The 144,179-nt window shown below is 41.8% G+C and overlaps 1 protein-coding gene across 3 annotated transcripts; it reads right to left on the reverse strand.

Annotated features, from left to right (window-relative positions):
• Window positions 1–21,518: 21,518 nt before the first annotated feature.
• On the reverse strand, window positions 21,519–106,771 carry LOC148034742 (uncharacterized). Of its 3 annotated transcripts, none has more exons than XM_087679698.1 (22): window positions 106,410–106,766; window positions 106,015–106,135; window positions 105,486–105,653; window positions 105,329–105,400; window positions 105,173–105,244; window positions 83,591–83,662; window positions 83,437–83,508; window positions 83,275–83,346; window positions 54,132–54,203; window positions 53,962–54,033; window positions 53,657–53,722; window positions 53,510–53,563; window positions 53,142–53,248; window positions 52,952–53,017; window positions 52,658–52,861; window positions 52,282–52,568; window positions 45,412–45,463; window positions 45,192–45,283; window positions 44,963–45,108; window positions 44,137–44,281; window positions 22,568–22,714; window positions 21,519–22,485 (listed from the first exon to the last, which is right to left on the reverse strand). In XM_087679698.1, the coding sequence occupies exons 1-22, from the start codon at window positions 106,504–106,506 to the stop codon at window positions 22,231–22,233; spliced, it is 2,511 nt and encodes an 836-aa protein (XP_087535824.1). In that variant the 5' UTR covers window positions 106,507–106,766; the 3' UTR covers window positions 21,519–22,230. The 3 variants fall into 3 exon arrangements, with proteins under 3 accessions (XP_087535824.1, XP_087535825.1, XP_087535826.1); XM_087679700.1 differs by having other exon boundaries at window positions 22,232–22,391; window positions 106,410–106,771; XM_087679699.1 differs by lacking the exon at window positions 83,437–83,508 and having other exon boundaries at window positions 106,410–106,767.
• Between the last annotated feature and the right edge of the window lie 37,408 nt (window positions 106,772–144,179).

A 144,179-nucleotide genomic window follows, 5' to 3' on the forward strand; every position in this document is an offset into this window, starting at 1 on the left:
TTGCTCATCATTCTCCAGGTTTTGATATATCTCTTCTTGCCGGTTGAGGATTAAAGCCTAATTGTACCTCAAGTTTAAATTGTGTACCTTGGACCATCGCCATTCAGGCTCGTCCAAGAGGTCTTAGAGTGGCTTAAGATTCGTTGCTGGATTGCCAGCCAACTTGTCAGTCAAGTATCCCCTAGGATCTCCAGGAGCTCTCGCCTATTGTTCGGGACTTGGAATGCAACAGGGTTGGGTCTTCCACGTAGGCTTTCCGTTGTCATGCAGATTGGCATTGAAGGTGTGTCCTTGAGCTTGCCAGTTGCCTTGATGGCTTGTTTGTACTCTTCAGTGTTTGAGAACGGTAGGTCGATGGTAGCAAGAACATGCATGCAGTCTCGCTTGTCCTTAGGGCACGGGATATACTTGATAATAAGGGCCCCATAAGATCTCCTAGTCTGTCCGTCGCCCTTTAGCATGGTGGAGATGTCATCTAGGTCGACTAGCGTAGTCTTCTAAGTGTCTATCTCTACTCTTACAGCCTTTGTTCGATTGCCTAAGAAGATAAGACCGTTGCCCCAGTCTTCTACGACTCTCGCGTTGCGCATCCAGGGTTGGTCTAGCAGGATGTAATAGTCCACTCCCTTCATGACTATAAAGTCAACAGAGAATTGGATTTCTGCAATCTTTACTGGCCAATTTTCCAACACTTTGAACATTTTCACCTTCATTCCGTTAGCCAGTGTGATATTGAACCTAGCAGTCTCGACCAATGGGTTACTCCAAATTTGGAGTATTGCATGGCTTAGCACACTCACTCGTGCCCCCATGTCCACAATCCCCTTTCTGGTGACATCCCCCAGAGCTAGGATTGGCAGATGCATGCATTTTCGTGCCTTCCCAAAAAGAATTGACATGCAAGGATTTAGGCATGGAGTGCAACATCAGACTTGGTATTTGAGTTTCTGCGTCGTGCTCAAGCAAGTTTGTGGTAATTGGCTCATTTGGTTCTTCAATGCATTGCTTTAGCTCTAGCCATAGAGTTGGATGTTGCCTAAGTAGGTTGCCTAAGCTTAGAGTTATAGGGGTGGTCACCAGTGTATTGAGGAGGTTACTAGCCGCGTGCCTTTCTCCAAATTTTGTGGTTCTTGGCCAATGGTCATGTCTGGTTTATTGGGCCGGATCATCAATCTCGTTTTCTAGTATGGGCTCAGTGTCTTTTAGGTGCTCCTGGGCCTCCTTCACCCACTCTATTGCCTTCTTGATGGCTTCGAGTTGGCGCTTCGGGTTGGGATACTCCATGACCTTAGCACTTTCTTTTTCACTCATCTGTGGGGCCAACGTTTCTTCCTCTGCGTTAATGACTTTCCTTTCAACGGCAGTGTTGTGGCACTTTCGGTTTTGAGGGTGACTTTAGCATCTGGTCTTTTCTTCCTTCGTCTCCAACTCTTCTTTCCAACCAAGGTTGCGTCAAGGTTGCTAGGCCTTAGCAAGCCTGCTTCGTCTGCGCACAAGTCATGACATGCAATGGGATAGGTGTGGCCTCCCCATCGAGTGTCTCGACATCAAACAACCCCAATGGAACCGATGGCTCATTTGCCAAATTAGAGGATTGTCTCTGCCTACTAGGACAATCAACAAAGAGATGAGTGATTCCACACTCAGTGCATCTCACGTCCGCCTTATCTCTATTTGCTTGCTCCCTCTCGGGGCAGCGTGAAGAAATGTGTCTTGGGTGACCGCAAGTCCAACATACAATTGGCTCTTGGGGTTGCCCTCCTAGGTCTCTGCCTCTCCCTCTACCTAATGCCATCATCGGTATTGGTCGGTAGTCCATAAGGATTGCATTGCCTTCCTCATCGTAAGACACGTTTGGGTTTACATAAGGCTCATCGCCGCTAGGCTTATCCACATAGTGGATTGGGGCGTCACTCGGTGGGTGGGTTACATAGGGTCCAAGTGTTCTAGGGATGCCTATAGGATTTATTTCCATCCTAGGGATAGGTGGCTTAGTATCATTAGGTTCCAGGAGAGCCAATGGGGCTTCCCTCCCAAAGAAGTTTGGTGGCCTGTTATCAAGGTAGGGTTGATCGTAAGACTACAGGTATTGGAGTCTCCAAGGCAATCGACAATGCATGGTGTCATGGCCAAACCTACGACAATTAGCACAAGGTCGTGACCTAGGATCCTAACACTCAGCTGGCACAAGTGGTTTCCGCCACAATTCACACATTGGACGTATGGGCACGCTAGCCGTCTCATCATCTCTTGCAGTTTGGCTATGTCCATCCTAATCTTTTCTAGCTCTTGTCCCAAATCATTGCCCTTCCCTTTGTCCTGCGTGCTTGGGTCTTCTCTCTCACTCGGCGTTGAGGCCCTCTCGGAACTCTTGGCATTGGACTCTTCTCGATTCGAGCCTCTGGAGCCTCTTTCCTTGAGCTGGTCATCTAGTCTAATAGCTTCTTCAAAGAGCCTTGCCAGTGCATCTCGCTGTAAGCTCGAGTTACCGGCAAAGGCTTTGTAGAGCTCTTCACTTTGTATTTCATTGACGAATACCATGTCCTTTTTGCGTTTGACTTTTTGGCTATGTTCTTCACTTGGGCCTACCTTTGGGGATTCGATCACCCATCTATGTCTTTGGGTCTTCTCTTACTGGTGGGTTCCTTCAAGTTCTTAAGTCTGAGCGAGTTCCTTTTTAATTACAATTAGTCCTCAACTTACCCGCACTCTATGAGTGCGTGCATGTGTGTGTTCTTTTCTGTGCACTGTGCAAAATCAGGATTTTAGCTCTTTTCAAGTGTGCTTTGAGTGATGAAAATCAGAGTGAGTGAGAAAACAAAGTGTGTACAGCTCCGACACTCTTATCTACGGGTTGGCTTAATAGGGTCATGTGTTTGGTTCCTAGATGTTCTCGTCGGCTTCTCGGGTTTGGTTATTACTACGCTATCCTATTCGGCTTGTTTAGGGGACTATATTATTATCATCAATGGACTATTTTGCAATAAACCTCTATCTTAAAGTTTAGTATGTTTCACATTACCTTTATAAGTTTATCATTATTGAGATAAATAAACTGAATCAATCTTTTGGCATTTACAATTACTCTCCAACCACAAGAGTAATTATCATCCTGATGAGAACACTGCAATTACTATATAAAGTAACACTATGAAACTTGTTTATGGTAGTTTTTAGGATAAAATTTATTAGTGTGTTCCAACCATATTAATCAAGACCTTACCGCAACTTATCTATATTGCATTGTTGTAAGTAAGTCAAAAGGCATGGGAGGCATTTTCTCTAGCACTTCAATCAATCTTTTTACATCTCTGTACCAAAAATGCAATAAAATTTAGAGTTATTACAAAAGAAAGATCAAAATTTTTAGAGTACCTGCACAAAAAGATCAAAATATCAAGGAGACCCTAGATTATATAGCTTACAACTTGGCATTTCCATGGCTTCCTTTTATAGAATTGATGAGAAAACATTGCCTCTCCACACATCTATTTCAATTAGGCTCCAATGAGAACTAAAAATAAAAATATTTCAATAATCTAGCAAAACAAGATCTCATAAAATCTAGCAAAATATCAAATTACTTACTTTTCATTGTATGAAATTAGAATAAGCTCAAAAGTTTCAAAGTCAATTGAATTGAACCAATGGTTAAGTGCACTTGCATCAAGCTCACTCCTCATATAGTATGAGATAGATGGATCAAGAACCTCAATCTTTTGTTTTATATCAAAGGGGAGCTCATGTATTACACACCTAGCAAAGAAATGGAGATAGTAAGCATCAACATGAAAGTCTATTGCTAGAAAAATATGGGGAGTAAAAACAAACTTTGGTATACTATACCTCATCTCAGCAAGAAGAATCGAGTCATTTACTTCTCTCACTTTATTCTTGAGAATTTGAACACAATCAGAGTCTAAAAATACCATATCAAATCTTTTGTTAATATCACCAAGTAAAAAGCAACAAACATTGAAGCCCTTAGGGTCAGCCCTTTCAAGAAGGGTAGATAACTCCTCTTCAAAAGATGGGAGTTGTTCTGCTTCCTTTTCTTCTTCCTTCTTTCTTTTATACTCCCTCCATTTATTTGCTTGCTCTTTTGTGACATTTTCCTCTTTCTCATGTTGTCTCGTGTCCTCTTCATGTGTGACATCTTCAATCTTCAGACCTGGATCATTTTTCTTCTTTCTATATGGAGGCATATATAAAATATTGAAAGCCTTCACATAAAAAAGAGGGACTTGCTTAAGGACCTTTGAAAACCTGTATCTCAATCTCCTGAGAATTATCATGTCTTTATCCATAAGTGTAAGAGTATGTGCATGAGCAACATATATATAAGAATTTTGGAAAAGCTCAATAAAAAAATCTTCTTTAGCCTCCTGAATATAGTTAAGAGCTGCCCTAGTCCATCTAAAACTATCAAGACTATGCTTGCCACAAATTTCTTTGACAAGCCTTTGAAAAGAAAGCTTTGGAATTTCATTATTCAGAGCCTTCGTTACACTTCTAATCTCCTTTAGGCACCTAATATACTGTGAGAATCTTCTTCTTGGCTTTGATTTCCTTGTAAGTTTGGAAGGTAGAGGACTTATGGATCTTTGAAGCAAGACCTCCAGGATCGATTTTCTGCTTCCTTGCATCTGAAATATAAAAGAAACAAATAATACAACCAAATTAGGAAAGATCCCTAAATCTCTTATATCATTTTATCTACAATCACTAAGTAGCAAACAAACATTAATCACATAGTCTAAATCCAATTTCAATAAAACAATGCACAAGACGTATGAAACGCAAGAAGGCCTTTTGGACAAGAGAATCTAACATCCTCTAGCATTTCATACATCAACAAGAGAAACAATGCATGCCTAAGTGGTATGAAACGCGAGGAGGCCTCACATGGATAAGTGAATCTAACACCCTCTCGCATTTCATACGTCACAAGAGAAACAATGCAAGCCTAAGTCATATATGAAATGCGAGGAGGCCTCACATGGACAAGAGAAATCAACACAATCTCGCGCTTAATACATATTTGATCAAAGAGAAACTTGCCCTCCAAGTGACGTATGAAACACGAAATAGCTCTTGTTGATGTGAAGAGCCATGGCTAATCGCATTTCATACATTCAGCATTTTTTGGGATCGTTTGGTAGGAATTATCAAGTGATTTAGAGCTAACTCATATTTTATCAAAAGAGTTACATTTCCGAGGGTTCGGTGTGTATGCTGGGCGATGAAGCCTTCTTTAGTCACCTTGTGCTGAAGAATAATTTTACACCGAGATGAAATTAGTGTTGCGTTGGTGTGGTTGAGCATAGAAAGAGCCTTGTCTTTGAAAAAACTCTTTTGCCATTCAGAAATTGGGTTTTAAGGATGGTTTACACGTGTGGTTACTGTAATGCGTAGTTAATTTTACACGTGCAACTGCAAACCGTCTTTGCTTGGAAAGCTGTGCCACGTGTCACTTACTTTTTTGGCATGATAGCGCTTTTATGGCTCCACTTTTTAAGTTCTTAGCATTTTCTTTTTCATTTTAAGCGCACCTCCTCCGAATTAGTGCAATGTACTTTGAATAAACGTGCAGTGATCATTGGTATATATATATATATATATATATATATATATATATATATATATATATATATGAACACTTAGCGTCAAGTTTTTGTTACTATTTATTTCATGTATCTTGTCTTGTCTTTAATGAGCTATTTATCTTGTAAGCATCACAAGCCAAACTAAGCATATTCTTATTAAAAACCATTTATTCTCAGGAGCAAAGACTGTAAATATTAGGGATTACACTTTTCTTAATATTTTTCGCTCGAATCCTAAATTTCGAGGTATTAAAGATGTTAGTTGGTTTAAGAGGAGAAAGATACATCATGAACTTAGAAATTCTGTAAGGGTTTTACTTTGTTTTTCTATCAATATTGGTATCATACGCATGTTAAACGATGGGGTTTTGATGTTCTTAATGCATTGTTTTGTTCAAGTTTTTTGGATGTATAAAACACGAATTCGTTAAGTTTTTTTGTCAAAGTGACATGTAAAACACGATTTTGTGAACTATGAGGCAGTCTGGATCATTGTTTTCGTATTTCATAAGTCGTGAATGTAAAATAAAGTTTGATGGATGAGACTTGGAATTTCATGCTTTCTTTGTTGCATAAAGTGTGAATTCATTTCATTCATCTTGTATTATGTAATATCTTACATAACAAACACATTAAATTTGTCAAAATACAAAAGCAGTGCCTTGTAGGTTTTGACTAAATTTTTTAAGCAACCTTTCTTTAGTCTATTGGATATGAGAAAATGTGGATTTGTATATTATGCCCCTAATTTCAATTTTTTGTTTTCTGAATTTGGTTTTGTGAGTAATTAGGATGACTAAAAGGAAGTTATCATTAGAGGGAATGGAGGAGGAGGATCTGAAGGATACTTGTGATGAAAAGTTGTTTGATTTTCTTCATGCAACTGAAAATTCATCTAGATTTATTTACATCAAAGATATGCTCAATGTTCCCTTTGATTTGCAAGAGCTCTTAAAGGATCTTGAAGATAAACTGAAGGATTTTAGAGAGTTTTATGATAGACATGTGGAAGGCCTAGAGATTGAGGGATTTGTCAATTATAGCGATATAATGGAAGCTTTGAATGCTGCTAGAACAACTTTGCAAAGAAGGTTTAGCCTTATTGATGAAGAATTCAAGAAGTGGAAAGCAAATTGCCATTTTCATCAGAATCAGCATCAATGTCTTCTTGTAGAGAAGGATGTTGGATTTCTTGTATATCTTCAACATATGGATAGTTGTTCTTCAGATACAATACAAGAGAAGAAGATGGAGGATATTGCATGCAAAGATAAATAAGTTGAAGAGAAGGGTGAAATGTTTCAGGAGGATATTGAGAACCGGTTAGTGTAGGGATTTGATGTTGCTTTGTTTAAAAGTGAGAACATTATAAAAGTGGAAGAAAATGAGATAGAGTTAAGCGCGGAGATTGAAATAGATCCTCTCAAATGTGTCCTAACATTTCCCAGTTATCTCATCAACCAAAAGAGATATGTATTGCTAAATGATATTCAACATCTTTTTGATCTTAGAGAAGATTACTGCTTGGTAATCCTTGCTGCATGGGGTCAAAGAAGTTGAAGAGAAGGGTGAAATGTTTCAGGAGGATATTGCATGCAAAGACAAAGAATTTGAAGAGAAGGGTGAAATGTTTCAGGAGGATATTGAGAACCGGTTAGTGTAGGGATTTGATGTTGCTTTGTTTAAAAGTAAGAACATTACAAAAGTGGAAGAAAATGAGATAGAGTTAAGTGCAGAGATTGAAATAGATCCTCTTGAATGTGTCCCAACATTTTCCAGTTATCTCATCAACAAAAAGAGATATGTATTGCTAAATGATATTCAATATCTTGAGAAGATTACTGCTTGGCAATCCTTGCTGCATGGGGTCTAAATGATAAGAATTTTATAGGTTATGAAGAGGAATTGCTAGCAACTCTTGATGTTGAGGGAGAGAATTTTCAAGACAGATCTGTAGCCTTGCATTCTTGTATTAATCAGATCGTGGAATATGAAAAGGGGAGGATACCTACAGAAGAAGAGTACTTACAAATTCAACAAAGACTTGGTATTGATAACATGGGATATGAAGAGAAACTGAAGTCTCCATTAGAGGAGAAACCAAAAAGTTCAATAAATCTATGTGATGATAGTCTTCTTGAAAAAGATGAAAACCCTAAGGTATGAAAGATAATTCTAAGATATCCATTGTGATTTGTATTAGAGTATGTTATGCATTATAGACAAATATTATTGGATATTTATCTATTGACATATTATACTATTGCGGTTTATTGTGCAGATAGAAATTGAAGATGCAAACAACTTTCTTGGAAGAGACAAGGGCTCAAGGCCATTGAAGCTTGGAAAAATTTAAGGCCTTGGTCATTCTATTGGAAGCTTAAATAATCAAACAGTTGCAATTTATCATAACAGGTTGTCAAGCTCTCCAAGCTTACCAATAATGGCTTTGAAAGCTATCTCCAAGGTGATTGGATCCCAAGCTTTCAATAGAGGTTCAAACAAGATAATTTTGGTGGAGAAGGAAGAAGCCGTAAGAGTTTTTGGCTTCATGCCTGGATATAGTGGATCTAGGGCAGGATACTTTGGAGTTCTTGCCTCTTATTTACTCTCCCATGTAGGAGATGCCAAGAATTTGACGATCCTTCCAGGCTATAGGAAATAAGAGTTCCTGAAATGTAGAGGTCTCATCGAGTGGGATGAAACAAAAGATTCTTTTAGAGGACTTAGTGAATTACCTGAAACTAAAGACTCTTTAGCAACAAAGTCAGACTAAAAGATAGTAAGGGTTTTTTGAAACCCATATTTTTCCATCTCTTTGTCTAGTTTGTAACCATTCTCAGTATCTTTGCTTTGCACAAGAGTTTAAATATCCCTCTTTTCTTCTTTGGGTAACGGTGGATATAGTCCTTGCCAAAGATGATATATTACATGGTGTGGTTGTGTCTTTGAGCTTGAATTTGTGCCAAATTTGTCTATAGAACCATTGAAAGACCTCTAATAAACTGTTTGCTTTGTATTTTCCACCTCCATGTCTTGTGTGTCTAAAGTATTTTGTTCTTGCTTGATAATGTGTTTTTTCCATACATTCGATTGACCAAATAGATAAAGATCCATATTTTTTGATAAAATATAGAGTATGGTTGTATAAAATATGTTGCATAGTTAATAAATAAAGAGATTCAATTAGAAAACCCTATATAAGTCAGACAATAAAGAGGCATACATATGCAAACTTCTTACCATATAGTAAGTGAAGTGTTGATTACCCCAAGCTCTGTCATTGCCTTTTTAAAAAGGTTCAATTGGTTTTTGAAGTCTTTGAGATTATCATCATTCCACTATGTTTTATTACAATAAAAGAATACTTTGTCTAGTGTTTTCCAAACATTGGCTTTTCTATTCCAAGCTTGTCCATTATCAGCACGATCCTTAACTACATTATGTAGACACTTCCACTGATTGTATCTAATAGTTGAGCCACCATTCCTAGAGTTTATCTTAGCAAGTCTCCCATGAAAGTCTAAGAACCTTCTAGCCTTCACTCCACCAATAGATGGCTTCAATAACAACATTACCACCATGCAAACCAATTGCAGATAAAACTTTTTCAATCTTTGTTATAGCATCTGTTCTAGCTGATAATGGCTTCAGCTTCCATACAAATCCTATATAAAGATGAACAAGCTTTTTAATTATCCTACAAAGTGCATGAAGTGTACAGATATGAGGAATAAAATATGGAGCATGGTTGTATAAAATATACTGCATAGTTAACAAATAAAGAAATTCAATTAGAAAATCCTATATGAGTTAGACAATAAAGAGGCATACATATGCAAACTTCTTACCATATAGTGAGTGGTGTTGATTACCCCAAGCTCTATCATTGCTTGGTTTTTGAAGTCTTTGAAATCATCATCATTTCACTCTGTTTTATCACAATAAAAGAATACTTTGTCTAGTGTTTCCCAAACATTGGCTTTTCTATCCCAAGCTTGTCCATTATCAACATGATCCTTAACTACATTATGTAGACACTTCCACTGATTGTATCTAATAGTTGAGCCACCATTCCTAGAGTTTATCTTACCAAGTCTCCCATGAAAGTCTAGGAACCTTCTAGCCTTCACTCCACGAATAGATGGCTTCAATAACAACATTACCACAATGCAAACCAATTGCAGAGACTTTTCCAATCTTTATTATAGCATCTGTTCTAGCTGATAATGGCTTTAGCTTCCATACAAATCCTATATATAGATGAACAAGCTTTTCAATTATCCTACAAAGCACATGAAGTGTACAGATATGAGGAATATCTAGGACGACTTAAACTGTGGATCCTTGTTGTGCCTAGAGGGAGATCTATTCCAATTGCTTGAGTTCAACTATATGGCTGGGGACATGCAATATAAGCAAGGAGATCTAGAGTTGGCTCCCTTTGATACATTGTACATACATATGTATATTTAAGTCACTAGCTATGTGCCACTCAATCTTATAGTTCTCAAATCCTTTAATAAATAGCTCTTCTCCTGCTTGTTGTCTCTTAATAACATCAGGTATTGGTGTTCGATTAAAAACCCAACACAATATACCAAAATCCTCTACATCTACTTCGAATGCTTCTAGCCACCAGATATTGTGTTCCGATTGAACACTAAATGACATTGAGTGATTGTAATGATCTAATGAAAGTGCTCTATTCATCAAGGTAATAGAGACCCTCTCTAGTTTTATACATTTTAGAATCTCACTTTCATCAAGTTTAACTACAAATCTAGCCACTCCTTGTGCCATTTCTAGTGACAAGTTATAGAATCTAATCACTAAGCATTGTAGGGTGGGACAGTCAAGGAAAATGTTGTTAAATTCATTGAATACAACTTCTTTTTTCTTGCCCTTAAAGCTAGCCTTGATATGGGAAGGCTCACCCATAATCTCCATTACTTTGTTATTTCCTCTCTATCTAATAGTTCTAATCACAGATGGCCTTGGAAGTATGCAATTACATACTTGTCATTGCTTCATATTTGATTGTAAAAGTTGGAAAAGTTTTATATAAGTATCTTGACTGATACCAATATTATCTAGTGTCTTCTGTACTAACTCAGTATCCAAAGAATGATCCTTTATAAATGACTCCAAGCACTGTTTCTTTGCCTTCTTAAATTTATTCTTCTCCAAAATATCTTTTGAAAGTACCGAAGGAAGAAGATGATAATAAAACTGAGATGCTTTCAAAGAATCTCTTTCACTTGCAAACAAAATCATCACAAATCAATACAATTAATTATAAACAAAGTCATATTTCGTATTTTTAAAGTGAAAAAAATGTACATTGTTGCTTGGATTCTTTTACTACAACCACCTCCTCCTCGTCTGAGACTCTCAATATTTCTAAGAGCCTTTTGTCGATTTCAAAGTCCTAAAATAATTTGCTTTCGTTGATAAGATTTGATGTGTTTCTCCAACAAATGAATCCTCTGTTGATAGCCCTCTAGCTTCTGCAATAACTCGTTGTTATGTTTTGATAAAAGATAGTTCTCCAATTTGAGGACATCATTTTCTACAAGCAAGTTAAGTGTATAGCCTAGAAACCCATTATAACCATCACCAATGAACCTCAACAATGAAGAGCTATTATAGAAAGGCGGAGTGCTATTTTTACTAGAATCTTTGGGATACAGCCTCCTATCTCTAACTAAAGATCAAGATTCTTCTTTCTTTCAAATAGGAGTATACATTTCGTAGACTCTGTAATAGTAATGGATTTTGTTCTCTTCCTTATTAGTTGATACTCACTATCCAACTCAATATGAAGATGATAGAGAGGCCTTTTACTAGAGCTACAGATATCATTGGATGACTGATCCATATCTAAGGATGTGATTAGAAGATTGGATTGAAAGAGTATGCGAATTAGAAACAAGAAGGAAAACGAAAAAGAAACTAGTAAGAATGGGAAAGAAAGAAGAGAGTGAAAATGGAGGGAAGCAATCAAATGTCAAAACAAAATTCAAATTGAATATTAGTTTTTACTTTAATGAGGATAAGTAAGATTGTTAACCCTTAGATGAACAAGGTGGAAAACCCAGAAAATCTAAAGCAGAAGACAAGGTCATGGAATGGAAGACGAAGGTGTGCCAAGAAAAATCGAAAAACACAAGAAGTGTGAAAAAGTCCTAAATCAAGGAGAGAGACACAAGTCAATACTTTTGGAAAAGAGCACAAGGCGCACCATGATTTATTTTAAGAGCGCCGTGCAAATTGAAAAGGTAGATAGGCGGTAGGAAGGAAGCTAGGAAGATAGGAGGACAATGGGAAAAATGGCATAGGCCACGGACGGCCATGTAAAAACGGGACTACCCAAAAGGGATTTAGGGTTTTGTATATAAAGTTCAAAAAGTGAATGAGAACTTATTCTTTGGTGTATGGCAACGTGGATTCTTCTTCTTCTTCTCTTCTCTTGCTTGCTTGTGAGTACTTGAGGGAGGGAGTGTGAGTGAGTGGGGAGTGAGTGTGCGAGAGTGAGGGATCTTGGAAGTGAAGCTATCCACCATCTTTTCTCTTCTTTTTCTCTTCTCTTCTCTTGTCTTGCGCGTGGCTATGGAGGATGGAGCTTGGAGGAAGAGGCTTGAGGATGCTTGAGCTTGCATCACGAATCGTGGAGCTATCGAAGCGTTTGAGGGAGGAAGCAACTCAATCGAGCATCAAGGTAAGCTCACTACACTCGTAGAGAGGGATAGCGTGTCGGCTATGTGAGAGGTAGCCATTAGTGCTCGCTTGAAACGCTTGAACAATAAGCATTCCGTGGGTCTTGGCGGTTGAGCGTGAGCTTGCCTCTACATTTTGGTTCCGTTGCCGGGACCAACGGATTCAAGCTTGAGCGCTTGTGCACTTCAAATCGAGCATTGAAGTAAGGGTTTCATCCTCAAACTTGAGCTTGAGATAGATAGGAGGTTTTGGGTTTTAATTTGTGCTATAAGTAAGTATTTTTGGTTTTTGATGATTATTTGAGTAGGAGAAATCAATTCAATACTTTGCTTTTGATTGTTGTCGCATTTAGAGTAGGATAGGAAGGAGAAATCAAAGTGGGAAGCTTGAATTTCACTAATGTAAAACAATCATGAACAGGGAAATAACATGGAAAAATGGGAAAAAAGAGGGCTCAGATGTCTTGGAGTTGCAGGTGGAGTGATTGGGTAGGCTAAGGTACTGGCTAGCAAAGGTTTAAGGTCTTGAGTGACCACGGAAGACCTCATTTGCAATCCTGGCTTTGTGTGTTTGTGAGAGAGAGAGAGAGAGAGAGAGAGAGAGAGAGAGAGAGAGAGAGCTTGTAGAGCACAAGACTATGCCGAATCGATTGGAGCGTGTCGGAGCTTTCAGTGAGATTCAGGTATAGGACGCCCTTGGTCTACACTCCTCCTTGATTCCTAGAAGTCCCTATAGGTAACTGGTGGAATCAGATATTTTCCACAGTGTCCGATTCCCAGAATCGAATCTAGTTGACTGGTACGATTCCCAGAATTGGACTCCCGGAATCAAATGTTTCCCACAGTGTCCGATTCCCAGAATTAGACCCAGTGACTAGTCCAATTTCCAGAATTGGACTCGAATGCACCCGTTTTGTCTGATCCGACGTACCTGCCCGATTTTGAAAATCGGACTAGCTCCAAATCGGACCAGCTCGGACCACTCCCTAATCAAACACACCACCTCTGTTCGATTTCAAGAATCGAACAAGAAGGAATCGGACAACACTACCCTGTCTGGACTGTCCGATCGTCGCAATCAGACCTAGTATCCTGTTTGAGCGGATAATCGGACCAAGAGCCCTTCTCCGATTCTGAGAATTAGATGTATTCCACTTGGACCAACTCAAGATGTTCGATCGGACACACCTGACTGATTGTGACAATTGGACCTGACTCTATCCGATTCCTAGAATCGGACATTGGTAAATCAGACGTTCGATTTTCAAAATCGAACATCGATAAATCAGACACAACCTGAGAAAGAAAATCTGGAAATTTGACAAACCCTAGCTAACGAGAAGCCTGACCGTCGTTGAAGAACCCATTGAACATCTCACAAGTAGTTACAAACCTAGAAATAATGGCCGAACAATCTGGAAGGGTGTCTGGTGTTGTGGGTTGATTGCAAGACCCCAAAAGTAGCTTTGCCTCATTGATTGTAAGCCCTTGTGTATAAGTCATGGAGATGGTTGAAAACAATTTGTACATGTATTTTATATCGATAGTAAAGAGCTATTTTCTTCAATATCCTTACATTGTATATTCTTCTCTCTCCTTGTTGATATCTGGTTTAAAGAAAGTTATAAATGTTTATTAATCAGAAAGTGAAATCAAATATACACCTAAGTGGATATAATATGATATAAAAACTTACTCATTTGTTATTAAGTTGGAACACAAATGAGCATGGTAGTTCAATATCTTCATTCTGTAAATCCATCCTTACTTGATGTAGCATACATGATGATCTAACATTTAGGATTGCAATAATGTCCTCATTGTACCAAACATCAAGATCTACTATAGGATCTTTGCTAAAATGATTAAGATTTTGGTCTAAAGCAACAAGACTACCACCAACATAATGCTATCTACTATAATAAAAGCTAAGGATGAAATTTTGAGTAGCAATCACATATTTACAAGCTCTAGAGTCTTGATCTATCTTACATATAATTTTTCCTTCTGTCCTAGTGTCCCATCCCTCATCAACAAATTGTATAACATGATCATATGTTAGTCTCTTCTTACTAAAAACATAGCCTTTGATTTTCTTATCTCAGCATTAGAAAAGAAGTAAAAAAATATATTAATAGGCATGAACAAAGTAACTTTGCTTAGTCTACTTGAGATACTAGGTTTTAATACTCTCTATATCTCAGAAAATATTTTACATCTATAGCCCTCACTAGTAGCTAGACTTGGCAAAGGCCACAAAGCTTGAAAAATATTCCATTCTCTGTAAGCTCTATCTTCTTTCTACCTTTATACATCTCTTATCCAATCAAGCCATGTATCACATCAATCACATCACTAATAGAGTCAACCGGTTGTCATTTCTCAAGATTAGAGGGATAGACATCTACAAGACAAATGAACAAATGTTATAATGAAAAACCTTAAACCAAGTTCAAGAAAAGAAAGATTTTAAGAATCAAATCCTTACAATTTGGTTTATGCATTGGAAGATTTGAACTTCGAGCTTCCAAATATAACTCTCTATGCATAAACACATGTTGCACCGGGACCTCTTTTATGCTATTCTCATTTACTCCAAGCTTGAAATCTCGGATTCTACCCTTCCAAGCAGAGATGAATGAGCTCTCATATCTTTGCCTTTTCCCACGTTTTGCCTATTGCATGGTGATCCAACTGCCTTTGCTAATGATTGTAGGAATCCATCTTCCATCTTTTTCGAATGAGTTAAAAACTGATATGGATGTGATTTGGGAGCTTGGACGCCTTGTTGAAGGTTGACTTTCTATATCCATATGAGAGAGAGAGAGAGAGAGAGAGAGAGAGAGAGAGAGAGAGAGAGAGAGAGAGAGAGAGAGAGAGAGTATATTAACATCTCTAAAGGGCCAATGTGGCCTATGAGACCAAAGCAATACATACAATGATGGTGTGTTTCTCATCTGGAACGAGAAAAGATGAAAAACATGCCTATAAGACTGAAAAAATGAAATAGTGTCCTATAAAAGGGAAACATGACGATGATCTAAAAGTGAAGTAGAAAAAGGAAAACTCTCCATCAATGAGATGTTTGTCCTCTAAGGAGGTGTATCTCTACATGGCTCAAAGAGAGAGAGAGAGAGAGAGAGAGAGAGAGAGAGAGAGAGAGAGAGAGAGAGAGAGGACTAAGCTACCACAAGAAAGGAGGGAAAAACACGAGAGGGATAAAAGAAAGGAGGGAAAAAAATAAGCGTCAAGCTTTTTATTAAATGTGAATTTAGAATAAACATGTTATTATCATTAATCCAGACATATCATTAAATAAAAGTGGCGGATATTGTATATCATTAATGCAAAGAATGTCATAATCACGAATATAAGAGACTAAAAATAAATATTGATAATACAAAGTCATAATATTATTAAATATATATCTTTTTGTAAAATAATTTTTGGTATTTTTAAAAATAGAACTTCCATTACGGAGGCTCTGCTTCTATTGGTCTAGAGCACTCTCTCTCTATCTCCTAAAAGGCATTTTCGAGACCTCAAAACTCCCCTAATGATAGTTATATGAGGGGTAGAGCATTGATCTCCAACAACGAAGGAGCAAAGAATGTTGTTGCTAGTGAGAATTGATATAATCGTGGATGAAGAATGTGTTTAGCATTACCCTTTGATGGGATTTGAAGGGTTGACTAATTGTTAGGGCCATTGAGGATTGTAGGTCTTGTAATTATTGGTATGCTTGACTAGTAATTCTTCCTTATAGGGAAAAACTTGAAGGGTTAGGGAGGATGGATTATAAGGTGCTTAAAGGTCGAAGGCTCACAATAGAAGTAGGAATGATGGATTAGGATCCTCCATAAACTTCTATATTTGCAACAAAAACTTGTGTTTGATTGCTTCCAAGAGGGAGTACTAGTCTTCTTTTTGTGCACATGTGTTAACCACAAAAGGCGAAAGGCAAAGTCAAGGATGCAAAGTCAAAGTCTATTCCAATGCAATATTTGAAAGACAACTCTTTTTACTTCTTGTCTTCCACCTTATGCAGCCATTGCATGACAGTGAGGGAGAGAGCGATTAAGTGAGTGTGCATGAGTGACAGCCTTGGGATAATAAAGTTTATCTCCATCTCTTGATTTCTTGGTCTTCTTCCCCTATAGCTTCCATAGGTTATTCAATAAGATATTGAGTTTGAAGTTGCGTGTGAGGGAGAGTTTGTGAGTGAGAATGAGGGACCTAGCGAGGTGAAGTTCTTCTCCTTCTTCTCTATCCTCTTCTCTTGATGGTGGAGATACTTGATGTGGATGTGGAGTTGAGGTAGTTGCCTGTGTCACTTAGATCATGGGACTAACTATAAGACTTCAAGCTTTCAAACTACAATGTGGAGAGGTTGGGATTAGAAATAAAAAAAGATGCCTCCACGATTCTCTGAATGGTTGATGGTAGTTTAAGACAACCTGAAGGTTGCATTACTAAAGTCCATGTGACCATTGCCAATGTGGAATGCATTTTGGACTTTAGGGTCATTAGGTTTGCAGGGCGACCTAGCTATCAAGTATTGCTAGGTAGGCCATGGATCTTGCAAGCAGAGTGTCAAGTTGATATACTCGCTAGTCGGTTGATCTTTGGCAGAGGTGCTAGATGTGTAGTAGTAGATGCCTACCCTAAATCTTCTCAAAGAGAGTTTTTCTTTATCCTCGTCAGAGTTAGACACATTAGATGCTTCATCTGGTAGTGCAAAAAGGTAAGTAGGTATGTTCACTACCTCAAAGCTAGTCTTGCGTTCTTTTGTTTATTGAGATATAAAGAGAGAGGATGCTTGTTTGATTCAGAGTTGAAGTATGAGCCAAGTAAGTGAGAGATAGTTGAGTCACCATATACTTGGTTGGTTTGGCATTGAGGATGAGCCAACTAAGTGAGAGATAGTTGAGCCATGGTGGTTGGAGATCTTGAAAGAATAAGCATTCCACCCAATGTTCCATTGTTGAATGTTGAGACTAACATTTTGGTTCTATTAGTAGGACTAACTTTTATAGTGTAATAGATTAGGGTGCTTATGTGCTCGAGTATCGGATGGAGTTGTGAGGAGCCTATCTCCTATACTCCTGAATTGTTAACTTTGTAGTGCACACAACTAGATTACGAAGGTGGACTCAATGAGGAATCCGTTTGATGGATTGTTATTGAGCAGGATAGGCTAAGATCAAAGAAAAAAGAGAACTCCCAAACTCAAAAACACGAGAACACAAACCAAAAACTCAAAAAGGTAAAACTCAAACTCTTCTTGCTATTTGAATTGTGTGGCAATATGTTGATTTGAAGATTTATTATTACAACATCTTTTTGCTTGATTGTTATTTGTGCATTGAGCAAGGAAAAGTCAATATTATTCTATTGGGGTTTGTGTTGTATGCATTTTCATTAACATGGAATTTTATAATGAGTGGCTACTTGGCCAACTCAAGCAATCATATCCTAAAAATGCTGCTTTTCCACATATTGTTTCTACACCAACCTATTGAATGTGTGATGTTAATAAAATAAAAACATGAAAAGTAAACTTTTGGTGTTTTGGATTCTTGTCTTCACTATTACCATTCATTAGAATCTAGAGCATCACATCACCACGTTTGAGGCAAACAAGCATGCATGTTGCATTGCCTAACCCTAAATTATAAATATATGTACCCTTCTAGTGTGGCAAACAATGCTAAAGCTTGTTTGAAGCCACATCCATGTTATCCTTACACAAGAAAACCATTCTAAATGTATTGGTAGTAATCAATCTCACAAATATTATCATGCTTTCACAATGTCAATAGTGTTATTCCCACACAAGTCTATGCACAATTTTGTATTGTTGACAAATTACTACATGTATTGACGTGCAACATTTTTTAGTGGTTGTTTCCATATATATTTAGCTCAAAATTCTAATAGTTGCAATACCATTGTGAATCTCACTGCAAGTTGGATATGGACCATGTCTAGCTCTATTTGGTCCATAATGGCTTTAATATAGGGCTCACTATTAAGTTTATTTGTCTTTCTTAACATTAATGTCTTCGTATAGTTTTGCACGTTTTTAAACCCACACTCATGCACATACTGGGATTGAAACTTTAGGCACGGTTTATACACATCCCAAATAATGCACTATGAAATCCATCATTGCCTAAGGTAACTTAATCTATTGAGATGCAAGTATGGAATTTAAAATGTCTGTCTTTGACATATATGGAAATTCTCAATATAGATAGGTTTGCTACATCAAGCGATGAGGGATCCCCAAGTGTATTGAGGAATCATATCACATTTTGGTTCAGTTAGGGCAATGGATTGAACCAATAGAGTGTGATTACAAGTTCCCATGTTGCATTGTGTTGGTTCCTTGGGATCCCACTCACATTACAATAGTCCTTATTGTGGCTAGAGCACTAAATGTACCAAGAGACAACATAACAACCAAAGAATGGCTAAGAAAATAAAAACTTGAAAGGAGCCAAAATGACATTATAGCATGTCCTTGATGGTAAAAAGACTCTTATGATGTTGTTGGGACTCTTAAGTGTTGGATTGGGGTAATGGTAGTTGCTTTTCATATGTAGAACTTTTATAGGCTCAATACATCAACTTTTGGCATTGCTCCTGATTCAATAGTTTTTTGGTAAATATGTTAGTCTTTGATTACTAGATATTGCACTAGTAGTTTCTCTTTGAAGGCTTTGAATTTTGTTAGCAATTATGGCTATTTTGAGTAAAATGATATGTTCTTTCTCAAGAGGAGCTTCTCTTTGAGTTATGGCTTATTTGAGCAGATGTGTTATTTCTCAAGAGGAGTTGTGTTGTGTTTGATGTAAATAAGGCAAAGTGCATTTGTCTCGCCATTAAAGCCAAGAGATTAAAGGTGTCACCTAGGTTCGATAAAATCAACCCCACAATATATTGATGACCTATTATAGGTGGTAAAGCTTGTTGACTTTACTTTAGTTACTAAGTTATGGCACAAATGATAGATTGTTGTATTTTGTAAGAGAATCCCATCTATTAAATGAGTCCTTAGAATTTAGATCTTTTAGCGTCTTTGTAGATACAACCAAGATGACAATTGGGTCTCGTGACACAACTTGCAATACGCATTAGGTGGTAAGGTTCTTACTTTCATCTTTTGGATGGATATAGATAACTAGATCCTTTGCTTACTTAGGCTTGGAAAGACTACTCATAAGGACTCCTTTTGACAAAATTGACTCTCTTCTTCCCCCTCTTGTACATTTCAAGGAAAGTTGGATTTACATACATTCTCAAAGTTTGTGTCATTTTACTATTTTAGCAAAAATATCCCAACTTCAGTTATTGAATTTAAATTAATTAATTATTATTTTTATTTTTTAGAAGAAAAATGGTACTAAAAAAATGTATGCATACTCACTAAAAAAATGTATGCATACTCTCGTGCTTAGTCACTTAGCACACACTTAGACACTAACAGCTCATAAATAGAAGCATATATACACATCCAATTCCCACCTCACAAAATTTGGCCATTCAACCCTTTAAGGGACTTTGAGGACCAAAACCTTAGGCCCGTAGGCACCAACAATATACATGTCTATTATATCCTTTCACTCTCATGCTATCTCATTCCACATAGGAACTTAAGTTAAGGTATACTTAATCCCTGTTCACTTCAACCCATTAGGACAAATGCCATTAAACATCATTGGTTAACCAAAGTGAACTTCACAAGCCAAGTACTGTTGGTAAGGAGAAAGCTTTGATTGGGCACAAGGGCACACACTTGGTGCATTTAGTAAAGGCTACTTGAATTTGAATATTGCATCCTTCATTTTGTTGTAGTGAAACTACTCCCTGTCCTTCGTTTGATGCATGTGTTTGCAAATTGAATTGCTCATTGAAATTTGGGCAACTCAATTGTGTTGTTGTTTGCACACTTGTCTTCAACTATTGGAATCATTGCTCACATTGGGGGGTCATATTCGTTTTCTTTATTTAATAGGTTTCTTTGTGGTTGTGTTTTTGATGCTAGGTTGGGAATGAATCTCATTGAGAATGTGACTAATCTAAGAAAAACTCTGAAGTTTTTGGTTGTTGTAGGCATGGGAAACTCTTGGACTATGTTGACATATTGAAAGATTCACCTTATTTTAAGTGGATTAAGTAATTCTTTGTATAGTTGAAGTATATACTTGTCCTTTTGAGTTCTTCTATCTTCAAGGACTAGTGGTATTTCATAAACATGTGTGCACATTATTTCTTCCTTATTGGCTAGTGCAATGAGTGGGATCAACATTTTGCATTCTTAATTAAACTTAATAATGTTTATAAATTAAAATTGATTGAATAAAATCTTATTATAATTAAGTAAAGTTATTCCCATTTATAAAAACGCTATTACATTACTAAACATGATATAATGTCTTTATTAAGAAAGCGTCAAATAAAATGTGTGCATGCACGCACGCGTGTGAATAATGATACATGACATTTTACAATGTATAACATTCATATACATTAATGTGTTAGTATTATATATAAGTAATGTTAGAAAGCTTGTACTAATCACAATGGCACATAACGTGATTTAGTGTGCAAGCCAAAGAACTAAGGTACAATGTTTGTGTGTGAACCCTCTTGCTACATCAAGCATGTGAAATGTCTCAGGATGCAAGTCACCAAAATTGTCAATAACACCAACGCGAAGTACCAGTTTGGTGGTGCGGTTTGTGCAGCCTACATTACTATATACCAAGGCTCAAGTTCCTTTGAAATAAAAATCATCACAAAAAAGTGATATTGAATACTTTCCAAAATCGTGATCTTTTTCATAAAATTAGTGTGCCATCGGAAACCTTTATTCTATCACGTCACCTTTCAAGAGCACAACGTTCTAATAAAAACTTGCAGAATGCATTCCAATAGATAAGAGCGAAAAGACAACGCACAATAATCGTTTATGTGACAAGGGCAATAAATTTTTGTTTTCTCTATAGTGATGCTTGAAAACATTCAACAAACAAAGGTTTTTGAAAGTTTCCCACTTAAGTTTTTAATTTTAAGATACGAAGCATTTTATAAGAATGTCACAAAGCCATAGAGATACTATGGGCTTTGCCAAAACCTCAAGCGCCCGCCCAATTCGCCATATCTGGAGTGTTCAAATTTTGAGGGATTTGCTCAAAATGCTGCAGATTTTAATTAGTCACCAAAGCTGTTTTTGAAGGCTCGAAATGTGTACGTTTCGCCCATTAAAAGAAGGCTCGAAATTGGTTCTAACCTAAGATAAGAAACTGTATTGAAGTTCTGACTTTATGGCAGACTCCTGGAATCCTGGATCCAGCCCGCCGCTTCACATGACTGTTTTAGGCATGGACCTCCTGGCGAACAGTTGCACGATGGTGATGGTGGAGACAACTCTGTCTCTGAGCGTTCGGAGGGGCCTGTCAGCACTTCTTAAGACCAGGAACATATTTCTGGAAGTGGCGTCTTGTTGCTTGCGCGCAGTTTAAGTATCTCTGACAACCCAAAATATCCCTTACGTCGGGACTCGGCAGCCCCGGCTTTTAATATACGTGTAGAAGTCCATCACTTCCACATAATAGTACAGGGTACAGAACAATGGTGGAAATAGGACTCGTGCACAGGCATAACTAGCAAGGGAAGAAGAATACGAGGATAAATAATCTCTCTCTCTCTGCATCCTTCAGGACCCATCAAATGTCAGCAGAGCCGCAGATACCATCCATCAGCACAGTTGGCACTGATTTTGATGATGTGTTGTATAGTTTTTCTTACCAGCAGTTCGACCGCAGATTTGTGCCTTCCGAGTTCTCCAGGAAATCGCATCCATTCGGTGCTTCCGTCAGCTGCAGTAGGTGTGTCCTTCAACGAGGTAGAAGCGTAGACCCTCCAAAGGCTGACCTGCTTGCTGACAGGGTGCTGCTGAACGTGATCACCTCCTTCTCCCTTGTGAGATCTGCCATCTCAACCTCTCTCTCTCTCCCCTCCTCATTTTTGTCTTCATTATCCATTAAGACTTGAAGAGCTGTGAATGGATGTTGATACTCATGAGTATCAATCACACGTGGTGGTGGTGGACACACAGCTCGAAGACAGCCATCTAAAACATTCACCACGGTCTACTTCACAGAGACAACATGACCACCATTAATGCCAAGAATATGCTCTCCTTTTAATCACTCAACCCAGGATTTACTTTACCTTCATTGTTGGACGGTCATTCTTGTTGAAAGCTGCGCATTCCACAGCAAGTCGAGTGACATCACCATAAACATGCAAAGGCACATTGTCACCCATCCTTGGGTCAAGTATGCCTTCTACGCCACCTGAATTCAGCTTCACTTTCACCTAAGCCACTCGAAGAAAAAGCAAAAGATTACTTTTGGATAGCAGCATGTTGCCATTGCTTTAGAAAGCATGTACTACTCTGCAACGTAAAATCTTGACAACCAACAGCATGCCTGCAGTACAAAGAAGTTACATCAGCAACACCAGTCTCTAAGAATGCAGAATCCAAAACAGGAAAATCCGAAGGTGGAAGTGTATCCTCCGACTAATACATTACAACAGTAATTGTGATGTCTACTTCTCTTGTTCTTCTTTTTTGGTTGTTGGGGTGGAGAAGGAATGTACACGAGTGAAAAGGCTGCCCAACAGCGAATCATTGCTGCACTCCAGTCCGTATGCAATCCCTGCATTCCCTATCCTTGTAATAGGCCTGTTCAGCATTTGTAAGTCCTGAACAGCGAACCTCCGTAACCTCAAAGTCATGAACCATGACCCTGGCACCATCCAACACTGGTAGACGTGAATGGTCACTAAGCAAGACAAGGAGAGGATGTCGAAGACTGATAACACTTGAAGCAGAGAAGAGGTTGCCTGCCCTTAAATAGTCCCACCAGTCCGACATGTCAATTTGTTCCATGCATCACGTTTAATGGTCCACCCCAGGTCTTTGCTAACAGATGACTACTTTGTTTTTCTGAAGGCACAGCCTTCTGACACATGCGAAGCCAATTCAAAGGGTCAAAAAGTGAGACTTGTCCAACCACACGACCTCAGGCAGGTGGTAACCCGTGAACTTGGAGCCAGTTTTTGTAGTTCCCTCCGCCTGGGGTTATGCTAGCAATCTCACCGTAGTACTACGCAACATTACTGACATTAGACAATGAATGCATCCTTCAATCAAAACACAAGTCCAGTCGATAGGTCAGCTTCTCAATAAAGTGTCCTGTGGGATCTCATGCCCTGACCACTTAGTGCACCTCCTGCAACAGACTGGACAATGCCATAATCTCATTCCTAGAGGTGCTACTTGCAACTCAATTTCCAACCAACCTCAGCCAATCTTGCCTACTAGGGCTTTATTGGTCTTCTACTTTGCTTACCACAGGTTTTCTCACATCTGGCTTCTGCCGACTAGGACAGTCTTCACATCTGCCTTGCAGGTCTGCTCCTTTGAATGATCATTGCGGTGCCCTTCTATTTTGTTGCATAATTTGATAACTATTCTAGAACCTCTCTATTGGCTCCCTCCCACTCACCTTCACATCACCTCCCCTGTTGTTGGAGGGCTGATCCTGTGGCCCGAAAGTACATGTATAAAGGTTATGTTCCCCATTGAGAGCCTCTAAACTGTGGCTTGCCTTGATGTACCCTGTGGAAATGTGAGGGATAAGGCTAAACTTGGGGTCCCTTAGAGTGTGCCCACAAACTTTTTTTCATGAAGAATTTTGAATTCATTTACAGAAATATTAACATCAAGCCTTCTCGCAAATCAAGCATGATCAAAGATCACCAACAAACACTCATGAAGCAAAAAGGGTATGAAAACACCATACTACAGGCCTAGATTCTAGAGTGATGTGTGAGATGCCAATTTTCTCAGTAAAAGCAATAACAACGTCTGCCCAAGGATGATGTTGCACACATAGGGATTGTAACACGGCTGTCTGCAAAGCTGTCATATGAATCTTGACAACGAACAACCAGGGCCGATCAGGAACGAGAGCAGGGAAGGGCTCTCTAGGCTGCAATGCAGTCAAAAGGTGGTCCCACAAGTCCCTCTAACCTTGAGGTATGCAAAAAAGACTCCTGGCAGTACGGAAAGACATCAACCCCCAAAGAGTCACCAAAATGGCATCAGAAACCGAAGATAAGCCTAGTCATGCCATGCGATCAAATTTAAGGTGAGCCTCTTACTTCCCACCCCACAAAATCAGCTTGGACACTGCTAGCAATTCCATCTGAAAAGACTTGGCGGCCAAATGATCCTCCATAGGGTGCCACTTGGCCTTTTGAAGGACCAACTTCCACGAGCAGGCGAGGTGGGCAAGCAGGAAGGAAGTGTTAGCAGTCATGTTTGTCATGCCTTGTCATCTCCTGCCTGTGAGCCTCAGTCTGAGTCAGACGAGGACATTAGGAGCTCTGACACGTTTGTCATGTGTTATGATGGGGGAGGCTAGTCACTCTCGACTGGCTGTCTTAGGATGTGTATTTCTTTTTGGCCTCTTTTAGTGGGCAGCCATTGGCTGCCCGGCCACTTTTTGGTCACTGTTGTGGGGCGCCCATTTTAGGGCATTTTTAGGGTTTGCGCCCATTTTAGGGTTTGCACCCATTTTAGGGTTAGGGTTAGGGTTTGTCCTTTTGCCTATTTATTGGCAGCCCCCCTCCCCACTTTGTCACTTGTCTTCTTGCAGATTCCGACACTCCTTCTCCCCCGTGGTAGTGCTGCCATCATCATCAGCCTGATCTGGTGCCCTCACTGACGCTTCGGGCTGCGTGCAGGGCCTGATTAGTCCATTTCAATGTATTCAGCATTCATTTCAGTCAGTGCAGATTTCTCTTCCTTATTTTCTGCTTTCTCTCTCTCTCCCCCTCCGTGTTCGTATTCCCTCTTCTGCAGCGCACTCTCACATGGTATCAGAGCCGAAGGAGAGTACACGGAGTTGAGATTTACGCGGGAGAACACCCACAACTTTGCGTTTGCTGGTCAGGACGTCTCCAACAGCTGAGGCGTCACCTTCTGCACCATCTTCTTGATCAAGGCGGCCTGTTTTGGTGTCACATCTTTGCGTTTGCTGCTGGCGTCATCCCCAACAGCCAAGGTGGCCCTTCCAGGAGGTCCCAAATATTTGCGTTTGCTGCTGGCGCCTTCTCTAGTAGCTGCCACGTCATCAACAACCTCTTCCTGCTTACGTTTTCAGCCAGGCGGTCTCCCCAACAGCTGGGCGACATCTTCCTTACTGGCGTTTTGAGGCAGGATGCTGTTTTTCTGTGGTGATTGCATCATTAGCATTTGCGTTTGACATCATCCTTGCGTTCTGTGCAAGGCGGCCAGCTCAGGAGCTTCTGGTGTTTGTGTTTCGGCACCGGCAACCTTCCCTTGTTGTGTTTTGGTGTTTGCAGATATCGAAGATGTCTTCTCATCAGTTTACGAGCTTTGATGACTCAGATGACGAGCTTTTGTCTCGAAACTCATCTGAACGGAGGCATGATTTCTATCACGAGGACCGTCGTCCGGAGTCTATTCCTCTTTCCCGTCCCCCTTCTATTCATGTATCTCGGCGAGCCTCTTCCAGTGGAAGAAGATGCAGCCTTTGGTACCCCCTGTTCAGGTACCCGTACTTCCTCAGCTGCCCAAAGAAGACCGGTTGGATGGCTCCAACTTTTCTCTGTGGTCCCGCAAGGTGGAGTGTATCTTGGACTCCTTCGATCTTTGGGAGCTTGTTTCTATTCCTATTCCCCGGCTTCAGGTGGATCCCGCAGATGGGACATCTATGGATCGTGCAGCATTATGGGATCGGCTCAATTCTAGAGCCACATCTTTCCTCTTTCTGGGTTTGCAGGATTCTGTCCTTGTTCATGTTCACAGGTTGAAGACTGCAGCAGACGTGTGGAGAAAGCTCGCGTCTCTCTATCAATAGAAAACGTTTGCTCACCGGATATCTCCTGAAAAGAAGTTGCGGATGCTCGCTATTGATGATAGTCCTTCCCTGACGGACCACATCAACAGATTACAGGATATGAGGGATGAGCTTGCATCCCTCGGTCGGACAATATCTTCTGAAGACATGGCTATGATTCTTTTGACTCAGCTGCCATCGCCTCGGTTTGATGTCTTCTACACCAGCCTTCTTATATCGAGGACCCGTGAGAAGCTTCTATGGGAGGAGCTATCCCCGCTTGTCTTGGAGCTAACGAGCAACTCAGAGAGGTCAGTGCTAGTGGATCCGACTCCACTAGAGCCTTTGTTGCAGGATCGGGAGGACAGAAGAAGAAGAAGAAGTCAAAGGCTAAGAAGAAGGACAGTTCTTCAAGCTCTGACTCAGATTCAGAGAGACCGAAGTGCCCACACTGTGGGAAAGGGACACATCCCGAGGAGAAATGCTGTAAGAAGTACCCTCACCTTCGTCCGGTAGCGACGGGTGGATCTACATCGGAGCCTTCTTCTACCTCTACACTAGCTGTTACCCATGAGTTAGTGTTCCTTCATATCCATGCTTTGGAGGATGGCTGCAGTGTCTTCTGCGCAGCCTTGGTTAGTGGACAGTGGTGCTTCGAGTCATATGACTCCCCGAGGTGATTTGTTACAGGATCTCCGTCCATCAGAGGGTTCAGTCACTGTTGGTGACATTTTATCGGTGCCTATTAGTGGTGTTGGCACATTGCCTTTGTTTACCGACCGACCTTCGAGCTCCTTTTCACAGGCCCTACACGTTCCGGATTTGGGCCTTCCCCTCCTCTCAGTTTATGGCCTTACGAGGCTTGGCACACGAGTGATCTTCACCGAGCATGCCGTTGTTATTGAGGATTCTTCTACAGGAGCTCTCTTATCTACAGGTTGGCAGGAGAGCGGGCTTTACAGGCTCCATTCCCCTTCTTTGATGCAGGGTCCTCCGTGGCAGTCTATTGCTACACCCGTTTATTAACGCAACACATGAAGACATACAATCCAATGTAACATCCTAGGTGCTGTGAAATACAGATTGAGAATGCTAACTGCGTAAGCTAAGTCTGGCCTAGTATGAATTAACCAAAGAAGTTTGCCTATTATACCATTAGACATGCATGTATATGTACGACACTCAAAGACTCTGAAGAGGGATATGACAGACCGAGAGCCAAAGAATGCCTCGTACGGGGTCTTTTAAGGAAGAACTGTAATCAAACACAAGTTAAGGATGTACACTGCAGTGTTAGTAGCCTCAACCCAATGGTGCTCAGGAAGCTTTGTTGTAAACAACATAGAGCGTGTCATTTCCACGACTATCGGGTTCGGACGGTCTACGACTTCATTTTGAGAGGGAGAGTTGGTAGAGATAAGCTAGCAAGAGATGCCATGCTGCTATAGAAACTCAAAAAACTTGTGGGAGATAAATTCATCATCGCTATCACTCCTTAAGCAACAAACACGACAACCCATCTTGTTATGAATCAACAGCACCCAAGCAAAGAAATATGTGGAAGCATCAGTGCTTAAGAAAGTACACCCACATGTATCTTGAATGATCATCCACTATTTAAAAAAAAGTACAACATGCCGTTCAAGGTAGCAACGGATGTGGGTCCACAAAGAACCCGTTGTTTCTGCTTGGCATCTTGCCTGAATCATGGGATGTCTTCCGTACTGCCATATGCACGAATAAGCTTGATGGGCTGAAAATCAACGATGTTGAGAGTGCTTTGAGGAAATCAACAAGAAAAACAATGCTTTCCGCTCTTCACATGCATTGACCGTTAGAGGTGGCAGACAAGGTAGGCATGATAATGATCATAAGGGTAAGGACTCTCAGAAGTCCAGGTCAAAGTCACGTGGCCTTAGTAAGTCCCGTGGATGGAAGTTTAATCTTACCTGTCATTATTGTGGGAAAGCAGGACATATTAGGCTGCAGTGCCATAAGATGCGTGATGATAAGCGCGAGGAAAAGAGCAAAGAGAAAGTACAGGAAAAGTCTTCTGAGCGCAATATTGTACCTGCAAAGTCTAGTGTGACGATAGAAGAGGTTAATGTCATGCAGGCCATTGATTCAGATGAGGATTACATACTTGCAGCTTCTTTATGCGATGCCTTACAGGCTTCTGAGATACATTCTATGTATGCGCAGTGCTAGCTTTTGGATTCGGGTGCGTCATTTCATGTGACACCCTATAGAGATTAGTTTCATACCTATCGTATCATCTCTAGTTCTGTGCGTCTTGGTGATGACATGTCTCTTGACATTGTGGGCATTGGAGATGTTAGGCTGCAGTTTCCTTCTGGCAGTTCTTTTGTTTTGCATGATATACGCCATGTACCTGCGTTGACTCACAGCCTTATGTCAGCTGGACAGCTTGATGATGCAGGGTATTTAGTGTCTTTTGGAGACTTTGCATGGAAGATTACTCGTGGCAAGCTTGGGCTTGCGAGAGGTGCCAAGTCTGGTAGCCTCTATCTCTTACTTATATCTGGAGCTACCTTGGATCATGTTTTGTCTGTGGGTTCTATCCCCCATGTATCCCTTTGGCATGCTCGTTTGGGGCATATGTCCCTTAAAGGAATGAAAATGCTCCGTGCTTTGCAGTATCTTCCGCCTTTTGACTCTTCGCATTTTGATTCTTGTGATCATTGTTTGTATGGCAGGCAGACTAGGAATACGCATAAAAAGTCTGGTAAGAAGCATGGGTGAGCCCTTGGCTCTTATGCACTCAGATATATGTGGGCCCGTGCCCTGTCAATCACTAAGTGGGGCAAAGTATTTTATTATTTTCATAGATGATTACTCATGTAAGGTTTGGGCTTTTCCCATAAAGAGAAAATCCGATGTCTTAAACACATTTCAACGTTGGCTTGCATTAGTAGAGAACCAGTCTGGAAATAGGTTGAAATGCCTAAGGTCAAATAATGGGGGTGAGTATGTATCATGTGCTTTTGAGCAATTTTGTGATGAGCGGGGTATTAAGCGTCAACTGACCATCCCTTACACCCCTCCCCAGAATGGTATGGCTAAGCGCATGAATAGGATCATCCAGGAAAGGGTCCATAGCATGCTTAGCCAGATTGGCTTACCGCAATACTTTTGAGCTGAGACAGTTATTACTGCAGTGCATCTTATTAATAGGTGACCTAGCAGTGGCATTGACTTTCATGTTACAGAGGAGGTATGGGCAGACAAAGCCCCCCTCTTATGATCACTTGCCTGTCTTTGGCTGTGAGGCATTCTGCCATGTGGCCAAGGACAAACGCAATAAGCTGGATCCTAAAAGTATCAAATGCATTTTCATTGGCTATGGAGATGCAGGAGAGATGGGTTACCGTCTATGGAATCCCCAGGCGCGGAAAGTCATCTACAGCCATGATGTCATCTTTCATGAGGACAAAATGCATATGCAGCCCTAAGAAAGTGATTGAGGTACGCAGAGTTATCTTTCAAGAGAAGCCACCTGCTTCCGTACAGCTCGCTCCACTGCCAGCTAGACAACGTGCAGCATCACCTGATGCTCATGGCCCAGATGTTAGACATGCTGATGTTAGACAGGATGTTAGTCAGGTAGCAGAGCCTGGGTTGAGGCGTTCTACTAGAGATAGACGACCTCCTAACCGTTTTGCCCCCTCTATGGATTATGTACTGATTACAGATGCAGGAGAGCCTCTCACTTATGATGAGGCAATGTATAGGGGTGATTGTCACTCTTGGGAGAGGGCTATGCAGTCTGAGCTTGACTCATTGCATAAGAATCAGACTTGGGATTTGGTTTTCTTACCTCAGGATAAGAAGGCTTTGCCATGCAAGTGGGTGTACAAGCTGAAAAGTACCCCTGGACACCCCAAGCCGGCATACAAGGCTCGATTGGTTGCTAAGGGCTTTAAGCAGGAGCATGGTGTTGAATTTGATGAAGTCTTTTTTCCTGTGGTCAAGATGACCACCCTACGCTTAGTCTTGGCTTTGGTTGCACAGCTTGAACTGAACTTGTACCAAGTGGATGTTAAGACGACTTTTTTATATGGGGACTTGCATGATGAGATTTACATGGAGCAGCCTAAGGGCTTTGTAGACCCTAACAGGGAACACCTAGTGTGTAAGCTCAAGAAGAGTCTATATGGCTTGAAGCAAGCACCTAGGGAGTGGTACCATAAGTTTGATGCATTTATGCAGTCACAGGGCTACAGCCACAGTGCTATGGATCCGTGCTTGCACATGAAGAAAGCCCGTGACAGTTCTTTATTGATTTCGGTACTCCATGTGGATGACATGCTTTTAGCAGGGACAGCTCATGAGGAGCTAGATGCTTTTAAGACTCAGCTCAAGAAGAGCTTTGAGATGAAAAATTTGAGGCAGGCCTCTCATATCCTTGGTGTGCGCATTACGTGCGATAGATCTTAGGGACTACTCTATTTGTCACAGAGAGAGTACATTCATAAAGTCCTTGAGCGCTTCCGTATGTAGAATGTTAAGCCTATTGGCTGTCCATTACCTTCTCATGTGAAGGTTTCACAGGCCGATTGTCCACAGGCAGATGAGCAAAGGGCCAAGATGGCCAAGATTCCCTATGCATTAGCCGTGGATAGTCTTATGTATGCCATGATAGCCACCCGTCCCGATATTGCTTTTACACTTGGGATTGTGGTACGTTATATGGCTACACTTGGCAAGAAACATTGGGATGCCGTGAAGGGTATCATGAGGTACCTGAAGGGCTCAACAGATATGTGTATTTGCTATGGCAGCTAGGATACAGGAGTCATGGGGTATACTAACTTTGATTATGCAGGACATGCAGATAGTAGGAAGTCCACTTCTGGCTATGCGTTTACTTATGCTGGAGGGGCTATCTCTTGGATATCCAGGGCGCAGAAGTGTACGACTCTTTCTACTATAGAGGCCAAGTATATTGCAGCCGCAGAGGCTTGCAAGGAGGCTATCTGGTTAGGCCGTTTGATTGCAAACCTTGGTATGATAAATGCTATGCCTACACTGCATTCGGATTCTATGAGTGCCATTCAGCTGGCCAAGAATCCGGTCTTCCATGCGAAGACGAAACATATTGAGGTGAGGTATCACTTGATTCACGAGGTCGTTGAGAATAGGTCTGTTGACCTTGTCAAGATTCTGACTAAGCAAAATCCTACAGACTAGCTAACGAAGAGCCTTACTACAAAGCGCTTTGTATTCCTCACAGGAGATTGATGGGCGTTGGATGAGATGACATCTTTTTCCTCATCCTGTTGTACGTATACATGTTGTACTGTCTTTTCTTTTCTTTTCTCTCTCACTAGGGCAGATTCGCCTTTAAGCGGGAGGTTGTTGGGGATAAAGACTACACTTTACTACACTGACAGTATCCACCACTGCACATTGCAGGTGGCGGGCGCCCGTCACAGTCACTTATTCTTTATTCTTTTAGTGACAGTTTGAATAAAGGAAGGCCTGGCCACACATTGTGGTTGTTGGAGTTCCCACTTTTGAGACTCTCTCTCTCTCTCTTTTTTTTCGTAAAAGGTAATTGTATTAATTACGAAAAATACAAGATTACTTGATTACAAGATAGTTGATGACTCTCTCTCTCTCTCTCTCTCTCTCTCTCTCTCTCTCTCTCTCTCTCTCTCTCTCTCTCTCCATTCGCCATAGCTCTCACCGCCAAGCTTCTTTCTTTTGGGTTCTACTTCCCTTTCACTCAATTGGATTGTTGAATGAGATTTGTTGCCTTGTGGCCAATGGTAGCAGGAACGGATCATCTGGGGAATCAATTAGCAAGGACAAACCAATGCCAGTATTGCTTCAACAGCGTGTTGATGCTACCTACAAAGAGAAGCGTGATAAAGACCATAATGCATGGCAATCCTCTGCACGTCATGGAGAAATTGCTCAAAAGAATCAATGCCCCTTACAAGGAAATCGAGTAGAAACCTATCAACCAACTGCTTCATACAACCATTAAAAAAACTGGGTGCTTCAGATAAGATGAATTAAAATGCAATGGGAGTCTTTCCGAGATTTGTGCAAAAGGGGTGACAAGGTGGACAAGCATGTCAAACTGCAAAGGGAAACAATTCGACAATATATTATTGCACCACCTGAATATCCAAAATCTCTAGCAAGAAAGCATAATTGTGCATAACATACATGTGGTCCAAGCAACACCATGTAGCAAAGTATTGTGTTGATTAAAAAGTAAAACCCAAATCCGATGGATGGAGCAAGACCAAATATCCTACTTCAAAATGATGATCTCAAAATCATGCCACGCACAGCTCTCAGGTGCATCCATCATCGAGTGCTCAGAGGTAGACTAGGAATTATAAACGCAAAGATTAAAATCTCCTATTAATATTTCCATTCTACCAAGAGACAAGCAAGCTACCAACGTATCCCATAGATCCCATTGAGACGAAGTGTCATTTGGTGTATAAAGGCCTACCAGCTATAGCACCTCTTCTTCAAATAGAATTTCAACAACCAAAAAGCAACCATGAACGTCGTTCTTGACAAGGACCAGCTCAAACTTGCCATTCACGACCATAAGCACACCTAAATAACAACGAGTTGAGCTCCTTGCATAGAGCAATCGGAACCCATGGAGATCCATGATTTTGTCAGTTTCACTATGATTTTTATGCTTAACAACACACAACACATCCCATTGATTGTCATGCCAAATGCACCACATATTATGTTGCTTGCTGCGTGAACAAATACAACACACATTCCAAGTGGCAAGCCTCATATGTCATGACCAAAGGATTTAGTGTCGAGGATGAGTTTGCCTCGATTGTACTTTCACAACAAAAAAATCAAGAGTGCCCTTGTCCAAAAAGTTAGCCAAGAAAGGGATCAGGAAGCAAGCACAACCACGGTGGTGCACATGATTTCCATCCATGGAGTAGCCACTTCTTGGAGGATTACACCAGCCAAAACCATGGAAGCAATATCTTTCTCTTGTTTTATTTTCCATGAAGAAGCTTAAATTATATACATCGAGCCTTTAGGCGAACCATAAAAAATCCTGACAATTTACAAGTCAAGCCAAAAGGCTATCAAAGCCTAGAATACAAACATCATGCTGGCGGCACAATAGGAGTAAAGCGAACAATATCCAGCCAAGGAGCAACCACATCAGGGAGGACAAGGTCCACTAAAACCATGGAAGAGATGTGCCATAACAATAATCCTCAAATTTGAGCCACATGACCATGAATATGTGAGAGTGCGCAACAGAAGAAGAACACGAACACAGAGGAGGGAAGAGAGAAAGCAGGGAATGAAGGAAGAAAATCTGCACTGACTGAAATGAATGCTGAATACACTGAAATGGACTGATCAGTCCCTGCACGCAGCCCGGAGCGTCAGTGAGGGCACCAAAACAGACTGAAAGCAATGGCAGCACCAATGCCGGAGTGGGAGAGGACAGAGAGTGTGCTGAACCTGCAGAAGAGAATGCTGAGAATGACTGGGGGGCTGCTATATATAGCCCCAGGCCAGAAAACTGGCCGACCTGCCAAATCTGGCCGACTTGGCCAAATCTGGCCGACCTGCCCAAAATTTGGGCCGACTGCACACCAAAAGGCCCAGTTTGGGCTGTGTGACTCCCGGAAAAGGAATGCAGACAAAAAAAAGCGAATACCAAGCTGACAGAGCTCCTCTGTCTCCTGCCAGACTCTGACGAGAGCTCACAACCAGGAGATGACAGACTGAGAATGATAATAGAGCAGGCTAACACCCCCTCTTAGATCCTAGGAGAGTCTGAAGACCTAAGAACCGCATGTGATGAAGCAAAGAAGCCTGAGGCAAAGGCTTCGTGAAGAGATCAACCGCATTGGCCGCCGTAGGACAATAGACCACCACCAGCTCCAAATCCACGATCCGCTCTCAAATATAGTGATACTGAACCTCAATGTGCTTCGTGCGAGCATGAAACAACGGATTCTTCGCCAGAGCAAAAGCACTCTGGTTGTCCACGCGCAACTCCGTAGGTCCGGTCTGGGAAAAGCCTATCTCCGCCAGCAAGCGACGGAGCCAAACTGCCTCCATAGCGGTCGAACATAGAGCCCGATACTCAGCCTCTGAAGAAGAAAGTGCCACAGTAGGCTGCTTCTTGCTGCTCCAAGAGACAGCACCGGATCCAAGGGTGAAAGCATAACTTGTAGTGGATCGTCTCGAATCCACATCACCTGCCCAATCAGAATCACTCCATCCAGAAAGGGTGATCCCATCTCCATACATGATCCCGAAGGATCGAGTCCCCTGTAAATATCGAAGAACACGCAAGGGTACCTGCCAGTGATCCTGGGTAGGAGTCTTCATAAAAGAAGATAACAAAGCTACCACAAAAGAGATATCCGGCCGAGTGTGAAGCAGCCAAATGAGAGAGCCTACAAGGCACCTGTAACGAGTGGCATCTGTAAGGGGGACTCCATATGCCAAAAGCTTGGACTCTGGGTCCATGGGGCAAGAAATAGGCCGACACGCGACCATACCAAACTCCAAAAGAAGCTCGGAGATGTACCTGTGTTGCGAGATAAAGATGCCCTGGGCCATCTGATAGATCTCCAGTCCTAGAAAGAAGTGAAGGATCCCAAGATCCGTCATGTCAAACTCCTGCTGAAGAATGGACCGAGTATGCTCCACCTGCTGAGTGGCGCTCCCTGTAATGATAAGATCATCGACATACAAAATAAGGAACACAGAAAGAGAATCCACAACCCGTAAGTAGAGGTTGGGATCATAAGCGGAACGCTGAAAGCCACTCTGTAGAAAGAAACGGTCAATCCTCTGGTACCAAGCACGAGGAGCTTGCTTCAGGCCATAAAGATCCTTCCGCAGCCTGTAGACATGATCCTCCTTCCCCTGCACAAGAAAACCAGGAGCCTATGAAACATAAATCTCCTCCTCAAGGACGCCATTCAGAAAGGCTGACTTGACGTCCATCTGATAAACAGGCCAACGGTGGTGAGCTGCTAGAGCCAAAATAACTCGAATGGTGGACATCCGAGCTGTAGGAGCAAAAGTCTCGAAGTAGTCCAAACCTGCACGCTGTGCAAAACCCTTGGCAACAAGCCTAGCCTTGTGCTTGTCCAAGCAGCCATCTGCAAGATACTTGGTCTTAGAGCCTCCTCCACTGTGGAAGGCTCGAAATCCTGAAGAATCTGTGACATAAGAGCATAGTTCACACAAAGTGAACTATCCCGCTGGGCCTGTAATCGGGCTGATCTACGTGGACCTGTAGAGGAAGCAGGAAAGTGAGTAACACCTGAATCCTGCATGAGCCGGCGATACCATAAGGGAATCCTAAGAGACTCCTCCTGCTGCGAGGGAGACCGAATAGGCTCCGAAACCTGCAAAGCACCCGTATCGGAGAGGGACTCCCCCTCACCAAATGAAGATAGATCCTCCGCACCTGAAGAAGGCTGTGTATCCCGAGAAGACTCCTGAAGGGAGGCTGAAGGGGTGGAAGAACTCGTAGAAGAAGGAGTCTCATCCGCCAAGGAAAGGAAAGGGGAAAGGGTAGCCGTAGGAGGAGGAATGGGTGGGGTGCTAAGGGGTATCCTAGAAGGAAAAGAAGGTAGAGAAGGTTGGGGGGGGGGGGGGGGGGGGGGGGTCCCGGCGATGTCGAAGAAGCACCTGTAATAGAACCATCAATCGGATCCTCAGAGGCCGAAGCCTCATCAAAGATCACATCCCTGCTCACCTCAACCTTCCGTGTCGTCGGGTCGTAGAGCCGATATCCTTTCCTGGTCGTGCTATAGCACACGAAGATAAGCTTTCTCGACTTAGAGTCGAACTTCGTTTTCCTCTTCTTCTTGTCCACATGGACAAAAGCATCGCACCCAAAGATGCGAAAGTGGGACACGGAAGGCTTCTTCCCAAAGAAAGCCTCATAAGGAGTGATGTCCTGTAAAGCCGAAGTCGGAGAGCGGTTGCGAATATGCACCGCTGTAGCCACCGCCTCACCCCAAAGGAAATGAGGAAGACTCCTATGCTCCAGCATAGATCGGGCCATCTCAACCATGGTCCGATTCGCACGCTCCACCACACCATTCTCGGATGGTGTGTTCGGATGGGAATACTCCACCCGAATACCATGATCCCTGCAAAACTGAGAGAAAAGGTGAGAAGTGAACTCGCCACCGTGATCAGCTCGAGCGCCACGAACTTTGGAAGTTGTTTGGGTCTCCACAAACACCTGCCACTCGCAGAAACGGGAGTACGCCTCGCTCTTGTACTCCAAGAAATAAGGCCACACATAACGACTAAAGTCGTCCACAATCAGCATCAAATACCTGGCCTTCCCAAGGGAGGCCGTGCCCATAGGTCCGCAAAGGTCGGTGTGAACCAACTCAAGCGGAGAAGTAGCCCTCCAAGAGGCAACCTGAGGGTGAGGCTGCCTATGTTGCTTGCCCCTCAAGCAGCTAGGGCACAAAGTGTGAAGAGGAGGGAAATCTGGTAGTCCCTCCACCATCTTCCTCCGAGAGGCCCGCCCAAGAGAATTGAGGTTCAAATGACCATACCGAGCATGCCAAAGCAGCCCAAGCTCATGGGAAGTCCTCGCAGCCAAGGCTGTGAGCGTATAAAGCCCACCCTCCTGTGTACCCATCCAAAGAGCATCACCTGTAGAAGCATCCTCCACTGTGACTGCATCCTGTGTAAAAATGACTCGGGTACCTAGCTGAGTAAGGCCATGCATAGACAATAGATTAAAACCCAAATCAGGGACATAGAGAACTTTGGCGGAGGAAGACCGCCTGTCAGAAAACATAGATAGAGTCCCCATGCCTCGAACAGGAACTGTAGAATTGTCACTAATGGTGACAGTGCCCCCTCTGGAACGAAGATCCTGAAGCCAATCCTGTCGGAAGGTCATATGGGAAGATGCTCCACTGTCCACGAGCCAAGGCTTCTGCAGAGTGGTAGAGCCTATCCCACAAGGCTGCACGGTCCATAGAGGTGCCATTTGACGAATCCACGGGGGGACGGTCGATGGGCGAAGAAACAAGCTCCCAAAGATCGAATGTATCGAGGATGCACTCCAGCTTGCACGACCAGAGGGAGTAGTTGGAACCATCCAACTTATCTTCCTTCGGAAAGGAAGGGAGAATCGGCACCTGAATAGAGGGAATCAAGGAAGGTATCCGCAAATCTGAAGCAGTCTTCACGGAAGACACCTTCACGGTAGATGGAACCCTCTGAGATGCATGGACTGAAGAGGGACGAGTGCGAGGAGGCTCCTCCCGACGTCGAAACTCCTGATAATCCCACCTCCGCTCAGAGGAATGATGAGAAAGGAGCTCATCCTCTAAGTCGTCAAAGCCTGAAAACCGGTAAGACATCTTCCAATCTGCAAAATACCAAACACCAAAGAAAACTGTGCCGAAGCCGAAGTATGACCAACAGTATGGTCACCAACCACCAAGACGCAGGCTGTGAAAGCCTACAAACACCTGGATCTGCAAAACGCAAAGATAACTGATGAAGATCACCAGAAAAGAAGCCGCCAGCACCAAGACACAACCTGAAAGTGGGTCGCCAGCAGGAGATGTGCCGCCAAGAGTGGAAACGACCATCAGACCTGCAAAACGCAGCCTGATAATGTGTCGCCCAGCAGGAGGGACAGCCTAATGGAAAACGCAAGGAGGGGTCGCTGGTTGACGTGGCAGCCTCGGAAGAAGCCGTCTACAGCAAACGCAGGAAGAAGGGCCACTTAGAGGGGCTGCCTGGGCAGTTGAAGATGGGATGACAACAGCAGAAGAGGGGTGAGGTATCTCCACAAGGTTAGGTCCTCCGTGCTCTCAGTCAGGCGATGATACCATGTGAGAGTGCGCAACAGAAGAAGAACACGAACACAGAGGAGGGAAGAGAGAAAGCAGGGAATGAAGGAAGAAAATCTGCACTGACTGAAACGAATGCTGAATACACTGAAATGGACTGATCAGTCCCTGCACGCAGCCCGGAGCGTCAGTGAGGGCACCAGAACAGACTGAAAGCAATGGCAGCACCAATGCTGGAGTGGGAGAGGACGGAGAGTGTGCTGAACCTGCAGAAGAGAATGCTGAGAATGACTGGGGGGCTGCTATATATAGCCCCAGGCCAGAAAACTGGCCGACCTGCCCAAAATCTGGGCCGACTGCACACCAAAAGGCCCAATTTGGGCTGTGTGACTCCCGGAAAAGGAATGCAGACAAAAAAAAGCGAATACCAAGCTGACAGAGCTCCTCTGTCTCCTGCCTGACTCTGACAGGAGCTCACAACCAAGAGATGACAGACTGAGAATGATAATAGAGCAAGCCAACAGAATACCCAAGGCATGTATTATAGATGCACCAAATATGCCAGAGAGCTGTCCATCTAAGAAAATGGAAGAGGAAAGGATGATCAAATTGCAATGTGGACAAAGAAGGCATCTTGCCCAAGACCCAATAACAAATGGGCATCTACTGTTGAGTCACCGAGGTCCCACACATGGGGAACAAAGCTTCAAATTTGTCTCGCTAGATAGTAGGAGATGAAGAGATGAATTAGTGTCTCATCACATGTAGTACAAAAGCTAAGTGTATCATGTGAGATCTTGCGGGCATGTAGCACATCCCCAATGGGAAGACCTCCCCTAAGCAATCTCCATGTAAAAACTTTCCCTTTATGAAGAATCTTCGACCTCCACAATTGAAGAAGTCTATCCTACCACATCACTTCGCTATCCCAAGCACACCAAACTTTATTGGCTTTCTCAATAACCCATCTCTTATCCACTACCATCCTATGGTAGATCTAATTAGCCGACCTTTTCAAAAAATCATCAGGTTTCACAAACATCGAGTCCTACTAACGGAAAGCACGCTAAAAAGTAGGCATTGGATTATAACTGAAGTTGCACTCTTGCAAGGTTGGCCAATTGTGGCTATAACCTCTAGGCACCTGAAAGTACTGGCATATGTGGCAAAAGAAATAAGACGGGACACACCAAAAATAAAAGCATTACTTACAATTTGCAGCCCCAATCGAGCCATCTAGCTAAATAAATCTCGCTATAAATCTTTACTTGGCCAATCAAGCAGGCTGGTAGTGACCAGCACTTCTACCTGTAACAAACTAGTGTCCTTTCAGAGGTTTGGAGGATACCAAACTATAAAACGAAGCTCTTGCCAAGAGGCAATCAAATGAGTAAGAAGAAAACACCATGAAGTTTTAGGAGGCTGTGTAGAATTCAGCAGAGCTATCATATGAAGATTAACATCCAACAACCATAGTTACCCTCGTACGTGGTACAGATTGGTTCTTACGATACGAACCGTACAGTACTGTACAATACGTATCTGTATAGATTCGTACGATATTTTGGGCTTATTTAGGCCACATCGACTGCACATCCTGCGTCAAACGCATAGAAACAAGGGACGGGGACGGGGTTGGGGATGGGGATTGGCCAAAACTAGGGAACGGGGACCCGAGAGGGGGGGGGAACGGCATATTAAGAAAATGCATTTTCACATATAAAACAGTTTTCAGCTCATCACATTGGACTCTACTGCAATGAAATATATAAACAAGCACAGTTTGAGCTTTAAAAACATCATTTTTCATTGAATTTTATCAACATATCGCATAATGAACATGAGATGAGCAAATGACAAATACAAACCGTATGGATAAACTTTAACAATCAATGTATTACAAAAGAGCAAGCATCCAAACTCCACTGTGACCTGTCATTGTTAATGTGACATGAAAGCTTAAGAGTTCAAACTTCAAACTTCAAAGATAGGAACTAAAAATAAATGTTCAAGGAGAAAAAGAGTCAACATTGAGTAGTAAAAGACGAAAGACTAAAGTAGCTTTATCATTCATGACATCATGTAGGGCCTAGGGCGTAGGCAACAGCCAGCTGCCTGCTAGGCTGTAATCAGCCATAAAGCAATATACAAAATGAACTTTAGCATTGAATTAGTCCAAATCTAAAGGAAATTATCATCTTCTGTAATAAAATGAGCATCTACAATAGGTCATGACATCATATAGGTAGTTGGCAGCTGGATACCAAGCTATAACCAGCCATAAACCTGGAACCAACATACAAAATGAACTCTAGCAAGGAATAAGGCCAAATCTAGAGGGAATCATCATCATCTCCAGCAAAATGCGCATTTGCAGCTCTTGAAGTGCTAGCCTCATGATCATGGGTGCCATGCATAGTCTCCATAAAACGAGTATGCTCCTCCTCCTACTCCATCTCCCACTAGGTAAATAGATCAGCATGTGATGTAACACTTCTACAAAGTATTCTCAAGTTGGCACTAACAAAGACCAAATCATTTGCTTTTTCTACTCCAAGGCGATTCCTCTTCTTTGAAGCAATATGACTGTAGGTGCTCCATAATTGCTCCAAGCAAAAGGAGCTCACTGCTTGACTTAAGATACGAACAGCCAACTTCTGCAACTCTGGCCAATCTGATCCAAAATCCTCCCACCACAAAGGTGCCCCAACCTTGCATCGGTCATGTAGAGCATCCACACAGCCATAAGAATTTTTTGCTCTCCTATAGAGAGCAAGCTAATCTCTAATTTTGTGCCTAGTGTCAATAGCAGGCACCATGCGCTCAAGAAATTTCCTCCAATGGAAATTGACCTCAACATCATTTTCTTGATCTTTACCCTGAAACTTAGGGTCCAAAACAAATGCAGCTAAATGCAGAGGTGAGCTATAGGCATTCCACCTCTCAATACACAAATCATGTATCTCCTCATATTGCTCAGCATTAGGCACTAAGTCTTTTAACTTTTCAATCATCCTATCCATTGCCTCATACACTTTGCCAATACATGGCTGCATACCATCAATGAGTCTCAACAACTGTACAATAGGCACAACCATTGCATCAATTTTTTTTACATTATCCCAAAATTCATTGCTCTCTGCATTTTCTTTGCATGTCATGCCCACAGGAGTGACTGCCAATGAAGAAGTACTAAACTCATCATTGACAAATAACTGTCTCACTGCACCCATGCATTCTCTGAGGCATCCCAACATAAAAAAGTTGCAGGGAAACCGTGTGTCTGAATACTTCAACATCATCTTTTTTTACCTTTTTATAAACTCATAGCGAAGGTATTGGTGATTTAAAATAAAAGTAACCATTTGATTTGCATGATGTATCACAGGATGAACCCATGATAACTCACCAATATCCTTCAAAAGGTTATTCAAGCAATGTGCCATGCAATAAGAAAATGTGATATGCTTATACACTCCCTGAACAATGGCACCTGCTGCTCTATTTGTGGGCTCACCATCAACCACAAAAACAACCACCAAATGTGGCCCAACAATCTCAATGGTAGAGATCCACTCTGCTGCAAGCTGATCTGCGGACTTTCCCAGTCCTTGAAGCATCATGGAATGACATAAAATACATCTCCCCTCGAGAATAAGCTACAATGCCATGTATAGACCTCTTTCTCGTGTCACTCCACCCATCAACAATAAGTGTGACACAATTTATCTCCCAATCTCTCTTTATGTTTGTTGCAGCTTGCTCCACAACACGCTTTTCCTTATCAAGCAAGGTAGTGCGTAAAGTCTCAGAAGAGAGAGGCACATAGTTAGGTCCATACTCTCCAACCTTCTTCAACATGGCTCTAAAGTACTCCGACCTAGGGACATAAAATAATAAATATAATAATTATCATGATGACATGATTTTAGAATAAGTTATAAGTTTATATTATATAAGTTATAACCAAGTTATAAATTTAAAAATTATATTATTTAAAGGAAAAAAATGTAAACAGTTTAGATTCGAGCATATCAATTTGTCACGACTCAAAACCTGGCTGTATGAAATGCAATATGGTCGTGGTAGAAGAAACGAGCCACTGTTGAATCTGTCTCTTCTTTTCTGATTGGGTCGTCCTAACTTCCCTCGAGAGTAGTCTGGCGTCTAATGGTCGAGGACAAAGGCACTGATGGTGAATATGGACTCAATCCAACGACTCCATGTGGTGTGGATGCCACACTTGCTACTGTAGATGAAGCTCTAGGCCTATCAACTGCTGCTGCTGCCGTTGCCGCAAGTGTAGCTGGATCGACCGCCACTCGTGCACGCCTCGATGCAAATAGAGCCTCTTGTCCAACCACATGATCTAGAAGCTCCCTTCTCTTCTCCGGCGTGACATTGGGACAAAATTGCACTTCCAATCTTGGCTCATGCAATAAATGGGCCCTTACTTTATTGCGCCACTCGTATGCCGATATGGACACAACTTGCCTGACCAAGGGCGTGATCCGCCTCTACTTGATGGGCGTTCAGCATTTACCTCATTTCACCACGACCATGTGTTGGTAGGTCTGCCTCTCCCTTTGACCTGATGAGCCGGTCGTGAAAAAGCCATGCTGGTTGCTCAGTTGCTCACTGTGGGACCCGGGTGCCCAATGTAGGGAGGCTAGGAGTCCAAGCTGCAAGGAACAAGAAAGAAGAGAAGATGATGATGATGATAATGAAAAAGAGGAGGAGGAGGAGGAGACACGAAGAACAAGAAGAACAAGAACAAGAAGAAGAAGAAGAAGAAGGGCTATGGGCTGAGCTGCAGGGCGGGCAGTAAGGTGGGCTCCAGGGCGGGCACTAAGGCGAGCTGCGAGGGGAGTGGGAGTTGGTAGCTTGAGCAAGTGTTGGAGGAGCTACGAGTTAGGCGAGAGATGCGCGAGGTGTCCTGGCAGAAGTTGCCCGGGAGGCAAGACAGCCCAAAAGCGGGGGATGGTGACTGTTCGTCTCCCGACAGTCTGTCCCCGACAGGCAACACGTCCCCGCCCACTACTACACATGCCCAAACTCACTCATGAACTGACTAGACTGCTAACGATAATACCGATAACAATGGTGGTGATATTGATGATCAAGTTGATGACAATAATTATGATGATAATGATTGTAATGAGTATCATGATGATGATGAGGAACGGCTCAAGTTGATGATCATAATGATGATGAAAAATGGAAAATTTTTCTAGGCAACACCCAAATGAGGCCCAACCAATGTCACCTCATTTAGGCCTATTTTTGGAAACATTGTTTCATCCTCATCATAGTTGTCGTCATCATCTCCTAATCATCAGCATCATTATCAGAACTTCCGTCATGATTCATGAACCCCTCTCATTTTTATGATAGACATCATCTTAATCATCAATATCTCCATAATAACCCTTATCAATGTTGGTTTTTATACCAAGGTACATGATCAGCTTTGAAAACTTCTACTACTGCAAGAAATGCAGGTCCTCAGTCCAGACTCCAATGCTCCAACAAACAGCAAGTGACTTTCAGAGTGGACACAAAGAGAGTGAAAATCATGAAGATGATCCAAAACGATCTCGCATTGTGCTCCCTGGCTGGGAATGGAAGACCTAAATACTGATATGGAACCATACGTACTCAATCTCAACAAATCTTGCCCAATAAGTTTCTGTTACTAATATTTATGGTAATGACCATATTACTCATTAAATAGATAATGTACTGGCAGGTTAATGTTCCATAAAGCAAGTGCATTAGCAACAATATTTAAATGTGTTTGGAGGATGTGAAGGTTATCCTTCACACCATCACAGAGCTTAGTGGAAATTTCAAGCTGTGAACAAACAATAATGAGCCAGCGGCTACAATTCTGTAAAAAAAGCCAAAATGTTACCACTGGTGCAAGAACTTCAAGATCATTAATCATATGGATGAGAATAACACATGCACATTGGGATTAGACTTCTACTTTTCATTTAAATAAGAAGTTTGCGTGGACAAAGCTTACCCATTCTACTAAATTGTGATCCTCAAGCCGAAAGGGATCTATTGCTTTCTGACCTGTGATCAACTCCAGTAGCACAACACCAAATCCATAAACATCACTTGCTGTAGTAAGCTGGCGCCTCAGAAAATACTGAGGATCAATATATCTACCACATATAATACACCCAGAAGACATTATCAGAATGTTGAAGAACACAAAACTCTGTCCAATACATATAATCAGAAAGGTGACAATGGTCATATGCAAGCCCTTTCTCAAACTCATAAACCATCACTTTATCAAACATATATGGACTTTAAACCATCTTCCAAGCTCAGGAGATCAAAGTATTCCTCAAATGTAAAATATACACTAACATACATGTGTTCTGTTAGAAAAGAATAAAAAAGAGAGAGTAGCATCCTGACCCTGTACAAAGATTCACCTTCATCATGCCTATTCAAAAATTTAAAAAGTAGCATGCCAAATTACAACATCACTGACCGAAGTGAATCTTGTTTTTCCATGCACACAAACTGAGTGCCTATCTCCATATGTGAACATGAGTATATGAAACTTTGAGTAATTAGAACCTCTAGTTTGTCCTATGTGTGAATGCGAGAGACACAGTTGCAACTAATGGTGTATGTTTAACAAATCAGTAAATTTATTCAACATGTTGTATGATAGACAAATAAACTGCAATCCTATCTATGTGAGTCAACCTTGAAGACACAAGAGCATAAACTTTCTTAGTAGCAAGAGTCTTCAACATGGATCAACAAATTTGCAACTAATGATAAAAACCTTTTAACAGACAAACACCCGCAAGCTTGTCGTACATTACCCTGCAGTGCCAGCAGGCCTAGTAGAAATGTGTGTTTCGTACTCTACAGTAGTCTTTGAAATGCCAAAATCTGCCACCTTTGCCACTAAATTGTTGTCCAAAAGTATGTTGCTTGGTTTTACATCTCTGTGAATCACTGGTGGATCCTGAATAAACAGTCAAGAGAAGCATGTAAATGAAGAAAGGCAACAAATCAAACATCACTCACAGAAAAGCATGAGTGCCATACTGCGAAAGAGTGAAGATAATCTAATCCCTGTGCAATGCCAACAGCAATGTCTAGCCGCCGAAGCCAATCAAAAGATTGCTCAGTACTACTTTCTGCAAACACCCAATAAAAAGTGTCTTAACTATTGTGGCCTTGGTACATGCTCTCATCTAAAAGAAACCTAGCCCAAGTAACAAAAACTTTGCAAACCACAAGCTTATCTGCAAAGGCCTGAACATACGAAAGAGATGAGTATGTAAATTCCCATTCGGCACATACTCATAGACAAGTATCTGCACCAACAAATGGAGATGCATTTAAAATGGTTCCAGCCAGTTAAAATAATACTGAAAGTTAGAGAGTGCTGTGGCAAAAGACACTCTACATCAAAATATATGCACAGTAGTTGATAGAGACTAGCCAGAAAAACTTGACCAGAAAATGCAGATAAACTTATACAACTTTATTAGTGCAACAAATGGATGAACAGCTGCAAAATCTTTCTCAGCTACAACTTGATAAAGCTCTAAAGTAACCGTGTCCATAATAGTGCACATGACCATAATAATGGGAGTCAGAGTTGCAACTTCCTTAAAAAAAAGGACCTTCAGTTATAGTGTCAATTAACGTTATGGCATCTCTCTCTTAGCCTTGCAACAATATCCCACTTATCATTTTAAGGTTTAGAATACGACAGACTTCTCACTTAGAGGGAATTGATGGTGAAACTGTTTTCTTATCATTGGGATGAACTAAGTAATGAATACCTCTATCATATTATCAGTGATTAGTCATTTCAACATGTATCTCCAATACATATGTAAGACAAAACACATACAATTGACCCCTACTAACCCTTGCAAAAGGGCTGTTGCACTCCAACAAAGCTGCAAGGCTCACAGTGAGAACACGCTATCAAAGCCTTAGCATGTCTACACGATCTACTTCTCAGTTCCTTGTCATTTAAACTTTGCACTAGGAATACCATCTCAAACCTTTGTTTGCCACATCTGCTTCTTCAAGCCATCTGTCACATCTGTTCCTATTCCTACCCAACCTATCCATCGCAGAGAGGTCGAATGCTTCCAACTAATGACTTCTCCTTGTGAAGCTTACAGGCCAAGGCCCTCCTCAAGACTTGCAACCCCTAGGAGTTTATCACCAAGCCTATAACACGTCTCACTCCTCCACAGCTACAGGGCTTTTTGGATGATTGGAACTGTATGGGACAGACCACAGCTTGAACCAAGTCATTCGTTTACTTTAATCATAGTAAATCATTTCTTCCTCATGTGAAGTAGATACAACATGCAATTCAAAATTGGACAAAGTTCCAACCATGTAGAAGCTTTGCTTTGTGTGAAGCAAGGGAATAGGACCACTTCTTCTCCTTCATTATCTTGAAAGAGGCTCTAATTCCATCTCTTCCAAGGGAAGAATCAAGATCAGTGCTTAAAAGGGTGACTCCAATTCTTGAAACAAAACCAAATCTTCCAAGCAAGCTTGAAAGAATGTTCCTCATAGGAATAGATATTGGATGTAGTGCAAAATTCTCTATTACTTAACTTTAATTAGCACAAAAAATCACACAATATGAAGCATTGTTACAAGTCTTAGTCTTCTTTTGGTACTACATGTTGCACATGTATTTCAATTAATAACTAACATTCAGGACCACTAGTCTTGACTAGGCTAAGTACATGGTTTTTTGGCCTTCCCTTGATGGGTCCATGTTCGCTCTTGGTTCAGCCCTCCTTCAGCTAGCACGGAGGCTTTGCCTCCAGAGGCTGAGCTTCAAGCATCCATTGATGCTACCATGAGCAGCTCCTTTTTTAACATAGCTCTTCCAACTCAGGTACTTCACTTTCTTCATCACATTTCCAATACCTTAGCCGACTTCAACTCCTCCTTCAACATCAACATCCATCTTTTTTTTTTCTCCCTCGGGGGGTGGGTTTGGGTTCCCTTTGCTTTCGCACTAGGTACATTCAAGTTTTGCCCTGCTTGTTTGTCTTCAACATTCACATCCCTTTCCTACTGCATCTACCCTACATTACATTTCATTCTTACATTTGAAAAGGGTACTCAAACAAGTGAAACACTACTACATGAGCAAAATTAATTGCGAAAATTTTTAGAATTAATTGCCAAAAACCCTAATTCTTTGGGGCACCCTTCAACATCTATAAATAAACAGGCTGCCCCCATTCAGCCCATCTCGTTTTTGCAGATTGCAGCCATCAACACACACACATGGCGGTCCAGCCCTTCGACTACTGCCTCTCTCTCTCCATCAGCCCTTGCAGTGCCCTGGCGCCTTCCTCCAAGCTGTCGCCCATTGTCTTACGCCCTCCTACCTGCTGCGTTTGGCCCTGTTCCTCATCGCCAGCACCTCCACCTTCATCTGCACCATGTGTTTGCAGCTTCTGGCTGTAGGCGACAGTTGGCAGCCCTCCTCCTCCATCATGCGACCTTTTGCTACTGTGTTTGGAGCTCTCCATCACCTAGCGACAGCTAACGACCATCTTCCTTCACCTGGCAATTGCGTTTACAGCTTTTTGCTAGCGTTTTCATCATCAAGCATCATCCTTTGCAGTCACCTACACTCTGGTGACCAGCGTTTGGTGTTCTTTCTCTCTCTTCACAATTTGATTGGTGGTCACAGACTCCAGATCTGTCTCTGGTGGACGTCATTCTTCGACCACTGCTCTGCCCTTGAGTATATATATACTCTTACATTCATTTGCAATATTCATTCACTTCTTAGTTGTGTTCTTCTCTCCCTTCTTCTGTTTGTGTTTGAGTTTTGAGTTTTGCATTTAGGGTTTGAGTTTTGAGTTTTGCTTTCTGTGTCTATGTCTGTTTCTTTGTGTTTCTATCGTGGTCGTACACTCTGTGTTTCCTCAATGCAAACCCTAGTAGTTTTCTTCATACTCTGCGCCTGCTTGTTTTTGCACCAACCAACAACCACCCTGCCACTCCACTTCCTATATGCTACTGCTTCTATTTCCTAATCTCGTGCTTGTCGCCCTTGCTCCTGTTGAGCTCTCGCAACAATAATAGATCATTTGTTTCTTGTCCAAAGCCCGTGGTGGTGGGGGGGCCAGGGAAAGGGGGGGACTTGCTAAGGAGCAACTTGAACAAATTTTTAGGAGCATAGATGAAAAGTAGAAGAGCTTCGTTGTTGCAATAGTCAGCCTCCAAATACCTTTAATCCCACTACCAATAGCAAAATCTTCTCCATGGGGGTCTTACTTGCTAGAAGAACATTAAAAAGTTCAAGAAGAACTAATAGCAATGCAAGAAAAAATTATCTAGAAAGAGGAACGCATCAAAGAATTGCATGAACAGTTACAAAGCATGGAGAGCCAAGGAAGAGCCCATGACAAGAGTCATTACAAGTAAAATTCACCAGCTAGATAGAACAGATGAATTCATCTAATTCAGCACATTTTTCCAAAGAGGTGATATCGGTAATTGAGAAGAATTAGAGGATTGAAAGGATCAAGAGAGATATAAGCATTGGTAATCTCCCCCTAGATGGGATAGAAAGAACTTAGCCTCAAGGTTCGAGCAAGATTTTATATTAGAAACTAATGTACTAAAGTTAAAGTTAAATAAAATTGTCACGCTCATAGACTCAGGGAAGCCTATCACTATTATTCCAAAACATACACAAGCAAAGTTTATGCACGTGGATATGACAGAGAAGGTGGCAGTGATGAAGCAAACCAAATCTCTATAGGGAACAAAAGTGTGAATTATAGAAGATGAGTTTACCCCATTGCAACTCAAAGAGCAATCAGAGAACTAGCCAAAGTTAGAGAGGCAAAAAAAAAAGGAAAATGATAATATATATCGAGGAAAACAACCAGTTATTAGGGATTTACATACCTCACCTCCCCAGAATAAAATGTGCCTTGTATTGAAATTTTAGCTAATCCTTTATATCTGTAATAGAACCCAATATTGTAAGTAAAGCTCTTATGAGTCATAAGATCTTAGAATTTAATTTCTTTTTTCAATTTTTAATGTGCTTGCAAGGCATTGATACTCGAGATGAAATGTAATGAACTATTTAATTTGTCCTATAGGTCAATTTTGGCCTTGAAATGACATTAATAGATATTTCTTTCTTTCTCCAATCACCCTTTTTGGACCTACGAGGAGATGTTACTAAGAAATTTCAAAATGATTACTAAGATTGTTTTGGCACTTACAATAGCCCCAAACATAGTTTTTAAAATCTAGAATATTTGATATCAAATGTAATTGTTTACACTATACCTTCTCAGATTTTAGAGTTGAGTTTGAGAAGCGTTAGCTCTGTCTACTTAGCATAATAAAAGATAATCATATATAGGATTTGGCTTCAATAAGAGCGACGAGTCTCAATCTCCTTGTATCATAGAAGATATGTTGTCCATAGTGCCATGATTTAGCTATTTTCTCATGTTTCATACATTTTAATCTATGATTTACTTGGAGTATGTAGAGTAGGCTATGATTCTTGCTGTTTGAGCATTTCTAAATTTTTGTGGGTTTGGTCATGTATATATTGTTAATTGAATGTAGAATTGAAGGATGATGATATAGATGGATAGGACCAACTTTAGGCTATCTTTTAATGTTGTACAAGATATAGATTACTGCCAATAAAACTAATGTAGAACAAGGAAAAACGAGCTCTCTTTATGAGAAAAAAGAAAGAACTAGTATCAAAAGAAAAAGTTTAATAGTACAAGACAAGTCTCTAGCATGACAACTCTTTGAAACTTGCGTGACAAGTAGCCTGACACTTGTCTTTTCTTTTTGGCCTTTCTTTTTGGACTGACTCCTGAGTATTATCAAGCATAGAAATAATTAGATTTAGTAAGCACTACCAGAACACAAAGCATACTATTTTTAAAATATCATTTCTATTTTTTGGGGCTAGCTTTTATAAAACAATCTAAGGCTCGCAAAATTTAAGTATCTCCTAATTTTAGAGTTCCCACTCCCCCTAATATAGATATCATGAGAAAGCTTTTTATAAATATATTTGAAAAACCATGTTAAAATCTTCATATGGGTATCCTACACAAAGATATCTGTATTTTAAGTTTTCAACCTAAACATATACACTGTATAAACATTTTATAATAATGTCATGTTATTGATTATAAGTATCTGTTCTAGCAAATCTAGTCCATACTTCAAAACATTAATTCTTTTTGTATGCAAGCATGATTCTAATATGCTTATGTTATGGTCATAAGTGCTCAATGGAGCCATATAGGTAAAAGTGTATACTATCTTTTATTTAACACATTGCGTGGATCTAGCATAACTTGTAACCACTCATTAGTAACCATCTCTAATGCATTTTGTTTATATCTAGTATATGCAAAGATAATAAATATAATAAATAATTAAATATATAAAATAATAAAAATAAAAAAATTTGTAGTGATATAACAATTCTCCAACTTTTATTCTATTGTCCTCAGCTACCATTAAAAAGCTTCTTTAAATGGCTAATGTTTATTTGGATAATCCTTCATTTTTCATCTATCCATTGCGCATCTATTATGGACAGATTTTTGAATTTTAATAAGAATTTTCACATTATAAGGCCACTTCTTGTGATTTGATCCTTCTGAAACAAAATCTATTTAAGTTCCAAGAGTTGTTCTATTTCTTCAACTTTTAGAAGATATTCAGTATAATGAATTCCTTTGGTTTTATACTTATACCAAGCTTTAGCAAACTTATATGAAAAGCATTGTATATTTTCCAATAAGTAAAAAACTCAAGTCAATATGAAACTTCAATTATTTTTGTGTATTACTTTGAAGGGTCCAAATATCTATAAGAGAGCTTTGGAAAAGATGAATTTCAACTGAAACCTTGTTTTAGCTTGCTTTTATCAAATTTCAAAAAAATATAATGAGTAACTTCAAAAGTCAAATGTCTTTTTTGTTTATCCGCTTGCTTTTTTATCACTCTTGAGTAGCTTTGATAGTGGCTTCAACTTGATCCATTGTTGTTTTTAAATGGAGCATCAAGCACTAGCAAAGATTGCAATAATCTTAGAGTCTTCTTCCTATCATAGTTGGATTCTTGACAGGCTAAACAAGCCTTGATGAAGTTATATTTACATTTTCATAATGTTGGCTAATAAAAGAAACACTCAATTGTACTAAAAGTAGCTACCCTTCCTCCATGTCTTACATAAGGAGATTCATGACTTTCTTTAATCACTTTCTATTGAACAAGAAAAGTGATACAAAGGCGATTATTCATGAGAAAGTAACGATCTCTAATAGAATAATCTAGATGAGAATCTCCATGCTAAAAGTTTGCCCAAACTCCTACAAAATCAATATCTTGGTTATAAGTATTAATCATCGCTTGAAAATCTTCATGATGAGCCATTGTAATAGTTGCAGTGCAAGGCACTTTAGAAAATGCATCAGCAACTACGTTATGTTTTCCAAGTGTATACATAATTTAAAAATAAAATATAGACAAGAAATTTTTCCATCTTGCATGTTTCTCGTGCAAATTCTTTTGAGTCTTCAAATACTTCAAGCTCTGATGATTCATAAAACAACAATGTTAAATATACAATAGAATAGAATACAAATTATTGTTAGGCCTACTTCCAATTTTAGTTATTTCATAGTTTGAACTTTCTTCAAATGAGTTCCTCTCCTCTGCCTATACATCTATATGTCAAATATACAACAAAGTCTCTCGAAATCATTGTTTGGACTCCTTCAAATTGCACTTATCTTACACTCTGCCTATAAGTTTATAAACTGACTGTACAACATATACAATTTATATCACTAAACAAGCTTGGTAAGTGAAATGGATCTTTAAACTCTGCATGATCGATAGAATGAATTAACCAGCATACTTACATCATTGGTATGTCAAGCACATGATTAGCACCTTTTCATATACATTGTTAGAAAGACAGACAAATATACTCTCTGGTTACTAGAAACAAATTATTACTCCAGGCAGAGACCCCAACATTCTGTGTATGTGAAAAAGAGCACAACATCACCACCAACATGGGATATGACTAGTGTTAGGGGAAAAGCCCATTTGAGAAACCCACCTGGAGCTCATTATCTTCACAGAACCCTTCGAGGCGAACAAGATTTCTGTGATGAAGTCTACTAAGTAGCACCACCTCATTACGAAACTCTGTGCTGCCTTGCATGCTTGAGGCAGATGCTCGTTTGATCGCCACTTTCTTGCCATTCACAAGCACACCATAAAACACCTTTCCAAACCCTCCCACCCCAATCTCATGGTTGGAGTCAAACTCTGAAGTTGCTTTTGCTAGCTCCTCCAAGGAAAACCGTTGAATTTCTTTAGGAGGTTCCCACTCTCCCTGGAGCTCTATTGCGCACCAGACAAGAGGGTAAAAGAGAATTAATGGAATACTAATTTAAGAGTTGAACAACAAACCAAACAGCAACTCATTGTACCTTTGATATGAAACTTATGTCCAAATTGGGAAAAAGTTCTCTGCTTACGTAGAGTGTCCTCAAATAGTCTGTGCTTTCTGAATAAGAAAAGTCCAAAAAGACACAAAGCAAGAACCAAAGCAGCTCCTACAATTAAGCCGATAATCTTTGCTAGTTCATGAAATTTTGACTGACCCCCATCATTCTTGTCTTGGACAGAACTTTCTGTGAAACAGCACAAACAGTGTCACATACAGGAACGGAAATTGCACAAATATATCTCACATTTGAAGAAACATAGGACAAAAATCAGACCTTGACTGCAGACACATGATCCTGCCTGCGTTAGAGTTTGTCCCTGAGGACAATTAGGACATTTTCCTGTTAAACAAAGCCTAAAAGCTGTGAACCGTTTGACCTTGAAAGTGGCTAAAAGCATGAAACAGAGACAGGAGACATCAAGATGTAGGTCAATAAAAGTGTTTGCAATATCAGCATGAATTACCATATTGAACAGCTTTGCTGAATGTAGCACAAGTATAAAAACTGTGGCAAATATTTCTGTTATCATCCTGCGCATGGCCATCTAAGCAGTTTTGGGCATCTGTCACCCTTTGCAAACACTGATATTACTACTCGTAAAAATTTTACAGAGAAATGTTCAGCTCAAGCAAACTCATAGTTATAAATGAAAATTCCTGGAGGTGTTCAGAGTCAACATTAGCAACTGACCAAACGACCAACCAAGCATACATCTAGGCATTACTTCATTCCTGGACTTGCAAGTGGACTAGTTGGGTGTTCTGTACCTGATCAGTCAACATCCGTGACTGAACAAACTATCAACCAAGCATACATCTCAACATTACTTACTTTGTTCCTATATTTGTCGGTGATGCTCCAGTGAAGAAATTGCAACTCACGGACCTAATTTGGCCAAAAAGAAAAGTTGAACATTTATATTCTGAGAGTACTTCAAGACATATTAAGAAAACAGGTTCTACTTCTTCGTGCACTTACAGGTTGGTCAGATGAGTGCTCGTGAAATTTGGAAGAGGTCCATATAACATATTGTAAGAAATATCTCTGCCACCAAAAAGTTCCACTGATTTCAGAAACTCAAATTCTAGGGAATAGTCAGGATTAGTGTATGCAAGGTGTACTTTGCATATTACCATATGATCAAAATAGAAGCAATCGGCATCTTCACTTCACACATTTATGCAATGCATATATGAATACAAATGTTAAGAGAAAATAGCTACCTTACAGCTCACAATATCATAGTTGCTTCACAGAGAGAACGAAAAGATCAAAGATCTTACACAGAGTGAAGACTAGCCAGACTATCTATCCATGATGGAAACTGCTTTGTCAGAGAGTTAGAGCTCAGTCGCCTGCAAGCAACAAAAGCACAGGTTGCATAGTGAAGTAAAGCTAAGAATTAAAGATAGTGTGCATCATGAATTTTCAAGAGTAATAACATATTTCATACAGGTTTTGCAGCCTCTGCATGGTTCCCCAAGTGTCGGGAATTTCTCCAGTTAAAAGATTGTTGTATAAAGACCTGCACACATCACTTGAACATTTACAACCTGTAACAATAATGCAGCCAGCAGTGAAACCAGAAATAGATATAAACAGGAGGTCTATTTTTGGAACAACTGTATCTTTAGCCTACCCAGAGATGCTTCTGTTGGGCGAACAATTATCAAAGGTGTACAGTACATATCTAGAAGATTCCTTATTTGAAACAGACATTAAGTACATCCAAGAGTTCCATTCAGGATTCTACAACTCTCCATATATGCTAGACATCGCACTCAAGTTAGAGTCCCATGCAGGTGGTTTATTTAATTTTATGCTTCACAGCTGCTATCACAGCCAGATTTGTTTGACCAGCTTTACAACAAAAGAATTAGAGCCTTGAGCATGTACTTTTATTATGGTTATTATGATGCTTATTTGGGGCATTTTATGCTGGCCCACCAGCATTACATGCTGGCTAACCTGCCCCTATTTGGGCATTATTTTCTTTTTTATGTACTTGGCTCCCTCTTCGTTTAGTTATATCATCAACTACACGTTCTGTGGAGAGAGGGAGCCCATGCCAGTGCCTTGGAGCCAGAGACTCACTATTGTACGCATCATTCTCGTGTTTGGTATATGGATTTCATTTCCCGAGCACATCTCTGAGTTCTCTTCTGTTTCTTTCTTTTCTATCTTGTGTTCAACAGTTCATTTCAGCACTTGTCTATGCTTCCATTGCTGCATCACTTCTGACATGGTATCAAATTGCAGGATCTAGGTTTTTGCTACGATTTTTCTGTTGATTACATTTTAAAGCTCTATCGCGGTTACATCTTGGGTTTAGTAGAGTGCTCTAGTTTCTATAACTGCTCTTAGGTGCTTCATAATACATTATTTTGCAGCCTGGATAAATCTTCTTCAAGAAGAGTGTTTGTGTCATCATCAGAGAAGAGTCACTCAGCTCGCCTGTGTCACAAATGAGGGGTACATGATTTGGGTTCCAGTATAAAATTATGCTGAAAACTGTATCTTGGATAAGTTAGAGAAGCATCTGCATTGGCCCCACATCAAGGAAGAGTTTGTGTTAGCATCTTCCCAGCATGATCACACATGTTTAACACAAACAAGTGACGTGTACTAGCAATAACGCCCCCCCCCAAAAGGGGATCTATGTGGCATGGGTGCACACTGCATTCTGAAAATTCAATACAGGCTAGGACTCCACCTCACATCTCAAGAATTTGCACCTTGTATTTGCATTACACTCCACCAGTGACCATTCCAATTACTGAAAAAGCATAATCAGTTAGATTGAAGGTGCTACTCTAATACCCAGCACTACATTATAAAGAGCACTCCCTAAGGAAGGCATCACCAATCAAAGTGTTTGCTGCTTTTTTTTAATATCTACTTCGTTATTTGCCTTGTGTAACTTAACCCTAACTGCTGCACCACACAATGGCTGCTATGGTGAGAGTGGGAAAGGCATGTGGATTTGAACTTCACGATTGCACAAGAGGGATGTTAGGCAAGGCTAAGTTTGATTGGTGAAAATTTTATGGTCAATCTTATCCCCTTTTAAAAAGCCCTAAAACAGGCCAACTTCATTTATCTTTAAAATTTTCTAATTTGGGTACCACAAATGCCTGCCCAAACTCTATACTATAAAGTGGACCAAGGAGGGAATCATTCTACATCCCACATTATCCACACATTAGAGGTCATCCTACCCCACCATCATCAACCAACCTTCACACCAGTCCCTACTATCCTTCCCAGCTCCTGTTGCCTGCAACACTTGTTGCTGCTTGTGATGCCTCCATCAGCTGGCATGTCGTCATCTACATCAGGCAACATGATCATTTGCTGACTATAGTCAAAATGCAGCATCCTCCTGCCTCCTGCTGCTGCCACAACATCATCTGCTGATGAAACTCAGCATTTTCTGCACTTGCTGCTGCTGCTGCTGCTGCTGTGTCATCATCATCAGCCACTCAAAGCTGCTGCTAAATGACACACTACGCAGCTCCTACTACTACTACCCAAAAGACAGCTAGTACTGCTGGACTGCTGCTGTTAGCCACAATGAAGATATACCTTCTTCATCAGCATCCAAATGCAGATCTTACCTCGCACCTCTGCACATCTACCTTGAGTGCTAGTTGGCTGTCTATATTCATGCTCTACACAAGTCATGGTACCTGAGAATGACCACAATCTTCCACATTGCTCAGTGAAGTACCATGAGCTGCTGCTACCTGACACACTGCACAGCTCCTACTCCAGCTGCTGCCCAAAACACACAGCTGCTACTGCTCGGTCTGCTGAAATGAACCTTCCTTCTCAGATAGAGTGGTAATTTAAAATTAACCTGATTTAACAGCAATTACAGCAAGCAATAAATACATAAATCTGAAATTAATAGTTTATGACTTAGATCTTGGACAGCCAACACCCAATTGGCTCCAAAACTGGTGCCCATTGCGGCATTTCTGTAACTTGTATGCCTCAAATCTGTGGTACACTAAGATGTAGGCTGATCTCCACAAATTTGGAGCCTTTGGGCAGTCACAAATGACTAGCAGCATCAAGATTCAATTTGGCCCTTGATTTTTATACAAATTGGGCACAAACCGAGAACATTTGCATGCCAATCTCAATGTGGATGTGCAATCCCCTTCGGATCTGCTGTATTTCTTCAATTCCAGTAGCTGCTCTAATCACTAGGCTTCCAAATCATGAGCATACTTCCTGAGGCGCCGAGGAACCCTAAATTCTACAGAAAATGATGGTTTTGACAGCAGGTGCACTGCTGTCCTTGCCTCTTTCACTTCATGCAATGAACTATTCTTTGGCACATTTGACAGACTAGAAATGCCTTACTATTTAATCAGGTATCCGTGGCCATGTGGGACAAGTGCGAGGCTTGCTATTATGGCAGATTTCTTCTATAATTTCAGTTGGCCTCATTATTGGAGAGGTGGTTATTCCATGCATGGACATTGTTTGCCCCACCCCTATTGTACCATCTTCATGATCCCCTTCCTTCGCTCCTATGGATTGTTGCTTGATAGCTTTTTAGAGAGTTTTTGTTCATGTAGTGTGTTCTCTTGTTAGCCTTTTGGCTTTGTGACAGTTATTGCTATTTTGTTTGGTTGGCCTGAAGACCTCAGGTATTCCAAAAAGGCTATGATTGTGTTTGGTTGGCCAAAAGGCCTGACATAAATATTTCTATACATTAATTCAAACCTCTTCACTAAAAAAAAGGCGATGACTTTAGAAAAGAATTTGTACAAGGAACCCATAAGAGAAATAAGTATCCATTGCTTCAAAGTACATGGTAAAGGAACCTTGGGCAGCAAATGAATAGTTGCAATCTTCCAATCCAAAAGCATCATTCCAAATCTCCACACATGCTGGCAAAGGCAGGTTAGAGGCTCCTTAAGCTGCTCCACATTGATTGAAAACAACTCATTGGGGAGGCCATCCCAACCATTTCTTTTTTTGAGTGGTAAATGGGAAAGCACTTCCTCTTCAGCAATATCCACTTTCATCATGCCCCGTTGTGCAAAGGATGTCCCAATCCTTGGCAAAAATAGTCCTCCACAACCTATACTGCTTACTACCTGATGAAATCCCTTAGCGAGTTTAATGATAAGTATAGAGAGGAAGAACTACTAGATCACCGCTTTCCCTTTTGCATCCACAAACTTAGCGATTTCGAATCTCTCCATTTCACTACAAATCACATCCATAAGATCTACTCTCTACAATCTAGCAATCCAATCGAAGCACGGGGAGGAAACTAATGTTCTTGAGCATGGAATGCATCTCAAGAGGGCAACAGCCTGCCATGAGCATCAAATCTCAAAGCAGAGTTAGAACCACCTTTACCGACCATTGCAAGGCACACAAGATGATTGAGGTTGAAGTTTAGAGTAGAATCCTTTACCCCTGCGTTGAAAAGTTTGTGTGATATTATCACAAGTCGAATGCACAAGAATTGAACGAGCTTCTTGGTAAGCATGGCATTTCACCACAAAAACCCAAGAAGCATCCTTAGACTTCTAACCCTGACCGGCAAGACGCAACTCACCAAAAAGCTCTACTTGGAGTGAATTTATATTAGCATTTCCATACAAATTAGGAGGCACAAGGAAGGAACAAATTGTTGCACCACAACATGGGGTTCACACTCCCGCATATCCACCTCAAGATCTAAACCACACTGCAAAACTTTTGGAACATGATCACATTTAGAGACAAAATGACCCTTCTGGGAGGCCAAACAGGGCTCCACCAAAAGATCTCAATACAAGAGGAAGAAGCCGCCAAAGATGAGGAAGGAAATTCACCACTTCTACCTAGATCAAACATGCTTGTCTAAGGATATCCTCAAATTCCTCCATGGGCCTCCATGGGATGGCATGAACCAACTGACCATCCAAAAAGAATGGGATACATTGCATTATCCGTGCCCAAGCATCCAAAGAATGAAAGAGAATCTTCAAAAATCCCTTAAGAGCATCAAGAATTTGGGTATGCACTTGCCCTAAAGCATCAATCTAACACATATCATCACTTAATAGCATTGATTGCAACCATGCTCTAATACAGCAGATCAAAGGAGTCCTTCCTATAAAATAAAAGATGGCTACCCTCTCATGGAAGGCAACAAATTGCTATTAGACTATTTCTGTCCCTATGACAGCCACCATAGGATCACCATCAAGTAATGAGCTTGCTTTCCCTTCATTCACATGCACATAATCATTCATCAAATTATTCGCATTGGCAAGCATATATTGAAAAGACTTATAGGTCTGCAAGCAAGGCGTACATGCAACCTATTGAGGCATCTCACCTTGGTATCTATTGTCATGATCTACCTAGATATTGAAAAGGCCTTTGATCATGTCAACTATTCTTTCATCCGCTAATTGATGTCCACAATGGGCTCCGATCCTCGTATGAGTTCTCTTATTGACACTATCAACCGAGATGTAGTGGCACATGTTGCGCTTAATGGTGGAGTCACAAAGGAGGTTGTCTTATCTCACTCTCTGCATCAAGAATGCCCTCTCAATCCTTTATTGTTTGCATTGGTCATTTGCCCGATGCTCTCTTTGCTAGATAGGATGGCTAGTGATGGAGAGATTGTTGGTTATCTCTTCCCAGTAGCCCCAAACTTTTGAATCAATCGTTGGAAAATGATTCATTTAGGTTTCTTAAGGCTGACTGAACCAACGTGGATTGGACAATGGATATTTTGAGTCTATTTGGTTTAACCTCGAGCCTTCATATAAATGCTCAAAATTTTACATTAATCTCTTGACAAAGACTGATTTGCAAGCATTGGACTGGCAGGGAGCCACTGTTTATAAAGGTGATATCAGCCAGCACTTGGGATATCCCATTGGTGTGGATGTGCCTCCTAGAGCATTACTTGATTGGATGTCTTCCCAAGTTCACGATAGGTTTATGTATTGGAAATCTCAAGGTTGGCCTCTTCATATGCGGCTCAAAGTGACTCAATCTATCATGATTACTCCTCATGCGATTACCATGCCCATATATAGTCGACCCATGCCCACATTTCAATCCACTGTGCACGCTTCTCACATGTATGATAGGCACTCTGCGATTACTCCCCAATTGTACTCCCTATCCACCATACCCCCATAACACACCTTATCTGTCATGAGAACATGTATTTTCGAAACCTCACTTAACATGTGGATTAATTTTTAATCATATGATTAAGCAAATGTTGCACATGTGAGGTGCAACAGGGGTTAAAGAAAATTTACGAGCCCAAGACCCAAAGAAATCACGGGATCTCAAAGGCAAAGGTTACTATAAGTTATGCCGCACACGTATTTGGTAGTATCTGGTGCCAGTTGTTGGCCTAGGTCATTCATTTGGCCATAAGTGTCCGTTGGTGACACTAGAGAAGTGGCGTTTAATAGTACCTAACGCCAATCTGATGGTCAAAGATGACGCAGAGACACTTGGGAATGGAAGTTGCCTAGCCAATTTAATTATTGCCCAATCAAATTATTTTTCAAGGCACTGAAATAATTATTAGATTAATTTTCAGTATTTAGAGACTGAACATTTATATTTAATAATGGAAAATGCTGGAAAAACCATTTGGGAAGGCTGCCACTTATCAAAAATGCCCATACAAGACTGAAAAATGTCTTTAGAGCTGGAGAGAAGCATTTTTATAAATTCAACCTGCAAGAGAGAGAGAGGAGAGGCTCCTGCTCTGATTTTCAGCCATTGGAAGACCTTCCGAGGCAGCCAAGGGCAGAAAAAGACCAATCAACAGTGGGAGACAGCATCTACAGGCTTTTGAGACAGGGCAGCAGCAGTAAATTACCAATTTTCTTCAGTTCTTAACATCTACATGCTGTTGTGGAAGGCCAGCAATTGCACTTGACTTATTTTCAGTCATTCTTCGCAACAAAACTCTGAATTTTCTCTCTCTACAGCTTTCCCTCTCATCTCCCAACCATTTCACAGCCTTGCTCCAAAGATCTCAGCATTTGAACCCTTGGAGGCTAAGAAAGTTCAGATTTCTCTGCTGTAAACCCTAATCTGCAATAGAAATTAAGGTTTAGCATCAGCCTCGAGAAGCGTGTCAAAAATTGGAAGCTCCAAGACTTCGATTCAACAAGGCTAAAGCTATTTTTAGCCTATTCAAGTGGAGGGACCATCAAATAATTGAATTTGGGGCATTTTTCCATCTCAATCAAAGCATGTGAACGCCAATTGATTTCCCGAATCAAGGAGCAAATCATATTAAAGACTTGCTGGTGCTTCATCACAGCAAGGGGAGTTGGAATACCGAAAGGGATTGGGAGAATCCCATTGTAAATCAACTTCTTCTTCTATAAAGCTAAAGAAATACCGAAAAGGGTGCCAATTTTGGGGCCAATAGGGTGTGCATTGTCCAAGATCAGTAGATAAATTTGTGTTTTCAGATTTGCATTGATTGTTTGCTAGTGTAATTAAGTTGTAATCAAGAATTTACCACCCATCCACGGAAGGAAGGCTGGTTACATGGTTCCATTGCCGGGATACCACTCAATCCCTTGATTTGGTGGGCCCGAGACACCTGATGGCAAGCCAAAGCTTTGTGCTAGTGCTGATTTTTACTCTCAGCTGAGAAATTACAGCAATATGTCTTCATACATTGAGATGGATTCAAGCAATGATGATGCCTCTCAATATGAACGTTCACATGGGAATGAACGAAATGCAATGCCTACCTTGGACAAGGCTCAGACCATGGACAGCAAGTTGAAAATGTTGTTGTTGGGCAACATGCAAGGACTTCAGGGCATAAGGAGCCTGATGACCAGCAAAGTGAAGAGAAATTTGATGACCAGTTCAAGAGTTGGATGAGGACAGCAGCAAATCTCTTTGCTGAATTGGCAAAGGATCCTCAATTTGCCCGATTTTTGAATGCTCCAAAGAAGGACAGCAAAGCCAAGAAAAAGAAAAGGTCTTCTACACCTTCGGGATAGCAAGATGCACCGAAGATAACACCAAACCCTTCATTTGAAGCTCCCAAAGATGCTAATGAAATAAAACAGTTAGTACTTACGGGGCAAGGAATGCAAGTGCAAGGCCATCACGAAAGTGCCAATCCAATGGATTTTGGACAGCCAAGCATGCATGCTATGATAGGGCAACCACGATATTTTGGTGGAAGCACGATTTTTCATGCTATGGTTGGACAAGGACTGCATACGGGAATGTATGGCACAAATCCCTATGGTATGCACCAACCAATGCATGGAGTGCAAGGCCCAATGTATTCGGGTATGGCTGGAAATATGCAAAACCCTATATATGGCAGCATTGCCTTGATGCCTGGGGCACAAAGTAGCATGTTTGATACTGCATCTGCAACCCCGAATATTTGGTACGTAGTCCTCAAAGATTCGAAAGGCAGCCACTTTCTTGAAAGGGAATGCATTACAATGGTGGTCCACTCTTTTGATGCAAGGTAGAGCACCATCAACGTGGGTACAATTCAAGCAAATGTTTGTATCCAATCGGTTCACAATTACCTTTGAGGTGGACATCATGACAGCTTGGAATAAGCCGGATGCTAAGGCATGTAAGAATTTGGAGCAATATAATAAGAAGTTTTGGGATGCTTGCTGCCTATTACTTCTTATCGCCCCATACCCCTTCATGAGCAAGTGGAAAAATATGTTTGTGGGCTGCCCAAAGGAACTAGGGATTTTTGCATTAAATCCACTGTGTCTAGCATGTCTCAGCTTATATAGACTGCTGCTACAGCCGATGCTTTGCTACGTGGGAAGGATTCGAGCTTCCTTGAGAGTGGGGAAAAGCCGAATAAAAAGTTGTTTAAGGCTGAGAAAAGAGGCAAATCTGAAAATCAGCCTGAAAAGCTGCCAAAACAACAAAGAAAGGGCTCGAAAACATTGGCACAACGTAGGAAATTCATGGCTGCAAATAAAAAAATTATTTGCGAACAGGAGGGTCACTTTGCAAGGGACTGTCCCAAAAGGAAGCAAGCTAGAAAATCAGAAAATCAGGGAGATTCCAAAGGAAAGAGACCTAAAACATTAGTGGGATTGGTGCCCGGTGTTGTTAGTGATCAGCCCAATGATGATGCTACTGAGTTGTGTAGAGCATGGGGCAAAATTAGGAATCAACATGCATTGATTTTCTTTGATAATGGTGCACGAGCCAACTTCACTCTTTAGGCATCAAAGAGAATGAGATGGGACCCATGCGGAAAGTTGGAATGGCATGTAAAGGCCATGCAAAGCCTGTCACACTGCTCATTGGAAAGCTTCGGTTGCATATACAAGGATATGTGGACATCGAAGAGGTCCTCATTGCTCCACTTGAGGGTTGTGATGTATTGCTTGGTATGCCATGGTGTCACTCTATGCATGCAATGATTGATTCTCATGAAAAAAAATCACTATTCAGCATAAGGGAAAGCTACTCACACTTGATGTAAAGTTGAAAGGTGAATTTGTCCTTGTTGTATCAGCAGTTGCCATTTCTAAAGTAATGAAAAATCATCTTTCAGCGTACTTCGTTTTTACTAAGGATAAAGATGATAGTGAGAATGTTGGGAACATGTCTAAGTTAGAGAAGGACCGCATGTCATTTCTGAAAATGTATGCTAATTACTTCTCTCAGTCACTTCCAGGGCAGCTACCGTCTGAAAGGCCAAAACATCATGGCATAGATCTTATCCCTAGAAGTAGCCCACCTAATAAGCCACCCTATAGATTCAGTGCAACCCAACAAAAGGAGATTATGACCCAAGTAAATGAGCTGTTAGAAAAAGAGTTGATTTAGCCCATCTCATCTCCTTTTTGTTCTCCAGTGCTTTTGGTGCAGAAAAAGGATGATTCATGGCATATGTGCATTGACTATTGTCCTCTAAACAAGATCACAATAAAGAATCGCCTTCCAATTCCCCGGATCAATGATGTTATGAAAAGATTACAAGGGGCAGCCATATTTAGCCGTATAGATTTGAAAAGTGGGTATCATCAGATACGCATTAGACTAGAAGATGTGCCTAAGAAAGCTTTTAGGGCACTTTTCATTGTATGAGTTTCTTGTTATGCCTTTTGGATTTACAAATGCTCCTGCCACATTTAATCAAATGATGGATCGTATCTTCAGGCCACATATAGGATTTGTGGGCACTTTCTTTGATGACATGATTGCCTATTCAAAGAACAAGGCAGAGCATAGAAAACACTTGGATGTTGTGTTCAATGAACTGCGTGACCATAGGCTAGTTATCAATGATAAGAAAAGTGAATTCTTCTTGCATGAAATCCACTTTTTGGGGCATATTGTATCGGCTGATGGTATTCGCATGGACCCTGCAAAGGTTGAAGCAATACAATCATGGCCACCTTTGAGGAATGTGCATAAGATCCGTGGGTTTATGTTCTTACTAAAGTATGTACGTGGATTTGCTGAAATTGCATCTCCATTGCATGCCTTGCAAAAAAAGGATGTGCCATTTAGATGGACAGCATTGGAAATTTCAGCATTTGAAAAGTTAAAGGAAAAGATGACTTCAGATCCTGTGCTTGTGTTGCCCAATCTAAGGAAGTCATTCATAGTTCAATGTGATGCATGCGGTAACAGCATTGAAAATGTTCTTATGCAGGACGGCCGAGTTGTGGCTTATGAGAGCCGAATTCTCCAAAGTGCAGAAAAGAGTTTGCATGTCTATGAGAAAGAGCTCTTGGATGTAATTCATGCACTGTCTGCATGGAAACATTATTTATTGGGGGCTGATTTTACAGTGCAAACAGACCATCAAACTTTGAGGTACTTTCTCACGCAAACAAAGCTGTCAGAGAAGCATATGAGATGGGCAAATTTTCTCTCTATGTTTCATTTTCAGATTGTACATATTGATGGTAAAAAGAATGTTGTGGCTGATGCACTCTCACGTAAGCCACAAATTTCAGCCATCAACACGGTTTATTACACTGAGTTGGATGCCATGAAAGAGCAATATGTTGCTAATTCGAACTTTGCTAATGCTTATGATCAGCTTTGCAATGGCCAAAGGCATGAACACTTGGTGCTAAGAGATGGATTTCTTATGATGCATGGATGACTATGTGTCACAAAGCAGTTAACGCCTAGAGTTATCACTGAAAGTCATGTTGCTCCGTATGCGAGACACAGAGGTATTGATGCTACAGTCAAGACAGTGGACCATTTCTTCTATTAGCCAGCTTTGAGACATCATGTAGAACAATTTGTTAAGGCATGCATCGTATGCCAAAAGGTAAAGCATGATAGGAAAAAGATGCCGGGTTTATTGCAGCCCTTGCCTATTCGAGATAGGCCTTGGCAGAGCATTGCAATGGACTTTATTTTTTAGCTTCCTAAGACACCTACAAGGAATTATGGGATATGGACAATCATTTGCATGTTTAGCAAACAAGCCCATTTCAGTCTGGTGAGGAAGAAAATAAAGGCTGATCATATGGCACGATTGTTTTTGCAGCACATCTTTAAGTATCATGGTATGCCAAAGTCGATCATTAGTGATCGAGAGCCCCGAATGACCAGTTTATTTTGAAAGGGCTTGTTTGAGAATATGGAAACCACGCTGAAATTCTCATCATCCTGCCGTCCGCAGACATATGGTTAGTCTAAGGAAGCAAATTCCAGTGTTTGATGTTTTGAGATGCCATGTTTCAGACCAAAAGACATAGTGGGACCGATATTTGCCCTTGGTTGAGTTTACTTACAACAACACAATGCATAGTTCTACGGGCAAAGCTCCATTTGAGGTGGTTGAGGGTGGCAAGAAGGTACTATCCTACAAACTAAGGATAAGACCTTTGAGGCTCATCGTTATGTGGAAGACTTGGATGTAGCCTATACAAAGATAAAATATACACTTTAGAGATCGCAAGAAAAGCAAAAGAGGGCAGTTGATCGCCACTGACGTGCTTTGCAATTTGCAAAGGGTTATTATGTATTGCTGTGTTTTGAAAAGGCAAGGCTGAAAAAGATAAAAGGAAGAGAAAGATTGTATCCAAAGTTGAGTATGAGATACTATGGGCCCTTCCAGGTGTTGGAGAAGATCAATGATGTGGCATATTGGCTGAAATTACCTCCACATTGGGGGATACACAATGCCTTTCATGTCAGTCTATTGAGGCCTTTTCATGGTGATGTGCTAGAGGACATGTCTGAAATTCAGCCTGAGGTTGAGGAGCTAGATGAGATTTTGGTACTTGAGCTGATTTTGACACATAAGGAAAAAAATGCCAAAGGTAAAGTTTCCAAGAGATAGTTGGTAAAATTTCATATTTTTCACCAATGGATGCCAAATGGATGGAAGAGGATGAATTATTTTTCACGGCACCAAAACAATTATTAGATTAATTTTCAGTATTTAAAGGCTGAAATTAATATTTAATTATGCAAAATGTTGGAAAAACCATTTGGGAAGGCTGCCACTTATCAAAAATGCCCATACAAGACTGAAAAACGTCTTGAGAGCTGGAGAGAAGCATTTTTATAAATTCAACCTGCAAGAGAGAGAGAGGAGAGGCTCCTGCTCTGATTTTCAGCCATTGGAGGACCTTTCGAGGCAGCCAAGGGTAGAAGAAGACCAATCAACAGCGGGAGACAACATCTACAGGCTGTTGAGACAAGACAGCAGCAGTAAATTACCAATTTTCTTCGGTTCTTTGCATCTACATGCTGCTGTGGCAAGGCAGCAATTGCACTTGACTTATTTCAGTCATTCTTCGCGACAAAACTCTGAATTTTCTCTCTCTACAACTTTCCCTCTCATCTCCCAACCATTTCATAGCCTTGCTTCGAAGATCTCAGCATTTGGACCCTTGGAGGCTGAGAAATTTCAGATTTCTCTACTGTAAACCCTAATCTGCAGCAAAAATTAAGATTTAGGATCGGCCTTGGGAAGCGTGCCAAAAATTGGAAGCTCCAAGACTTGGATTCAACAAGGCTAAAGCTGTTTTTAGCCTATTCAAGTGGAGGGACCATCAAATAATTGAATTTGGGGCATTTTTCCATCTCCATCAAAGCAGAGGTGAAGGCCAATTGATTGCCCGAATCAAGGGGCAAATCACATTAAAGACTTGCTGGTGATTCATCACAGCAACAAGGGGTGTTGTGCTAAGAAATGCACTTAGCCACTTAAACAGCCCCAAAACATGCTTATTTTAGGCTTATTTTAGCCAAAACCCTAAAACGGGGAGCGGATCGAGAAAGTTAAGTGGAAGAGGATCTAGAACCCTAATTTTCTATAAATTGGCAACCAGCTCTCCACTCTTCTACAATCTCGTTTTTGCAGGTTTCAGGTGTTACCAGCTTGCTGCCCACACCCTGGTCACGGAGAACATCTCAGCCCTTGCTGTCCATCACTGTTCCCTACAGTCTGGCGCATGTTTCCAACCCTCCACACGCTGATTGCTGCTATTTCTGCTTGGCGACTGACTGCTGTCCATTTGCACTGCTGTCGTATGGCCTGCCACGCCAACAAACTGCTGCGTTTGCAGGCTTCAACTGCCGCCCTGACAGCTTTCTCTCTCCTGTCTGCAGTCGCTACAGTCTTTCTCTCTCCTGCAGCTGTCCTGCCTGCGTTTTCAATCTTTCTCTCTTGCAGGCTCTGTTTTTAGTCTTTCTCTCTCTTGCAGACTGTCCTACCTGCGTTTTTAGTATTTCTCTCTCCTGCAGGCTCCATTTTTAGCCTTTCTCTCTCCTTCCTGCTGTCTGTATCAGATCCAGCCTCTCACTGCTGCGTTTGCTGGTGTTCGACATCCGGAGGCTGCCCTGCTGAGATTCAGGATCCGTTCAGAGTACAACACACTCTCCAGCTTGTTATCTCTGCCCTGATCCTAGAGATACAGGAGTTCAAGGTTCAGTATTCATTCACTGCATAGTGTGTTTACTGCATGAGCATCGTATTATTAGTAGTCATATCATTTCATTTATTCACTGTGTTCATTGTCTCTGAGTTACTCTAACCCTAACCCTAACTATATTCTTTTTATCAGTTTGTGCTTTGTCATACGGTTTCTGTTTATGTTTCTGTGTTAGGATATTTTTCTTTACATGGTATCAGAGCCTAGTACTCTCTGAGAAACCTAGGACTTTAATCTAAAAGCTCTTCACAAGAAGCAAGAACAACAGTAGGTTTAAATGACTTCGAACACATCAACACCGATTCAGTCTCCAGATCAGCCTCTGCCGGGAACCGAGCGAGAGTGGGCCGATCAGCTTACTCCACAAAGTTCCGACATGATGGGAGAAACCTCTGAGTATATGGAAGAAAAGATAGGCAAGCTGACCTCTAAGGAATATAAACTGATCATAGTCTATCGACAAAAGAAGATTGAGGAGCTCGACCGAAGAATTGCCCTTCAAGAAAAGCTTCTAAATGAAGGTATGCATGGATTTCACTCTTTAGATGTTGCGCGTAAGTCTGATGATGTTGCAGGGCCATCGAGACCTCCATCAGGGATGGGCCCCCCTCTTGGAGAGCAAGATCCAGAGTATGTTTCATTTTTTCAGACTCTTCCGTCCTCTCCAGAGCAAGGTACTTTTGATTCGTCTTTTGTACCTTCTTCTTTTACCTCTTCTGTTTTGCAATATACTAGTAGAGATCATGTCGAAGAAAGAGTCTAGTCTGTTGACTACGAAAAAGGTCCTCTAGAGGACCAATTCTTGTATGTTAACACACGTAGCGGATTATAAGAAAAAACCAGGTAACTCTTCTTCTCTCCTTCTTTCTTTTCCGTCTACTTCACATAATCAAATTAAATTTGGTGTTCCTTTCACTTCATTACATGGTGTATCATCATCTTCACAGTTTCATTTTCAGTCTTTAAATGATAAAAATGAACAAAAAAAATATGCACCTCATACACCTCACTTTCAAAATCCACCCATCCCACAACATTCTTCTGTTGCTTCACCACTTCCATTTACACCATTTACATTTCCATTTCAGACACCTCATGTCACACCGCACATCACATTGGGGGGTTATGGAAACATAGACACATCCTTTAAGACCTCATCCTTCCCTCAGCTGAGTAGTGTACCACCTACCTCATACACACTTTTGGGATCATTGCAGCCTAGGTATCCCACTCAGTCTCTCTCGAGTGTGGACCAGTTGCCTCCACAATTTGCCTCCATGGCATTGCCTAGTGGACCTTCTAGTCATAATGCTGTCCCAGCCTTACTTTGGACAAGGCTACTGTGTCCTAGTGCCTCCACCTACCCCAGCACCTTATGGAAACATTCATGTTCCAGTGCCTCCGCATCAATCGGCACTCATTGAATACTCACAGCCTACTTCTGCCTACCCACCTCTTCCCCCTCCTTCTTACTCTTATCAAACACTCTCACCTCCAGCATCTTTCCCACCATCATCTTACTCCACCCACCCGACACCTCATGGTTCTAGCTCATCTTCTACCAAGAATGCATTTAATGACAAGACTCGTTTTAGCAGGTCAAACTTTACTACTTGGTCGAATTTGATGAGACATGTCCTTGATTTACAGAACCTATGGAATCTAGTGCAGGGGTTGAAACCCCAACCCGATCCCGCATTTGTTCCATACGAGGTCGTCCGCTCATGGAAAGCTAGAAATGCCTCCGCTATTGTCGAGCTGATACAGGGCTTATTGCCACAGTTTCATTCTCAGCTTCAACATTTTGACTTACCGTTAGAGCGATGGGCACACTTGACTGACCGCTATGCGGCTCGAGATAGGACCCGTCGTATTAATCTTGACCATGAGCTTCAGCTTTTCAAAATCACTGACCGGGATGACTTGAAAGTCAAGTTGGCTGAGTATCGGCATCTCCTCGCTGAATTCTCCACTACCGGGACTCCCAAGTCCTCTAACGATCAGGTCACATTGTGCCTAAATAAACTCCCCAAGAAATACTTCAATTTTATGGAAGGAATAGTTTCAAAGCCTACCATGCCTACACTCTATGAATTTGAGTGTCAGTTGTTGCGTTACGCACGTTTGTTCGATCAGTTTCGTATGAATTCCTCTTCAGAGAGGGCTCTTCTTGCTCATTCTCAGAAAGGGCAACAAGGGAAGGGCAAACCAAACCAAACCTCCACTCAAAATCAAAATCAAACTCAAAAGCTAAATCATTCTAGGCATTCTCAAGGAAACTCCCAGTCACAACTCAAACCTGGGTGGCAAAATGTACCTAAAAAGAATAGGTATTGTCAACATTGTCAAAAGGCTGGCCATTTTTATGACAAGTGTCGATCAAAGGCACGAGACACAGCACCAAAACCTAAGTCTCAGACCCCCGCCCCTCAGTCGGGCAACCCCCAACAGGGGAGGCAAGGTGATTGCAAGGGGCAATTTAAAAGTCAAACTCACACTGCCACCGCACAGTCATCTCAGTCGACAACATTCTCAACTCCAGAGGGCTTATCTGACTAGTCTGCAAAGGCCGATATCGTCTCCATAAAGACATCAAATGTGAGTCTCATCCACATCTGTGCGTAGCCTCCCCATGAGGTTACTGCAGAGGCCCACTCGTCATAGCCGAGCACTTCAGCTCCAGTTTGGATTGTGGACAGTGGAGCTACACATCACATGACTCCTATAGAGGACATTTTCCGTACCCGAACCCCTGCAACCAGGCGGGTTCGTGTAGGAAACGACTCCTCGGTCAAGACTCAGGCTCAAGGTTGCGTCAGTTTTGCCATTGACAAGGGTCCGGATCTGGCTTGGCTGGACAATGTATATCATGTCCCTCAGCTTGGAGTGAACTTGTTATCTATTCAGCAGCTTTGCCGATTGGGGCGAGCAGTTTTCTTTACAACGACCACAGTCAAGGTCCTTGACTCTCTGACTTGTTTAGTGATTGCTCGCGGTGAGACACAGCCTAATGGCCTATACCACATGACACACTTTCTGACCAAGCCAACCGCCGCCGAAGGCTCCGTGTTCCATAGCTTTCAAGCCTTAGCCACATCTCGAGAGCCTACGCACAATGAGCGTCTTTGGCATTTTCGCTTACGGTATCTTGGTTATGACTCACTTTATGAGTTGTCACGCCGTGAGCTGGTTGAGGGCCTTCCACGCCTAAAGCTAGCTCAAGATGTATGTAAAGCATGTCAGCTCGGGAAGCAGCATCGTACCCCATTTCCTCAGTAGTCTACATATAGAGCTAAGGAGCCTCTAAGATTGATTCATGTTGATCTTTGTGGACCGACATCCACTGCTGCTTTGAACAGCGCGTTGTACTTCTTTTTGATAGTGGATGATCATTCTCAATACATGTGGGTGTACTTCCTCAAGCATAAGTTAGATGCTTTCACATATTTTTCTGCTTGGGTACTGCTGGTTCATAACCAGACTGGTCGTCGTGTTGGGTACATGAGGAGTGATAGCAGTGGTGAGTTTATCTCCCACGAGTTTTCCGAGTTTCTACAGAAGCATGGCATATCTCGCTAGCTCACCTCTACCAACTCCCCCTCTCAGAATGGAGTCGTAGAGCGTAGGAACCACACAGTCATGGAAATGGCACACTCTATGCTGTTCGCAACAGAGCTTCCTAAGCGCCTTTGGGTCGAGGCTGTTAACACTTTGGTGTACATCCTCAACCAGTGCCCGACTATGGCTCTTCCTCAGAAGACCCCGTATGAGGCATTTTTTGGCTCTCGGCCTGTTATTTCCCACTTCAAAATCTTCGAGTGTCGTGCGTACACACACACACACACCTGATGACAAGATAGATAAGCTTACCACTTCGGATCAGACACGGTCAATGGCCACGCCTCTTGATCCTACTGTCCACTTGTCGAAGGATACCCTAGGACAACCCTTCGATGCACACACCTATCGTTCTATTGTAGGAAAACTTCTTTGGTTAATTCACACTAGGCCAGATTTAGCTTACTCAGTTAGCATACTTAGTCAGTATTTCATAGCACCTAGGATGTCACATTGGATTGCATATCTTCGTGTGTTGCGTTATTTGCGGTGTACTTTTTCTTATGGCTTGACATATGGTTCTGGTTTATGTTTGCAGGGGTACACTGATTCTGATTGGGCAAGAGATCCTGACACCCGACATTCCCATGGCCGCTACCTCTTTACCTTGGGCACGGCTCCCATTTCTTGGTCCAGCCACCGTAAGCAAGAGACAATGGCGGCTTCCACGGCCGAGGCTGAGTATCGAGCTCTCTTCGATGGTACCACTGAGGCCATCTATCTGAGAAGTTTACTGGCGACGCTTCATTTTCTATGTGACTCTCCCACAGTTGTCTACTGCGACAACCGGAGTGCCATTGCCCTTGCGGGCAATCCGATCATCACACCACGAACACGGCATATGGGAATCCACTTCCACTTTTCCAAAGAGCAGGTTGAGCTAGGCACTATTCGCCTAGAGTTTGTGCCTTCATCAGATAATTTTACAGATATCTTGACCAGAGCGGTCAATCGGCCGGTTCTTCAATACCTACTACCCAGGATCAGCTTGGATACACCCTCCCCTACTTCTTCAGCTTGACGGGGAGAGGGTGCTTCCCTCTTGCTTTCCCTTCCAGGCGGTTCCTACTCTTGATCGTGACAGTGATGATGCTTACAGTTTTTTAGACATTACATTCACTTATTCTTTTGTATTGTATTATGGGCATTTGTAACTTCATCCACACTATCAGGATGACCTGATTGTAAAAGGACACGTGGACAAGTCAACACTTCCCCTGCAAGGGCACTGTCCCAGTGGCACCGTTGCATAGCATATTGCATGAGCATGACATCTTGCATCTCCCTTTGCATTACCCTATGCATTGGCATTCTCTTCATGTCAACATGCATCTATGCGCATTTATCCCTTTTTGGTATTTTGGAGTGGTCGACTCTAGGATCCACCATATTCCTAGCATAACACATGGCAATTCTCCTGAAGGCAATTTCCCTACCCTTGCTTGCTTGCTTGGTAAGATATCCATCACCTCTGTAGTCTTGGTGGGCCACTGGGCAGCCGACGTGCACCTTTTGTCCAATACCCTGGCTACTTTGGGGTGGGACACCTTGGGGTAAATCAAAATTTAGGCTGGCCTACTTTTCTCGCCCTATTTTAGGCCTAAGAGAGGGTGTTGTGCTAAGAAATGCACTTAGCCACTTAAACAGCCCCAAAACATGCTTATTTTAGCCAAAACACTAAAACGAGGAGCGAATCGAGAAAGTTAAGTGGAAGAGGATCTAAAACCCTAATTTTCTATAAATTGGCAGCCAGCCCTCCACTCTTTTACAATCTCGTTTTTGCAGGTTTCAAGTGTTACCAGCTTGCTGCCCACACCCCGGTCACGGAGGACGTCTCAACCCTTGCTCTCCATCACTATTCCCTACAGTCTGGCGCCTATTTCCAGCCCTCCACGCGCTGATTGCTGCTGTTTCTGCCTGGCGGCTGACTGTTGTTCATCTGCACTGCTGTCGTGCAGCCTGCCACGCCAGCAAATTGCTGCATTTGCAGGCTCCAACTGCCGCCCTGGCAGCTTTCTCTCTCCTATCTGCAGTCACTGCAATCTTTCTCTCTCCTGCAAGCTATCCTGCCTGCGTTTTCAGTCTTTCTCTCTCCTGCAGGCTCCGTTTTTAGTCTTTCTCTCTTCTCACTACTGTTTGCATCAAATCCAACTTCTCACTGCTACGTTTGCTGGTGTTCGACATCCACAAGCTGCCTTGCTACGATTCGGAATCCGTTCGAAGTACGACACACTCTCCAGCTCATTACCCCTGCCCTGCTCCTAGAGATACACGAGTTCAAGGTCCAGTATTCATTCACTGCATAGTGTGTTTGCTGCATGAGCATCGTATTATTAGTAGTCATATCATTTCATTTATTCATTGTATTCATTGTCTCTGAGTTACTCTAACCCTAACCCTAACTGTGTTCTTTTTATCAGTCTGTGCTTTGTCGTACAGTTTCTGTTTATGTTTCTGTGTTAGGGTATTTTTCTTTACAAGGGGAGTTGGAATACCGAAAGGGATTGGAAATCCCAGCGTAAATCAACTTCTTCTTCTATAAAGCTAAAGAAATACCAAAAGGGGCGCCAATTTTGGAGCCAATCAAGTGTGCATTTTCCAAGATCATTAGGTATTTTCAGATTTGCATTAATTGTTTGCTGCTGTAATTAAGTTGTAACCATGAATTTACCACCCATCCACAAAAGGAAGGCTGGTTACATTTTCCATCTCCCAACACCACCACTCTTGTTGCAACAGCCAAGAATACCTTCACAGATAAAACTCATTTTAACATGTCAAATTTCACCACTTGGTCAAACTTCATGCAACAAGTGCTTGAATCTCAGGGACTTTGAGACCTTGTCATTGGTTTAGAGACTATGCCGGACCCTAAATTAGCTCGCTATGATCTCATCCGTCAATGGAGAGCCCGCAATGCCACAACCAATGTTAAGTTAATGCAAGGGTTGCTACCTGAGTTCCACTCTCAGTTACAGTATTTTTCCCTCGCATCTGAACATTGGAGTCATCTCATTGACCGTTATGCAAGGCGAGATCCCACTCAACATATCAACCTCGATTTTGAGCTTCAAGAGTTTTCCATTAAGGAAGGGAATGATCTGAAAATCAAGTTGGCTGAATATCAGTAATTACTTGCTAAGTTTGCCAGTACTGGCTCTCTGAAGTCAGATGGCCATCAAGTCACGTTCTTCTTAAACAAGTTGCCCAACAAATATTTCCATTTTATCCAACACATTACCTCACTACCTAGATTGCAGACCTTCTATGAGTTTGAGTATCAATTCTTGCCCTACACATGGCTACACAATCGAGTCCACAAGAAAGCCTCCACACATCCTTACTCTCAGCAAAGGGGGTTTGTTGCCTCTTCTTTGGGAGGGAAAACCAGCAATAGTAAGAACTCGCAAGATGCAAGGACAAGCCAATCAATGGGTGATCCCTCTTTCTTAGACAGAACCAAAGAAATAAAACCCATCTAGCAACAAGTCCCTAAGAAAAATAGGTTTTCCACACACTGCTAGGGGTCATGCCATGTGGACAAGGAGTGTTGTACCAAGACCCACGGTCTTCCATCTAGAAAACCATAGCAAATTGCTACAACTGCCTCCACTCCAACTGGCCACTCCAATATGCCTCCCGTTGCTGCACCATCTGCCCCAATGGCTACTAGACATGTGGCACACAAACAACCTCAGCACCCTACATCTTTCACTACTCCTAAAGGATTAGCCAATTGATCTGTACCGATCCCATTGCAATTTACACATCCACCTCACCTTCACCTCCATCTAGGACTACCTTACCACCTCATCCGATGTTTCATTGGCAAAGCCCTACTAGTGGGCGTACGTGATAGTGGCCACATCCTTAGATTTGCTCCATTTTCACACTCTTAGGTCTTCAGGCTATTGAATCAGGCCCATAGGATTTTGTCCTTAGATTTTCATTCCTAAGTCTTCCCTTGCATTTACTCACACACACGTACATATTTGCATCATTGCATTGTTCATTCTGTTAGCTTTTCATTTCTGTTTTGTTTTGTTTTTAAGAACATTTCACTACTAACGTCTGTACTTAAAGATCTTCATCTCTTCTACAGGGTTTGTTTTTCAGTGTAGGGCTAACATATAGGTTTGCACAGGCTGGAAACTTGGGATGCGTGCCATTTATTCATGGTTTCATCATCCTAGGTGTTTTGCTCTTCTACCATCATGAAGGCTTCCCCTCTCGAGACAGATCATGCACCATCTCTCTTGATGCTATCATGGTGGTAGCTTCTATCTTGTTCTTCCTGTTGGGAAGCTTCCTCACATCATGGTTCTCGGCACCATACAAATACCGACATAGGGCTCCTCTTCCTCCTTCAACATCAACATCCACGGTTAAGAGGGGATGTTACCCTTCTTGGTATTCTCTAGGTTTCAACACTTGTCTTCGACATTGGACTCCCCCCCCCCATTGTACCTTCTCCTTTGCATTGCATGATTTCACCATCTTTGCAAAGGGTGCTTAGGCAAGTAAACAATTTTCCCAAGAGGGATACCACCCAAGTGGCACATGTTGCATGAGCATTCTTAGCATGTAGCATACTATGCATCTCATTGTGCAAAGCACCCCTCGGCGGGATCCTTAACTGTCTCCATCAGAGTCTATTTTGTGACGGATTGGCCCTAACCATCCCTTCTCATTCTCCCATATTGTACAGCTATTTAAAATCGCCAACCATCTCTCCAGACACATTTATATTTATTTATTCCCAAAAAAAAAAACCAAAAGAAAACCACACAGTTCATTGTGGTTCCATCTGCCTTTGCAAGACTTGGTAGGCCACTGGGCAGCTGATGAGCATCCTTTGTCTGATGCCATATCCTCTCTGGGGTAACTACTTTGACTCCCTTGGTACAATATCCATCGTCTCTATAGTCTTGGTAGGCCATTGGGCAGCCACCGTGCACCCTTGGACCAATGCCCTCACTACCTTTGGGGTGGGACACCTTGGGTAAACCAGGGTTTGTCTGCCTTTCTAGCCCTGTTTTGGGCCTAAGAGAGGATGTTGAGCTAAGAAATGCATTCCATGCTGATTAGCCTCTCAAACAGCCCCAAAACATGCTTATTTAGTTAACAAACACAAAATCAATGCACAATTCGAGAGAGTTTCCGTGAAACCCTAATTTGGGAGGGTCCATCCACATCTATAAATAGACAGGCTGTCCCCCATTCAGTCTTCATCCCTTCTATGCAAGTTTTTCATATTCACGTGAAGATCTTCGCCATCAGCCTTCCTCCACGTGATTGTCCAACCTTTGTGATTGCTGCTACCACTCCGTTTGCTGCTCCAGCCCCTAGCGACTACCCTTCCAACTGCCCCATGTTGCTTGCCGCTTCTTCCATTGCTGCATTTTGCCCCAGAAAACCATCGCCAACCCCAATCGACACCTCTTCTATTGCGTATGGTAGTTTCAACCATCGCACCATCCTCATGCATCTCCATTGTTGTTGCCAGGCATCCTACTGCTTCAGGTGATCTATGTTTTGGTCTTCTAAACCCTCTACACACTCCAACTAGTGGTTATAGCACTTAGGATCTGTCTTTGGTGAACATCACACTTCAACACTCGCCACTCTATCCTTGAGCATTCTGAACACTCTTACATTCATTTATTGCATCGATTTGTTCACTTCAAAGTTCTCCTCCTCTCTTTGTTTGTGTTTCTGTTTTTGCATTTTTGAGTTCTGTGTTTTGCATTTGGTGTTTAGGGTTTGAGTTTTACACATCATTGTCTGTGTCTTTGTGTTTCTATTGTGGTCGTACACTCTATGTTTCCTCGATGCAAACCCTAGTACTTTCTTCACAGTATGTTCATTGCCTTTGAATTGATCATCCATTAAGGCCCTATGGAAATAATATTAGCAAATGTAACAAATATGGCCTTTACCCCTCTCTCCTATTGTTTCACCTAGGCATCCTACTCCACATATTCCTCCTTCCACCCAACCCTTTATATACTAGCATTATTGATCAATCCATTACAAGCCCAAAAGTGCGTGCACTTTTGTTGATACAACTAGGAGCTCTTAGTTGGGAGATGAAATGGCCACAAAGATCTTCAATCGACATAGGTGACATGACACAAGCTACACAAGTGTAAGGATAGACATAGAGGATAAATATCAAGCTCACATCCCAGCCATAGAGCCTAAACAAGCTCACTCCCAAGCCTAGGACCAGTAACATTATAGGCCACACTCACATCACAAGGGTTGACATCTCATACCACCAATCCACACCAGTCCACAAGGGTTGGCATCTCATACCACCGGTCCACACCATCCTCGTATATACACATAGCAGCCATTCGGCCTACAGTCAAAGTGTGGTGGTCACACTTAATGTTGCACAATTGAACCACTGAGTCCTTTTAATAGGACTCTTTTGACCACCCTACCCAAGGTTGCACTCACACTTAGTCACTAGGTTTGCTAACACATTCTATTGCCAACCGACGTTTTCCTCATGGAAACACCCAACTAGGCCTACCCAACTAGGCCATACTTGTGCCACTTGGACACTCTCAGGTAAACCCCTAGTGTATCCACTCTCTCTAGCTATCCTCGTGTAGTACCTAACATGCCAATTGCTATACCTAAATTCTTTTCAACAGGTCTAACTAAACTACCTACTCAAACCTTAAGGCTTATGCAATGGCTAATGCATTCCTTGTGAAGATAAGCTAGGGCTTCCAAAAAAAACATTCATAGTGTACAAACATAGTGAAATCAGACAAGAATGTGAAAAGAAAAGAAGAAGAAAACGATAAATGAATAAATAGATATGGAAGCGGACTGAGGGAGAGTGTCAAAGAGTGTCATCCTTCAAAAATTAATCTGGAGTGCAGCAAACCACCAATGACGAGTAAAAATCTGATATAGACAGATAAAGATAGTAGGCCAGTAGGAATGTTGAAATGCAGCAAGCTTTAGAGCTAGAACAAACAAGCACAGCAGTGTAAAGCCTCCTGACAGTCTCTAATGAATGTGGAGCAGCTAACACCCAAAACACAGCAACCAGGAGAAAAACTGAGAGTAAGTGACTGCTGCAGATTATGATAACGATGTTAGACAGCAGTCTGGACCAAAAATGCAGTCTCTTGGTGATGAATAAATGACAGGTGACAGCAACTGATGATGAAGGGGAAGATTGAGATACAAAATGCAGGTATCTAGATGGTCCTTCTAGGGTAGGGTGGCACCATTGGTAGGTAGGTGTGGCAGCACTTGCTGGCTAGGTGCAACCTCCAACAAGTGTGGCAACACTAGCTGATGGACAGTAGCACTCATAGTGGGGCAGAACCTCTAGACAGTGAGGATCAATGATGGAGAACTTTTGCACAATGTGAAGATGAGAATGAATGAACAAGGAGAATAGTTGTGCACATACTAAATCCCTACTTGTCGAACCTTCTAAGCCAGAAAAAGTATTCTGTGTCATACAGCAAACATAAATGCTTTCGTAGGGCTGTTTAGTGGGTCAAAAAAATATCTCACAATGTGCCCTAACCCAAAGGTCCAAACCCAAACAAACCAAGCCAGCAGGCCAAGAGTGTCAATCTGGACTGTCCAAGGCCTACCAAGTTTGTAGACATGGTGAGTAGCTTCTTTTGAGTTGCTCAAGGTATCACCCTAGTGAAATCAATGCTTTAGTCAAGGCCTACCAAGTTTTTAGACGTGATGAATAGCTTCTTTTGAGGTGACCCCAGTGAAATCAAGATTTTAGTCAAGGCCGAGTATTGAGCTCTCTATAATGGCACCACTGAGGCCATCTACCTGAGGAACTTGCTAGTAGACCTTTAGTCTCTTTGCACCACTCCAATTGTTATCTTCTGTAATAGCCAGAGTGTGATAACACTTTCTAGCAACCCCATCATAAGTCTGAAGACAAAGCATGCAGGAGCACACGACCATTTTACTAGAGAGCAAGTGGAGCTAGGCACCATTGACCCAAAGTTTGTGCCTTCATCAAAAAAATTTATCAGTATCTTGACCAAACCTGTTAACCACCAAATCTTCTATTGCCTTCTTCCATGGATTGAAGTGAATACTCCCTCCCCTTCAACATCAACATGATGGGGAGAGGGGGCTCCCCATAGCTTTCCTTTCCATTGTCCAATGTTGAGAGAGAGCAGGTTCTTCTCCTAGTACTTCTAGAATTTTTGTTTGTATTCATTCAATTACTTATGTACTTTGTATCATTATTTGTATGTGCATTGATAATCATACTTGTAAAAAGGTGCTTGGGCAAGTGAACAACTCCTCTGTGGGGCACTATCCAAGTGGCACCGTTACATAAGCATTTTGTTTGAGTATAGCACTTTGCATTACCCCTTGCATAAATCATGCATCAGCATTGTGTTCTTGTGAACAAAGCACTTCGTGTGAGGAAAAAACCTTTATTCGCCCATCCAAGGATGAAAACTCCTTGCATCTGTGCATAGTACCCTTTTACTTCCTCACAAAGTGGTCAATCTTGGATCCACCATATTCATAGCATCTCATATGGAAATCTCCCATGGCAAAGTAATATGGCAGCATGTAGCACATATTGCTTCACTTTCTTTGTCACCAACACCTGTGCAAGGGGCTATGTATGCCCTATTTGGTTTGTGATGTGTGAGCTAACCATCCCTTTTTCCCATTGGCACAAATTCATTAAAATAAAACAAAAATCAACAAAACAAAACGAAAATGAGAAGTTCAAAGCAATTTCTCATCGCATTTGTAGGTCTCGGCAGGTCATTAGGCAATCGACAAGCAATCTTTGTCCAATTCCTTGGCCTCTCTAGGGTGGCCCTTTTTGAGGGAAGATAAACATCACCTCTATAGCCTTGTTAGGTCCTTGGGCAACCATAATGCACCAATTCAAGTGCACCCATTCACTGATGCTCTAGCAGCTGTGGAGTGAGACCTCTTGCGGTAAAACAAGGGTGAGCTATGCTTGCAGTCCCTCCTAGTTCTAGTTTTGGACATGAGAGGGGGCTTTAGGCAAAAAAAGGTGCATTACACATTAATACCTTAATTAGCTTTTTTTAACAGTCCCAAAACTCAAAATGCTACAAAGTTTCTGTGTCCCATAAGCAAACCCACAAACTCTAGTTGGTTTCTTATCTATAAATAGTTTGGCTGCATAGTCACTGGCTATCCTGATCAGTCTATCCTCAGTCATCAGCTGGCACCTACATCCCACTGCTGTCCACACCCCTACTAGAGGATATCACAATTCGTGGAGTGTTGTCCAGCCTTCTAATGCTGAGGCACCCTGTTGGCAGATGTCGCCCACCTTCCTAGCATCATTTTGGATCTGCTGGTCATCACCGACATGTGTGTTTCCACTATGCAGCTGCCACACCCAGCCTGTACAGAACAGACAGCCACCAGTCAAGGTCAGCCTCCCGCTGTGTTTTCATCCTGCAGCTGTCATCCAGCATCTATACCACTTCCATAAGCAGTTGCCCACACAGCCAGGTCTGTGTTTGATCTGCTGCCTATATTTTTGGAGCTGCTGCCACTGTGTATGACTGCCTAACTGGCCATCCTGCTGTTGCCTTCACTACTCAGCCTGTTTCAGACAGATTTGTCTGTCTGATCTGTGTTTACAGCAGCCAATCGCATTCAGAGACTACCTGCTAAGTTGTGAGATTTGTTCGAGGTACAAAACAATCTTGAATCTGTCAGAGCTTCGACCTCATCTCTTCCCTAGTCCACCCAAGACAAGGAGATTCAAGGTTCATTGTATTTATATCAGCATAGTTTGTCTATTCATTCATTCTCCATTCATTCTAAGTTCTCTTTACCTTTAAGTTCTATTGTGTTTATTATCTCCTTGCCATATGCTTTGAGTTTTTATTCTTTGTTCGAGCATTCCACACCAAATACCCAACATATACACACAAAACGAATGCAATGGGACAATGCATAAGGGGGTATGCTCATACAGCGAGGTGTCACTTGGACAATGCGCTCAAAGGAAAATTGTCAACTTGCCTAGCACCCTTGTATAAGGGTGAAAATAATAATGCAATGCAATGCAAAGGGCAGATACAACAAGGCAGGCAGGCTGATGTCAAAGACAAAAGACAAGCCAAAACCTATAGGCTGTGGGATAGCAATCCCCTCTCAAACCATGGATGTCAATGTTAAACGTGGAGGAGAACCTAATGCAGAAGGTCCTAGAGTAGCCTGATGAAGAAGGAAGACCTAACACTCCTAAACTGGTAGAGCTGGAAGGAGATTCAGCAACCAAGGTAGTCAGGACATGCCCATACTAGATGTTCAGAAAGGGCTCCTACGCTAACGAAATATGGTAGATGTGCAAGAAACTCAACCTTGGGAGAGGACTCCATTGTCACTTGAGAATGTGAAGACACAACCACCAAGGTAGCAAGCAGTCCACCATGAGAATGCAAAGACACAACCACCAAGGTAGCAATCCACCTTGACAAGAAGAAAACGAACTTAATGGAATGGTCAATGAAGAAGGAGAAAGCACCTTGGTTAGAAGAGCAAGGAATGACAGCTTCCATGATAAGTGGGATGATGGCCACATCTCGGTTTGGAAAGAGAAGACACAATATCCATCTCCATGGTAATCAAGGGTCTAGAGGCAAACTCACTAAGGAAAGGACCAAAAATCCATGGTTCAACCTAGACAAGATGAGTAGACTCCTGCAATGTTAGTCCTAAGTTGAAACAAAAAGCCAAGCATGTAAACCAAAAGAAAAACCAAAACCTAGCATGAAAGTACCAAAAGAGAAACCAAAACCTTCATACTAGTACTTCATATCGAGATGCTTTTGGTGCTTAGCTAAAGCTAAATGGAGCTAAGTGTGTCTACAACAGAAGTAAAGAAGAAAAGAGATGTATGCAGCAAAAGAAAAAGAAAAGAGCTAAAGAAAGACTTACCCTAGTTTAACCTATCGTAGCCTAAAGAGACCTAAGTGTAGAGCCTAACTTAACCTATAGGATTCTTGACTAACTAGCCGAGTAATCCTAAGGAAAACCTAGGAATCCTAAGGATCTAGCCTAATTGCTATTATAGAATGTAAGAACACAATTAACAGAAGAGAACACTAAATTGACACTGCACCACTAACTCAATGATCACACCAAGCAAAGAAGTGAGATATGGATTCAGCCAGCACTGAGACATGCATACAATTTACATCCTAGCAACCCTAAAGCATGTTATGAATGAAACTTAGCCATGTTCCTAATGTCCTTTAAAGCATGTATAAGTGCAAATAGAAGCAACAAAATCCCAATATTGACTAAGTTGATTATTTATGTCCATAGGTTCAGACTCAAAACTCCCTGTAAATGGAAATATTGCTCTGAAAAAAGGTGCTAAGTCCAAACACTCTGCCAACTTAAGTCTTTCTCAAGGAGCTGGACATAAACTCAAGTTCATGCCCCCTTCGCCGACTTATGGTGTGATAACACTCCAGTAGAAGATGGCTGGTGCCCATTATCACTGTGAAATACTAGTAAAAACCTAGTAGTTGGCCCTCGGCAAAACTTGATGTGAAGAATTATGCTAGGTCTGTGTAGTGTAAGTGTGTGGAGAAAAATTAGTATAAATGTTTGTATGCATTTGCAGCATTGTACAACCTCATCTTTGTGGTTTTTGTGCATCTAGGATTACTTTTGCACCAAGTTTGTTTCATTAATATGCATATCACTCACATGTGCAAAACACAAGATTAATACACACAATCTTTTAGAAGCTGTCATAATGGACCGTAATCTAGCATGTTAAAAATTGAGTTACTGAATGGTTCATTCAGCAGTTGCAGAAATTTTGTTTCATAAACAAGCATATTACTTACACATGCAAAACACAAAGTTAGTCCAAAGGACCTTTCAAAAGCTGTTATAGCAAACAGTATCATCTAGCATGTAAACAATTGAATTACAAAATGGTTAATTCGACAGTTGGGTTAAACAGGCATAAAATGCCCATCTTTTACCAGTGAAGATGTCAAAACGTACAATTTTTGCAAGCTCTTCAAGTGTTGAAACTCAGAAGGAAGACCCCCAAAAAGATCACAGTCATGCAGATTCCTGCACAATCAGCAACTTAACATAATCCCCAGATGCCCAATAAACTTATGTAAGAATTCCGTACTTTCTTATGTCAGGACAGAAAATTACAAATATCTCAGGTTTGAAAGGTTCCCAAGCTCAGCAGGTATCAAAGAATTGAATGTATTATTCCACAAGCTCCTGCATTCTTAAAGATTGTTGTCACTGATTGGAATACAACACAAAGTACCCTACGGCAATAGTAGAAGATCTTGCAGCTTACAGCTCTATTAGTTTTGTCATGCTACCAAGCTCAGAGGGCAGTGGTCCAGTCATGGAGTTGTTCCCCAGGTAACTGCAACCCATTCAACATAAAGGTCATATTGAACTTTCTTTAAAGCTAAAAGCATAGCCATCATTAGAAAACCACAATAAGAGAAACATTATGCATAAGAACAACATGCTACAGTTTGCTAATACTCTGAAAGACACAAAAATATAAAAGAGTAACAGAAGAGACGGAGTTCTTGGTGGTAGACAATGTGAAGGAGAATCCTTCATTTGGTGCATCACACACAAATGATGCTCAATGTGAGGGAAAAAAAAAAGGTCCAAAGAGGCATATAAAGAAGAATTGGATAATATTAGAACGGATTGTCCTCATGCACCCAACATCTAGCACACCAAGTAGTACAGATTCAGTCTATTTCGCATACTCTCAGTGTTTTCTCCACAAACACTAGTGCATCTTCACATGTTATCAAAGCTCGTGCTCTTACAAAGTGTACATTTGGGCTTTCATATAATGCTTGGTTTACATGAGCAATACACAACTAATCCAGAATGTCTGAGACTCCATCTTGGGATCCTATGGAGTCTAATTAAGCCACTCCTTCACTGAAGTCCTAATGCAGTATTATGTTCTTGATGTGGAGGACAACACTCCATTCTCTTCTACTTCCTTTTCTTCATCATCTAGGTACCATCCTCTACATATTCTTCCTTCAAAACGTGCTTCTCAGTTGGGGCTCTCAGTTGGGGCACTCAGTTGACGAGGCAGATCTGTTAGAATGTGCAATGGAAGGGAAAGGAATTGTGTGCACAAAGAGAAGACGAGAGCATATGAAACTATAAAAGATGTCATTGTAGAGGTATAGAAGAGGGAAAGGGTAAATGTAGTGTAGTAGCTACTTAGGATCCTTGGCAAGTGATAGAGTGCTCATGTATGCTTTGCCCATAAGGTAAAAGCAAATAATTCTACACAATGCAAGTTTTCATCCCAATCAACGTGCCCAACATATACACCCAATACAAATACAAAGGAGTAATGCACAAAGGAGCACGCTCATGGAGCAAGGTGTCACTTGGACAATGCCCTCATGGGGAACTTGTTCACTCGCCCCGGCAGTGAGTGCCCTTTTACAAGAATGAATAAAATGATGAAATGCAATGATGTATGCAAAGTAAAAGGGTAGATACAACAAGGAAGGGACGTCAATGTTGAAGACATGAACACAAAGCAGAAACCTGCATGTACCCTGGGGAGTAAGCACCCGCACTCAAACCATGGATGTTGATGGGGAAGGTAGAGGAGGAGCTGATGTCGGTCTTGTGGTACCAACAACCTAGTGAATGAAGTGGATGTAAAAAAACTCAGCTAGAAGAGTTGTGTTGAAGAAGCAGCTGCTGATGCCTGAGGCTTCAACTTTCAGGAAGCCACCATGGAATGGCCTACCCAATCAAGACCGATGATACCTGCAATTTTCATCTTTAACTAAAATACAAAACCCACCATGTAGTACCAAAGAGATCACTACTTAATAATGAGATGCTTTGGTGCTAAGCTAAGAAAAACAAAGCAGATAGTAAATCCATGCAACAAAAGATACAATGAATAAATGAATAATGTGTGCAATGAAAGTAAAGGAAAGTCCTAAAGATAAGTGACCTAAAGGACAAAGTAACCTATGGGTCCAACTTGAATAGCCTAAGGAGGGAAGTAAAGCTAGACTAGCCTAGGGTATCCTACGGGACCTAGAACATCTGTCTGGCCACCGTTGCACACTTCTTCAAATGGGGGGGGAAACTGATCAAACTGTGGCAGCATCAAAAGCCCTCCAAAGAGTGATGACGTGAGCCTAGGGTGTGAAGTTTGACGCGACCTATGCACAAGACCAAACAGCCATACCTTCAAGTGGACATAGGAAACTAGAAGGAACCAGAGCAACAAGTGCAAGTATTGGAAGAGGACCCCCTCTTGGCTGCTTGGGGGAGTACCACTCCTGGGTGCAGCACAGTATGCTTAGGAGAAGATTTAGATGGAAGACCTTGGGCCTTATGATAACACTCCTCATCCACATGACCCAAGTGGTAGCAGTGAGTACAAGATTTATTCTTTTTAGGCAATTGCTACCAAAATGGTTTAGTTTCTTAGTTGTCATTGGGAGAAGGGGTGTCACCCTCTTTAGGGCTGGCCTTTCCTTTTCGAGAGTTCTTCCCACCTCTAGAGTTCCCCTTCGAAGAAGAGGAGACTAAAGCCCCTTTGAAGTAGGCAATGGGAAGGAGGTCTTTTTGTGGACTTGACCATGCAACTAAGCCTCGCACAACAACCGGCATTCAAACTCATAAAGGGTGGGCAATTGGGGGGCAAAAAAATGACTTTATGTATGAAGTTAAACTATTTAGAGGGAAACTTGTTAGAAATGGTATAACCTAATCATCATCAGACTTCAATGAGCTAGTATTTGCAAACTCAATGAGTATACACCCATATTTGGCCATCTTGAATTTCAAGTCATCCCCTTGATGGAAAAATCCTACGACTCAATATCGAGATTGAATAAGATACCTCCAATGGTGAAATGTTAGGGGAAAGTGCTCAGGCTATGAGAGAAGCTTGGTTAGTAACCCTTGCATCCACTCAACATCCGCTATAGCATTGGGAGCCTTCAATTGATGAATATGATCAAGGTGGGAAAGTCGAGGGTCCAACATAGACCCAAGACCAATTACTAGTTCCCAATGATGGTGAAACTCGAGTACTTGTTGCATCCTGTAACTTGGCTAAGTAGGCATAGGCATGGACAACATATGAGCACACCAAGGAGGATGGATAGGCGCACTATAAGTAGAGGATCATAGCAACGAGGGACACTGTGGGCAAAGGTCCAAGATGCATCCCCTACGTCCCTAGATCTCTAGTCCCTTGCATCTTGAGTTGATATGTCCCATTTTGACCAACTGCCACAAGTCACGTCTCGGAACATTAGGGGATCGAGGAGATATGTGGAATGTCAAAAGGGGGACACTACATGGTAGGGGCACATTGGACCCAACATACCTACCTAGGCCATATGTTGTACCTTTGTGTGTCTCCTTGAACTACTCTTGATAGCAATGGATCACATCTTCCTACTCTATGCAACTAAGGACTTACCATTGCCACCGAGTTGCAACCTCTCTACCATTATGCCCAACTAGCAACTCCGCCCAACACCCAACTGTTGAGAAACCCTTCACCCGCAGTTTGTGTTTTTGCATTTTTGCATTTTGCGTTTAGGGCTTGCAGCCCCAAAAAGGGGCGCCATCCTAGACTGACTCTGCCTATTTATAGGCCACTCTCTCATTCATTCCTCACAGCTGATTCATTCAATCCGTCACCTCTTCTCTCCAACCTCTCCACTACCCTTACACCCCTTCAGGAGGACATTGTGGTTCGTGGTTCGTGGCTATCTTCATCATCTTCCTTATGCTACGGCACCCTTGTTCCCTTGTATCACATTCACTCCATGATTCAGATCTTCATCATTCCATTCATCAGAGTTTCTTCTCTCTTCTCTTCTCTTCTGAGTGTTTACCGAGTTCACTCCATGTTCCTCCCCGCAAACCCTACTGTCTCGCTGGTACGCCATCTTTTGACATGGTATCACAACTGGATTTGCTCAAACAGCGGCAAAGATCCTCCACTCCAATGACGGCAAAGACCACTAGCAGGTTCAGCATCCACTTCTCTTCTTCTTCCATTGCAAGGGGCTGTCCCAATAGGCAACAAGCTGGAAAATGAGAAAATCAGGGAGATTCTAAAGGAAAGAAGCCTAAAACATTAGTGGGATTGGTGCCCGATGTTGTTAGTGATGAGCCCAACAATGATGCTACTGAGTTGTGTAGAGCATGGGGCAAAATTAGGAATCAACATGCATTGATTTTCTTTGATAATGGTGCACGAGCCAACTTCATCTCTGTTAACATGGCCGCCTATCTAGCCATCAGAGAGGATGAGATGGGACCCATGGGGGAATTTGGAATGGCATGTAAAGGCCATGCAAAGCCTGTCACACTGCTCATTGGAAAGCTTCGGTTGCATATACAAGGATATATGGACAGCGAAGAGTTCTTCATTGCTCCACTTGAGAATTGTGATGTATTGCTTGATATGCCATGGTGTCACCGTATGCATGCAGTGATTGATTCTCGTGCAAAAAAGATCACTATTCAGTATAAGGAAAAGATACTCACACTTGATGTAAAGTTGAAAGGTGAATCTGTCCCTATTGTATCTGCAGTTGCCATTTCTAAAGTAATGAAAAATCATCTTTCAGCGTACTTGGTTTTTACTAAGGATAAAGATGATAGTGAGAATGTTGGGAACATGTCTAAGTTAAAGAAGGACCGCATGTCATTTCTGAAATGTATGTTGATTGCTTCTCTCAGTCACTTCCAAGGCAGCTACCACCTTAAAGGCCAAAAGATCATGGCATAGATCTTATCCCTGGAAGTAGCACACCTAATAAGCCACCCTATAGAGTAAGTGCAGCCCAACAAGAGGAGATTATGACCCAGGTAAATGAGCTGTTAGAAAAAGGGTTGATTTAGCCCAGCTCATCTCCTTTTTGTTCTCCAGTGCTTTTGGTGCAGAAAAAGGATGGTTCATGGCATATGTACATTGATTATCGTGCTCTGAACAAGATCACAATAAAGAATCACTTTTTGATTCCCCGGATCGATGATGTTATGGATAGATTGCAAGGGGCAGCCATATTTAGCCGATAGATTTGAAAAGTGGGTATCATCAAATTAGACTAGAAGATGTGTCTAAGAAAGCTTTCAGGACATCTTTTGGATTGTATGAGTTTCTTGTTATGCCTTTTGGACTTACGAATGCTCCTACCACTTTTAATCGGATGATGGATCGTATCTTTAGGCCATATACAAGATTTATGGGCACTTTCTTTGATGACATGATTGACTATGTAAGGGGCAACCATATTTAGCCGTATAGATTTGAAAAGTGGGTATCATTAGATACGCATTAGACTAGAAGATATGCCTAAGACAGCTTTTAGGACATCTTTTGGATTGTATGAGTTTCTTGTTATGCCTTTTGGACTTACGAATGCTCCTGCCACTTTTAATCGGATGATGGATCGTATCTTCAGGCCATATACAGGATTTGTGGGCACTTTCTTAAATGACATGATTGTCTATTCAAAGAACGAGACAGAGCATAGAAAACACTTGGATGTTGTGTTCAATGAACTGCGTGACCATAGGCTGGTTATCAATGACAAGAAAAGCGAATTCTTCTTGCATGAAATCCACTTTTTGGAGCATATTGTATCGGATGATGGTATTCGCATGGACCCTGCAAAGGTTGAAGCAATACAATCATGGCCACCTTTGAGAAATCTGCATGAGATCCGCAGCTTCTTGGGTTTATGTTCTTACTACAGGAAGTATGTACGTGGGTTTGCTGAAATTGCATCTCTATTGCATGCCTTGCAGAAAAAGGATGTGCCATTTAGATGGACACCATTTGAAAAGTTCAAGGAAAAGATGACTTCAGATCCTGTGCTTGTGTTGCCTGATCTACGGAAGTCATTCATAGTTCAATGTGATGCATGCAGTAACAGCATTGGGACTGTTCTTATGCAGGACGGCCGAGTTGTGGCTTATGAGAGCCGAATTCTCCACAGTGCAGAAAAGAGTTTGCATGTCTATGAGAAAGAGCTTTTGGATGTAATTCATGCACTATCTGCATGGAAACATTATTTATTGGGAGCTGATTTTACAGTGCAGACAGACCATCAAACTTTGAGGTACTTTCTCACGCAAACAAAGCTGTCAGAGAAGCATATGAGATGGGCAAATTTTCTCTCTATGTTTCATTTTCAGATTGTACATATTGATGGTAAAAAGAATGTTGTGGCTGATGCACTCTCACGTAAGCCACAAATTTCAGCCGTCAACACGGTTTATTACACTGAGTTGGATGCCATGAAAGAGCAATATGTTGCTAATTCGGACTTTGCTAATGTTTATGATCAGCTTTGCAATGGCCAAAGGCATGAACACTTTGTGCTAAGAGATGGATTTCTTATGATGCATGAAGGACTATGTGTCACAAAGCAGTTAAGGCCTAGAGTTATCACTGAAAGTCATGTTGCTCCGTATGCAGGACACAGAGATATTGATGCCGCGGTCAAGGCAGTGAAGCATTTCTTCTATTAGCCAACTTTGAGGCATCATGTAGAACAGTTTGTTAAGGCATGCATCGTATGCCAGAAGGTAAAGCATGATAGGCAAAAGATGCCGGGTTTATTGCAGCCCTTGCCTATTCCAGATAGGCCTTGGCAGAGCATTGCAATGGACTTTATTTTTTAGCTTCCTAAGACACCTATAAGGAATGATGGGATATGGACTATCATTTTTGAGCTTCCTAAGACACCTACAGGGAATGATGGGATATGGACTATCATTTGCAGGTTTAGCAAACAAGCCCATTTCATTCCGATGAGGAAGAAAATAAAGGTTGATCATATGGCACGATTGTTTTTGCAGCACATCTTTAAGTATCATGGTATGCTAGAGTCGATCATTAGTGATCGAGATCCCCGGATGACCAATTTATTTTGAAAGGGCTTGTTTGAGAATATGGATACCACGCTAAAATTCTCATCATCCTTCCATCCACAGACAGATGATCGGTCTAAGGAAGCAAATTCCAATGTTAGATGTTTTGAGGTGCTATGTTTCAGACCAAAAGACATAGTGGGACCAATATTTGCCCTTGGTTGAGTTTGCTTACAACAACACAATGCATAGTTCTACGAGCAAAGCTCCATTTGAGGTGGTTGAGGGTGGCAAGAAGATACCACCTATTCTGCAAACTAAGGATAAGATCTTTGAGGCTGATCATTATGTGAAAAACTTGGATGTAGCCCATGCAAAGATAAAATATGCACTTCAGAGATCGCAAGAAAAGCAAAAGAGGGCAGCTGATCGCCACAGACCTGCATTGCAGTTTGCAAAGGGTGATTATGTATTGCTATGTTTTGAAAAGGCAAGGCTGAAAAAGATGAAAGGAAGAGAAAGATTGTATCCCAAGTTGAGTATGAGATACTATGGGCCCTTCCAGGTGTTGGAGAAGATCTGTGATGTGACATATCGACTGAAATTACCTCCACATTGGTGGATACACAATGCCTTTCATGTCAGTCTATTGAGGCCTTTTCATGGTGATGTGCCAGAGGATATGTCTACTGAAATTCAGCCTGAGGTTGAGGAGCTAGATGAGGTTTTGATACCTGAGCAAATTTTGGCACATAAGAAAAGAAAGGTCAAAAGTAAAGTTTCCAAGAGATACTTGGTGAGATTTCAGAATTATTCACCAATGGATGCCAAATGGATGGAAAGAGGATGACTTGGCACAACATCCTCAGTTCTTGCAACTTTACCTAGATGTCTTTCCGTTAGAGACGACTTTAGTTCGGGCTCCGTCTGGTTCAGCAGAGCAAGGGTCCAGGGTATTGCCTGATGCTCAAAGGGGAGGTAGCACTTCCCCTCTTCCAGTTATGGAGAGCTCTCGTATGTAGTGGATCTCGGATATATTCAGCATGCATCCAAGGTACTGCGCTCACAGTATGTTTGCCATGAGTTCACTACTTAGTGTACTAGTCACTGTGAGATATATGCAGATGAGTATCAGTTTCATCCGCGCACTGGAACTATACTTTTGTATCAGCTTATGATCAATTTGGCATGAATTTTTCCTCAATTTTGAGCTAAAAATTCTGATCAGTTTCAGCTTAGTTTTTTATCAGCTTTAGAACCGTTTATGGTCACTTTTTGGATCAGTTGTGCATCTGTTTTTGCACTGATTGTTGCTGGTCAGTTTTTGCAATGAGTTTGTGATCAGTTTGGGGTCACATTTGCAGCAGTTTGTGATCATTTCTCGGATCAGCAGGTGATCAGTTTATGATCAGATTATGCTCAGTTTTCAATGGTTTACATCTAGTTCCATGGACAACAGCATATGTTATAATGCCATTGATGTTTTAGCCATAGTTTATGCTTGGTTTTCGCTATACTATGGTTTGGTTTTGCCAGATGAGTTGAGCTCATGAGAAATGGACATGTCACATGATAATCTAGCAATGTTTTTGAGATTCTTTGTTAGTCTGATGCTATGTTGTGTTGGCTGGTAATTTTCAGCATATGGATTTTTCCTTAAGCTTTAAAGCCGACGCGCAATGGTTGAACAACAATGCGCAATGTTATATTGACTATGATGCCCTATGGAAATTCCAATGTAATACTTTGCTTTTGATGCATTTGGCAGAGCAATCGAGGACGATTGCAAGGATTTCAAGGGGGAGGGCTATCATGAGGACATGTATTTTTTTAAATCTCACTTAACATGTGGATTAATTTTAATAACGTGATTAAGTAAATGTTGCACATATGAGGTACAACTAGGATTAGAGTAAATTTACAAGCCTAGGACTTGAAGAAATCACGGGATGTAAAACGCAAAGGTTGCTATAAGTTAAGCGGCACAGGTACTTGGTAGTATCTGGTGCCAGTTGTTGGTCTAGGTCATTCATTTGGCCATAAGTGTTAGTTGGTGACACTAGAGAAGTGGCGTTTAATGGTACCTAATGCCAATCTGATGGTCAAAGATGGTGCAAAGACACTCGGGAATGAAAGTTGCCTAGCCAATTTAATTATTGTCCAATTTGATAATTTTTTAGGGCACCAAAATAATTATTAAATTAATTTTCAGTATTTAAAGGCTAAAAATTAATAATTAATTATGAAAAATGCTGGAAAAACCATTTGGGAAGGTTGCCACTTGTTAAAAATGCCCATGCAAGTCTGAAAAACGTCTTTAGAGGCTGGAGAGAAGCATTTTTATAAATTCAGTCTACAACAAGAGAGAGGAAGGAGAGGTTCCTGCTCTGATTTGTAGCCATTGGAGGACCTTCTGAGGCAGCCAAGGGCTGAAGAAGACCAATCAACGGCAAGAGACAACATCTACAGGCTATTGAGACATGGCAGCAGCAGTAAATGACTGATTTTCTTTAGTACTTTGCATCTACATGCTGTTGTGGCAGGGCAGCAGCTGCACTTGACTGATTTTCAGTCATTCTTTGCAACAAAACTCTGAATTTTCTCTCTCTACAGCTTTCCCTCTCATCTCCTAGCCATTTCACAGCCTGCTCCGAAGATCTCAGCATTTGGACCCTTGGAGGCTGAGAAATTTCAGATTTCTCTACTGCAAACCCTAATCTACAGCAGAAATTAGGATTTAGAAGTAGCCTCGAGAAGCGTGCCAAAAATTGAAAGCTCCAAGCAAACTTACTAGCTGAAGAAAAATGATTGGCTGTGCAGCAATCCTCATGGTGAGGCTTAAGGCCGTATGAAAAGCCAAGTACGAAGGAGGTAATGAGTTTAAAGTGGTAGATATCATCTGTGCATCCGAATAGTACTCATCAACATTCATGAATTGTTCTCGCAAGTCCTGAATTTTGTTCAAGTGATCCTGAATAGAATCACCTTCATCCATTGTCAATGTCTCTAGCTCTTTTTTTAAGAAAGAGATGCGAGACTCATTCTTGCCTGCAAACATCTGCTCCAAAGTTAGCCAAGCTTCTCATGAAGAAGCTACTGAACGAATGTGGGGGATGATAGACCGCTGAACTGCCAATGCAATCAGTGACAAAGCATGTGCATCCCGTGTATTCCAAGCTTTTTGAGTTGTTAATCTTTGTGGAAGTGGCTGAAGTGGAACAGGCTGAGGTGCCTGTTGTGCACATCCCCCTGGAGGAGGAGGAGCTGGAGCCACAACTCCAGGTCGACGAGCTTCTTCTCCACTCACATAATCCCGAAGATTTTTTGCCACAAGTACATTCTTTATCATGAAGGACCAAAGTGAATAGTTATTTCCATCCAATCCGTCCTCCTTGGATACATAGGTGAAGACATCTCCTCCTTGATTTGCCATGATTATCAATTACCAAGAAAAAGCAAAAGAGCAATGTCGAAGCAAGACCACACTGGAAATCTGAAAATTTCCAAAAATTACAGGAAATAACTTTCTGCAATTAGTGTACAGAGGTGCACTCCGTCAAAACTGTTCGTAATGCACGCAGTCCAACGTGCAATCAGTGTTTAGCAACACTGTACCTGCAAAATCTCCAAATTTTCCTGCCTCAAATGTGTTCAAAACAGTCTTTTTGTGACTGTAGCTGCAATACATATGCCAATGTCCTCAAAAAACATAAAATCCCCAAAAAAATTTATGAATGTGCCCAAGAAATTTGCATCCAAAGTGTCCCAGACACGTTTCTGAATGCTGTGACTATTGGGTAGGAACCCCTTCTTCCAGAAATTTATGCTGGAATTAAAATTTTAAAAAAATTACCAAAAAATTTAAGGGTTGACTGGCAGCAAGTGTCAGGCGGGTTGACTGGCGCTTCAAACGGGCTGTCTGCGATTGACGTGGCGAGGCAGTCTGACAGGCAGCCGTCTCAGGTAGGTGGCGTGACTGACGGGCAGAGCGTGCAGCAGCTGGCAGGACGTCTGAAGGCTGTGATACCAGGGGCACGACAGGTGACAAACGGCACAGGGGTGCAGTCGATGGGCGAACAAGAGGCGTCAGGCGGGTACAGATAGGCTTAGCGACTGCAGGCGGTGCTGAAGGCAGGCACAGGTGAGGCGTGCAACAGTCTGGCAGGTGGCATCGCACAGGGGGCAGGCACTGATCCAGGCAAGTGCTGATCTCAGGCGAGGTGACTGCTGATGGGCGGAGTGTGTGCAGTCTGGACTGTCAGGGCAGCAGGTGTCTGGCTAGACGGCTTCAAGAAGCAGGTCGAGCTGCTGCAGGTAGTGCTGAAACTGACCGGGGGGGGGGGGGGGGGGCAATGGCAACATGGAACAGTGTTGGACTGAGCCAGAAGCTCCCAAAGACTGAGTGGAGCTGAGCTGAACTGCACTAAGCAGAGCAGGGCCAATGCTCTGATACCAAATGTGAGAGAGGACGGCAGAATCAAAGCTCAGCACAGAAAACAGTAAACAGTGTGAGAGTGAAGCACGACACCCAATGCAATAGACTGAAAGAGTGTAAACTGAAAGTACAAGGTACAACCCTTAAACCTTAGGGTTGTAAGGGGTGTTCACACCCGAACACGGTAAGTGCCTGTAAGTGTGTGTCATAAGCACATACGAAATAATACCATAAGTCTGGGGGAAAAAATCTCTCCTACCAAGAGTAAAAAGTGCCCCAGTGTCCTACTGATCGGTGATACTCCTATGTGAGCGTACGGCGTAAGTGAGGCTTGAGTGAAATACCCAACAATTTCTTTACCAACAGATGACCAGACTATTGGGTGCTCCTATGTGAGCGTAGGGCGTAAGTGAGGCTTGAGTGAAATACCCAACAGCTTCTTTACCAACAGATGACCAGACTACTTGGTGCTCCTACTATGGCATCATCGGACACACCACCGAAGATTGCCGACTTCGACCTTTGCTCCCCACCCCCCCGAAGTATATGCGTCTCCCACCTGGCACTTCTTGTGCCACCTCTCCTTTCTGGGCCTCAGAGATCGTTTTGCATCGGCTATCAAAGTACTATGCTCAAGGCAATAAGACGCACCCGATATGCACTAGGTCCTTTCGAGCACATGGAGGATCGATTGGTGCTACGACCTCTTGGAGATCGTCGCAATGCCAACGGCTGTCTTCTCCCACCTATTTTCGGGTAAAAAGGCTACCACGGCCCACGGTTCTGCAGTCTGCTCCATCGAGAGACAGTGATTGTTTGATACCATCTCCTTGTCAATCTACTCCTTCGAGAGACAGTGGTTGCTCGACTCCTTCCTCTTCTTCGGCTTCCCGAACTCCATTGAGAAGCAACGACTTTCGCCCATTCATTGCTCGGTCTGAGCCCCACCCATCACCCTCGCCTACTCAGGTTCAAGAGGCCACCTCTGGAAGTTCTTCACTACCCTAGACACCTTCGGCACAACCTGCGGCACTTCCTTCATCCTCAGACATTTCAGAGTCCGTGATCCATGAGTTTTCAGATTCCCTATCTACCTCAAAGAGGGATTTAGAGGGGGCTGATCTTTCTTTGCCCTCCGAGGGGGCATCTACATCTACTGCAACTTCAAAGGGGGCTCCTATTTCTCCAATTTCAAAGGGGATCCCCATCCACCGCTCAATCCTTCGCACACCCTGGCGGAGGCCTTTTACCTTAATTCTACCCTTGGAAGGGGTGGCTTCCTGTCAGCGGTCATCTCACCTATTGATACCCACGATCTCGAGGATCTACCTAGATCAGGGCCTTGGAGATTCAGCCGCGACTTGGTGACGAGGCCTTCATATTCCTTCTTCCATGGATGCATGGAGCTAGTAGCTTCTCTCCCGACGTTGAGTTTCGGGTTCTCCAATTCACTCTGTCTACTATTCTTTATTGCAGGTTACCTTTCGGGTGAAAATCTTGGATCTTAGGGATCCTCTACATCTTCTTCCTCCTCTTCTTCTTGCCTTGGTCACTTGGTTAGCATGGAGTCAACTCCTGAGATCGAGTACGGGCATATCCTTATGGTTCTCGGCACCATACAAAGTCCGACATTCCTCTTATGCATTGCATGATTTCATTATCTTTGTACTAGGGCACTTGGGCAAGTGAGCAATTTCCCCACGAGGGACACTGTCCAAGTGGCACCTGCTGCATGAGCATTCTTCAGCATGTAGCATTCCATCTCCATCTCCATCTCACTCTTCTCTTCTTCCCCTTTTTGGGTCTCTAAGGGGATGTTGAGAAACCCTTCACCTATAGTTTGCGTTTTTTGCGTTTCTGCATTTTGTATTTAGGGTTTGCGTTTAGGGTTGCAGCCCCAAAAAGGGATGCCATCCTAGACTAACTCTGCCTATTTATAGCCCACTCTCTCATTCATTCCTCACGGCTGATTCATTCAATCCGTCACCTCTTCTCTCCAGCCTCTCCACTGCCCTCACACCCCTTCAAGAGGACATTGTTGTTCGTGGTTCGTGGCTGTCTTTATCATCTTCCTTGTGCTACGGCACCCTTGTTCCCTTGTATCACATTCACTCCATGATTCAGATCTTCATCATTCCATTCATCAGAGTTTCTTCTCTCGTCTCTTCTCTTCTCAGTGTTTACCAAGTTCACTCAATGTTCCTCCCCGCAAACCCTACTGTCTCGGTGGTATGTCATCTTTTGACACCAACAACTAGTTTCATACCATCTCTCCCAACTCCCAACTTCCAAGTATTCTAGACTACCTATCATCTCCACCTAAACTCCAATTTCTAGGACCTTGTGGCCTTTCATCTCCACCAAGCTCCTTGGGACGTGTCTTATCTTCCCATGTCAAGAAATGATGTAATGTTTTTTAGCCCCATCTCGAGACATCCCCCATCCCCTACTTTTCCTAGTCCCCCCCATCTCTCATCCCATGTTGCTATGCAGAGGATGGATACCCTTGTCTCTGAGTAGCCCATGGAATGTGTAAAGATGCACCATAAGCAAAGGGTGGATACTCCTACATTTGATTAGCCATGGATAGGGCCTCCAAGGGACATGATAAGGCCTAAAAAGCATACCCAAGATAGCCATACACAAATAAACAAGCATGCTCGCTCACTCCCAAACAAATGGGAGGTACGGTGCGCACGGGTGGTATTCCTAACAATAGAGCGTTAGGGTGTAGAGTGGCATGCACCTATGAGTAAGATTAAAATCCTAGCAAAGTCCTAACAACAAAATGTGAATCATATGAGCTAACATGTGGAAATAAAAAATGAACTTTGAGATGACACAAAAGATCTAAGCCTAATGTACTTGAAATTAAAGGAGTGGAACCTAAAATGGATAATGTAAGTTTGAAGTCTACTCCTAAGCTATATCAAAGCATGCAGAATAGAATCTAAATAATCATGTAAAGAGCCAGATGGGAGGGAATTGAGAATGGTTAGCACAAACATCATGATCATGTGAAACTAAAGGTAATGTAAGAGGAATAATTATAAATGCGCTTTTGCCTTCGAGCCTCCTCTATTAACATAAACATTCTAATACCGATATTGCTATTCATGATGACTTAAAATCGAATACTACAAAACAAAAGAAGAGACAAAGAGGGGATTTTGCCCATGAAAAACAAGTGGATTTTACAAATCTAGCACCAAGAGTAATGACAATAAAAAAATACCTAAGATAGTCTACAATGCCCAGTCCACAAATAGACAAGCCCTGACTCACTCATGGGCTGACTAAACTACTAACACCCTCTCTCAAATCATGGGTGATTAGATACAATACAATGATACAATGATAATCACACATCATAGTCCATACAGCAAAGATCACCACAATAAGCCCATGGATACCCACGCATTGGGTGATCAAGCACTAGCAAGGTGCCTAAAAGAGAACCTAATATCGATGTCAATCATATCAAAGCCTAAAAATAGAGAACAATCATAGCCACTATCTATGTTTGTCAAATAATACCTCGCAAGAGCATATATGATCGCCTTGTCATCAACGCCTTTGAGCATATGTGACCATGGATTCCCCACCTTTGGCCAAACCGCAAAAGAGTCCCTACATGTGAGCTTAGACTAAAGGCCAATCTGACTCGTTGTCATGAAACAGTCCATCATGAACTTGGATATCAATCCCACCTCCAAGATTTCAAAACTTGCCAAGACTTTTGTCAATGCAGAAGGAAAGTCCCTCTATGGATCCTGTGCACCTATACACTTGTATACATGAGGCTCACCTACCCCACCTCACCATCCTCTCACACTCCCTCTTTGACACTGGAAAGTCATGCGGGATGGCTACATCACCTACAATAGAAAGCAGTAAAAGGAGGAGCAGCAACCAAGCCCTTCTCTTGGTCTAAAGAAGAGGACCCTTCTGCACCTTTGCCTTTGCCTCGGCTAGAGGATCCAAGAGTTAGAGTTGGAGAAGGAGAATGACTCGTCAAAGGAGTTTGTATATTAGTTCTTTTTCTTCTCCTTCTTCCTTGAATCTGCTAACTCATTACTGTCCTTGCGCAAATGTCCCTTCTTACCATAGTGATAGCACTCAGTCTTTGACTTCTTCTCCCTATCACCCCTTTCTAAAGCTGCAAATGCCTCAACATGGCCACCATACGGAGATGAAAGCCTCCCTTGTAACCACAATGACACCTCATGCTCAAGTAGCATCGAGGACATATGTATAAAGCTCACTAGCGTTGATGATGTCTAGGCTTGGAAAGCATTAGCTACTCCATCAAACTCTAGAGGGAGCTTGTAAAGCATAGTCCCCACAAGATGGGCCGCTAGAAGGGCAAATTGCATGTGACAAAGTTGATCATGTATCCTTGGGCTCAAACTTCATCTGCTAGTGGAGCTGTCCAAAGAAAGTCATCGCACGCATAGTCGAGGGAGTCTCTTACAACATTTGAAGCTTCTCCCATACCACTAGAGAGGTTCTATAGAAGGTGACCACATGTAGAACCTCTTTAGAGATACATTGGAGAAAAGCAGAATATGTGAGGGCATCATCAGAATCCCATGTAAGCACAACTTCCTCATGGTTGATAGGGTCCCAATCATCCAAAAAAGGAATGGGAGGCTGAGGCCACTCAATAGCTCCAGAAACCACATACCATAATCTCTTCTACGCACACCATGCTTTCATAACAGCACTCCATGTGAGATAGTCATGGTCAACATCAGTAGAACAACAAGGAGATGCCATTTGGAGAGGATAGCATGAGAAGATAAGGGAAAGAAGAGAAGCACAAAGAGAGTACAGTCAAGCATGGCACAAACTACATTGTGCCATGCTTGGCTATAGAGAGGAATTGATTAGAAAACACTACAAAATCTGAGAAAATCAAGGTGAGAACAGTCAACAAATAATGTTAGAAGGCTGAAAGCATTGTCGCTCAGCCTGCACAAGCATTAAATGCAAAGATGAAAAGAGAGTGACCAGCCAGCAAAATGGAGGCAGTATATATAACCAACTATGTGGCCAAAACTGGCTGACCAGCATGGCAGCATCAAAAAAGCTGGCTGCCTTGCCACAGATGGCATAAGCTGCCTAGCATCCACTCAAACAGACCGCCCACACTAAACTTGCCACAAAACCAGCCAAAACACAAAACTAGCTGGTGTAAACCGCCCCAAATCAACTGTGAAGAAATGCACGTTCTAAACAGAGCTGCCTCCTCCATCAGAAACACATAACAAACTGAATGTCAATGTCGAAGTTCCTAAGGTCCCCATCTGACTCCAACTAAGGCTCACAGGGAGGAAATGGCTCTACATGACACATGACTACTAACAATAACTTCTTGGATGGCTCCTTACCATCATCTTCGAAACATGAATCATTTCCACACATCAAAGCATCGATTGTTCTTGCCCTCTCTATGAGTTGTGACATGTTAGTCACAATGGTCTTTGTGGCAAAATCCTTGATTCCTTTGTACAGCCCACCACAATACTTCACCACTTGCTCGTGAAGGGAAACAACACGATAAGAAGTAATGGGCAACAATGCATCCCAAAACTTCTTACTAGATTGCTCCAAATTTTTACATTGTGATATATCCAACTTATTCCGAGCAATCATAATATCCACTTCAAAGGTGCTTGTCAACCAATTAGAAGCAAACATTTGCTTAAATTGTACCCATGTTGACACTGCTCTACTTTGCATTAGGAATGCAAACCACCACCGCAACGCATTTCCCTTCCAAAAAGTGGTTGGCTAACTCAAACTGAGACTCACAAGCAAGAGATGACGGCAAAAGACACATCTGCTAACACTCCCTCTTAGATCCTGGATGTGGCTAAAGGCCAAAGGAGATGCGGATCCAAGGGTGGCAAGAAGAGTTCCATCAATGAAGAGTGCCAACTAAGGAGCACAACCCCCTCTCCAAATGAAAGCCCGATCAAATGAAAGACCACCATTAGCCAATGGAAACAGAGAGGCCTCAAACCGGTCACTCCTAAAAACTCTAGTCAAGGAAGGGTGAGCCAAGCCTTTGAACCAACTGTGAGAAGATATCAAGGAACTATCGATACACCATACCGTACATAGAAACAACAGGGACCAAGGGCCAAGCAACAAGGGATGGTGACTTGATGACAAAGCAAAAGGGGTCGCCGCAAGAAGGAAAGGCCCAAAGTAGACTATAATCCTTGAAGAAGCTCCTCAAGATCCTAAGAATCCCCCTTGAAAACACAGAGGACCAAGAAATCCACACTTGCATCACTGATATTGTCCCCCTCGAGAAGAGATGGGAGGTACAAGGGAACCACCAAAGGAGATAGTGGGGGATGGGATGAAACCTATGGGTCTTCGGATAGATGGTACACAACCAGGAATTGGTGTGGAAAACAAAATCTACCTTGGAGGACCCTGCACAATGAAAGGGAAATGGAGGAGCGTGTATAGTCCCCTCTCTTGCCAACCTATCACAAGAATAGCTACTGTAGAAGAATCCTCAAAAAAGATAACTTACTCGGTGAAGACAACTCGGGTCCCAAGTCTAGTAAGGCCATAAACTGAGAGAATATGAAAGCCCAAGTCTGGAACATGTAGAGCCTATGAAACAAAGCTCATTGGATGTTCAGTCAATAGAGGCAAGGTGCCAACACCTCTAATAGACACCAAAGAAATGTCACCAATAGTGACTACACCCTTTGATGGATGAAGATCCAACCACAAATCTCCTCAAGGAGTCATATGACTCCATGCACCACAATTGATAAGCCAAGGCTACTTGGAAGACGAGATAGCCAAAGAAGGCTCCACCACCTGATGAATGTGAAGAAACACCAACTCAATAGTAATAGTTGGTATCAAAGTACAAGTAAATGGAGGTTCTGATGTAGATCCACCCTTCACTCTCGCACAAAGGTGAGGGTATTTCTTCTTGCACTTCTCCTTGGGGTGTGAATTCCCACAATAAGGACACTTGGGATTTCCTTTGCACTTCCCCTCAAAATCAATATCAAAGTTTGAAGATAACTCCCATTTATTCTTCTTCCCTTTCTTTTGCTTAGCTAGTTCTATACCTGAAGATAATGCTGCAAAAGCATGGTTATGGGTGCTAGCTCCACCAAAATCTATCTCCTTGTGACATATCTTGCTTAAACACCAATGGGACTAGCTCCTCCCAAGTGATAGTCTCCCATATACGAGAGGTGAAAAGATTGGTGTAGGACATATCATATATTGGTGACAGAAGATGTGAGAGAGACAAGTGTCACAACTAGGTCATCCGAACAAATGTCCCAACAAAGGGATGCAAGCTCATCTTGTATCTCCTTCATCCTGTGGATGTGATCTTTTGCAAGGGAATTTGTGAGACAAAGAACTATCATAGCTTCAACTTGAGAGAGAGACGATGCCCAAATGTCAAGAACTGGATTCGCCAATCTCTTCCAAACCTTTGCAGTAGTGTAGATACATATTACATGCATGAGCATAGAATCTACACAACTCAAAAAGAGAAAAGAGTAAGGTCTGACGTTTAGCCAATCCCATAATTTATAAAGCTACCAAGTCCAAAGTTACACCATCAAGAAGATCCACAGTAGTTGGGGTAGAGAGACTGTAATCAAATCTTAGACATCATAGGCATCAAGGATGCACTCGACTTTGCATGGCCATAGAGGGTACTTCTTCCCATGCAACTTCTCAAATGTGGGTAGAAAAGGTAGAACAAGCACCTGCTCAAGGGATGCCAAACCTGCCAATCGAGAACTAGAAGCCCCAAAAGAATGTGAAGAGAGAGCATGATAGGATGGTGGTCGGTCTTCACGATCCCAATACACAATCCCCCAAAGCATACACGTCAACCATTGATATCCTTCAAGAACACTTGCAAGAAAACAAAAGAAGATGCTGCAGATGGAATGTGCTCCACCTATTTGGGACCCATCCATCTACGCATCAATGAAGGACTGAGAGACAGCATAATAGATAGAGTATCCGAGGCAGGAGTGTCAATTTGATGCCAGGAAGGTATGCTGACTGAGAGCAGGCTGCATGCTCTGCAAATGATGACATCAGCATCCCAGCCAAAAATGCAGGTGTCCAGTAAACACAGCAATAACAGTGAGCCTGTCCATCTGAAAATAGGCTGCCCTTCCTGCAAAAGGTGCTGCCTAATGTGCTGAGGTGCCATATGACTGCACAGATCAGAAACTGAGTAACCTGCAGTAAAACGCAGGTCTATGCACATGTCTAGCCTGGAGTGGTACTGCCTCAGCAGAGAAGACAACTGAACAAGTGTCTGTACACCTGTAATATGGTGGTACAAGCAGTAGAAGATGTCGTCCAGCCTGAATACTTACCACCCAGGACTGCAGAAGCTGCCCAGGTCTAAACAACGACCTCCTGACTCAAAACGCAGATTACAGAGGGCAGGTCTACATAAAGTACAGCCTGGAGTGGATATCCCACACCTGACACAGCACAGCAAAAGCACTAGACCCATCACCCTGCTCAGCTGAGAAGTAAATGCAAAGATGATGCATGTTAGCTGGAATGGTAAGACAGATCACTCCTCTTCGTAGACTCTAGCTCCCACACACGGCTCTAATACCATGTGAGAGTGCGCAATGGAAAGGAAAGAGAGCATGGAGAGGAGGAGGAGACTAAAAGAGAACAAAGGTGAGAGAAGGAAGAAGGACACAAGGCTACAACACTCAGCCCCAACACACAGCTCTACGCATATATGTGGGCGCCAGATGGTAGCAAGGGGTGAGGGAATGTGGAGGGCTGGCTGATCACAAAGGATCAATGATGGATAATAAGGGAGAGAGGGCAGGCTGCCTATAAATAGGCAAACTAGGGCCACAACTGGTAATAAAGCGGTCAAGCCCATAATGTGAGCATCCAGGATAGCCTACAATGCCCAAAAAGAAATGCACTAATGTGTCCTCGATCTAAAGTGCCTAAAGCACATAAAATGACAAACAAACACAATGTCAAAGCTCTAATGTCTGCATCTAACTCAAACTAAGGGTCAAGTTTGCTAATGTCCTCATCTGACTTAGACTAACAGTCACACAAGTTTGCTAATAGGATTGTAATGAGGTTAGGTTGCCGAAGAGCTCTACTCAATGGGCACAAGGAGCTTGCTATCGAAAAGGAGATGTTTGTAGCTCGAAATGAGAGACATGGAGGGGGCTTGTGGATGAAAAGGAAGTGCTTCCAACTAGGATGAATTCCTACGCTCGCAATGGCCCCATGACACACCTCAAAACAACCCCACCGTCAACGACTGCGAGTGGGACATCCTCAAATCCTCATATTACTGAGGAATGCCAAGTGCTCCAAATAACTTTCTTTGATTTAATTAACATACCAGAACAGACAGTGGCAAACATCAAGATGGGTTGACCATGTTTATTGCAAACATATATATTAACATGTAAGAGCATTGGACCAATAGATTTGGGCAAATATATAGAATCTCAATTAGAAGCATTATTTTAGACATATGAGATTCATTGCAAGGTAGATTCAAAGACCGCCCGACCAGCCAAGTCCACGCATCCTATAAGGTCTAGATGGTGCTACTCACAAAGAGGTGTCTGAGTGACTACTTAGCATTAACTCTTCTAGCCTAGCTAGGGGTGAGTACATCTCATAATTGGGGAGGGGAAGACCGTGAAGAACAAATCACCAAATCTCCAGCCACTATGGAACCAACTAGGTGCACATGGCAGCCACACACAAGATTAGATAGTGAGAATTGAGAGGAATAACTATAAGTGCTGCTGCAGAGGTGAAAAAAGTGCATTTTGAGGACTGAACGAGTGGTGCTGGAGAAAATCGCCCCTTAAATTGCCAACCCTGTAGCAGGAGCGAGCCCATACATTCTTCTCATGTGTAGGATTGAGTAGCCTCATGCTAGGCTCCACTGACTGCAATTGACAAAAACACAGCTGTTTCAGAGCTGGTCTGGGCAGGTCGAGGCTGAGCCTTTGGCTGAAACTTAGGTATCTACAGCTGTGAACTAGCTCTAAGAGCAGACTGCCAACCAGAAAGCAGTTAACATAAGGTTAGTGCTGCACTGTGTTGAGTGAATTCAGTCAAAATGGGGCTGTTGCTGAGGAACTGCTTGGTAAAGGGGTGAAACAGTATTGCAGGGCTGAAAAGCATCCCGGAGCTGCACACTTGCTGAAGAGGTGGCCTGCTGATCAGTGTTGTGAAGGAGAACTTGAAACATATGTGTACCTGAGCAAAAATCGCAGCCTTCTAGGAATGTGCCATCAGAAAAAGGTAGAAGTGATGGAGGAAACAAAATGGAACTTGTCTGATCCACTGACTTTCAACTCAAACACATTTGAACCACAAATTTCCAATCCCAACTAGGTTGCATTACAAGCTGAAATATTCTACGCTCTCACAATCGTATGTAGACAGGCATGACAGGAAACGTAGAGCAAAGAGAAGAAATGCCCCTTTCTTTCATACGCTTACATCACACACCGGTGAGGTTTTATAAAAGGACCTTTGTAGTTAGTTGCTTACAGATATTGTAGCTGGCTGAGTTTTGACAGACCTGACGGGAAAGGTCCTGTCAAGAAGGAATTATCCAATCGCCTGATGCAATTGAGGGGGAAATTTTTGTTAGAAGATGAAACTTTTTGCTGCAGCTTCGAAGGAAAACTCAAGAAGATCACTTACAACTCCGTCAAGCTTGTCAATTGAAGCACCGGCTGCGGAAACGTGTTGAGCTTTGTATTAAATGTAACATTGCTGGGAAAAGATGCAACGGGTGTCAAAATGAATTGCATCTGATTAGGGAACAAATAAATCCGCAATTGTTGAAGCCACAACTCACAGGATCTGTAATTTTGGAAGGCCTGAAAGTGCAGACAAGTCGCCTGTTATCTGGTTAACGGCCATGCCAAAGCTGTGATTCGCATTTCCAAGGTCGAGGAAAACCAATGCATCAAGCGAACCCATGTCACTGGGCACGTCTCCAACGAGACCTTTATTGGACAAATCCCTTCATCCACAATTGAGATCACAAGTTGAGTCGCAATCCGTGAGTCAGCAGTGTCAAAAACCAGGCAAAACATGCCAACCAGGAAATGAGAGCTACTGCTACACGTCTCTTATTAGTGGGTTTGTTCGCTGGACATTTTCCGGAAAAACAGACATGTTTGCAGCCTTCTGTTCTGTGTTTGAACACCGGCATCTTGCTCGGTTTCTTTCAATAGAAAGACCCTCTGTACTGCTGCCTATCTGTTATTATGCGAGGGAGTACGCATTTGGATTGAATCAAACCTTTAATGCAAATGCAAGAGCGCCTACAATTCAAAAAGCAAGAGGTACCACAAGAGAGAGCTGATTGTGTGTTGTATTACAGATGAGAGATGCGCAGGTTTGCATCGCAGAATATGCCTTCCCAATTGCAAGGGTCTTCACCCGTCCAACTTGCTGGCTTGTTAGCGTTCCACTTGCTGATCGCTCGCAACAAGGCATCACCTGATAATGAGAGTAAGATTAGTCTTAATTAATGGTTGCAATGGCAGCTGTCTTTAAAGTAGCTACAGCTTAAATGGCACACATTCCTCCCGCTTTGACGCAATGGCAATCTATGAACCATTCCAGAACAACGAAAAAGTACGTTTTTTTATATTTGCGTCTGAGAAGGCATCGAATGTGAAGTCTACGTAGAGAGGGAGAGATTTTTTCTTTTTTTGGGCTTGGGAGGCGCGAAGGTGGTGGGTGGGGGGGTTTGGCCAAGGAGAGGAGCTACCATCGCCCGTGCATTCGACATGAGATGGTATCACAAGAAGAAGCGACAGCCAGCAAATAGTTGTAGCCACCATTAGAGCTGCTGCTCCAGCAACCATGGCTGCCGCACCTGCTCAATAATGATGAGGATGAAGATAGATGAATAAAGGATCAGTTCAATCGCAATAATACGAGGCCAATGAAGAAGCCCTGCGTGTCTGACGGCAGGACATCAAATGAAAGGATGAGGGCAGAAGCATGTTTATAAAAGATGGCGAAGCAGATGGACTGCACACGGACATACAGACAGACTCGTAGTGTACTCGTCTGCGAGAAAGAGAGAAATGGGCGGGGAGGTGAGTGCAGGGGGTTGCTGCTACGGACTAGTAACTACAGTGACCCGGTCAATTTTGATGTGCCTTTTTTTTGTGAATCTTATTCGCCTGCCAGAACACCGGACCCATCCGAGTTGTCTTCGCATCCATAATCCGCTGCTCTCTCTAGACCCGAAACTCACAACTAGGAGGTGTTCCCATTAGGCGGTTTTTCGGTTCGCACTACTTGTCATAGAAAACCAGCCAGGGACTGCGAACGAAGCAGATTTCGTGGACCCAGCTCTTGGAAAATGGTTTTAGATTCGACGCAGAAGCCCAGTCGTGTTGCAATTGAAAACCGCCCGGGAAAAAGGAGGCATTAGATAACGTCAAAAACACACGACCTTTGTGTGATCATTGATGATATTTTCCCTACCTTCACTTGTAAAGCCTAGTCAATAGTCAAGACTCTAGGCCCTGAACGAACAATCAATACTTAGTCTAACCCTTGAAGGTCGCCCTATCCGTTTAGAACACCCTTCTAAGGAACCCTTTTACAAATAGTTCAGTGGGTTTGCTGCTTTTCACAACCACTAGTTTTACCCTAGTTTGGCCAATTTTCAACCATTTTTGGAATTTATGTGGTGTTCTCAACTTGAAATCAAATTGAAAATCAATCCCCCTCTTGCCACAAGAATTGGATGCTACAATGAGAGCAAAACCACTCCCAACATAGCAACAAGGACGTTGAAACAATATTTCAATGATGATGTAGTCAATGCCAAACTTTTTTTTAATGCATGGAGGAATTTCCATTGATAATGAGTAATTTCAGCATATAAAGGATATGCATCAAGGCATTAGGCCAATGCTACTAGCTTTTTACAAAAGAGTCGGAAGACCCAATGGGTGTTCCTAATACACTTCAGATACACTGATTCGATCTTTCAAGGCGGGTATGTCTTCAGCAGGAGTAGTCCTCTTTCCTAATCCGAAGATGGCTATATTCCTCAGACACCAAATATGCTCGAGTGTGATTGCTCTTAGGGTGTCCATTAGCAATAGTGAGGTCTTGTCAAGTGGCCCAGAATCCCCAAAAAGGGCAAGCTTCATAGTAACTACGTCCTTAAGATTGGCCTCTTAGCCATTTTCTAATGGCTCTCCATATTGGCCTAATAGTAGGACGGTCCCAGAAGAGGTGGGTGTTACTCTCTTCCTCTTTTTTACACCAAATGCAATGAGGGGGGAGCTTAAGAAGTTTATTGAGCCTTGCTCGGACAGGGAGCTTATTAAGTACCAATCTCCACAGGAGGGTGTTTAGTCGATTGGATCTGGTGGCTTTCCAAGTTCTTCTTAGGCATCTCCTCCAAGTGGACACTCGAGAGTGAGGAAATTGTTTTTTCCAAATAGCCCAGGTTTGCATGATTATCTGGGCAGATGAGCCATGAATATGTTTAGACTTCTTAGCATACCAAGCTCTTGTGCATGCCTCAGTAACCAGTGATTTGAGAAGATGGGTGCGCTATGGATTGCTCAGTGGGCGGATAGGCAGGCTTGAGGCGTGACTTCAATCTCATTAACCACTGGATTTCTATCTCACTTAGTTTAAATTGGTGCCTAATAGTAGGCAAATCCTTCCAAGTGGTGGAGGATGAGTCCCATACATCTACCCATGACTTCAGTCCTTTAAGGGCCATTTTCCTTGACAGTCTGGGCTGCTCATGATAGGGTGTGAAGGGAGGATCATAGGGGAAGGGGGAGAGCCAAATGCTAAGCAACAGTGAACCATCCTCCTTCTTTTGGGGATCGGAGAGAAGCTTCATTTCACCTAGGAGAGAGTCCCATAGTTGTACCAGGTCCTATGCCATTCTGGACTAGGGGATTTTGATCTTCAGATTCCCACCTAGCATATCATACCAGGATACTTCAGGCCATTCTTTGCCATCAATTTTAGCTATTCTAATCCATTCTTTGAGAAGACTTGCCCAAGGTTGATAAGTATCAATTCTTCTAAGTGTTGAGAGTGCCAGACATTGGGCTTTAGGATCAAAAGAGTCCAGCCCATAAGCCCCTTCTGACCTATCTGCAACAAGAATGGCCCACGGTATCTGCGCATTGCCCTTGGCTGTGTCTTTCTTCCATAAGAAATCTCTCACCATTCGGTCTAACTGTTCCCAGGACGTCCGATGGAATGGGATCATGGAAGCCTATAAAAATCGTAAGCGAGGACAAGATCACCTTGGCTACCACTAGCTTCCCAGTTAATGACAATTGAAGTCTTTGCCATTTCTCGAACTTGTTCTGAATTTTTCCCCTGAACCATTGAAAGAGTTGTTTGGAAGAAAGACCTACACCTATTGGACACCCAAGATACCTTATGATTTCCCCATATTTGACTAACCTGAAGCCATACCACGGTAGCCATGGATGGGCCTCATTACAGGTTAAGGGAAGAAGCTCTGTCTTGACAATGTTAATTCTAGAAGCTGTTAGACTTGCAAATTCCTGGTAAAGTCCCATCATGTTATCTAATGAAGTCTTCTCTGCCTGGACTATACTGGCATTATCATTAGCAAAAAATTGAGCTGCCATGTAGGATCCATCAGGAAAGGGTAGCCCTTTAATAGTGCTTGCTGCCACTTGTTTGTCAACATGCCTCAAGAGAGGGTCAGTAATAATTGCAAAAAGGAGGGGTGCCAATGGACAGCCCTGCCTAATTGATCTGCGCAAAGGAAATGGCTGGAAAAGCTTTCCATTAACCATTACACATGTTGTGGCATTGTTGAATAGTGCACCCACCATGCCCAGGTAGATGGGGCCAAAACCAAATGCTTGCATTGTAGACATAATGAACTTCTAGCTGATTTTGTCATATGCTTTATCAGGGTCCATGTTGACCAATACAAAGTCAATATCGAGCCCCAAAGCATGGTCAATGGAGAATATAAGGTTGAGACTGCATCCTCAAATTTCCTCCCGTAAACAAAGCCATATTGCCTAGGATGTATGACTTGCCCTAACAAGAACTTAATTCTACCCGAGAGCAACTTGGCTAAAATTTTATATGTGAAAGGGAGCATGGTCAAAGGCCTCCAGTTAGTTGGTTTGGATCTATCCAAAGCTTTAGGCACTAGCTTGATGAGTCCAACATTGCATTCTGTGCCGGAATCGTGCATGTTTTCTTGACCCAATTGAGGAGATGGACTAATTGTTCAGAGCAAGTATCCTAGAGAGCTTGGAAGAACTCGGGCGGTAGCCCTAGAGTCTTCCCTTACTTCATCAGATCAAGTGTAAATTTGATCTCCTCCTTAGTAAATGGTCTTTCAAGGTGGAGGGAATCTTCAGGCCGGATAAGGTCCACCACATTGCTGAGGAATCTGTGCGTCCTCATTTAGTAGTTCTCTAGCTCATCAGGCTCATTACCTACAATGTCAGAGAAATGCTCTTTGAATATCTGCAAAATTGACCAATCATCAGTGTGCTTGATTCCATTAATATCAACAATTTCTGTGATGAGTTCTTTCTTTCATTTGTGCTTGAGTGCACCAAAGAAAAGTGAGGATGGTGCATCCCCTAGCAATTCCCATGTCCCTTTGAGCTGCACCTTTGCAGCAGCTACTTTTGCTTCCTTGGATTCTCTCAGTGCCTGTTCCACAGTGAGAAGGGTAGCTTGCATATAGCAATCCTCCGGGTTGTGTTGTAACGCTCTTACAAGCGCTTCTCTTACCTCAATTGTGCGCTGGTCCATTTTCCTTCTTTGATCAGCTTTCTGTTTGCCATAGTTTTTAGTTGCCTTAGTGACAGAATGCAGGCACTTGGTCCACCTATAGTGTGATGCATTCGTCAATAGCATGGGCCCAAACACTCTTCATTTGGTGAAGAAATGCCTTGTCTTTAAGGAATGAAGTATTCATCGTAAAAGGAGGAGGACCATTGGGGGTTCTAACTGAGAGCACCATCTTAAAAGTGATTATAACCGATAGGTGATGAAAAGCTGTCTCTTGAGTTAGGATTCTTACCTTTGCACTATTGTCGAGCCATCATGCGTCAAGATTGGCATAGACCTTGTCAAGTTCAATCCTGTGGTTCTAGATCTATGTTGGCAGGGGAGAGAATAGCATGGGAAGCCTTGCAACACACTCATGATATGAGAGATCTAAGTCTGCTCTTCCAGCAGGAGAACCTTATGCCCTTCACTTGGGATAACAAACAGTCAATGCCAAACTTGACCAAAACATTACACTTGTATTCAAAAAAAAAAATCATATATTTTATCCCAATGTGAGTTTAAAAGATCAGCTCCTATAAACACATTTCAAAGTCACAAGTGACAAGAGCCAAGGAATTGGCAATTGTTTTGAGAAAGTTAGAGGTGGATATTGATTTATTGCACCCGAGGGATATGGTATATATGTGAGAGAATGGTCACACAAATAGCATTATGAAACACAAGATAAGTAAGGGGTATCCTTTAAAAGTGTATATTAGTGGTCTATAATTGCTAAGTGTAAAGTGTAGTGAAAACAAAGAATGAAGTGGAAAGGTTGTTTTGTCTTGTGAAGTTTAAAAGCTTTTTTGTAAGGGAGCTTTTTTGTTGTAATAGATCTGTGCCAAAATTACCTAGCATTATAGTCTCTTTTCTTTTAAATGCAAGGCCTTTATGAACAAATTTGTATGTCCAACCATTAGGATAAAGCTTGCTCATTAACAAAGGTATGCCTAGCCACTCACCCACGATCCAAACTTGAGAACACATGCAACATAAACTGATATTTCGCCTACCAAAGTACACCTTAAGATCCTGTAATCTCTTTACCATGAAAATTTTGAAGGTGATAGCTCATCATACCAAAATTTTTGGTTAAGCTATTATTTGGTCTTGATAATTCATTTTCTTTGTAATGTGCATTGTATTAAATGTATCTTTTACTATGTTGGAATTTAGGTGCCTTGTTTCAATGTCATTTGCTAAGTATGCATGACTACATAGGACTATCGATGTGTCCTTATAAGCCAAAGAGATAATTGATGGCAATAGAGTTGTATTCTTTGCCAGCCACCCATTGAATCCATTTTCTTAGTTGGCCATGATGTACTATGTAATTATTGAATAATGGGATGCTTAATAAGCTCCCCTTAACGTATAACTACAAACACAATTCGAATTGCGCCTCATCAATTCTTACTACTCTTGTTTCTTACAACTCATAAATTATCAATGAATGTACTAGGGCATCTTCTAATATGTTAAATTCATATTTTTAGAATGATACCATATTAATTGATTGCACTAGTAGGAAGCTTTGAATAGAAACCAACTCTTTGATTGAAAAAACCCATTTGCCTTTCTCATAAAAATAATCTAGGCATTTTTTAGCCCACCTTAACAGGGCCTTTCGGATCTAATTGGTCTTAGCTAGGATACATTTGAACCATTTTCTCAAATTAGCAAATAATTTGTATTCGTTTCTCCTTATAAATATTTATGGAGTTGATGAGAGTATTCTAGGTAATCCTGTTGTGCAATGCCATTGGATGGTGGGCCTCTCTCTCTCTCTCTCTCTCTCTCTCTCTCTCTCTCTCTCTCAGCAAGTTGTAATCATTTTTTACTTGTTAACTTTTTAATTTATTGAGAAGTTTTATTTATTAAGGAGCTTAAGCAAGTGAAGGCACTCTATGGTTAGGGGCCGATTAAAAGACAACCCCCATTTTGTGACAACAATTAGGATAGACAAGCACAAATTTTAAGACAAGCCAAAAGATTGTTCATCATGCATAAAAGCCATCCCATGGAGAGGTGGCAACATAGTATTTTCAAATAAACATCTTTACCACAAAATTATGGGCTTTTTTGGCACCATTAATTCTCATGTCCAACATCACATATGCTTCCCCATGGCCTCATCCATACCCACATTATGTTTCTAGGGAGGTGGATCCCTCACAAAGAGGATAAAGCATTGTTTGAATTGGTTTTGCTATAGCAAGCTTTTTCGATAGAGGAGCTACTAGTTGCCACTAAATTTGTCTCCTTAGCATATATATTGTCCTATAGGCAATGTCATGTGGTACATGTCCTTTAACAACCTTTGTGATTCATGGACATATTAGAACTAGTGTTCATAAGATAATAGAAATGGATTTTGGCCCATTTGTATTACTAGAGAAAATTTAAAAATGAGTAACTATTTGTACAATAAACTCTATATTGGAGATTTGGCAAATAAGTCTTACATTTAAGACTTACTAAAGGATTCAAATTTTCTATCTACACAATATCTTTGTTGTTAGTGGATGTGAATGCTTTAAATATACCACCATTTCCATTAACAAGTCCATCTATCATATCATTTGTCTTACCTTCATACTTATGTTTACAATTATCTCACAAACCAAGCCTGGAATCCTCTTAGCATCACCTAATAGTGTGAAGGGCAAAAGGGCAAGTTTTGGCCCCATAATCAATTTTTATTAAAGTTAAGGGATCTTCTATTATGGAATTTAACATACTCATGCCATTGTTTATCATTGCTTTATTTATGGGAAATTTTTAATGAAACTTTGGATAATTTAGGGGTTAGGCTTGAATTCAAGCAATCTATAGCTTCTTATTTATGACTTGTTTTATGCCATTGCAATGTTTTGATGCATTATTTTTTGCCAATTGAAATATTTGATATACCCTTGCCATATTTTACTTAATGGACTTTGATATAGTCATGAATCTTTCACCAAGCCTACTTGTTGAAGATCACCACATAAAATGATATCAACCATGCCAAAATAAGTATTGATGGATTTTCTTATAAATACCATACGTTGGTTCGTGCAATCTCGACAATAATTGTCCTTGATCAATGAAAATGCATCAATTGCAATAAGTTGCAACTCATCATAAAGTTTGAGTATGTCCAATTGATGGAAATATAAATGTGTCGTTGGAACAATTTATGTTGAATCCTCTCACCAAAGACATTTAAGGCTTCTTTTCTTATAAGTCCCAAAGACATTAAAGGCTTCTTTTCTTACAAGTCCCATAATAATACTTTTGGTTCATATGAGATCCGTGCGTGTGCATACATACATGCATGCATACCCACACATGCACATGTAAATGTGTGTGTGTGTGTGTGTGTGTGTGTGTGTGTGTGTGTAGGCATGTATGTAGAAAGAGAGTGTATGTGCGCTTGCATGTGTGCACATACATACACACACACACACATACATACATACATGCCCACACATACATGCATTTATATAAATACACATGCACGCACACACATGCACGCACACACATGCTCTCTCTCATGTATCTACTTATTACTAGGTATATGTATATTCAATACCATAGGAGATGAAGGAGGAACAAAAAGGGTAGCTACTTTATTGTGGAGCTCTTCAATAAGCTTCTTCTATGACCCTACAGTTTCCTAAGAGTGTTGTAATTGACCCTCACATGTACCAAAGCTTACTAGCTAACGCTACCATCTCCTAGAGAGTATAATTTTTCCCTTTGGTGCAGTGTGTTCATTTTGTGGGTGTAAGGATCATATTAATTTTATTTACAAAGTATTGTGTGTTATAGTGCATGTGAAAGAGAGAAAAGAAAATGAACCCGGCAATGTGTGTACACATGCAAGGTCCGATGACACAGTAACAAGGAGCATAAATCCCACATTAAAAAATCCATATCAACAGAAAATCCATGATCAGGAGGACAGCAGGTCGACTAAGAGAGAGTTGGCCTCCCCCGGACAATTAAAGAAAAACATTAACACCAATGTAAAGAAGAACAAAAGGATGGGAGAATGTATGGGTTTTTGGATTTGTTTGTTGGTTTGTTTTATCGTTTTGTTTGATCATGACTTTTAGGGTTCTATTTTTTGTTTGTTTTATTTTAATTAAAAAAACATAATGTTTATATAATTCTAGTTGTGTTTTGTTAGGTTTTTGTTTTGGTGTTTTGATTTTGTTTTGTTTTGTGTTTTTTATCTCTTTCTTTAATTAATTTATTTTTTTAAAAACTGTCTAGTTTGGAATGACCAAACATGGATAAAAATGGTTAGAATTTGCCAATAATTTTTGGGGTGAAATTATTAGAAAATTTAAAGATAATATTTATTTATTTTTTGAAATTTTATAAGGATTTTTCATGGATTTTTTAAATTTTTATTAGATTTTTCAAGTTATTTCTAAAATTTTATGTGAATTTTCAATCTGGATTTATGGTCTCAAAATTTCTAATACTTATTTTATTTTTCTCGCTATATTTTATTAAAATTTTCCATTTATTTGAAAATTAAATGGAATTTTGTTGTTTTGTTTTTTTTGTTGTTTATTATTTTTTTAAAATCAAGAAATATGTGGATAATTGATTGCGTTGCGTGTGAATCGCAGAGGCTGTGCAACATGCTCAAAAGCCCCACCCACGCATGCACTCGCGTGAATGGGAGCGTCAAAACTTGTGCACATGAGCACCAAAATCCCCACATGAATGCTAGTGTAGATGACAGGAACAATGGCTAGGGGAGAGGTGTGGGTGGAGGTTTTAGTTGGTAACCATGGTGGCATCTGCATGGGAAGGGGGGCTTGCAGGTGGGTTGCGGGAGTGGGGGTGTTTTAACAAGGTAGGGGGAACCGCGGGGGGCGGGGGGGGCGCGATTGTTTAAGGGAGTAGTGTGTGGTGGGGAGTAAATGGGTGGGAAGGGGGGCTAAAGGGTTGGGAGGGGTGGAGGTTTGATTTGGGGGGAGGTTCGGTATGGGAGGAGGGGGGGTTGATGGGAGCGTGGGTGTGGGATGCTTGGGATGAGGGGAGGGAGGCATGGGGGAGGGTGGGTTGGGGTGATGCGGGTGTGGGAAGGAGGTGGGTTGGCAGGAGAGGGAGGAGACGAGGAGTAAGTGGGCCACAGGGTAGCCACAAGAGACGAGGGGGCTAGGAGGTGGTGCCTAGTGGGCAAAGAGGGAGGTGACGATGGAGAGGGAGTAGGAGATTGATTAGCTGGGAGGCGGCACGATGTGGCGTGGGGGACCGGCAGCAGTGTTGACGACAGCCAGTGGAGGAGAGGTGGGCGGTTGGTGGGTAGGGAGGCGCGCATAGTGTGGTGTGGGGGGAGGTGAACAGAGGAGGCAAGGCATGCAGGCCATGGGGGGGAAGGGGGCGGAGAGGGGGGAGGAAGGAGGGAGTAAATGAAATGAGGCAAGAGGAGGAGGAAGGAGAGAGAGAGAGAGAGAGAGAGAGAGAGAGAGAGAGAGAGAGAGAGAGAGAGAGAGAGAGAGAGAGAGAGAGAGAGAACATAGGTGGTTGGTGGGCCGCGAGGGAGAAGGAGCGGAGAGGAGGAGATGACAGAGGAAGGAGGGAGGAAATGGAAGGAGACGTGAGGAGGAGAGAGAGAGGGAGAGGGAGGAGGGAGGAGGGAGAAGAAGAAAGAAAGGAAGGAAGAAAGAAGAGAGGTAGGGAAGGGAGGGAACGCAAGTGGTCGGGGGGTGGGTCCTTTTTGGGGAGGTTTGTTGTTTAAATAATAATAATAAATTGAACCCCTCTCGTTCCGTGCATGAGCACAAGGTAGGGTAAAAATGTTTGAAGTGTTGGGAGTGGATGAAAGTGAGGAGAGCATTGGTGGGCCACTCACAACGTGTCAGACGTGATGGTGCGCATCTCGAGGCAAAAATCGGGCATTTACGCGAACATGTAAGGGTGAGGGGACCAAAAATCACGAAAAAAATAAAAATAAAAAAATTCAGGCATCAAATTGACATGCAAGTAAAATAAAAAGGGGGTAAGACAACAAGGGGAAAGGGATTGGACAACAGGAATGACACATTTGGCATAAAAAACAGGCATTCGCAAGGAAAAATGGTGAAAAATGCATCTAAAAATTAATAACAGAAAATCTATTTGTCGGTATAGAGTACAATAAAAAGGAAAAATATCTAGTTTGATAAGATTGCCAAGGTTACAAAATTAGAACACGATTTCGATGACAAGGAAAGTGGTCACATGGAAAAATGATAAAAACACTAACAAAAAATATACGTAAACACATAAAAATTAACAATAGCTGATTCGTGCATTAGATTAATAGGTGGTAAAAAGAAGAAATGTTTGGGGTAAGGGAAGGATCGAAAAAATGAGGTCAAACAACACGTCTAGCCTAAAAAGGTATATTCATATGGAAATACATCCAATACACATAAAATCCTTCAAAAAATAATAACTTACGAACCATCACTCAGAACAATGGGAATAAAACAAAAAAGTGTTCGGTTCAAGGGGATGAATAGGTTTGTGAGGTCAAATTTCAGGCTTGGTGAATGGAGGGCTTGTTCACATGGAAATACATTCGGAGTATGTAAAAGGGTTTAAAAACTAATAACGAATGAATCGTGAATCGGAATAGGAGACTGTAAAAGCTAAAAAATATCTAATTTGAAAGCACAAATAGGTCCATGATAGTAAAGTACAATTTTGGTGAAGTAGGGGTGTGTTCACATGGAAAGACAAGACAAAAGGAGAAAATTGCCACATTGGGAAGGGAAGACACCGAGTATGGAGTGAAACAAGACGAGTGGGTGGGGAATGGACCCTAGCAAGATATAAAAGAGACATTGCATCAGTGAATGATCAAATAGAAGCATTTCATGAGTGTGTGCAGGAGAGACATGTAGGGAAGTGTCCCACCACTTAAAACTTTTCAGACCAGTTTTGTTAATTGGCAAGGGCCTAACTCTTGGCAACGGACCAAACCCTTGTATCCCCACACTTAAAATATGACATATACATATGAATGCAAGAGGTAGGGTTAAAAATACTTGGCTTATTTAGCAGTGGTTGAGGTGGTGGACAGTCATTGATACGCTTGGTGTCAGAGTCGTTTGCAGCAGGAGGTACCATATCTCGCCACATCACGCTTTGATCATGGTAGGGACCATACAATAACACCCAAGGAGGTAGCATTGTTGATGAAGTCCATCAGTTTCGAGGACAAAGAATACAAGACTTAGCTCAATAGTCACTCATGTGGAAACGAGAGATCAGGTGCTTGCCCCCCCATAGCTTACGTCACTCAAAGAAGAATTGAAGGGAATCCATATTTTATACTTGGTTAAGAAATTAATAGAATTGAGGGGCTGAGTGGGAGTATACTAGCATGCACAATTGATAGTGTATCAGTGCATCCCAACCCATCTGGCATAGGTGCGAGAAGGAAAGCTAGGGAGTCTTATAGTGCAGTGCACATAACAAAGTGATATGTCTTGATATGGTGACAAAGGCCCGTCTTGTGTGTGCAGAGGGAAACGAGGACGTACCTAATCACCAGTGTCATAACTCCCACAATCCTCACCTCTCTGTTGATTGAAGGAAAAATTAGTTATGCTCGGTCCCCCCTCTATCTATCTGTTTGTCTCTCTCTCTCTCTCTCTCTTGATAGATACATAAGAGTAACCTAATTTCGCACATCCCTATCTGATTAGGATGAATGCTCATGTTACTCTAGGGGTTGTCAATGAAGATTGGCTTTGTCTTGTTGAGGATGCCAAATAGTCCCTATTAATGAAGAGGCATAAAAAGGGAGGTAGCCGATATATCAGGAACTTGGTTTGAATATAGTCGCTTTTATTTGTTGGAGGAGTCAGATGCTTGCAGAGCAACATGACACATCACAACAAGGGAGACATCTTTGAGACTGCATCTTGGAGAGTTGGATTGATAAGTAAGCTAATCTGGACTATGGGGTGGTACTACCTTTTCTACAGTCAACTTTCCTCCCAAGGGTGTTTGCCACATTTTCTTAGAGCGAGGCCTATTATGATATGGAATTTCTTCATTTTCTCCCATAACAGTTTGTTAGTTTTTTAAAATTAATTAATTAATTTTGTCTTCCTACTCACAAGGGTGTTTCCACCTTTTCTTGAAGAGCAGGTCGATATGGTAGGGACCGAAGTCCTTTTCTTCCATACCCTATTTTTTCTTTTTTGAATAACAAAAATCCCAATGTTTAGAACCAACCCCACCACCTTTATTGGATTGGAAGAAAAACAAACAAATAGGGATAGGACCTGGAACAAAAGGTACAATAGAAATCATTCGCTTCGTTAACAAAATCCACATGAGGATGACTATCAAAAAGCATCATAAGTAGCATTGAGAAGCAATGCCCAAGGGGGAAAAAGATTTTCAACTGTAATTGTCAAATCCCCAAGGAGGGTTATACTTCTTCAAGCAATAGCCATTGATTAGGAAGAGTCCAACAAAGGCATCTATAGCCTAGATTTGAATAGAGCCATTAGGGTTTATTGCTACAAGTTGTTGGGGGTAAAGGCACCTCCGCCTAGCCGCCCGTGTATTACTACACTGACAGTACCTGCCACTGCACATTGTAGGTGGTGGGCGCCCATCACCGTTACTTTATTCTTTATTCTTTTAGTGTCAGTTTGAATAAAGGAAGGCCCGGTCACACATTGTGACCATTGGAGTTCCCATTTTGTGTCTCTCTCTTTCTTGCTCTTGCTTTCCCGCCATAGCTCTTCTCAAGCAAGCTTCGATCCTTCTCACCTTTCAACTGGTATCAGAGAATGGTTGCTTAAGCATTCCGACTTGGTTTGTGACTCCTTCAGCTTTCTATCGAATCCCTACACTCATTGGGTCTCCTTCTCGGCAGCCATAGCCGACTCTCTCGAGCTTCCATCCCTCCTTGGCTTCCCGAGCACCTACTCGACCCGGGGGATGTCACAAGAAAGGGAATTGTAGACACATGGGCAGGAGTGAGTGTGGTAAGCCATGAAGTACTCCAAACTTGGGATAATCCACCGGTTGAGATTGCTAAGTTCAACCTCACATTGGCTAACAGAATGAAGGTGAAACCATTCAGATTGTTGAAAAATTAGCCAGTGAAGATCGCAGGAATCCAATTCTCTATTGACTTTATAGTCATGAAGGGAGTGGACTACGACATCCTGCTAGTTCGCCGACCCTGGATATGCAATGCGAGAGTTGTAGAAGATTGGGGCAAGGGTCTTATCTTCTTAGGCAATAGAATGGAGGCTGTCAGAGTACAGATGGACACTTGGAGGACTATGCCAATTGACCTAGATGCCATCTCCACCATGCTAAAGGATGATGGTCTAATTAGGAGATCCTATGGGGCCTTAACCAAGTATATCCCATGCCTTGAGGACGAGCTAGATTGGATGTATGTTCTTGCTATCATCAACCTGCCGTTCTTGGACACTAAGGAGTACAAACAGGCCATCAAGGTAGCTGGCAAGCCCAAGGACACACCCTCGGTACCAGCCTGCATGATAGCTAGAAGCTTATGTGAAAAGCCCAACCCTGTCACATTCCAAGTCCCGAACAATAAACGAGAGCTCCTGGAAATCCTAGGATATCTGACCGACAAGTTGAATGGCATTCCAACAACTAATCTCAAGCCACTCCATGATCTCTTGGATGAACCTGAATGGCGGTGGTCCAAGGTGCACAATTTAAACTTAATGTACAACTGGGATTTAGTCCCCGACCAGTAGAAGAGATGTATCAGAAAGCAACTCAGACACAGACATCTTTCACGACGAATATGAAGACTTTTGTTCCTTCAGTGATGAGAGTGAAAGGAAAATCGATACTATAGAATACGACACGGAGGGACGTGTAATAGAACAAATATGAGTGGATCCTAGACTACACAAGCAAAGAGCCCTTAGAATAGAGAAAGGAGTCATGCACAAGGACTGCGATCGAACTTGGTAGGAGTCATGCACAAGGATTGCGATCGAACTTGGTTGGAGCACATAGGCGCAATCGACTGCAAACAGGCATGCCTAGCCTAACTGAGTGACGCACCACTGCTAAGAATGGCCTCACCTTTTGAGCTGCGACCACTAGGAGAGACCCCCTTTTCTAGCAATGATGAAGAGTTTGATTCTAAGTTGGAAGTCAGCTCAAATAGTGACCCTGAGATACATCGACCTTCCAAGACTAGACACACCAAGGGGACCTAATCGTCCACCTAAGACGCCAACGGTTAAAGGAGAAACAATGGAAGTTGCCTAAGGAAACATAGGCAGAACAGCAATGGAGACCGCAAGACCTACCAAAGCGATTCATGAAATTCAAAAAAAGAGATAGGGTGGTGATCTTGCTGGGAGCCAAACGATAGGGGCAAGCAAGCAAACCAATCGAAGGACCCACCAAGGTCAAATAGATCAATTTAGCTAGGGAAGGTGAGACATCACGACCCATCTTTATAGCCGATGACTTGACTGAGGAAGAGGAAGAAAGTCTCATTAGTCTCTTACGAGAGTATATAGACGTCTTTGGTTGGTCCTAAGTGTAGATGGCTTTATAGACGCTCAAGGGGATAGACCTAAGTGTAGTGACTCACAACATACCCGCGACCCCTAACGCAACGTCGGTCAAGTAGGGACCGTATCCCATGAATCCAAAGTACGCCCACACCATCAAGGAAGAAATTGACAAGCTAATGAGAGTAGGATTCATCTATGAAATTGAGCACGCGGACTGGGTTTCGCCCATAGTCATTGTATTAAAGAAGAATGGAAATATTAGAGTGTGTGTCAATTACAAGAAGGTAAATGCAGCTACAAAGAGAGATAACTATCCATTGCCGTACATCGATCACATGCTCGAGAGAGCAGCTGGCAAAGAGGCATGGATGGAAGTTTTAGGTAAAGCATGGATGCATCCTAGGATACGTGGTGTCGATGAATGGCATTTCCACAGATTTCTTGAAGATCAGGGTCATTATCGACCTTCCACCCCCAATTGATTACAAAGGCGTTCAGTTCTTCTTAGGCCATATAGGGTATTATCGACTGTTTGTGTTGAACTATGCATTGATTTCTAGACCTCTATACAAGCTATTGATCGTATTTGAATGGACCGAGGAATGCCAATGCACATATGAGGAACTACCTTTTATATTCTTTGTTGACCGTCAAGCCTTGTTGTATCTTGTTAACAAACCTTGCGCTACAGGACACATCAGTAGATGGCTATTTCTGCTTTTGGAGTTTGACTTCTCCATGGTGGTGCATAAAGGGAAGCAGCATTACATGATTGACCATATGTCTCGCATCCCCACCATTGTAGATGAACTGCCATACGCACATCTATTCAGCTTGTCTAACGAAAGGGATTTGTTTAGAGTTGACATGATGCCATATTGGTGGGTAGATGACATAGTTCAAGTGCTTGAACACGGACTACCGAAATGACCAATAGAAAAGGCCCGACTTAGGCGGCTCATCCTAAAGATCCAATCCTATTAGTTGATAGTAGGCCCACTCTATAGGTTGGGGCAAGACAGGTTACTGCGTAGATGCATGTGTGAGTATGAGATGCATGACGTACTCACAGAGGCACATGGTAGAATCGCAGCAAGACAATTCAGCGGAGATGCGACAGCCCGTAAAAAAGTGCTGTAGTCCTAGTTGTGGTGACCTACTCTTTTCTGAGATGCAACATGATTTGTGAAGCAGTGTGCTGAGTGCCAATGGACTAAGGTCCCTATTCGTAAGAATCACATGGAACTAACGCCAATTATCGAACAACAACACTTCCAAAAATGGGGCATTGACTTCATCGGACCCATTAGTCCCGCGACACAGTATTCACAAGCCAAATAAATCATTGTTGCCATCGACTATCTAACAAAACGGCTAGAAGCATGAGCTACGAGAAAAAATGACGCTAGGACCATTGCCAAGTTCCTATGGGAGCAAGTCATCTCACAGTTCGACTACCCCATCGAACTAGTCAACGAGACCAAGGCACACACTTTATTAATGAAGTGATAGCTCACCTCCTATTCTCCTTCCTAATCATCCATTAGAAATCTTTGCCTTATTACCCTTAGGCAAACGGCCAAGCTGAATCCACAAATAAAATCTTGGTAAATGTCCTGACCAAGGTCATCTCTGCTTTGCGTGTAGTGATTGGGATAACAAGTTGATGGCGGCCTTATGGGCCTACTGCACGGCTTGCAAGAAGATGGCTGTAGGACAGACCCCCTTTAGGTTGACCTATGCTACGGAGGCAATTCTACCCTTAGAATTCTTCGTTCCTAGCCTCATGATAGCCCTTCAAGAGAGATGAGACGGGAAGGAGGTATCGATGGAATGCCTAATTGAGAACGCTTATCGAAAACCTGGCTTCTAGCCACCCATGTGCTAATATGCGAGAAGGCAAGATGCAAACACTGGTGTGACAAGCATGTCAAGCAGCGCAACTTTGAACAGGGAAACTTAGTACTACTATACTCAGTCAAAGGACATAAGCAGAAATGAAGTTTCGAGGGCTAGGTCCTTGCAGGGTTCGAACCATTAGCCGAACTGGCAACGTAGAACTCGAAACCCTAGAATGTGAGGGCATAGGCTTCTTCAATGGCAACCGCATAAAGAAGTACTTTCCTCCCACGTACCCATTGCACGAGCCTCCAATGCTAGCATCCCCTATCCAAGTACGAGTAGCCACTATCATTGAGATGGACGATGAGGATGAGGAAGCTGTAGAAACAGCTTACTTAAGTATAACGATCACTGCCAAGCACACATGCACCATCAATGCATTGATTGATGAGGGAGTTAACTTTAATGTCTTAACTCATGAGCATTGGACCCAAATTGGCAAACCGCAGCTACAACCCACACGTTAAGCTCAGCCCATATGGAGGCCGATCATACACACTTTTGGGAAAGTGCAAGATTGCAATTTCTATCGATTTTGAAAGCATGCCGATGATCTTCTATGAGTTTTCCAACACTAAAGATGCAGGCACATAATCACAGTTAGGATGAATCTTTAAGAAGTGAGCTCATTGCCATGTCGACTACGAATCACAACATATCCACCTAGCCATAGGCAATGTCAACATAGTTACAACTTTCAATAAGGGCGATGTGACTCCTTTCAAGTCTGTGAAGCCACTGGTAGAGACACCCACTATCAAGTTTAAGGAGGGGGATTGTGACTCGTCACAACCCGCCAAGCCTCAATGCCAGCAACCCATTGAACCCAACGTTGAATCCCATGAACCCCAGTTCAAATGGGTACCTAAACGTCAAGGACCACCACCTAGAAGGAGACACCCACGCCCTTGCAAAGCTATGGACCCACACCCGAAACTTAGGAGGCATACTAGAAGCTATCGATATCGACCAACGGTCAAGCCGTGATGGATCTTAAAGATCTTATTACAAGCGCAATGCTACTATGAGGGTAAACAAAGGCGCTCCTCAAAAGCTACCCTCAAACTTAACCACACGAACTATCTCGACAAGTTTGGTACTCAGGCCACAAGAGAATTAGGCCTCTAAGTCCATTGAACCTTCAAATCCTAGAGGAGCAGGGCTAAAACAAATCTATCGCCCAAAACCACAGCCTGCTACTAACAAACTGCCCAAATCTAGTTTCACTAGTGCCCCTCAAATCCCCGAAGCACCTAGTAGTGTGACACCCGCAACTACAACCAAACCCAAAGAACATGAGGCCCGGCAACACCCTTAGGAGCAAACCAAACATGAACTAGTAGCTATTGAACTCTCTATTACCATCAAACCTCAACCACCTGCTAGCCTTAAAACCTCTTATAAGTAGTGATCAATTTTAACCTTGGCCACAGACCTAGCTGAAAATATGGGGGACGACTTGGTTGCTTGCCTAAGACGGTTGGATGCTACCTTCATGACACTAGCTAAAATCTATGATCGACTAGACTTAGATCTCTTGGAAAAGCCTATAGCAACGGAAGTACGCACGCTCCCTTGCTCTTGGGAAGAGTCAGAATTTGTATTCGTAAAGGCTTTTGAAGCAGTTGAGGATTTTAATTGCAACTGAGATATCCAAAGAATAGGCAACCACACAATGTCTCATTACGTCATATAATAGAACTGCAGTCATGGCCACGAACCAAAGAAATCATGCGATTGCAATAGCTTGTCGACAACGAATCCTCCTTCTTGCAAAAATGGTACACTCTTCGATTGCAATGGGAACTAGAAGGATGCCAAATCATGACCAACACTTTGCAACGACGTGCAATCAAGTCATCGGCAAACATATGTAGCTCCAACGTCCTATAGGGTGTTGACTACCATCCGTAACTGACCCTTGGAAGAACACATTAAGGGACATCCTTATTTAGATCGCATCCTCACGGAGGAAGAGCTGTACATCGCTAGTTGAGTGAACTTTGACGACTTCTTGCTTGATGTCCTCTGTTATAATACGCATGTGGGTATATGCCTTTTGGACATGGACAGCTTTGCTAATTTAGAATATAACCTGAATTTCTATGCTGCTTCACTGATGCGTAGGTAAAATACTAAGACTATGTGCTGAAAGCCCTTCACCCTCTAACTCTTTAATCCTAGGAATGATTCTTTTCATCTCAGGGGGGATGGGGCAAGTGAGGTGAGGCGAATCAAAATCAAATCAAACACCTAGGGAAACAAGAAAAGGAAAAAAAAAAGCTTAAAAACTTCAGCCCACACCTAAGAACAGAAAAGGAAGGAAAACCTTGGACAGTGATTGAGGAAAATGTCACAAACTTAGCTTGGAAGGAAAGCCTATTTCTGTACTAAACACATTTTAGTTCAGCAAGCATGAATTTTTTTTATTTGAGTAAGTAACTGTTCTGAAAAGTACTAATGACAAACCATGGCTTATGACAGAAGCTGAAGATGTTGTAGCAAGATTGATCCCATCGCCTCTCCTTCACGAAAGAGGAAAGAGCAAAGTACGGCCTCTCCCTTGAGAATCGGGCGTACAACTAGCTCAGATGCAGGATCATTCACAACATCAAAGAGGTAGTGTTGACCAGTGAGGAGGCCATTAGGAGGATTGTAGACCAATGCAACCTCGCCAACCACACTAAGTGCGTAGAATTCCTGAGGACATATGACCCCGATAAGGAGTGTGGGATAGTATCCTTGGCAAGTATAGAAGGCATCAAGTAGGTGTAGGTCTCGCTCAATAGGGCCTTGGTGGAAAGGGCGTTGGGATTGGAACCAAAGGTGGAGAAGAGGCAGAAAAGAGATGTCTATGCCATGCTGGGGATGAGGAAGGAGAGCATCTTGATGAACGATGGCATAAGCATCCACGAAATTCCCAACGCAGAGGTCAGGTTGCAGGCCAAGGTGATCCACTTCCTCTTCTCCGGCCAAAGATACAATTCGCTCATGCATAGGCTTGAGAGAGGGGGTGTGAGCGAGTGAGGGATTGAGTGTGTGAGGGTGAGGGATCTTGGAGGTGAAGCCCTCCACCATCTCCTCTCTTCTTCTCCTCTCTTCTATTGTTTTCTCTCGTCTCGTGTGTGGCTATGGAGGATGGATCTTAGAGGAAGAGGCTTGAGGATGCTTGAGCTTGCATCATGAATCGTGGAGCTATCGGAGTACTTGAGAGATGAAGTAACTCAATCAGGCATCAAGGTAAGCTCACTACACTCGTAGAGAGGGATAGCACGTCGGCTATGTGAAAGGTAGCCATTAATGCACTTGAAGGAATAAGCGGTCCATGGGTCTTGGCAGTTGAGCGAGAGAAGTCTCAACATTATTCTGCCATGTTCCCAAGGACAAGCACAATAAGCTGTATCCTAAGTCTATGAGATGCATCTTTCTAGGTTATGGAGATGCATGTGAGATAGGCTATCGCCTATGGGATCCATAGGCTTGTCGAGTTATTCATCGCCATGATGTAGTTTTCCATGAGATAAAAATGCATAAGCAGCTTGACTAGGTAGTTGAGGTATATAGGGTGATGTTTCAAGAGAAGCCTCCTACTTTCATATAGCTAGCTAGGCAGCTTGCAGTAGTTGGTGCTGTTGTGGCCCAGGATGCACTTGTTGTGCAAGATCAATCTATTTTGAGATGCTCGCCACTTGTAAGGCCAGATTGGTAGCTAAGGTTTCAAGCAGGAACATGGTGTTGACTTCGATGAAGTCTTTTCTCCTATGGTCAAAATGACGATTGTACTAGCATTGGTTGCTCAACTAGATCTAAACATTTATTAGATGGATTTTCTACATGGGAACTTGCATGATGAGATTTATATTTATATGCAGCAACATAGTATACAAGTTGAGAAAAGCATTTATGGCATTTAGCAGGCACCTAGGGAATGATACCACAAGTTTGATGCTTTCATGAATTCATAAGGATATAGTATTAGTGCTATGGATCTATGTTTATACATGAAGAAGGCTCATGATAGTAGCCTTATGATTTTGATACTCTATGTGGATGATATGCTTATTGCTGGGAGAGCTCATCATAAGCTAGATGCCTTGAAAACTTAGCTTGGGAGGAGCTTTGAGATGAAGGACAAGGGATATGCCTCACATATTCTTGGTATGTGCATCACACATGATAGCTCTAAGGGGCTCCTTTATTTGTCATAGAAGGAGTATATTCAAAAAGTCATTGAGTGGTTTCATATGTAGAATGTTAAGCCTATTGGTTATTCTCTACCTTCTCAAAAGGTTAGTTAGGCCGATTGTTTGCAGTCAGATGAACAAACGGTAGAGATGGCCAAGCCCCCTTATGCATCTGCAGTGAGCAATTTGATGTATACCATGATAGCCACTCGTCTTGATGTAGCATTTGTAGTGGGAGTCATGGCATGCCATATAGCTACACCTAGTAGGTGGCATTGGGATACCGTGAATGGTATCATGAGGTACCTGAAGGACACAACAAATATATACATATGTTACGGTGGCTAGGATATAGGAGTCGTGGGTACATTGACTTTAATTATGCAGGACATGTAGACAATAGGGAGTTCACCTCTAGCTATGTCTTCACCTTTGCTGACCTTGATGTGACTGATGTGGTCCTTACACTGCATTCAAATTCTATAAGCACTATTCGGTTGGCCAAGAATCCTGGCCAAGAATCCAATCTTCCATGTGAAGACAAAGCATATTGAGGTGTGCTATCACTTCATTAGGAAAGCGGTAGAGGACAAGTTTGTTGACCTTGTTAAGATCCGATTGATAGGAATCCTATGGATCTACTCACAAAAAGTCTCTCAATGGAACGTTTTTCTTTCCTTCAAAAGATAATGGGTGTAGGATGAGATGGCATTTTTTTCTCATCTTGTTGTACTTTATGTACATTTGTATTATGTCACTTTTTTCTCATTCTCTCCTCACTAGGGCCAAATTCGCCTTTAAGTGGGAGATTGTTGGAGGTAAAAGTACTTGTGCCTAGTTGCCCATGTATTAGTTACACTAATAGTACTCGCATACTTGTACACTGCAAGTGTCGGACACCTATCATTGTCACTTCATTCTTTAGTCTTTTAGTGATATTTGAATAAGGGAAGGTTGCTCACACATTGTGACATGTTGGAGTTTCCACATCTTGTGTCTCTTGCTCCTTTCACCATAGCTCTTGCTTTTGCTTGCATGCTTCCACTCACGGCTCACTCCCTTTAGATGGCTTGTGACTTGTGGCCATGCAAATGCTAAAAGTGCTGGACCTAAAAGGCTACCAACACATGCGGAAAGCATAGGGCAATTTCATAAAGGTCGGTTCTTATTTCAATTTTAGTCATCTCTTAACTTAGTCACTTAAGTCAACACCTCTAAATATTAACAAAAAATATTTACAATATCTTGAAATTGTATATCAAGGCTTGGCCCAACCAACAATCTTTAGTACTTTTTGAGCTTCCTATATATAATACTAAATATTTTACAATTAGCTTAAAACCCCTTCAAAATTATGAGGATTCCTTCTTTGGCTCTAGACTAGTGCTATAGAGTGCTTAGACCTTCCAAGCAACTTATCAAGCTTGTCTCCATTTCATGAAATCAAAACCCCTCTAACTAGATTCCATGCTCACACTCATTCTTCATTCATTGATCCTTTCTTTCCAAAGAGTATAAGCTTAACATTGACATTTTCTGCAAACCAACTCTACTAAACCAAGGCTATTCTTAAATTTAGTCAAGAAAAAAATTTAAAATTTTTAATCTCATCAAAAGTGCGATAATAAAAAATCGACCTCTGAATTTGATGCATGTATATATATTAAATATTTGAAAAGGTTGAGGAGCATAAACACATTCTAAAACTTGAAACTATGACCTAGTTTTTAGGTTTTTAGTATGGCCTAAATAGTTTGATAGTTTCTTAGGTCAAACCAATTAATTAGATTTGTATTTTGATTATATTTAAAAATCATCTCATGGATGGTTCTTAACAATATTATTTATTCTTATTTGTATTTGAAAGAGCATTGAAAATTGTCCCAAACAACTTGTATTGCCCACGTATTGGATTAGTAAGCCTAAATTGATCACATATGGGAATTATTGTCGCAAATAAGCACTCTTCAATGCCATTAAGTTGACAAAAGTCATGATAAGTTCGTTTACATTCATGTTAATGAAGTTTACATGTTTAGGCACAATTCAATTTGCATTTTGTATAATCAATAAATGTTAAACTCTCTAGTGGCATTAAACTTACAATGGAGAGATTCTTAAAGATCAAAATCTTCAGAGATAAGAAATTGATTCTTTTTAAAATGGAGCCTAGTACAAAAGAAAATATAAGCGTGTCAAGCATATCTTTCAAATATGTTTCCATAGACTTTCTCTCCAACACGTAAAGGTTGGTTGAGGAATATAGTTCAAGCCATGTTTGCTTACGTATGCATCATTGATTACTTTATGAGATCATGAAGGGTTCACACACATTATTTTAGAAAGCTATGTATTAAGTTACACATGAATCATCGACCACTTTATGAAATGATGAAGGGTTGGCACACTTTATTTCTCATAGACATGCTTCATTAATCATTTGACCATCTATCATTTCTTTTTTGTTTCCTAGTGGATAAGGAGTTGCTTTATAAACTCAGATATGCATGTGTGTGGTTACGTGTGTGGTTTTTTTTTTTGAGGTTATCATCACAAGAAAGATCCTAGTTTTTAGTTTGGTCAATAATGTTTAAGGACTTGTAATGCTTAAAGCTAGGAAAGTATAAAAGATTTGTTATTCTCTTGAGTTTTGGTCACGACACAATGTATCAAGGGCCTAAACATATTACTACTATATTATTTTGGTTGTAGGTTTGGAAAGCTTCGAACCTCTAGAGGGCTTCCCAAACCTATAACCTTTTACAAGCCTCCATTTTTAAATTAAAACCCCCTCCCCTCCCCTTTCTCTCATATGTAATCTCTCATTTTCTCTTCCCCCTCCCCTTTTTAATTAAAAGCTCCCCCCCTCCCCCCCTCCCCCCCTCCCCCCCCCATTGTAGGGCATAGAGCCTCTCTCTCTCTCTCTCTCAAATTAAAACCCCCTCCCCTTTTTAAATAAATTCCTCCCCCCTCCCCCCTCTCTCTCTCATGTGTAAGGCTCATGTTTTTTTTTCTCTCTCTCTTTCTCTCTCTCTCTCTCACTCTCTCCCTTTAATTAAATCAAATAAACTTTCCTTTTAATTAAACATTTTTAATTTTTTTAAATTTAAAGAAGGAGATAGAGAGAGAGAAGAAAAAGGTTAAAAAAGAAGAAGAAATAGAAAAAGATGGAGAGGGGGAAAAAGAGAAAAGAGAATAGTCTTTTTTAAATTAAACATTTTTGTTTCTCCCTCCTCTCTCTCTCTCTCTCATGTGTAAGGCTTAGGTTCTCTCTCTCTCTTCCCTTTAATTAAATCAAACTTGTTTTTAAATCAAAAGTTTATCTTTCTCTCTCTTTCTCTCTCAGTGTTAGATGAAACTTTTTAATTTGAACTTTTCTTTTAATTAAAATTTTTTGGACATAGTTTTTCACACACTTTGAGAGGGAGATAGAAGAAGAAGAAGGAGAATGATTAAAAGAAGAAGAAGAAGAAAGTGAAAAAGATGGAGAGAGGGAGGGAAAGAGAAAATAGAATAGTTTTTTTAAAATTACATATTTTTTGATATAGTTTTTGACTTAGAGAGAGAGAGAGAGAGAGAGAGAGAGAGAGAGAGAGAGGGGGAATAGAGACAAAGAGAATTATAGAGAGAAGAAATATAAAATTTAAGAGAGAGAGAGATGAAAAGAAAAAAGGAAAAGAGGGGGGAGAAGAAAAGGGGGAGGAGAGAGAGAAAAGAATAAGAAGAAGAGAGAGAATTTAAACACACAGAGAGAGAACTATAGAGAGAGGAAATATACAATTTAAAAGAAAGAGAAAGAAAAAAAATTAAAGAGAGAGAATAAGAGAAAAAAGGAAGAGAGAGAGAGAGAGAGAGAGAGAGAGAGAGAGAAGGAAAAGAGAGGAGAGAGGCGGAAGAGAGCAAAAAAGTGGGGGGAGAGAGAGAGAAGAAGAAGAAGAAGAAGAAGAAAGAGGAAAAGAGGAAGGGAGATGGGAGAAAAGAGGAAATAAAAAAGTATTTTTTTAATTTAAATATATTTTTTTGAGAGAGAGAGAGAGAGAGAGAGAGAGAGAGAGAGAGAAGAGATAATTCAAAAGAGGGAGAGGGAGAGAAAAAAAAAGGAAAATTAGGAGAAAGGGGAGGATAAGAAAAGGGGGCAGAGAGAGAGAGAGAGAATAAAAGGAGAGAGAGAGGAGAAGAAGAGAGAGGATATGAACATAAAGAGAGAGAATTATATATAGGGAAAATATAAAATTTACATACTTTAAGAGAGATTGAGGGGAGGAAGGAAGTAAAAGAAGGAGAGAGAGAGAGAGAGAGAGAGAGAGAGAGAGAGAGAGAGAGAGAGAGAGAGAGAGAGAGAGAGAGAGAGAGAGAGAGAGAGATTAGACATAGGGAATTGGGGGGAGAAGAGAGACAGAGAGAGAGGGGGTGAAGAAAAAAAATTAGAAATAGAGAGGGAAAAGAGGAGAGAGAAAGATGAGAAATGGATTGTTGTGTGACAAAAACTTCGCTTGCTGCTTTGGGGCAGCGAAGTTGTCGTGAAGAAGTGGTCTATCATGCACGATTGCTCATCAATATTTAAAGATTCATTCAACTTATAAACATTTGAAGATTATTACGAAGAGTGAAAAACTCACTCCAACCATCATTTGTAGCTAATTTTTGCATTGGCACTTAGCCATTCTCACTTAAAAAAATCTCCTAAGTGCAACATATATTTAAAATACCCAACACGAGCAATTCTTATATCCAATGGTGTGAATGCATGGTTATATAGATAACTACTTTAGTATAATAAGAAATGTTTGATGTTGGAAAAGAAAGTGTTGTCTTTGCCTAACTTTTGGTGCAACAATAGTTCTCAAGTTGCCTTGGACAATTTAAACCATTTCTTATATCCATAAGATATAAAGATAAAAAGTCGAAGAACATAAGCACTAAGAGTCACAAATAGCAGAGGTATTGAGAATTAGATCCCAAGCTCAATTCATATGTGTTGACCATGAAGCTTGTAGCTTTTTTAACAAAAGTGTCTTCCACATGAAAATTGGCTTTAAAGAATCTCTAGCCATGTTGATATACCCTCTTTATAGAGATCAATATAGCCTACTTAAGCCTAATGTATCAACTACAACCTCTTACAAAGAAATTGTATACTCTTTATATAGATAAGCAAATAGCTTACTTAAGCCTAATGTATCGACTAAAGGACCTCTTACGAAGATGTATCAACTAAAGAACCTCTTACAAAGAAATCATATACTCTTTATATATATCAACAAACAGCTTACTTAAGCTAAATAACCTCTTACAAGGAGATCATATCCTCTTTCTATAAATCAACAAATAGCTTAGTTAAACCTAATGTATCAACTAAGGACCTCTTACAAAGAATTCATATACCTTAACCCTAAATGTGATTTCCCCCCAATCTATATCCACTTTATATAGCTCATATAGTAACTTGCTTGAGCACAAGGTATTAAGTGAAAAACCTCCTACAATAGCATTATAAATCTTAACACTAATGTGTTTCCCCCCTTGATGTTAGAGAGGCATTTTGGATTCTCTTTGCCACAATAAAGACAATAGCATACTTTAATGCCTATCTAAGTGATGGTTGTTTGATACATGATGAGAAAGCATACAAAATATGAGAAGAAGTAGAAATTTTAACCTTTCAAAGCCATTTGATCACCTTATCAACATATACAATGATGGAATGGATGTGAACAAAAAATTACACCAAGTAGAAAAATTGAAGGAGGAACATTAGAAATGACATTTGATTTTGTCATGTAAAAAATAACTACATATTTTGTGTCAAAAGCCAAGCTCTTTATAGGAGCACAAGGACACTTGAATTGATGTGATTGGGGGGAGGTCTTCTAATAAACAAATATATTTTTAGCATAAAAGCAAGCTATAAACATGACAAAAATGACAAGCATGAACAAACAACATATACTAAATAATCTATCTAATACAATCAAGATGTACACCCAAAAACAATCTTATGGCAATTATTTAACTCAACAACATCGATAATCTCTAATTTTTCTAGCTCCATATATTTTTAAAAATATCAAATTAAAAATATTAATTAGTAGAGGTAAATGCTTACAACTCCACCATGGAATGTCATAAACATCCATTGGGGCCAAAGAAGGTAGTTACATAGCTCTCATTGTCATCTTCATTATTGCCTAAAAGGCATTGTAGGTCTTTAAATATGGGACTCTTGGTAAATGCTTACAACTCTACCATGGAATGTCATAAACATCCATTGGGGCCAAAGAAGGTAGTTACATAGCTCTCATTGTCATCTTCATTATTGCCTTAAGGCCTTGTAGGTCTTTAAATATGGGACTCTTTTAAAATGAATCCAGCAAGAATTGGGAGTTATTTTGTTGCATTGCTCACAACCATTCATTCTTTTCAAAATAGCATGCAACTTATTCCTAAACAAGAAATGCATGTTCTACTACTATTATCTCTTTAGCACCAATCCCCACATAGTTGGTTAATAATAGGTCACATGCATGCCCCACTTATAGGTGCACATATTTAATTAAGCTATCTACAAGGTTTGTTTCTTTGTAGGTAATGTGTGTCATTCAATTGACTCTATTTGGCATTCAAATGTATAGAGAGCCTCTCTTTAATGTTTAGAGGGTGGAGATGCAAGGACAAGGACCAACATTTTTGCCAAAATTGGAATACATTCGTAGTAGGTGTGGAGTATAGTTTATAGTCAAGCTAGTGGATGAACTGTGTAGTGATGTAAACATTGCTCACATTACATGGTTATAAGGAGAATCTAAGAAAGGAGAGTTTCTAGGACTAGATGGGATATTTAATATGCTTTAATATACTCCATCTTTTTAAATGTAGAGATTTGCCAACTAGTTCTATAGGAGGAAAACTCAATTGATGATAATTATTTTACATTTCATGCATTGCATTTGGCATATAATCTATTTTTAAATGCACAAGAGTGATTTATACCCATCTCATGACATGCTAAAAATCTAGTTTCATGGAATTACTACACGAGAATTTCGCCAAATAAATTACAATTGTTATATCGCAATGATTGCCACTTGCTAGATATATTGAAATTTCCACATAGAAAAAGTAACTCATAAATTGTGAATACTGATGGGTACATTTTAAAAATTTTTATGGCATATACCCCATGTTGCTTAGATGGTTGCAACTTTTTCATATCAAATATGATGGCGAATGGTTTAATTACTACTTTGTCTTTACAAACATCATTTTTTGTGCATTGATTTGAGATTTACATTGTTGGAATTATCCCCTTTTTCTTTGTCCTACAAATGCATATGCAAATTTTATATAGCCTAGTGTTCATTAGCAAGTTTGATCTAAACAAAGTTTTTCATAAGTGGACTCATATCAAAATAACCTTAAACTTATGAATGTCATTCCTCTTAAGAACTATAGAGATGTACTTAAATTACTATATGTGATCCTTATTAGATATCCATGGTTTAGCTTCTCAAATGATGATGATACCAATTCTTCCTTATAACTTCACACTACAATTCCTTGGAAACTCTTAAAAGAGGTTTCAATATCATGAAATGTTTCTAGCTTGGTGAAAATACTCAAGGTATCATGTTAAAATTCCAATCTCTTGAGCCCACCTTGCAATCTTGCAAAAGTAAGCTTCATTTGGAAAGGCTTGAAGCTTCATGCCATGTGACAAAAGAAAATGTGCCAAAGTCTTGAATTGGTGCCAAAATTCGTAACTTTGTCCTATATAATCAAGGATTTCTAGAACATGTTTTATATGTCCGCCAATTAGTTTATATGGATTCAATCATAAAATGGATTTCAGTGAGGAAATCTTAGTACTTTTTTGTAGAAACTCTGGTAGTGAACTTGTAAGTGCTTCAATGTGAGAGTGCACTTTGATTGCTTCACATGAAGCCTTTCTACTTTTTTATTGAAAAGTAAAAAATGGGATTTGCTTGAATTTCTTGAAGAAAAAAAGGACATTGCACCAAAATGGAACAATAAGTCAAAAAGCAATGCAAATGGTAGTATTGATTTTTACAAGGTTAAGCATCTAACATGTTAATTGGCTCTTTATCCCATGGGCTACCAAGAAGTGATCAAAGTCTCTAGAGACATATTCTCCACCAGTATCAGATCTCAAGCATGAGATGTAACAAGCCAAGTCTTCTCCACATGTCTCTTGAAGTCCTGAAAAACATCCATGACACCACTCTTGTGCTTCAACACATACAACCACGTGTACCTACTATAGTTATCTATGAATGACACATAGTAGCGCGATCCCCCAAGAGATGCATTCCGTGAGGGTCTGCATACATCAGAATGTATAAGCTGTAATAGTCTAGTAGTGGTGCTTATATGTCTCATAAATGGAAGCCTTGATTGCTCCCAAAAATGACATGATTGACATACATGTCCCAATTCCACATGCTTGAACTTAGGGAGTCCAAGTAAAACTTGCTTATGCTGCATATTTTTCATCTTTTGAACATTTACATGACCAATCCTTTTATGCCATATCTCAATGTCCCTTATTGCAACATTGTCATGTGAATACATAGTAGCATTCAAGGCTCGAATTTTTGTATCCAATATAAACATCTTGCCATTTCTTTTGCCTTTAGCAATGAGTTTGCATCCTTGACCATACTCTTCAATGTAGCATCCATCTCTATTGAATCTAACTTGTAGATTGTGTTCAGTAATTTGTCCCATACAAAGTAAGTTTTTGGTAATGGAGGGTACATGTAACACATCATATAGACTCTTTTTCTTATCACCATGCATCATGTGCTTTGCCTTGTATAGACAACCCCTTCTTCACATGTTGCATAGCAAATAACTTATCATCCTCCTACATACCACTAGAAGAAGCATAATTACCATGTTGCATTCCTCTTGCTCTTTGATCATTCAGCTTCTTGTAACAATCTTTAGTTACATGCCCATATTTGCCACAATAATGACAATATTTATTTGCATTTGGTTGCTATCCATGACTCATTTGGGGATGTTGCCAAGTACCTCTTCCTCTAGATGAGTAACCCCCTCTTCCATGAGCATTAGAGGCACCTCTATTTGCTTGATGCTGCCTATTTTGCCATCCAGTACCTTGCTGTCCACCACGGGCTACATATGCATTTTTGGCCCCTCTTCCTCTAAAGTTTGACCTTCCTCTTACACCTCTACCCCTTTGATTTGAGTAGAAGACATTGTCAATATTGTTCTTAGACCCACTGGAACTTGTATTGAGTCCAAGCTTCACCTCTTCATGCAAAAGAAGTGCCACAAACTAGAATAAGATTTCTTGTCTTTGACATCTTCTAACTTTCATAATACATGCATATTCATCTAGCATCGCATAAGCATATATACAACATACAAAATAATAACCTCCATACCTCATTTTCTTAAAAGCAATCTTTTTGTTTAGATGAACCTGATTTTTCTCAATGTAATGTGTCCTAGAAATATTATTCTTTCCACTACAAGGATTTGAGCTAGTAGCGACGCCGATTAGCGACGGCGGATAGCGGCGTCGCTATTGGCGCAAATAGCGACGCAAATAGCGACGCGTCGCAGGGAAAAAAAGCGGCCGAAACCAAGCGCGGTTTTCATTTCGTGTTTGCTCCATTGTGAGTTTTGAGAGCGAGAACGAGGGAGAGAGCGACCGTCGTGAGAGAAGGAGAGGAAGAAGACTTGCCGCCGCCGCCGCCATTGTTCGCGAAGGAGAGGAGGAGCCTTCATCGCAAAGAGGAGCTACCCCACGCTCGCCATATCTCATCGGTGAGTCTCCCTCTCTCTTTCTTTTGCTTGTTTAAGGTTTAAATCACTCTCTTTTGCTTGTTTAGGAGAGGAAATGAAAGAGAAAGAGAGGGAGAGGGAGAGGGAGGGGGAGGAAATGAGAGAGGGAGAGAAAGAGAAAGAGAGGGAGAGGGAGGGAGAGGGAGAGTGCATTCTCTCTCTCCCTCTCCATTTTGCTTGTTTAATGTTTAAATCACTTTATTTTTTGCTTGTTTAGGAGAGAAAATGAGAGAGAAAGAGAGGGAGAGGGAGAGGGAGGGGAAGGAAATGAGAGAGGGAGAGAAAGAGAAAGAGAGGGAGAGTGCATTGTCTCTCTCCCTCTCCCTTTTGCTTGTTTAATGTTTAAATCACTTTATTTTTTGCTTGTTTAGGGAATGAGAGAGAAAGAGAGGGAGAGGGAGAGGGAGAGGGAGGGGAGGGAAATGAGAGAGGGAGAGAAAGAGCAAGAGAGGGAGAGGGAGAGGGAGAGGGAGGGAGAGTGCATTCTCTCTCTCACTCTCCCTCTTGCTTGTTTAATGTTTGAATCACTTTCTTTTTTGCTTGTTTAGGAGAGGAAATGAGAGAGAAAGAGAGAAAGAGAGGGAGAGGGAGAGAGAGGGAGAGAAAGAGAGGGAGAGGGAGGGGAAGGAAATTTAAGATAATAGACTTATCGATAATGGTATGCAATGTGCTTTGCCATGGGCCACGTACATTGGTGACTCTTTAAGATGGCTTAAAATTGGTCATGTCCTTCATAATGTCCAAGTAGGGGATCTAATTGTAATATGCATAATTCATTGTTTTTGTATTAACTTTATAGGCATAACAAATTAGAAATTATGCCAACTAGTCAACGGAAGGACTAAAAGAAAATGATACCCTAGCTAATGCTCATTACGGTACTTCATCAAAATGAACCCAAAAGTATTGTTATAGAAGAAGAATCCCTTAAATTGAGTATAGGATATTTTCTCTCAGGTCTTATGACTATGAGTAGAATTGATTGAAATAAATTTTATTACTATAGTTGATAAATTTCATAGATGGCATTAATTTTAATACGCGATCCTAGGACAAAAAAACCACATTTCTAAGATGCTTTTTGTTGAGATTGATTTATTATTAGACTAAGAGATCCTCAATGATGCTCATAAATGGATTACTTATACTCAAAGCCCTCTAGTGCAGTTTTTTACAATAACGAATAATTATCTATCGGGACAAACAAATCCTTGAGCATGATACAAGGCCGAGATATAACATCGAAAAATCTCTCAACTACTATGTACAATGCAAGATTTATGGTCAACTTGCAACTTGACGTATATCTCCATAAAGCTATCCATTTAAGCCTCGTTTGCTGTAATGTAGATATGATAGAAAATGAAGAAGGTCTTATTGTTCAAGACCGCGAGACGTATCTTAATCAGCGTGTCCCATGCCCTTGCTCTCAATGCAAGTTGGCAATTAGACGAAAACGCCGATTGTCTATAGAACACGTACGACGATTTGGCGAGTTTCAATTTGAGATCATTGATCAGGCGATTGCGGATTTTCAGCAAATGGTAATTTGAAGTTAATATTAATCATGCATTGTACTTGCAAGCTAATTGAAAACCATACACAATAAGATTGGGTCTTGTTGGTAAATTTTCTATCCAGGGGGTGATGTCTCGACCCAAGGGGGAGTGCACCCTTTGCGGCCAATTAGAAGAGTTCGTGGACGTGCGATGGATGGATTACAGGAGCCAATCCACCACTCGCAAGGCCCATCTATACCGTCAATGCCAGAGGAGACAGACAACCTTCCCGACCTACCTACAATCTTGGAGCCTGAGATGGAGGCAATGATCAATGCATTGATTCCCATGGATGTTGAGACATCTGACCCGCTTAGAGAGGAAGCATCCATACCATTATATGATGGGTGCCGAGTATCTTGGTTGAAGACATTGCTTGCACTCTTAAGTGTGCAAGCAAAATACGGTTGAAGCAATACGAGTGTGACTGAGTTATTCAGGTACCTTGCACATAGGCTTCATTGATTTTTTTAAACCAGTATTATTGCAAATATTTGTGCTTTTTCAAGGTGTTTTATGTTTTTTTTCAGGTTATTGAAATATCATATATTACCACGTGCAAATACCATGCATGAGTCTCGTGATGATGCACGACATGTTTTACGGAAGCTTGGCATGGACTACAATAACATCCATGCATGTATCAACGACTGCATACTGTTTCGAGATGAATACGAGACTATGGAGACATGTCCAAAGTGTGGTGCTCACAGGTATCGACAGGACTTGCAAGGGCAAACCATCCCTCAAAAAGTTCTCAGACACTTTCCGCTCATCCCCCGCATAAACCACATGTTTCGCACGTCTGGCATGGCAAGCTTGACAACGTGGCATGTGCATAATAGGTCCACGGATGGAGTTCAACGAATATCAGCGGATTCGCGTGCATGGAGCCACATTGACTCTACCTTCCCAGGCTTTGCGCGAGAGCCAAGGAATCTTCGGCTCGGTCTCGCCATGGATGGTGTGAAGCCATTCGGTCTGCGCTTGACTTCTTACAGTGTGTGGCCTATAGTGCTTGTCAACTACAACATCCCTCCATGGCTTTCTACGAAGAAAGGACATCTCATCCTTAGCTTGCTCGTCCCGGGCCGCTACAAAGTAAAAAATATGGATGTGTATCTTCGTCCAGCTTAAGATTTTGTGGGAGGAGGGGGTCACTCTACAAGATATGAGCAGGCGCGATGGTCGGCGGTCAGCCAACATTCGAGCCATTCTCATGTGGATGATGCATGACTTTCCGGGATTGGGAGAGTGCTCAGGTGAGCAAATCTCCGTTCTCGCTGGTAATATCTATATTTTATTTCATTCAATCAAGTATTCACTAGGTCGTGGCTCACCTTATAGGTCTGGTTACCTCAGGTTATCATGCATGTCCATTGTGTGGGCCACAGTTAGACTCCCGAAGGTCACGAACCATGAAGAAGATGGTATATCAAGGACACGCCGCTTTCTTGCCAGAGGATCATGAACTCAGGGAAGGTTTTCTTGAACGACCTCCAGCACATATAAACGCTGCAAGCTGGTACGAGCTGAAAATGGTAAACCCGGAATCACATCCAAATGGAATGTGACGGTTCTCAGTTTTCTACGAGTTGCCATATTGGACCCACTTACAGGTCAACCACTTGTTGGATCCCATGCATATTTTCAAGAATGTGGGCAGCTTGCTATGGGACCACATCACAGGAAAGAGAGACACTATAGGGTCACGAATGGATTTGAAGGAGGTAGGTAAGATGGAGGCGCTTTGGCCGCAATCGAGTGCTGAAGGGGGAGTGCAGCTTCCTCGCGCTCCCTGGGTTTTGTCTACCAAAGAAGAGCGCATTGTGAAGCAAGTAATCAAGTCTATTCGTACTCCGACGGGTATGATGCGTTCTCTCAGGTCCGCATTTTCTAAAGATGACCAATTGTCGGGGCTAAAATCCCATGATTGGCATAAGATATGTCAGGTTTGTGAATAGAATGGATTGTAATTAGCATGGGCATTTTGCAATTTGAAAAGTGGCCATTATTCATAATGCTTTCTCATTTGTGGCAGTTTGTCCTACCGATCGCGATCGTAGGATGCCTTACTCCAGAAATTCGCGGGGCCATTTACAAGTTGTCGATTTTTGTGCAATGGATCTCACAGAAAGAGATTGAGATGTCCTCTATTGAATCCGCAAGGCGGGGAGCAGTGGAGACGGTCTGTCTCTTTGAGAAATACCTGCCCACTAGCATGCTCACGATACAAGTTCACCTTCTTGTGCATCTTGTGGACGAAGTGGAGATTGCTGGACCTGTCCATACGCGATGGATATTCTTCCTGGAGCGCTTCATGAAAACCCTGAAAGGCTTTGTGCGACAACGAGCTCGTCCAAAAGGTAGCATGGCGGAATGTTGGTTGGTGTCAGAGGCGTTAGTGCATATCTCACAATGGCTACCAACGGTGGAACCAGACAATGAAATGCTATGGACGCTGAAGGACGATGATAGACTGACTGGAGATGTGGTGGTTGAAAATGGGGTAGAAAAAAGAATGGATGCCTCAATGGAAGAGAAGGTGAATCGCTTTTGTATGTTGCACTATGCCTCCATGGAGACTGGCTCGCCAAGTATCAGATTGCAAGGCAAGATCGAGAGGAAGCGCGAGCTGAATTCCGATACAGTACGCGTCATCGACCGATTCGATATCCCAAAGGCATGGAGGAGATGCACGGTTTATGTCAACACGATGGTTGCATGGAGCCTTGACCACAGCATCCAGCAAAGGGACAGAGGTCTCAATGGAAGAGTGGGAGTTCTCGAGGGGATGTAGTCCAAAGGTGATGAGGGTTTAGAATGTGTCGTATCTAAATTTTATATGCGACATCTAATTTGAGTGTTTCAATGTACAGTACAAAATATATAGTGCAGCGTGGTCGCGCGGATGGCATTTTCGCGTGGAGCGTATTGACAAAATGCGCTCCACAATGGACTATGGTGTCATGGCAAGGTTTGAGCAAGAGAGCCGGCGACGAGCAACGGATTCGAACATGGTTGTGGATGAGATGGAGTATTTTGGAAACTTGCAAAGTATTATTACGGTGGATTACCGTAGCTTCTCCATGATACTATTCGATGTGCAGTGGTTCAAAGTGGTACTTGGAGGAGCTGGAGCAACAGTTCGACGAGGTCCGTCTGGATTTCTCGAAATAGATTCCGAAAAAAAATAGACGGATTTGTGCGACACCTTTGTGTTGCCGGCCCATTGTGAACAGGTGCATAGAGTCATTTGCTTGCTAATTGTAATACGACATGGTTTATGTCACAATGGTTTGAACTCGCTTTGTACGTGTTTGTGAATATGTAATCTTCTATCCAAACCCCTGACAACCTCGATGGTGGTATGCTATACCTTCAACTCCTCGAAGTGCGAGAGTATATGATCAAAGCGATGTTCCAGGCATAGATGAAGAAAATATACAAGTAGAGGGGTCGATATTACAAGGGGTGGAGGCCACTGCAAGTTTGGAGCCCGCATCGGCTAACAATGATGGAAATACAGAAGTCCAAGAATTTTTTGAGAACGAGGCAGACTTGTTCTTTTGTGGTGACATGTCTATCGACCTTCCAGCGTATGCAGAGTTGTGTCAGGAGATTAACATGGGACCATAGAATACTTCATTCTTGGAGAATTGTATTACTCAATTCGTTGTTTAGATATTTCATAAAGGTATATAAGATATGCATTTTAAGAGGAATTTTTCAAAAATGATTTATATTACTGTGCTTTGTATAGTTTAAATTGATTATTCTAACACCATTTTTTATCTGTGTAGGTGACATTTTCAGGATGAGTCGAGGGATGAGCGATGAGGAGTTTCAGGACATGATGGCACGCATGTCTCCAGATCAGCTCGCGAGATTCAGAGAGATGGCAGACCAGGAGCTGTCTCGTTCTTCGTCAGGGCGCTCTGCTAGATCTGCTTCAGCGCGATCAGATGCTTCAGCTTCGAGCAGATGATCTCGACGCTCACGACTTGGGCCAGAGGGAGGGACTGCATCGGGATCAGGGGGTGCTGCTGTGGAGACACGGATGTGGTGTCTTCGTCTCGTCGTTCAGCTGGAGCTGTGTCACCTCCAGGATTTGTCACACCTGTGGGGACGTCTACTCCAGTTACTCCGGCTTTTGCAGAGCCGTTAGCAGGTGGCACCCCTTTTGATGGCATCCCCTTTGGTGGCACCCCTTTGAGTGCCACTCCGAGAGAGGTTACCCTCGTCGGTACACCGGATGTATAGGGGTCTCCTAGATATGCCCAGGAGCGTGGACGGAGATGGGAGAGGACCCATCTTAGGCAGACTCATAGGGGTTATGGATACCTACTTGATAGTAGGTTAGGAGCCATCATCATGAATGATGAGGGGAGGAGGGTGATGGCTCGTATGAGGGAGTTGTGCCAACAAGTTTTTCGGCACAACGTCCTGGATCATTGGAAGAACATACCGGAGGGGAGCAAGGACTATATAGTAGCATCCTTGCACAAGGAGTTTCCAGTGCCAGCCGCAGTAGATAGATTCTCTACGGGCTGGATGATGGATTGCATGCGTGCATACATGTCACATAGATGATCCGACGCACGCAAGGCAATCAAGAGTGGGACTGTAAAGCCCGAGTGGTTAGATGCGGACGACTGGTGCCGACTGAGGGAGGAGGCTACAGATTCGCCAGGACGTTGGAGTCAGCAGCGGGAGGCGGCGAGGGTATGACTCGAGGCCAGAGTGGTGCATCATCTTGGGAGTGGTGGCCACAGGACATATTTGGAGGACTTTGTAAGTTTCTCTTTTGTTTTGCTTATTTGTTTTTTTTGAAATATTCTTTGTACTGACAATCATGTTTCTAACAGTTAGCATTTTGTTTTCTTTGCAGCACTCCATTACAAATCGCGATCCGCAAGGCCTTGAGACTCGATATGCAGAGAGGCACGGTCTCAATGCATTGATCGACCGATTGTATAGACACGGTGGCCCTGTAAGTCACTCATCTTTTTTGTCCGTAGTTACCATGAGATATTTGAATGCATTATTGTATGGTGGATTGATATGTTGTTTCTTTTTCTGCAGAATCCGTTCGATGCTCCTTTGTGGTGGGACGAGCTTTCGGGGGACGAGGATTTCTAGCTCGCCCTTGGATCCTTGGAGCTCACACACCTTTAGTTTTTAGTCTCCTGATCTATGTAGACATTTTCTATGTATTAGTGATATCCTTTCATGATTGTACCAATCGCATTTTATGCGATCATGTATTTATTTCATGTATCAGTTTTATGATTTCAGTATACATTCTTTTTGTTTGCAAGCGCTTTGTATGCAGTAGTGCAGAAACTATTTTGTATGGCTCTCATACAGCACACAGTGCTATATGTGGCAGGGCAGCTTGCCGCCCTGCCACAAATTTTTTCCCCCTGTTACTGTCGCTATTTGCATCGCAAATTTACTGCTCGCGTCGCTATTTGCATCGCTATGCGCGTCGCAAATTCTCTGGTTGCGTCGCTATATGCGTCGCTATTGGCGTCGCTATTTGCGACGCATATAGCGACGCCAATAGCAATGCATATAGAGACGCCAATAGCGACGTTTCTATGGCGTCATTAATAACGACGCTTTTTGTGACGATGGGGGCAAATTTTGTTGTTTGTATTTTCGTCGCTTTAAACGTCGGTATAAGGTCTAT

The sequence above is a fragment of the Lygodium microphyllum genome, chromosome 6, assembly GCF_053477565.2.
Source record: "Lygodium microphyllum isolate KBCC chromosome 6, Lygodium_microphyllum_v1.1.10, whole genome shotgun sequence".
Taxonomy (NCBI): Eukaryota; Viridiplantae; Streptophyta; class Polypodiopsida; order Schizaeales; family Lygodiaceae; genus Lygodium; species Lygodium microphyllum.

Excerpts from the sequence above, each read along its gene's own strand:
- LOC148034742 (XM_087679698.1), bottom strand. The coding sequence starts at position 106,506 with ATGGTTGCTGGAGCAGCAGCTCTAATGGTGGCTACAACTATTTGCTGG. Across the intron at positions 105,401-105,485 it reads CTTCCAAAATTACAGATCCT|CAATGTTACATTTAATACAA; the intron begins GTGAGTTGTGGC and ends ATCTTTTCCCAG. Across the intron at positions 105,245-105,328 it reads TTGACAAGCTTGACGGAGTT|GCGATTGGATAATTCCTTCT; the intron begins GTAAGTGATCTT and ends CAATTGCATCAG.